The sequence below is a fragment of the Emydura macquarii genome, unplaced genomic scaffold (genome assembly GCF_026122565.2).
Source record: "Emydura macquarii macquarii isolate MOO-44397 ecotype Brisbane River unplaced genomic scaffold, CSIRO-AGI_Emac_v2 contig_1390, whole genome shotgun sequence".
NCBI classification, from domain to species: domain Eukaryota; kingdom Metazoa; phylum Chordata; order Testudines; family Chelidae; genus Emydura; species Emydura macquarii.
Window position 1 is genome coordinate 11,642,151 of NW_027131527.1, and position 144,179 is coordinate 11,786,329.

Consider the following 144,179-nt stretch of genomic DNA (forward strand, 5'->3'; position numbering starts at 1 on the left):
TCAAGGGAGCTGGTAGAGGCACAGGTCAACCTGGTATATGGCGGTTGTCGCTGCCTTTCTCGAGTCACTCCGTGTCATGGTGTGGAAGCTTCATGATTAAATCCCATAGAATCAGCATGCTTGGGTCCTGTTAGAAAGATCCTCCTTGGCAGCAGGAAAGTGTCCACCAGGGCTACATACTTGGCCAAGTGGAAGAGGTTTTCCATTTGGGCAATGCAGAAGGGTACTCTTCCAACACAAGCAGCATTACCCTTCATTTTGGACTATCTCCTGCACTTGAAGCAACGAGGTCTGGCAGTGTCTCCATAAAGCTGCACCTAGCGGCACTCTCTACATTCCATCCTGGGGTGGATGGTTGATCAGCCTTTGCTAATTGAAGGGCCTGGACAGGCTATACCCCCGCAGCTTGCCATCCAATACCGGCATGGGACCTTAACCTGATGCTCTCCAGCCCTTAGCTTTTGAACCCTTAGCAACATGCTCACTCCTTTACTTCTCATGGAACATGGCATTCCTGGTTGTGATAACCTCAGCTACAAGTGTGTCTGAGTTCAAGGCTCTGACTTCTGAACCTCCATACAGAGTGTTCCATAAGGACAAGGTCCAATTGCGCCCACACCCAGCCTTCCTCCTTAAGGTGGTATCCCAGTTTCATATGAGCCAGGACATCTTCCTCTCAGTATTCTTCCCTAAGCCTCTTGCCGATAACAGGGAACGAAGTCTCCATTCCCTGGATGTCAGGCAGGCACTGGCTTTGTACATTGAAAGGACAAAACCATTTCATAAATCAAACCAACTCTTTTTTGCAATAGTGGACAGGACATAGGATCTTCTGGTGTTGTTCCAGAAGATTTCATCATGGGTTATGTCCTGCATTAGGACTTGCTATGACCTGGCAAAGGTGCCAGCCAGCACACTGACAAGGGCAAGGCCTCCTCAGCAGCATTCCTGGCACATGTACGCAAGAGATCTGCAGGGCTGCAACATGGTCATCAATGCACACGTTCACCTTGCATTATGCCATCACCCAACAGGCCAAGGACGATGCAGCATTCGGTAGAGCAGTGCTTCAGTCAGCGATTCCATGAGCTCCGACTCCCTCCTCCTATGGTCAGTTTGGGAGTCACTTACTTGGAACTGACATAAGCAAGCACTCAAAGAAAACAAAAGTTACCTACCTTTTTGTAACTGTTGTTCAAGATGTGTTGCTCATGTCCATTCCAAGACCCACCTGCCTTCCCCTCTGTCGGAGCCAGCTGGCAAGAAGAATCTGACGAGGTAGTGATTTGGCAGGGCCCTATATACGGTGCCATAAAGGCGCGACTTGAGGGGTCACCTGCACCGATCCGACAGGTACCACTAGGGGAAAAACCTTCTGACTACTGTGCACGTGGCATGCACACATCTACTTGGAATGGACATGAACAACACATCTCGAAGAATAACGGTTATGGAAAGGTAGATAACTGTTTTTAACAAAGGAGCATAGGTTAAATTATACCACGTGAAAGAGAGAAAGGAAAGTGCACATATTTGTGATCTGCAGGGGTGCTTAACCTGGTATTTGATGATCCCCTTGCAGGGAATTGTACTCTTTCAGAGCTCAATTTCACACAAAGATAATTTACTTTTTTTGTTGATCAAGTTTTACATGATGCAGCCTTTAGTGTTTTTTTTAAGCTAGTGAAAGATATTATTTTTTAGAAATTAAATATTTGGTTTAAGATTACTAAAGAAATTCTGCAGAATAATAGCTGACTGACAGCATCACGCTAGTCCTAAAGTCAGTGCTTAATTTGTAAGGAAAGAGGTGCCAGGATTTAAAGTGATTAGGTGCCAGACCTCAAGCAATTTTTTTACGTTCATAATTTATGCAGAAAGCCCAGAGGTTCTGGGGCTATGAATGTCCTGTACGGTCCAAGGCCTTGTTTTTTGGCTAAGCTTAGGCCTTGTTCTTGGGCTAAACAGTAGCAGCCATACTAGGAGAGACAGCAGCCATAAGCTAAGTGGTAGGTAGTCACATCTTTATATTCCTGAAATTACTTCAAGGCAACGTAATATCGGGCTGTTAAGAAGGTGTTACTGACCTAATAGTACCTACCACCACCAGATAAAAGAAACAGATCTTAAGATGCTTGAAGAAAACTTTGATAGCCTTCTGTAAAGGAATCAGTTGTGGTTGTAAAATCTACCCTTCTTATTGTTTTGTCTTTATGATACCCAATTTTCTGTTGTTTATCTGAATAATTTCTGTCTAGGTTCTTTGATTGTTTCATAATTAGGTGTGAAATATTTAAATGAATTAAGGTGGTCAGGTATAATTGGGCAAAGAATAATTTTGTAATATGATTGGTTAAGGTTTAGCTAAGTAGGACTCAAGTTTCACTACATAAACTGAGGTCCAAAAGGAAGTTCTTTGGAACTTAACTCCAGGACATAGACCAAGAGATCAGCACTGCCAGACCTCAACACCTTGCCAATTGTATTTACAGAAGCTGGAGTCCCCTGATCTAATCCTGATTGGCCAGCAAGAGAAGTTTGTCTCCCTTATTGGGAGTGGTGAGCATTGTATGCTTAGCCTGTGCATTCTGATTTGGTAATTGTTAATAAATAGAGTAAGAATATTGCTGTGTAAGGCTCCTTCACTGGTAAAAGATCCTGCAAAGCTGCAGAGAATTATGCCCAGAGCCCTATTCTGGGAAAGGGTGGGTACTTCAATTAACCAGGTTATACCCGGAGCCCTATGGCCTGGGAATGGGTGACCCTGAGCCAGAGTGTGTATTGGGTACGGATAGGTGCCTTTCCCTTGGAGCCCTACAGATTGGGAAAAGGTGGGGGTGCCTTAACTTATGCATTCAGCCCTATGGATTGGGGTAAAGGTGGGGTTGCCCTAGTGTGGGGGTAACAGAGCAAGCCTAGGGGTGCCGAGGTTGAGCCATGGCACAAATTAAGCACTACCTAAAGTTACAGAGCTAGAGGTTGCAATAAATGTGTTTTTACAGTTTACTAGTCCGTAGGGGAGGCAGTGGATACTCCCTAAAAGGTACTTGTAAAGCTGTCTGGATAGAAGTTACACAATCTTCATAGCCAACTGGAGCATTTTTGAGAGAGTCCACTGATGTCAAGCACAATGAGGACACTGGACTGGAAGCTCCATGGTAGTGCTGGGACTGAAAGAACGTTGAAAGCTATGTGCCGTAGCTGCTAGACATTTTTTTCCCCTATGGCACTACAAAATCATGCCAAGACTCTGCCACAGGAGACTCACAAAGTTTCTTCAAGTCAGTGCTGCATAGCCAGAGGATATGTGATGAATTATTGTTCCTGGACAGACATCCTAGAAGCATGAGATGCTTGTGGTAAATGCTGAGAGGTCATCATTTAGATTAATGATTACAACAAAAAAGTTAGCAGCATACAGAAAATGCAACTTTTCAGATGAAGACTGACTTTTTGTGAGACCCTAATACCATAGAGGAACTACGGTGGGGGGGAATAACTCCAGCACTGGTACCAGTATGTGAATCACAAAGTTGCACTGGTGAGATCATAGCAAAAGCTTTGTTATGCTATAAGCAAGAGAATGCTAAAACATTCAAAAGAAAATAAGATTTTGGCAATTAAAATACTTGTTTTCTTGTTTCATTAAAGCCAATTCTCTGTATTTTCATTGCATATGTGCCAGATACTTCCTTTAATCCAATCACTGCCCAGATTGAAATGAATGAACCAGGACAGTCTCTCTTTTCTTGCTCTTTGCTTTTGTTTCATTTGAATTTTATATTTTAAAGGAAAGAATCCTACTCTTAAAACGTATCCATTTTCACATCCTGACTTAAGTTTTTAAAATTATTTTCTTTTTCTCATGTTGTGGTCCCTCCTTACACATGTTGACTCCAATTTAGTCATGCTTCTTAAATCCCAAATATCATTGGTATCTTTGGGTTTATTTGATAAAATGGAGATTACTTTATTTATATTTCTAAGTGGTTTATTTTCTACAGGTACATCAAGAAAGTTGATGTCCTTCATTTTAAGCCCTTTGTCCCCAAGGCTTGTCCCTGTTTTCAAGGACAAGTTAACATACAAAGTAATGTGCTGTTATCAAGCTACACGTCTCTGTTAATTTAAAGAAGTATGTATTCTTGAAGATATTGTATTTATAATAGAAGAATCTTCTTTCTTATTGTTCCTCAAGTGGAATCCGACACCAGTAGTGCAAGATTAGTCCATATGCTTCTAACAGGTTATCCGAAACAGCTGTGAAAAAATCTGCCAGTATTATTATTGTGATACTTTTAAATGTGTAGAATGTATTGACTTCTTACCACCATGCATTTTGTGCTTCTCTTTATCATAAAACATCGCTCACATACAGTTAAAATAACCCAAATTTAGGGAGACTGAATAGATCAGGGAATTCGGATTTATCTGGATCCTTTGCCTCTAGGTCACCAGTTAAAATCCAAGCCAGGTTGAGAGTGACCAAAAGTTGTTTCATGGCTGTTGAGAGGACCTGAATGTGGGTGGGTCACAGTCCAGCTCCCAGCAGACAGGTGTCCTGTGTTACAAAAGCTACCAGCACACCTGACCCCTCACAACAAGAAGACAGGCAACAGGAAGGTAAATGGGCATTAGGGCTCACTTTAGAAATGCTGCTCCCCCACTCTCCACAAGCAGCAGTACTCTTCCAGGACTAGTCTACAGTAGGCCCAATCTCATAGGGAATAGTCTCCAGCAACATTAGTCTATATATTTTGGCTACTCTTCTGACACCATCTGCTCTAGCAGATAGGCTGGCCAGTTTCTCACCCCTCTCTCTCTGGCCAAAAAAACAAACAAACCCTAAAAGCCCCCAAAACACTCTATATGCTGCTGAGAGGGTTATAACAGTTCTATGATCCAGAAAAATATGGTTTCTCTCTCCCCTTTCCTCCCTGCAAAAAAACCCAAAAAATCCAGCACACTCTATATGCTGCTGAGCAGCCTCTAACAGCTCCATGACCCAGCAAAACACTACACTAACAGCACCCCAACACTGGTGCTCAAGTTGTGAATGGGAGGCTGGCCTGCCTGCAACAGACCAGTGACAGTATTTCAGCTTCTGGATGGCCTATAAAAGCTGCTTATTCCAATTCAGTATCTACCTCCACCAGACACACCAGGACAATGTGAGTATTCTTGCTACCTCCCACATCTCTCTTCACCAGCTGCTGTCACTTGTTTTCATGCCATCATTTGATTTTTCATTCTCTATCATGCCATCTGCATTTGTCCTATTACCTGCCTATCAGGGCCATTTTAAGACCTTTGTAGGCCCTAGGCACACTTGCCTTCGTAGGCCCCCAACCGAAATAACTAATTTGATTTTAAGCTATTAATAAATAGTTTTAAAAATAAAAATTATATATACAATTCTTTTCGTAGGCCCTAAACGTTTCGTAGGCCCTAGGCACTGTGCCTATTATGCCTAATGGATAATATGGCCCTGCTGCCTATATCCTTTTCTTCTTCCCTTTTCCTGTATCCAACCTGTCATTTTTCTTTTCTATCTCCCTCCATTCTGTCAACTCCCTTACTTCTATTAAAAATACATTAGTTTATAAACATATTTAAAACCAATACAAACCTAGAACTACCATCATGACATATACATAAGTCTTAAGATAAGCCTTTTTTAGACAGTGAGCCCTTCAGCACAGAGACCATCTTCTTTCTAATTTGTAGAGATATTTGGGTACAACTCTAATAAACATTTACTATTAAGTCTTTGTAACTGCATGATCTTATTATTGTAAACCTTATCCTCTCTTCTTGTGTCTCCCTCACTAATTGAATCGTATCTAAAAATGTCTAAAAGTAAGTTCCTTGGGAGGGAGGGGGGGAATATATTATCCACAGGTGCCTAGTATAGTTGGTTGCTATTGTAAAGATCTCAGGAGAAAGGCTAAGTACTGAATGGAGGGAAATGAACTATCCTCTTGACCCTAAAGGTACTCTGTCCAGATCACACTGGTGGGGAAGCTTACACTGCTACTCAACCTGTTATGTAGCTAAATGGAGGAATTGAGCTTCAAACACTTTTACCTGAGCAGCTTTTATCGGGACTCATTCAGACCATTTCATGAGCACGCCCTGAGTAATTTTATCCTGGAAAACAAGTAGTGCTAGTGTGACATTTTATGCATAGGCTCTTGTTTTGCTTACAAAAGAAGCATTACACTATTTTCATGTAAAACAAAACAGTTAGGCAAACAGTTTTCCATTATTTTTTCAAATTCCAAAATGTTTTCTAAAATGTAATTATAGTATATATTCACTCCTCAAATAAAGCAACAGAGTTTATAAAATAACACACTCCCTTATCACTAGTGTGTAGAAGGATTTGTTTATGTGGGTGGTTTTTGTTTAATATGCTCTACTTGTTCCTTTCCTTCATGTTAACAGAAGGTCATGTGGGTAAATTCCTGCTCATCACACATTAAGAGCAGAAAGGACTAGAGAACAGTGATCTTGTTTTCTTGGTCTCTTTGAGAGAGGTTGAATGAGAGCCAGACATATCTGCATATAAAAAAAGCATAAATTGCTGCTATGTCACACCCGAGGGTTGCACAATAGGAAACCAAAAAGACATGTATTCCAGTCCAAATGAACTAAATTGCAATCTCAGTGTGACTTGATTTATCTATGAACTGACAATTTTGTGTGTAAGGGTGGGAGAGATTAATAGGCAATTCTACTGTATATTCCTTTTAGTACATCAGAAGGAGATTTGTAATTGAAATGTTTACTATAATTGCGGAAGCTGATTGAACTCTCCAAATCCAGACAAAAGGTACTATATTAGTTCTGAGTCTAGGCTTCTCTCAAAAAGAGAGAGAACTTTGTAAAGCAACTGAAGGCCCCTAATCCAATTTATATTAGATCACTGGAAAGAGACCCATTTACTTCAACTGGCATTAGAATAGGCTTCCAGGGAGCAATACCTTCCCTTTTGATCCATCTGTTCGTATCTCTTATGTTAGTACAATTCAACATATTGGATATTTTCTTAGTGAAATCAGTATTCTACCACCCACAAATTCCTAAATATCTTGGGAATGTGTCTAGATATAAAAGATGGAGCAAGTATCCTTAACAATTTCATCTTATCTGAAAAAGATCTATATTTGTGGCGTGGTTTTGTATCAATCTGATACTTGGCAATTACCCCATCTTACAAAAGAGACATTCCTGTAAGAGAGTTGTATAAAATTCATATAGAAGAAAGGGAAAGGTGTTTGTTTTTATAGCAATATTGAACCATAACATTTTCACATCCTAATATCCTTCCTGAAATAAACATAGTAAACTTTTATGCTTGGATTGGAAGCTCTGTTTTCCTTTAGTATCTGTTTTTTCAAACATACTTTCTGTACAGAGGGGGAAAAAAAGATTACTGGTAGACAAAAAAAGTTCATGCTGATAAAGTAGCTAGGATAGGGTGGTGGTAAATCTGTTGTAACTACATTCTCTGATTCTCCATTTTATTCAATTGTATATCTAAGCAGCATACTGTTTGCTTTTATTCTTCTTTCTTCTTATTGAATACTTGGTGATGGACAGTACAAAAGGCACTTGCATGACCTATTGAATGTATGGCCTATGTAATTATGATCCATTGACAAAAACAGAAGTTGCCTTATCGTGTGTAGATTGACCTTTGGGGTTGCAAGGGCTTGGAGTATGTGGGATTAATTAGAGATGGCAATGCCTGTATTGTGTGCAATAATTGTATCCTTGCATTTATTTAACATAAATGGGGTCAGTTAATCCTTTTCTTCTTGAAGAAAAGGGAAGTGGAACCACTTCAGGGTACATTTAGATCCTGTTCACAATAAGGGTAGTTTTACAGAGAGAGGATTAATCTAATGGAAGCTACAACTTAATATACCACTTCTCCCCACCCCAAGATTGCACTTTACTCAGAATTTAAACACAAAACAAACCCTAGCACTACTTTCTAAAATGAGCAGTACAATAATGAACAGCTAATAGGATATACTGTGTAAACACTGTATTGCAAAATGGTCAAACAAATTTAAGAGCTTCCCTAAACCACCACCAGCCACAAATTAATAGTTAAGGCTGAAACAATGTGCTTAATTCATACTTCGGCCAGGTATTACAACGCTAAAGCCCTGATTCAGCACAGCACTCAGTCCCATCCCAAATGGGGCTTAAGCCCTAGTCACAAGCACTCTTTTCTCCTGGCCCTATGATGAAAAACTGCATTTTTCTCCCATTTCCTTCCCAAATAAAGGGAACCTCAGACTACTACAAAGTGACTCTCTCTCCCAAAATAACTATCACAGTCAGAGAGGTTGCTTTTCACCATTTGTTTGCCCCTTCCCCCTTTAACACAATTTATTACATGTTAGACTCAACATATCAAACAAAATTACTCTAAAATCATTTAATGTTTAGATTCAGCCCTGAACTGCACCAGTTTCCCATGCCCTGCTCCTCACTGAGGGCTAGGTCGATGCCCAGTTGGACCAACTGCAGTGAGAATACAGTACCAGTTTCAAAAATGGCTGTTTTTTTGTTCAGACTTTCCAAAATATTTGCTTTGGGGCAGTTGTGTGGGAAATTTCACCCTCACAAGTGCTTGTTTCACAAAAGCTAGGAGCATCGGCAAGCCAACCTTTGATTCATCACTCAGGCCAGGTTTTGCAACTCTCTCTCCACCTGTGCCTAGCTAGAGCCAGGACACCTGGCTGGAGTTAAGCAGACTGTAAAATGAACAAAGCTGGGGGAAACATAACAAAGAAGCATGTTAGTCCCCACTGCAAGTTTTCCCAGATTTCATGCCAGGGCCAAGCCGCCGTGCTCTGTAGGGTGAGCAGATAGGAAGTGTGAAAAATTAGGACACTTCGTTTTTTGGGAGGGGGGAATAGTTTCATATACAAGGCAAAGCCTCTAACACCAGGATGTCTGGTCCCCCTAGCACTGCGCCAGGGCTGGCCTAAACCTGAGGCTGGATCAGCAGGTGAAGCCCCGGCCCACTGCAAAGCCTTACCAGAGGTGAGGGAGCCTCCCTCTGGGCGGGAGGGGAAGGATTTGGGTGCCTCTGAGGCGCTGCTGGCCCGGGGACGGATGTGAGGCGCGGACACCCCGCACGCAGGGGGGCACACTACCCCACCCTCCGGGGCAGAGCCAGCTTCAGGCGTAGCTCCCAACCGGCCCTGCCCCCGCCCCGACCTCCCCGCGGCGCCAGGGCCAGCGCTGTCCCCGCCCCCCGCCCGGCTCCCTTGGCAGCGCAGCAGCAGCAGCCGGGCAATGCGTCTCCGGGCCGGCGCGGCAGAGAGCCCGAGCCCGAGCATGCCGCGCCGCGCGGTGCAGCTGGCGCCCGGTTCGCTGGCCCTGGTGCTGCGCCGGCGGCGGGAGGCGGCCGGGGAGCCGAGCGGCGCGGCGCTGTTTCGGGCCTTCCGCCGGGCCAACGTCAGGTGCCACTGGAACGCCGGGCTGGTGCGCGCCGTGTCCCGCGTCTGGCTGCAGGGCTGGCTGCGGGGCGGCGTGCTGCTGCTGCAGGGCCCGGCCGCCCCTCTGCAGCTGCTGCGGGACGCCTGGCTCGGCAGGGCGCTGCGGCCGCCCAAGGGCTTTCTCATCCGGGCCGTGGGTGAGTCTGCGGGGAGCGCTGGGCACCCCCGGTGCCCGCTGCTCGGCGGGGAGGGTGCCGCGTCCCCCTGCTGGGCTGCCTCAGGAGAGCAGCGCTGTGAGGGGGTGGCCCCAACGGGGCGCCCGGGGATCGCCTGAAGGGATCTGAGGGGCTAGTGTGGCTGCTCGCCAAGCAAAGCCCGTCAGAGGCACCTGGAGAGAAAGCAGTGAGGCAGGACGAAGGGTGCCCTGTAAAACTTCCTTACAGGGGGAGAAGAGACTATTTCTCCCTTGTCATCTCGTTCCGGGGCTAGGGAGCTTTCCCCGGGCTTTCCGCTCATTCGTCTTTCTCTGTGGCCAGAGGCTGCTGGTCTAAGCAGCTCAGAATTCGTGTTTGCGACCCAAACCAAAATATTATCGGCTAAAAGGAATCAGCCTCCCTGTGTGGAAGACATTTGTTGTGAGGCGTGATGTGCCCGTGTTGCTGGAAAAAGCAGCCAGGTATCAATGAGGTCTGAGGGATGCTGATGCTTTTTTATTGAAAAGATGTTGGCTCTGCTTAAGAGAGAGGGGTACTTCAGAGGGAGCAGCGAAATGTTCCTGAACTCTTGGTGAATAATTTGCAGTTGTTTTAAAGAATCTTCATGCACGGAACACTGATGGACTTACCCTTTCTGAGCTACTGATCCATTTGTAGATTCAGTAACGCTGTCTTTAAAAGTTTCCTTTACTTAAGTAATTTCCAGTGTGGACTCTGATCATGCTAATATGCATGTAGTCCCACAGTAGCGCTCACTGTTGTTCACAAACATAGGAGTTTGCAGGATCAGAGCCTTACACAGATTCTGTGATGCCTGTACAAATAGGAAAACCACTACATATGGCATTAATTTTTATGAATGTTAAGAAAATTGACTATTTTTTGTTTCTTGTATTTGTTTGGTCTTCATTGGTGGAAAAGATTTGACTTGGTGTAGTACTTTTAGTTCCCTATCTGATACTAATATATATCAGTAGGTTTAACATAAAGGAAACTGTTACAGTACTAAAATACCAATATTTGCTGTAAGTTTTAAATGTAAATATTACCACCCTGATCCTTCCCTTGGATCCATGTGGGTAGACTCCTGCACCTGTCCAGAGACCCATTGAAGTCAACAACTGAAGTTTTAGTTGGTGGGGAAATTATTAAAAGATATCCTGAGTAATCTTTTTGCTAGTGTGGTCAAAGGAAGCAAGGAAAAAAGAGTTCTGCATGTGGTCATATCTTCAATCAAACTGACCTGGAAATATTAGTTTAAATAACTGAAAACTACCTTCCTTTTTTTTTTTGGGGGGGGGGGTGCAATCTCCTAATATAAATAATTTTTTTTGCCTGCTGGATTTGCTTTCATTTCTATTTTATTGTATATATTTTTAAAGGAATAATTAAATTAGTGGGAAAGTGACATGTTGTTTCTGTGTAATGAAACCAATGGCTTATTCAAAAGAGCATGGTGAAATAATTTCATTGCTGAGAGGAGCTTCAGCGGGTTTACATAACAAATCCACTCTTCACAGGCCTTTCAGCTATGCTCAGTTAAATCCTTTTATACTTTGTGATTAGAATTATCTGGCTTGGGGGACCAGTACTGTCACCACTAGAGTGGATATCAATAAGTAAGGAAAGAGAATATGGTGCCAGGCATGAAATCAATGGGAATTTTGCCACTGACTTCTATGAAGCCAGAATTTCACCCCATGTGTATAAACAGGGGAAACTACATGTAAATCAAAGATATATATGTTGTATGCAGAACTGGCTTGGCTTTAACTAAAACATTGCGGACGTTATTAATTAGAACTTAAAAAAGATATACAAGACGTAAAGGCCAGCAAATGGACACAAGACTTTTTATTTTAGTTTGGGTGAAGGAGGATTCTGGACGAGCTGACTTTTTACAGTGTGGTTTGGGAGAGTGATAGGCAGTGGTAGGCAGACAGGGAGGTGAACTCAGCAAGTTGAAAATGAACTTGTTTTCATTACTGGTTAATAGTAAACATCTACTTAGATTGTAAACTCTGTGGGGCAAGGACTGTCTTTTTTGTTCTGTATTTGTACAGCACCTTGCACAATGGAGTCCTGGTTGAAGACTGGAGCTCCCAGGCTCTACAATAAATAATAATTAGACAAAAGTATAATGTATAAATGGAGAAATTTAGGCTGGATATTACAAATAGATCTCTCTCAGCAGGCTATGGATATAGAATATAGGCTGTCAAACAATTACATCATCAAAGAATGTAAAGAATTACGAAATACAGTATTTTGGGATCTGTAGCACCTTAGGGAACAAAGGGATCTTGCTAACTGGCAGGCTAGAATGAACCAACGCTTGTTTCCTGCTTTGATTTCTTTATTTCCCCTTTGAAAATGCAAAAAATTAAGCAGTAAAAAATTGACATAATTCCAGAGAAGAGTGAAATTGATGTAAGATTTAAAAAGAGACTGTGCTCTGCTAATATACATAGGCCATATGTACACAATGGGCACTATAGTGGCATAGCTATGGGCATAATCTCGTGGTGTAAATGTAAGAACACCACCTTCTTGAGCAACAGGAGCGAGGTCGAAGGAAGCATTATTTCTGTCGAGATCGCTGCCGGTACATCAGGGGTTAGATCAGCATAGCTATGGCGGTCAGGGGTATGGATTCTTCACACAGCTGAGCACTGTAGCTCTGTTGACCTATGTTTTTAAGTATGGACCAGGCCATAGTTACAGCCAGGACCATGGCCTGTGTATGCAAATAAACAGTGTTCAGTTCCCTAGCATTAGTCACTAAGAAGATGAGAGAGACCAAGTGGGTCAGGTAATATCTTGAGAACAGTGGTCCCCAAACTATGGGGTGCACCCCATTAGGGGTGTGTGGAAGAACATTTGGGGGGTGCAGCAGGGCCCAGGAGACCAGCCTCCACGTAGGGTGGGGAGGGAGCACTACCCAGTTTTGCTCTGCCCCCAGCTTGTCCCTGGTCTTGGCCCTCAGCTCACAGCCCCATGCGCAGCCCCAGCTGTGTTCCTGGCTCCTAGCCACACTCCTGTACTAGCAGCCGTTTAAAAAAATGGACAAAAGCTCTTGACTATTCAAAGCAGATTACATTATAAAGAGCACCATGTAGACCTCAATGCTATTTGACTTATGCAATTAACTGATATCAAATTAATTAAACTAGTGGCCTGTGCAATCTAATAAAGTCAGACTTCAATTGTGATTATTATGAATAAAAGTATTGTAGCCAGATTATTGGAGTGCTCTTTTTGCAGGGCTACTACCATTGAAGACTGCTCAGAAATATGAGCCAATGCAGAATATGGCAGCTCGCTTGTTTTGTTGTGGTTCACACATGGAGCATATTACACTTATACTCCAGAGATTGCACTGGCTCCGTTTTTCAGGTTGAATTAAAGATGTTTGTTTTCATCAATAAAGCCCTTTATGGTTTGCATCCTGTGTGTTTCAAAAAGTTCTTTGTGCTTTAACCTGACAATAGAGAGAAATTGGGACAATGGAGGTGCTAATCCCTACATTTGTATGTCTATAGTCGGGAGGCAAGACATTCTCAGGGGAGAGCCCTCACCCTTACTCCAATAGAACCTAAGTTTGTTTGATCTCCAAAACATGTAACAAGGCCTGTCTATTCAGGCTTTTCCGCAGTTGGGGGAAGGGGATACCAAGGCTGCTTTTTTATTTTTTTAGTAGGTTGGGAAGTTCTTTAGGTCATTTTTGACATGATTAATTAGGATCATTCTTGTCTCTGGTGTGTATGGTTGTAGACGGTACCAAATTTGCAAAATGAATATATGAATATCCAAGGAGGTGATAAGTGAGATACACTTGAATGTAGTCCTTGCTCTGTGTCAAAATTTACGTATGCTTGTTTAACCTTTTGATCTGAGTTATTTGCTTTTAACTTAATGTCTGAACTTTATAGGGTGATAATTATTAGTATCCATACAAGAAATGTTGCTAATAGAAAAATGAGCTCAGTTTGCTAATGTGAAGATTTCCCACTGTTCAATAGTAGTAACTGCTATTAGATAAACTAAGTTTTTTTGTTCGCATTTTAAAATCATGTTTGTTGTTTGTTTGTTTTTTAAGGACCTAATAAATGTGTTTGGTTTTTTTCACTTTGGTAAACGGTCCCCTGTCCTGCTCCCCTTAGCTGTTTTCTTATCCATTTTAACACACATTGGAGGAAGTTGGGGATAATTTTTTTAAGTCTACACTTACATGCTGAGAAAGCATTTCCTCCAAGTTTGGGAAAAATTGTAGACTTTTTTTTTTACTAGAGGGTGGAGGTTAGGACCATTTGAATACCTGAATTAGAGAACCTGCTAACTATACAGCAGTGAATCTGAAATGTTGAAATTCTTCCCAAGCAGCCAATTTAGAATATCTAGTAAAAAAAATGCCAGGCACTCTTCATTTAGACCCTCATTTTGCAATCAGATTCACATAGGTGCACCCTTTCTGAAGTCAATGGGAGTCCACATAGGCACATTGGTCTGTCCACTTGCAGAATTGGGGCCTTGATTTGACCTGGTGCCTTGTTTGAACCAACCAGCTGAATGTAATAAGTTCATCCTACCTGAAAAATATCCCATAGGATGAAAGTAATTATTTAACGTGTCTACACGAGGGCACTTTACAGGTTTAGGAATGTTGGAATACTATATCTGCAAAGCACTCCTAGTGTGGACGCAGCTTATATCAGCAAAGCTATGCGTTGTACTGGTATAATAAAGCCCTGGCCCGCCTCTCCTTGAGTGAGCCATATGGGTCAAAGCACATTTTTGCCTATATAGCTGTGTCTACACTAGGGGATTCTGATAGCACAGCTGTGTTGATTTTCATACCCTGACCAACATAGCTATTCTGACAAAAGTCTGTAGTGTAGAGCTGGCCTAAACAGAAATGCTGATATCTGGGAATTGGCGTTGTTATATTGGCTGTGCATTGTATAGTTTATTTAGCAACTCATGCACTGATAGTATCGACAAACAATTCTACAAATACTAGCAACCCACTTACGTGGATGTTTGACTACTTAACCTTTTTGCACTGATTGCTTATACTTGTATTATTGATATTGAAATTACACTTTAATTTGTATAACTCTGCAAATTTCTACGCAAAGTAAACTTTGATGTTTTAATCTTTTTAAACTCATTTATATTTTTAGACACTTTTAAAACATTGCTGAAAACAAATATATTTTTTCAAAGCATCATAAATAAGCTGTTGAGAGATTTCAAAGCTTTCTCTTCAATTTAACATGTAAACTATGTATGCAGTAACTAACATCGATATTAGTGTAAAATGTTACAACATATCATTAAGGAAACCCTAGGTGAAATTTATTGCTTTTTGAGCAGCAAACACTAATATTTTTAGACTTTCTTTTTGGTCAGCAAAACTCATGATTCTTGAGGCCTTCCATTTGCTGAGTTGCTCTGTAGTGTTGCACATGGGAACACATAAACTTAATGAGGATAGCAACCCAGCAGGAGATTGTTTATGTGCTTCTTGGATTCCTTTCTCTTGGATTTCCTTACTGTGCACTTCTTTCATCCTTGTTCCAGACTTTGATCTGCTCTGGTAAACAAGGTTACGAGTTTAAAAATCAAGGTTGATTAATTTTGTAACCGAATAAGTTAGTGTGTCTTTTCTTTCTGTGCAGACTTGAAAAGTTTTGATGGCCTAAGGAACATGTTACTGTATTTTAGACAACTTATAGAGGTAATCAGAATATAAAGAATATTTTGTAACTCATCTCCATTTTTTTAACTGTTATATCCAAATTTATCAGATCTAGAGCTATCTCCAATAGTAAATATACTTGTTTAAGGTACACTGAGTCTGAAACTGTCAACTTGCGTGTTCTGTTGTTGTTTGATCTCTGTGACTATTATAGTCATTTCTGTAAATCCTGTGTTGCTAAATCTCTGGAAGAATGTCCTGCGTTTTTTGAAAGATGACTTGCTCTGAAGCAAGATGGCTTTGAAAACTTATTTGTTGTCTGTAACTTTCTCATCCAATGCTCCTAATACAATGGCTACGAGAGTCTGTGTATGATTTCAAAGACTTATTTTCAGTGACTCTGAGCACTCACAATTCCATTTTAAGTCAGTGGCAGCTCTGGACGCTCAGCACATTTTAAAATCTGGCTCGTCATTTAAAAAAACAACATTTCTACTGGTTTGGTTTAACATATATAAGAGATGGCCCAGAGCAAAGATTTTCTAACAAATGAGTAATTGTCACAGTTCATAAACACTTATGCTTGATATGTAGTACTGTGATTCAATTTAATTTATCTTGAAATTAAAACAAACGGTTCTACAAAAATTATTGGATATAGAAAAATTACAGTGTGTGATCAGTCTATTTCTTTTGCTGGAAACATCAAACCCTTATAAAATGTTTCCTTACTTTAAAGATTCTTCTGATTTTTAAAAAGAAAAAGGAATACTGCTTGAATTTTGTTTTCAGTTCTTGTTCATTGAATTGGGAACTTTTGAATGGCAGACTTTAGCAGTGTTAACCCCCAACTCGGAATAAAAGCTGTAGTTTGTACTCAAGTCTTTGTTTTTTGCAGGTCTGTTTCATTTCCTAGCGTGCAAAGAAGGCTACAGTATGTGGATTGGAGAATACGGATTTTTAAAAAGTACATTTGTTGTGAAAATTGTGAATGTTTGTTGAAGGCCCAGGGGAAATCCAATAGCTCTTCCAGATGGCTATTGTGTTGCATGGCCTCATTAACAACATGGTGTAAATATAACCATCCCCTTTCTTCTTTAAATCAGAGTAATCCAAGGGAACTTCATAGCTAACGTAGGTCAAAGGTGGTAATAATGTTTGGAGTTGTGTAAAGCAGGGTGGTCAGAGCTGGAAATACAATTGACTGCATTGTCTTCATGTGTAAAGATAGCCAACAAGTTCAACAGACAGTCTTAAGAAGTTAACGTTTGGGTTGGTGTACAATATTTCTAACAGACTCAGTTTATGAAGACCCAAACAAAAAAACCCAGCCTTATCTACACAGATGTGCATGCTTACTTTTTTGTTAACCTTATTTTTTTAAACTATATTTTATTTTATTGTAGTGGATGTAACAGATTGACAATATCCTGAAGAAACCATATGAAATTAAGATAAACTTTACTGAATTAAGTTAAAACTTTTTGAATTAGTGTTAATATCTTTGGGGTACATTGTGTTAAAATGCAATTGTGTATGTGTTATTGTGGAATTGTATATATTTCCATGGGAAGGGTAAATAAGAGAACAGTGTGGGAGGAGGAGAGGAGAGCGGTATTAGGCAAATTCACTTAGGTTGTAACATCTCCAGAGAAACCATCTCTTTGGAAAGATGCGCATATACTAGTTCAGAGTCTGAACTTCAGACTGGATTATCTGGGTATTTTTAATGCATTTGCTTGAGAGAGGGAGAGGGGAAGGAAGGAAGGTGGAGAGGGAGTTTTAAAAAAATAGAATAACAACTCTTGAGCGTGTTTAGTGGACCTCTGAAATTTTTACAGAACCAAATGAAGCTCTACTCCTTTTGACATCACAATACATGTTTTCCAATTGGTTGGATCAGGTAGGTTCAGGCAGAAACAGGGGCCACTGTTGGGACAACTTACACTTTCGGAGACTGTACAGGGATGCCACAAAATCCTTCTTGACATGACATTTATATCAGGAACAGAAGAAGATTGTAGGCACAAAACTGCTCTGTAATTTTTTTTTCTTTCATTTACAAAAGAAAAATACACTGTCTTTTTTCTGTTGGAAAGATATAGCTGTCACACTGTTAACAGATGTGCTACTGCCTGATTAACTGAGTGCAACCGAAAATTATCTCCAACAGGAGCAGCAAAGTTGGGAAATTATGCCTCTCTCATACCTCAATATGTGAAATTCAACACCTGAAATTATTTGATTTTTTTTTTAAAGGGAAACAATGCAAAAATAGCCTTTTTAAAAAATGTGATGTTGAAAGTAAACTTCACATGTAATCCCATTAATGGATTGGGATCTTTCTTTGTAATTTAATTTTGCACACTATCGATGTGCCCTGATTAAAGTAATTAACAGCTATTACTTGGCGCTTGAACATAATAGAAGGAAAATTAATACTTAAGAGACATAAAATGTTTTTATAGAATATGTACTTACAAGCCCATCTGATCAGTTTTGAGTTAAATAAGATTATTTTTAATAGGTATTGGACTGCAGAATCTGAATTGCTGAGAGATTCAAACCCATTACAAAATGAAGTTGAACCCGCAACAAACAGTAGGGGATTAACTTTATAATGGAACTGGCTTTAGTCATTATTTGCTTCTTTAAATCCTATGTTAATCCTATACTGATGTTAATGGAGGATATTGATTTATTTGCTTGATTTTGACAGGTTTCCCTTTAAAACAGGAGAAACTCATTCTAATCTATTTTAAAAAAGTGACAGTATATAATATCTTGGATATAAAAGGGTAGAATTAATTGTGTAAATGTGCATCGGTTTGTGTCACTAATATTGTAACTGGAGATATTGGAGAAGCTTCACTTTCCTACTTCAGTATAGAATCGCATATAGAAATGGTGCATACAGACCAGCAAAACTGATTAGGCTGTAATCAGACTGTGGGATTTAATTTATTTAATTTGTTTGAATGATCTGGCACTGAATTGGAGTTTTACCATCATTGATGTAACAGCTGCTCAGACACTACAATGATGGGGGCCATGTGTGTACTTACCATTAAAGAGAAGATAATTCTCAGGCCAGAAGTTTAACCTGAGTTCATAATATAGGCCTCTTTGCTCAGTTCACATTTTTACTCTGACACTCCCTTATATGTTGCATCTGATGGTTTGTTTGGAAATATTTAATCTTGCAAAACCACTGAATAAAACTCCAGGTAAAACCAACAAATATATCAGAAGACTGCTGATGAGTGAGTAGCCTTATTAAATAATTTTGCCAGCTATTTTGATCTCAGAGGGAGCTGTGGTGGTTCTGTGGGTTATATTACCCACCAGCTAAAAATTTACAGAGGAGACGAACCATGACAACTACAAAGAAGCTGGAAGTCAGTACCTTAACCTGAGTAAATATGTCAGATGATTTTTAAAGAGAAAATAGATTTTTCTACATCTTTTTTTCAAGAACAGTCATGTTAGAAGAACATTTGCCATCTATATGATCAAGACAAAGCACACTTAGGGTTAAATTGCACCAAACCGTTAATAAGTTTCATAAAACTTGTCGTAGTGGAACAGTACGAGTACTGTGTGTAGTTATTTAATGTGGCTGATGCAGTGTTTTCTTGTGTTTAGAGAGTTACTGATATAAGAGTGAACCTTAATAACAGCCAAGATTCAGAAAATTATTCAGCAATGATGGAAGTCTGGTGAAATGTTTTGTATTAGGTAATGATAAATAAAACTGAATTTATTTTATTCTAATATGGCTTCTCATATATTGATCTATTACTTGGAGTATAGATTACAGTGAATGTACAGTGTGTAGTTGGTCTGTAAATATTGGGACACGTATCAGAAGTTGGAGCAGAAGGTTAGAGGAGACAGGCGTATGAAATAGAAATTTTTGTAATACAAGTTCACCCCATTTTAAAACCATTATAGCACCAAATAAAAACGTGTTGCTAGTTTGCTTTGCAAAATTGTATTTCTTTTGCAAAATTTGGTCTTCATCTGTAGCATTTCTATTCTAGTACTGGACTTCTCCTTTTCAGATTTCTTTTACTATATTATGGCTCTTTGAGATGGACAAGTATATTGACATTCCATTAAATCACAAAATTCTTCAGTTATTACTAGGAGAACATTGCAGTAAATGTAGCTGATCCTGCAGAACATTTGGTAGGTACCGCATTTACTGGGTAGTTGATCTTTCTGATATACTGCAAAGCTATCCCTATAGCTGCAAACACTGGCCAATTCTGCTGAAGATGCCACCTAAAACTGAGAGATTCTGCATATCAATAAATCTGTATCACTTAGCTCTAATAGACTGGTTGTTGCAAAGATGTTGACTGAGTCCCCAGAAATGTAGTGGAGAACTTGTCACACCATGTTTTCCCTGTTTAGGCAGTCACCAACCATACAGCAGGAAATACTTCTGTCATCTGGCTGAAATAAGTAAACTGAAATTGCCTTCTGGAATAGAAGAGATGGGGGGAGGGGGGAGGGGAGGTTGAGGTAATATCTTTTATTGGACCAACATCTGTTGGTGAGAAACAAGTTCTTTAGACCAGAAGAAGAGCTCTGTGTGACTCAAAAGCTTGTCTCTCTCATCAACAGAAGTTGGTCCCATAAAAGATATAACCTCACCTACCTAATATCCTGGGGTCAATACGGCTACAACTACACTGCATACAGCTTGGAATAGGAGACTAATAGTGCTCATGTCAATGGGGAAGAGACAAGAAAACCTCACCTACAATTCTACAGTGTAACAGAGTGCTGGGCAGCAATCCCTTAGCCAGCCCTCTGTCACGCCAGCCCCAACTGAGAGAGGTAGATTGGAGCTGGCTAGGGATACCTGCACCTGATTGGGGCAAGGGAAACAGCTGTCTGCCCAGTTAACCAGGGGCCATAAACAGGCCCGGGTGAGGGAAGAAGAAGCCCGGGAAGCTCAGGCTCTAGCTGTAGCTGTAGAAGCTCCTGAGACAGCGAGCCAAGCTGTATGTGATAAGAAGGTGGTGGGACTGCACACTGTAAATAAACTGCACTGGGCTGCTGAACAAGAGGGTCTCAGAGTCATTCGTGACAGAGAGGGTGGCTGAAGTGGAGGGGTGGCAGTGGAGCTCCCTTACATACAGTCTGAAGTAGGGGTTTTCAGTCTGTAGGTTTTTATGTCAAAATGATTCCTCAGTGAACTTTTGTGCGGTGATCATGATACTGCTTGTCACTCATGGCCTGGTTTTCCAGCAGTGCTTTCTAACCAAAGACTAGAAATTCCAGTTTAAAACAACCGACTACTAGGTCCATCCATGCTGGGCCCTGCACCATGTGACCTGATGTATCTTTAAACACCAAGGTTTATCTTAATTGTCCTTTTTTAAACAGTTTGATTCTGTCCACGTTGACTAGCTGTACTTTAAAACCACTCTAGGTGACGCAGTTTATAAACCATCTCAGTGTTGAGAGGTCTAAACAGTAGAATATCTGCTCCGTATTCAAGTGTGGACCTGTTGCCAGGTTCAAATGAAGACGTCATTTTTATATGTTCTGATGAGTGGTAAGATGCCAACTTACATCCATTCCCTTCCTGGTGGGGATTTTAGTAGGTAGACGATGCTTCCTCAGCTCAAAAAAGGGGAGCTGTCAACCCCTATTCAAGCTGAGGTTGGAGAGGGAGGTGGATCAATTACATTTGGGAAAAGGTATGTACAGCCAAGAAAGCAAAGCCTGGCAGGTTTTGTTGGACAGAGTAGCCAGTGTGAGAGGTGGTACGTGTACCCATTGTATCACTGCAGGGCCAAATCCCCCTTCAGCCAAAGCTGCTGAAGGCTCAGGTGTTGAAGCACTAGGGTATATCAGATGAAAGTTTAACCCTTATGTTGGCTAGAGCTGTCAGGCCAAATCTGGATACTTGCCCCTTTAAGAACTCAAATCTACATCTGCATTTGATTGTCGGCTCACTTGGCACCTACAAAGAGGAGACCAGCTTATTGAAAATGTATCCCATATCCTTTGTAGTGCAAATGGCAATTCTGTTATTACTTCAGTTTAATGGTGTGAAGGGGATGTATTGATGGAAATAGTTAATACTTATATGCCCAGTGAAAGGGAGGTAATATTTATCTACATCCAAAAAAGGGGTGAAATAGTTGGAAATATTTCTAACCCATAGATTCTCTACTATATATTAAAGGAGGTACAACCTAGGTTATCAATGGACACGAATCAACCTGGGTAGTCAATTTACTGAGAAACATAAATCTCATATTGAAAGTGACAGCGCTGTCTCCTCTTCTTTCCTCCATCTAGATCCCTTGTACACTCTTCCCAATGCTTTCTATTAAAAAACTCCAACATAAGTGCTGTGCCTGTGTATTAGACCCTAACTGTCTCATGTTTTTTATATTTATATATAATGTACATTTCTCTAAATCAGAGAAACAAACGTGACCCAAATTAGGTCTTTATCTTTGTGATTCTCAAAATAGTTTGTGGTCTGTCTCCTTTACTGAGATTTGCAGAGCATGAGAGTTAGAAGCAGAATTGTTTATGCTAATTATCTTGTCAGCTATTGTAGGTGGAACACAGAACCTTGAGCCTCAGCCTTAGTAGGTAAACATGCAAACAAAAAAAAGCTCCATTTGTTCTTATCTATATTTGGAAGATATCTATCCATGTGTTCTGTTAATGCTTTAGGAGCTTGAAACCAGCTTTGTAATAGTTTTAAAAGCATTTAATTAATTTGCCCATTGCCACATGTGGTCTTTAGACCATATTTAACACACACATGCTCTGAAAGGCAGAAATGTGTTCCAGCATGACACAGTTCTTCTCCTCTTGGCAGTTCGACAGTCATGCCATACAAATCCATTAGCATTTCCCTTGTGTTTCTCTTTTGGAGCCTGATCCAAGCCCATTGGAAAGACTGCAGTAGATTTCAGTGGGCTTTGGATCATGCCCTTTAGCTACTGTATTGATATCTTGCTTTGTTTTCACTGTATGTGTCTATGCATTCCAGATTCCTAAGCAGCATGAGGTTGCTATTATGCACTAACATTAGAGTGAGAATTCCATGGTAACTGGTTACATGGGTTAGAAGGTAACCTTAAGGGCTGGGTTTTCAAAAGTTCTCAGCCCCTCTATTTGGGACCAGACTTTCAGGAACTGCTGATGCTGAGAACTTCTGAAAACCCTAAACCTGGCCCTAAACGTATAGCACTAAGTCACTGATTTTAAAATCTTTACATAGCAGATTAACCTACAAGGGACTATTGTTTGCATATTGTGGCACAATTTGGGAATATATGTTCTTGTAATAATCAGGAGTTGTGAAATATAGTGTTTATATTTAATATGGAATTTTCTGTTTTAGCACAGATTAACAAGCATGTTCCCAGAAGTCAGTCAGTGGCTGACCTGCCACTTCAAAAAAAGGAGTTTTTAACCAAATGTTTTAGTTTGGGTTGTTGTCAGTTGATGGCTGTGTGTGTGCTTTCCCAGTGTGTATGCTGTCCTAGCTCTGCGCAGATAACTGAGACACCAAACCACAACTGGATTATCCAATAAGATCACTGATCTGTTTCAGTCATGAAGGCACCAGGCCAGATTTATTGTAGACAAAACACGGTCCTAGTATCCCACAGATTCTACAGGACCACTAACACATATATGCTTATTAGAACCGACCAGCTCAATAAATGTCAGAAGTTTCTATTTCTCCCTCAGCTGGCGCAAGACACTCCCTTTGAAACCCTCCTTTATACACTGATACAAACAAGTTGTGTATTGCCCCTCTGACGTATGTAGTTGCCACCCTCTGATGTGGTAAGATACCACCTTTTACCTTGTACCGGATGATTTGGCTAAAAAACCAGGTTACTTACCAGTAACCGATGTTCTTCGAGATGTATTGCTCACGTCCATTCCACTATAGGTGAGTGCACGCCACCGTGCACAGTTCCTGGAATTTTTTTTCCCCTTAGCAGACCCGGCTAAGGGCCAGCTCTGGTGCCCCCTGGAGTCCTGTGCACATGCCGTGGTACATGAGGCACTGCCGGCCCTATACCCTCTCAGTCCCTTCTTTCTACCAACTCCGGCAGCAGGGATGGGGGGTGGGTTGTGGAATAGACATGAGCAACACATCTCAAAGAATATCAGTTAGTGGTAAGTAACCCTGTTTTCTTCTTCGAGTGATTGCTCATGTCCATTCCACTATAGGTGACTAACAAGCAATACCTTGGAGGTGGGTAGGAGTTACCAGTGAGCTGCTGTCAGCACTGGTCTGCCGAATCCCACATCCTCTCTCGCCTGCTGGGCGATGGCGCTTGAGCTCTGGTTGTGCGCTGTGATGGTTCCCGGAAGGGACACCCTTGCCTGCTGGTTGCAGAACTTGATGCATGATATAACCCTCGAGGAGATGCCATCTTCCCTCCTCCTCCGAACCGTGCAGTTTGAGAAAAACACAGGGAGAAATTTATTTCGGTTACAATGAAATTGGGAAACCACCTTGGGCAGGAAGGCTGGATGCAGCCTCAACTGCACCTTATCCTTATAGAATACTGTATAAGGGGACTCCGAAATCAAGGCCCTAAGCTCAGAGACCCTTCTAGCTGAGGTAATGGCCACCAGCAAGGCTACCTTTCCTGAAGGCACGAGCAGGGGGCTTGAAGCCATGGGTTCAAAGGGGGGCCCCGTGCATCTCGAGAGGACCAGGTTGAGATCTCAGGGAGGCCCCGGGTCACAGACCTGTGCCGGAGCGAATGGAACCTCGGACACTTCGTGTTCCAGGCCAATGCGAATAGGTCCAGTTGGGGAACGCTCCCATTCTGGAAGAACATCGCCACCACCTCCAGGTGCAACGACCAGTCATGTCGGGGTAGGAACGACTTGCTGAGGCTATCTGCCTCGTCGTTCCCCACTCCTGGGAGTCCTTGCAGAGGGCCGAGGGGTGCCCTCCCCGCTGCCTATGTAAACCATCGCTGCGGTGTTGTCCGTCAGCACCTGTCCCACTCTGGCTGTCCACTCCTCCCCGACCAGAGCCCCTGATTACCTGGGTCAGCGCTGATGCGGGCTCTCCATCCTACAGCGGAAGCATCAGAATTTAGGGTGACTGACTGGACCAGTTCCTTGAATGAAACATCTTTCATCATTGCCCGGGGAGTCCGCCACCAGCGGGTAGGCCAAGGGGCAGGGCTAAACTATTTAACTGTTGTCTGACCCCCTGGGGAACCCCTGTTGGGGGGCTGAGGATGAGCTGGGGGGTTGATTCCTACTTTTGAACCCCCTATTCCTGTCCCTATTTCTATAGGGTTGAAACAGCCTAGATGGGGGCCTTGGCTGCTGCTGTGCCTGGGGCCATGCATGCTGCATGGAAGCCTGGGGCATGTACAGGCCCAGGGAGCAAAGCATGGCCCTGGAGTCCTTCAGATCATGCAGCTTTGCATCGGTCTGATCAGAGAATAGGGCTGACCCATCAAAGGGGAGGTCCTGAATTGATTGCTGCACCTCCTGGGACAGGCCCGGGGATTGCAGCCACAAGCACCTTCTCATGGCAATGGCGGAGGCCATGGCCCTATCCACTGAGTCAGCAGCGTCACTGGCTGTCTGGAGCGCTGCCCTAGCCACCGTGATTCCCTCATCCAGAATGGTGGTAAGGTGTGCGGCCTGGTCCTGGGGCAGGGCCTCAGCAAACCACCTGAGGGAGTCCCACAAATTAAAATTGTATCTACCCAGGAGGACCTGATGATTTGCAATCCTGAACTGCAGGGCTGCCGTTGAATAAATGTTTCTCCCAAACAAATCCAGCTTCTTGCTGTCTTTGTTCCTGGGAGTGGAACCTGGTTGACCTTGCCTGTCCCTCTGGTTGGCTGCGTCTACCACCAGGGTTCCCGGGGCCAGGTGAGTAAACAAATACTCGAACCCTTTGGCCGGGACATAATACTTTTTCTTGGCTACCTTTGACGTAGGGGTGATCGAGGAAGGGGTTTGCCACAGGGCCTTTACAATTTTGAGGACCCTGTCGTGGACTGGTAAGACCACCCTCGCTGGGGCAGCCATCACCAGCACTTTGAAGAGGGTATCATCGGCCTCCTCTAACTCCTTCACCTCCAGCCCCAAGTTAGAGGCCACCCTCTTGAGGAGCAAATGGTGCGCCCTGAAATCCTCCAGTGGCGCCATATGGTCCCGGGAGACTGCCTCATCTGGTGAGGAGGAAGAGGACTGCCGAGGCGCGTCCTGCAGGTGTTCCCTCACCTGACGAAGGGATGCACCCATAGAGGGTCCTTCCATGGGGTCCAACTCCTCGTCTGAGGAGTAGTGTGTATAGGCCTTCTTCTGAGCCAGAGGCACGGACCGAAGCCCCGCTGACAGGATGGATTGTGGCCTCTGTCCCATCTGGATGCCCCATGGGGCCCAATAAGGCCATTGCTGCAGCCATTGACCCTGGGGTCAAGCTGGGGCTGACTGCGCCACTGGGTGTGGTGCCTTGTGGGGGCGTTGGCTGTTCCGACAACTGTCCCCCCCTGTGGGACCCCGAGCCACTAGACCTGTGGTGCCATGCATAGCCTCGGTCCCGGACACCGTTCCATCCCGGGGACTGTCCTCTCAACGCCTCCAAGCTAGAGGACGACGAGGACTGCCTCCGTCACTGCGTTACTAAGTTACAGAGTTGGAACAAAAAATCTTTTTACATTGGTCAGGAGTATCTGGAGGCTTTTCTGTTCACTGAGTACTGTTAGGCTTATATTACAGATGACTTTCCCACATTGTGAGTCAATACATACTCCAAAAAGGTACTCTCAGATTTCATGTGTCTGGGTAATTAGCTGAGCTTGACTAAACTGGTAAAACCATTTGAACATGAATACATGACTTTCTGGCAGACTGCCTAGTTTGGAGTCAGTAAACATGCTTCTATAAAAGTTAATCTGTGCAATATAGACATTATACAGCATTTAATTAATCAGTAGGATTGGTATGTATTTCTGGGTCAAAACAAGTCTTTTTGTATAAACTACAAGGAAATTGAGACTATTAGTCTTATAGGAATGTTTGGAAAAGAAAGTGTGTGCTTTGTTGTGTTGTGCAGAATTTGAAAAGTGTGCCTTTTCAGGTGTGTAAAAGGAGCAAATATATTACAAGTTCTGAAACATAGAATCATAGGATTGGAAGGGACCTCGAGAGGTCATCTGGTCCAGTCCCCTGCACTTATGGGAGGACTAAGTATTACCATAAAGGGATTCATCCTGCTTTCACTGAAGTGAATGTCAAAACTCCCATTGACTTCAGCAGTGCAGGATCAGACCCAGAGAACACACAGCACACAAACTATGAAAGGAGTATTTTCACACACAAATCTCATTTTTTTTGCATATTTCTATAAAATGAGGATTCTGTATTTAAACTGCTTTTTCAATAGTATTCATATGCAGAAAATAAATCCAACAGAGTTTAATGAGAAGTAGGTCAATATATTTTTTGTATATTCTTATCCATGATCTCCTTCAGGCTTGCTTTAAAAGTGTTTTATTTTTCTTTATATTTTAAATTATTATTTTTATTTCAGTGCTAGAGGAGCATCTACGTTGAATTATGATGATCTGTGCTGAATTAAAATGTTTTTTTGTTTTCTGATAGTGTCAATCTGTGAACTGAATTATAAATGTGCCAAATACTCTGCTGCTGTTTCAAGCAGTTTGATTATGTAAATTTTAATCATTTTAGAGTGGTGTGTTCTTCCATGAAGGCATGTGAGTAATGCACATAAGAATGGTTGTCAGAAGACAATTGCCACATTACCCATGTTTTGCTATGTTGCCTGCCTCTAGCATGGCAACCTGATTCTTCATGGAAAACAATTGTAAAACTGGCAAAAGCAAAACAGAAAAAAACTCCAACATAGAAATAAGTTGCAAAAAGAGTCCTGTAACCAGCTGGCTTGCTTACACTAAAAAACAGAAATTGTCAACTATTCTCAAAGGCTATTACTGAAGGCTTATTTTCCTTTTCTCTACACAAAGAAAGCTTGCAATGGTTTATGCACCTGCAAGTAGTATTTAGCAACATCACTGAGGAAATAATACTCAGAGCTTTTTCTAAACAGTTTTTGTTGAACATAATCATAAGTTGTAAAACAAAGGTCCAGAGCAATTTGACAAAAGTTCTTCCAGGTTCTGCTCCTTTATTCCATTTATGTAGGAGAAATATTCAGTGTTGAGTATTTTTCTGGCTGCAGTCTAAGGGTCAGATTACATGGTCATCCAACTATCTATCCAGCTACAGTTCAGTTAAACCTGAATTATTGTTTGACCTGATCAATGCAAACTTTGCATGTAAAGTCACACTTCTTCCTCTTTAAAAGAAAATTTTATCTCTTTGGCGCTGGAATCAGCTCTGTGCCTTGTAAAATACCCAGTGGGGATTTGCTATTATATTATGCTTGCACTGGCAGCTGATGGTAGTTTGGGATGTATGTGCAATATACACAAATACCAACAGATGACAGAAGAGAATAATTTATCTAATTAAAAACATACCATTTTACTCAGGGAAATAATGTGCTTTAATCTTACTATGCTATATCACATCACTGTGTTAAGTAGCCACAATGCAAGTATAGGATAGTCAATGTTTGTTTGTTTAATTAGTTAATTGTTGTTTATAGGCTTTTATATACCACTTATCACTATAATATCAGAATTCTTTGCAAATTTTAATGTATTTGGTCTTATCCCTGTAAGAGAAAGGGAAGTTTTATCATTCCCTGTTTACCAATGGGAAAACTGAGGCTAACTGGTTTGACATATAGAACCATGAATTAGAACCCAGATCTTCTGGTTCACAGCCCAAAATCTTGACCACAAGACCATCGTTCTTTGGGCTACAATCCTCTACATACTCATGCATGTGCTTAACATTGTACATATGATAGTCCCATTTAGTTCAACCCTAACTAGTTTAATTGGGACTACTGCTGTGTAAAGCATGTACGTAAGTGTTTGCGGGACTAAGGCCTAAACCTCCATGTATGTGCTTAGCCTGGCTGTGGAAAATGTCAAAAGAATCCCTTTCGTGGCTTTTTATGTCATTTTACTGATTGCTGTGATGTCCTCAGACTTCTTTCCAGAATGTTGAGAGCCGGAAGCTTTTAAGGTGGATTCATGACTATAAAGCTCTTTAGGTTATGGAATATTTTGTAAAGGGCTGAATACTCTGATGATGCTGTATAAATGTTTTGTGTTGATGATAAACAATATACAAAGGAAAATAACAGAAAGGTTAAGTGCCTTTTCTGGGCAGGCTCTCTGATCTACTGGATAGGACTGAGCCTGAGAGTCTGGATACCTGGGTCTTGACCCAGTCTTGTTGTGTGACCTTGAACATGTCACGTGGTCTCCTTGAGCCTTTGTTTTCCATATGTAAAATAGGGATAAGATTTACCTACATTTTAGGGAATGTTTTGAGGAATAGGTTAAAATGTACAGTGCTGTGTTGATTGTGGACACTTTGTGATCAGTGTGAATACCGGTGAGACACAGTACGCCCGATTTGCAGATCAATAAGGTTTAATGTGCAAGGTTTTCTATAAATATACTAGTTAGATACAAAACCTAAAATTAACTACAATATATCATACTCACTAAGCCTGGAGGCTAAGCAGTTACTCAGAAGGCTGTATACAGGAACGACTTTCTTCAGGGGCCCCGCCAGGGAGTCAGTGGATCCTCTGGTCCAACTGGCAGCACCTCCCATGGAGTCAGGTGTTGATGGAGCGCCCCCCTTTGTCTAAGTGATGACTACTTATACCCTTCCATAAACAACCTTCACCCAATTATCTCTCATTATCATATATGCTAATTACCTACATTGGGTTTCCACCCTTAACTACATTCCATTCTCACCATAATAATTGGGGTCCTCAAAACAACATCTGATGATAGGAGGGGTGGAACTTGTTGTTCCCATCACCCTTATCTATGTGTAGCTGCAAGCAATACGGTATCTGTATTTTGTCCTATTATGTGCCATGGTGTGCAGAAACTGAGACATCTATAAGGTTATTCAGTCTCTGCCAACTGGAAGATGTCATGCTACAGGGGTCAGAATAGCCAAGCAAGCAACTGAAGCTATGCTAGGCCTGTAGGACAGTGGTCAAGCAACTCAAATTGTACTGGGCCTCCAACATGCTGTATAAGTACAAAATTATTGTTGCAACCTGACAGTGGCAGAGATGACAACAGGACTTAAAAGATTTTTGGCTCCCTCTTTTATGCCCAGTCAACTATATAATTCTGTTTCTTGGGCTTTGTCTACATATGGGAAATTTACCTCATTCCTACAAGTTCTAGCACTGGTTCAAATGAACTGGTCTTAATATTTGTGAGTGCAACAGTGTAGACAGTCTTATGGTATGTCTCACTTTCTCTTCTTTCCCAACTTTATGAAACTTTGATACACAGCCCATCTATTCAGAGAAATTGCTAGGTGTTTTGTTTTTTGCATAGCTCTTCAGAGAAACATAGATTCTACATTTTATTGCATGTAAACTATCATTCAGACAAGTCAGAAGTAGTCAGACATCATTTTCTCTGTTTTTAACTCCCCGCTTTACTCAGTTTATACACAATTAAAATTAAAAATTTTAATTAAATTTTAATTAAAATTAATTGAATTAAAAATACCTAAGACAAACCTAATTTTACTTTAAAATCTTTGTTCTCTTGTTGAAAACATCAGTACATTACCATCAGCTTGCCAAGAGTCATATTTTTATTCCTTGAAAAATATTCCTATTAATTAGTTGATTTAAAAAAAAAAGCAGGGATGGGGAGAGTGGAGGTCATGGGGCTAACACTGAGACAACACAGAAATATAAAGTTCATGTATAAGTAACTAGCATAAATAATAGTAAACTAAACAATATCCCAAACAAACAACTTCTCCCTTTTTTTACATTTTAGGTGATGTATCTCCAGTTCACATAAATCCTATTTCTCAATCCCAGTTTGTTCCTTTGGGAGAAATTCTTTGCTGTGCTATATCTGATATGAATGCAGCTCATGTTATTGTTACCCAGGAAACGTTAATGGATCAGTTGGTGAAACATTATCCAGGTAACATGTTAATAATTTTTCCCTTCAGAAGCTAATAGATTGTAATTCATATATTGCTGACAGTGCATGTAAACATTCATAACAATATGCCTGAAGCTGGCAAAATGAAAGAATATAAATGAAAAGGTAATCACAAAGGAATTTATATACCCACCCGCACTATCTTTGTAAATCTGTGTACAGCATAGTAAAATGTATTTTATTTTTATATAGAATTCTTCCTACAAAGTATCCCTCTACATTGAGAAATAGAAAGAAAATAATAATGCTCTGAAAGTATATCAGTGGCTGTGTGCTAAGGACGTAGAGCACATGGAAATTGAAAGAGGTACTAAAAGAGGCCAAAATGTAGAAGTGTGTGAAAGTTTGGAGTTCCTAACTGGAGATCCTGAAGCTTTTAGTCACCCTCTTGAATGGATGGAATCATGATATTTGACTTTTGTAGAGGCCGTGGGATTGGCAAAGAAGAATCCACATTAAGGATCTGTGCACACAGATGAGATTGGCCTAAAATTCAAGTTTGGTGGCCAAATATTTCTTTGCAGCCAAAAAGGAAATTCTAACTCACTCATCCTAAGTGAGCATTACTCTTTAATCCTGCGTGTCTGACAAGGGAGTAGCAATTTCCACTGAGTTCCCAGGGTTTGGAGCACCTCATTTAAAATAAAAAATGGGGAAAGCTCCATTCTGGTGTTGAGGTTCCCCTAAGCCTCTTCCATTCAGTTCCTAAGAGTTCAGTCTGAATCCAGTCTTGTCACTCAGGTGTCTTTATTTGGGATACAACAAAGCTATGCTGAGTTGATCAGACTCAAGCATAGGAAGTGGGTGTGTGGCATACCACACATCCAAAGTTATGCAGAAAACCTCCTCCTTCCAACCGAGATGTGTCTGGCCCCTTTCCTTCCTCCTTTTCAAAAGTTGGCTTCTCTCACTACTCAAAAGTTGGGGTTGATGTTGTTCTGGTCCTTCCACATGTTACTGGTGAATTCAAAATATTGGCTAGTGTACCTTTTCCACTGCTCCCTATTGGAGAGAATTAATAATTGCTGTCCTTTACCGGGCTGGCCTATAGAAGAGCCCTTCATGCCCTTCACAGCTGCAAGAGTATTTGTTAGTTCTGTGTAAAAATTCTGTATTTATGAAGCACCGGGTACTGAGTTTTGTTCATAACTCTGAATCTATGAAGTTTAGCTCACAGTTGTGACATCTCTGTCCTGTATGCAGCCATAAGGTTTTGTTCAGGGTATTTTCTGCTGATGGACAACTGACTGTGTTACTCTTTTGTTTTTGGCTCTTAGAGCTGAGCACAGTGATGTGTCTCTAAAACATCCAGTTAAGAATGGCATCACATGATAGGAATTGTAAGAGTTTTAATTGTTAAGATTGATTTTTTACTACTGAAATTATTAGTACCTGAGTGGTCTTAGACTCTCTTGTAAATTCTTCATACTTAATCAATATGGTTCTTGTATGTCTGAGTCACTTCCAAATTTGTTACAGTTCAGTAAATTATTGTTCACTTCTAACTTTTCATGATTTTCTGTATTCACTTCTTTCTGATAGAAATATTTATATACTGTATCTTTATTGTAGGTATAGCAACTCCCTCACAAGAAATTCTATATAGTGCGCTTGGAACTCTAATTAGAGAAAGGAAGATATATCACACTGGAGAAGGCTACTTCATAGTGACCCCTCACACCTACTTTATCACAGATAATGTCATGAAAGACCACAAGAAATTCCTGCTAGAGGATAATTGCCCTGTACTGCCATCCAACTCTTACCTAGTAAGCATGGAGAGCTGTGCAGATCTAACAAAAGAAAATGTTCCTATGATGTCTCATTGCAGATCCTGCCATTGTTTCCCTGCTCAGGCTACATTCAGTGAACAAAGACATCAGCAATTAATTAGACATGAACCTAATGGAAGAGGTCAAAAACGTGCTGGTGAGTTGAAGCCCTCAGTTCAGAATCAGCCTATCTCTGCATCACTTGAAACTCATTCATGTGACACAACCAAGTCCTTAACTTCAATGAAAGAAAAAGAGAAATGTAAAAAGTTTGGACTTAGCCTTTTCTGGCGTAGCACATCTAAAAAAGAAAAATCTAAAAAAGAGTACTCCTCTTTTTCTGCCCAATTTCCTCCTGAAGAATGGCCAGTCAGGGATGAAGATAATTTAGATAACATTCCACGTGACATTGAACATGAAATCATCAAGCGTATTAACCCGGTGCTGACAGCAGATAACTTAGTTAAACATGCAGTACTAATGAAAAAATTTGAGGAACAGAAAAAATATATGAGTAAAGGCACCTCAACTGAAATGTTGACAATCAAGCAAAAACCTATTTCAAAAGGGTGCATTCATAAAAATCAAAGTAACACAGCAAAGCATCACAGGAAAGTTCAATCCAACAAAGAAAAGCAAATAAGCAAAACCCAGAGAAAATCTCAGTTCGATGAGGTAATGTCAGAAAATGACAAACAGGAAAAATGTGCAGAGCATCTGTCGTCATATGTTACAAATGAAGTCATAGCTCATGAACAGCTATATGACGATGCAACAGTTGTTGAATCCCATTTTATATATAAAAAGCAAATTAAGAATCCTTTTCAAGGTCTACCATGTAGAGAGAAACTTTCTACAAAAAGGCAGCACAAAGGTCAGAAAAACCGTCAATTTAAGTCCAGGATTCAAAAGCAAGAATGGAATTTTCAAAGGTCAAGGTCTTTGGATTCCTCAAGAACCTTTGACCGTGAAGCCATACAATCAAATACTGAAAAACTTGGTGACAAAGCCAAGCAAAATAAATCATTCCAAATTAACAATTCTTCCTTCCAACCCATCAAATACCATTTCAGTGAATGCTCTAACTATCCACAATGCAGTACTTTACGAATAGATGATAAATGTAAGTACTCTAGAGAGAGTAGCCTTTGTGACTCTGCTTATAGAGGGGCAAACGAAAAAGTTATTGGAGATGTTCCAAAAACTCGTCTCTCTTCCATTGAAGATACGTTTGAGTTTAAGGAAGAAATAAAGCATCCACTAAGTTCAAAAGATATTCGTCAGTGTGACAAATCTGCCATTACATGTGAGTTACTAGATCAAACATCAAATTGGTTTCAGAATTTCAGTCTTTCCAATGATCCATCTGATGCTAACCAGTTTAAACAATCTGAAAATGGTACAATTCAAAGACAAAGTACTGACAAAAAGAATGAACTAATGTTTAACAGTAATAATACTAAATGGCCTGAGTCTGTTAGCCCAGAAAAAGAAGGATTTACTGATGATCAGACTCTGTATCAAAAAGTAGATGATTATGATGATGTTGATGTTTGTAGTTCATTATCTCTTGAGGAGGAGGATTACTTTGAATCGTATCAACAGCAACACAGCCATTCTTTTTCAGAAACAGGAGAATGGAATAAGGTAGTACAACAAATAGGAACTGAAGCGTCTCTCGGAAACTGGGATCTTCATATTCATCCAGCTGAGTACAATGCTAACGTAAATAGATTAGATTCTTGTGGGCATGAAGGAAATGAATGGCATAGTCTTACTGAGTCAGTGGATAGCTCACAAGAATGCCAGAAAATGAATCTTGCAGGAGAAAATTGTTTCCATGATCAGACGTCTCAGTTGGTTTACAAACATCACAAAGAGGAAGTTGATCTTGATCAACATGTTGAAGCTTCAGATATTGATGTCAGTATATTTGATTTCTGCAAAACAAATGAAGGTGACTCAGATGCTGAAACTTTGCAGAACACTCACAATATAATGGGAGAAAAATCAGCATGTACACTGGGGTTGCAGACCAAGGATATGAGAAAAAACTTTGGAGAAAAGCGACAGCTTTTTAATAGTACACATACTACAATTTCAGGGTCAACTTTCCAACAAGAACCAAATAACTTAGAAGGAACAGAAAACCAGAGCATTACAGGAGACAGCGGAATTGATTCTCCAAGGTAAGAACACAAATATCAATGATATTCTACTTTTATAATCAGGTAGAATGGCTGGAATAGATAACAATTGTTCTTCTTCAAGTGCTTGCTCATGTTGATTCAAAGTAGGTGTGTGCACGCTGCGTGCACAGTCATTGGAAAGTTTTTTCCCTTAGTGGTACCGTCGGGTGCAGGCACCCCCTAGAGTCACGTCTCCATGGTGTCCTGTAGAGGGCCCTGCTACCACCGCCTCTTCAGTTCCTTCTTACTGCCTGTGATGGTTATTGGAGCTTCTATGTTCTCTTGCTTTGGCAAACATTTTCCCAAGTGGTATTCTTCTGTGGTTCCTGTAAATAGTTAGAGTAGAATTAGTTGCTAGTAGTTTAACTAGTTAGCTAAAGTTTTTTGGGGGGGGGTTTCCTCCCCCACTACGTTTCCCCCGGGAACCTCATGGGGTATGCCTTGGTCCCAAGGATTCAAATGGTCTGGGAACTGCCATAAGCCTATGCGAAGGAGTGACCCCCACAATTCCTGCCTGAAGTGCCTGGGTGAATCCCATCAGACTGATCTTTGTAAGATTTGCAGAGGATTTCATCCCAGGACCAAGAATGAGAGGAACATTAGACTTAAACACCTCCTCATGGAGGCAGCTCTCTGTCCCTAACTGGCCCCAGGCCACTCTGGACCCGGCACCCAGTATCTCAATGCAGAGCATGCCGCCTTCTGTTACAGAGTCTATGGTGCCAAAGGGAGACTTGGCGCAGAGAGAATCCCAGCACTGCCATTCTCTGGCACCGAAGATGACCCGGCACTGTTCTCACTCTCTGGTGCCTCATAAGAGGTGCAGAAAGACCAACAGAGGGTGTTCACTAGAAAGCAGTGGAGAGGGACAGCACTAAGGGTGTGCGTCCCGCGCCGGAGTACCTGGCACCTGCCTCACTGGAGGTGGCACCATCGACTTTGGCCCGACAAGGGTTCCATCGAGTCCGGTGCCAGTGGACTCACCCATCAGGGAAAGTCAAGTGGAAGAGTTGGACCTTTCTTCCATCTCTGACACTTTTGAGGCAGCTAGGGACCTGATAGCCATGACAGCATAGCAGTCCCCTGCCAGAATGGAGAGAGTGCCCATGTTAAGACCTCCTGTGGTGCCGTCTAGAGGCAAGCTTGCCATGATGTGGCATCGGTTGCCTTCCCCTTGGCACCGCTCTCTGGCACTGTCTCACTCGGCACCGCTTAGTGCCATCAGACTCAGAGGTTGAGTCGTCCACCTCCAAGCATAGTCGGCACCAGTCCGAGTAGTGGTGGTACTACAGGGAACAGCAGAGGCAAGTACCCCTCATGGGTCCTTGGCCAGTGCAGTGGCAGATGCCCATGAAATGGCCCTTCTGGACCACGTGGGCATACCACCAGCCCCAGAGGTCTTGCTCTAGGCATTCCCACTCAATCGCCTCTGATAGACGGGCTCCCCGGATGCACGAGGAATGCCTGAAACCTCCATGCCCCAAGATAGACGTCAAGGTTGGAGCCAAGGTTGGTGCGGAGTATGGTGCAGGATCTGGCGCTGGGGTTGTCTGTGGTACCAAACATGTCAGCCTGGCGCAGGACAAAACCCATGATGTGGAGGGTCAGGAAGGTCTGGTCCCACTCAGAGCATCCTCGTCATCCTCCCCCAAGGAGTAGGTGGCAGGGACTTTCACTGCGCTACCCCCAGTGGACAACAGGGCTCACCAGGGTTTATTATGAGGAGTGGCCCAGAACCTAGGACTCCAGGCTGAGGAAGTGTGGGAGTTAGTGGACCCCATGGTGGACAGCTTGGCACCAGAGAGCCCCTTGAGGTTAGCACTGCCCCATATTAAAACCACTCAAAATACAACCAAAACTTTATGGCAGACATCAGCCTCTATTCTCCCCTACAGCTAAGGGGATAGAAAGAAAGTACTTTGCACCTTCCAAAGGGCATGAGTTTCTCTTTACCTACCCGCAGCGAGGGTCACTGGTAGTATCGGCGGTAAATGAGAGAGGCAAGGGCTGCAAGGCCCAACACTCAAGTCCAAGGACTCGAAGAAGCTGGACGTTTTCGGTAGGAAGGTATATTCCATGGGGGGGCTCCAGCTTCACATCGCAAACCAACAGGTGATTTTGATCTGATACAATTTTAATACATGGCAGACCATGATAAAGTTCAAGGAGCTGTTCTGGCTGACTCCAGATTGGAATTCAGAATGATTATGGAAGAGGGCAAGGACCTTGTTGCAGGCAGCCCTGGACGTGGCGGACTTGGCCATGTGAACCATGTCTTCCATGATCACCATGAGAAGGAACTCTTGGCTGCAGATGTTGAGCCTCTGTCCAGAAGTCCAACAGACCATTCGGAACTTGCCCTTTGAGGGTTCAGGGTTATTTTCGGAGAAGCAGGACTCCAGACTCCACAGCCTGAAGGATTCAAGGGCAACACTGAAATCCTTAGGGCTTCATACGCCATCCACACAAAGGAAGCATTTTAAGCCACAGCCTACGCAGCAGTTTTACCTGATGCCATCTAGGCAAGACTACCCTAGAAAGTGATGCAGAAATAACAAGTGTAGGACACTGCAACTGCCGTCCAACCAAGGCCAGGGCTCAGCGGGACAGTCCTCCAGCTCCAAGTGAGCATTTTGAGAGTGTCCAAGGCTGGCACACCAGACCAGATCCCGGATCCTTCTCGTTGCTTCCTGAACCATCTATGCCATTTCTATCGTGCGTGGTCTCAGATCACCTCAGATAGATGGGTCCTGTGCACAGTAGAATTAGGGAATTCTCTCCAATTCTGTACCTCCCCACCCTCCCATCCTCCTTTCCTGTCCCTCTTCAGGGGACCCCTCTCTCAATTACTACTTATGCAGAGGTGCAAAGGCTCCTAAGAAGTAACAGTAGAGGAGGTTCCTCAGGAACAAAGGGGAAAGGAGTTTTACTCCTGATATTTCCTAATCTCAAAGGGGGTCTCAAACCTATTCTTGGTTTGTGAAACCTCAACAGATTCATGAAGAAGCTGAAGTTCCGCAGTCTCCTTGGCCGATTATCATTCCCTCCCTGGATCCAGGGGACTGGCATGCCACTCTTGACTTGAAAGATGTGTATTTTCATATCTCAGTAGTCCTGTCCCACAGAAGACTCCTCAGATTTGTAGTAAACCACACTCATTTATCAATTTACAGTCCTCCCCTTCGGCCTGTCAGCAGCCTCTTTAGGGTTCACCAAGTGTATGGTGGTGGTTGTGGCATTCTTAAGGAGACAACAAGTACAAGTGTTCCTGTATCTAGATGACTGCCTTGTCAAGTGCTGTTCCAGGGAGCAGGTAGAGGTACAGGTCAATCGGATCTGGTCGTTCTTCAACAGATTGGGTCTACACCTAAATATACCCAAGTCAACCTTGTCCCCTACTCAAAGAATAGATTTCATAGGAGCAATCCTAGACTCAGGCCAGGCCAGGGCACTTCTGCTGGAGTCTCACTTCCAGACCATTTGCTTCCTCATTGAGGATTTCAGGCGCTTCTCCACCATGAACATGTGGAGCTGCCTGAAGCTCCTAAGTCACATGGCCTCCTGCATGTATGTGTTCCAACATGCGAGGCATGTGGCTCCAGGCTTGGCTGGTGTCAGATTACCAGCTAAACAGAGACAGACTAGACAAAGTAGTTTTGCTTCCTCCTCAGGTCGTTGAATCCCTTTTGTGGTGACTAAACCCTCAATCAGTATGCGAGGGAGTACTCTTCTCTAGATCCCAGCTGTTGCTGTGCCTGGTCACAGACACATCAGCGTTGGAGTGGGAAGCGCATCTAGGAACTCGCAGGACGCAAGGCCTCTGGTCTTGAGCACACCTATCACGCCACATCAATGTCAGAGAGCTGAAAGCGGTTCGCCTAGCATGCCAAACCTTCCAGTTCCATCTGCAAGGCAGATGTATATCAGTCATGAAATAAAACACAACAGTGAACAGACAGGGTGGAGCTTGCTCCTCTCCCGTGTCAAGAACCCCTCAAGCTGTGGAATTTCTGCATAGCTCACTCCATACACCTAGAGCAGTGTTTCTCAAATAGTGTTCCACGGAACCCTGGGGTTCCGCGGGCTGAGTTGAAGGGTTCCGCGAAAAAGCAGAACCGTGCTGCTGAAATTAACAGAAATCGTGCGCCACCGAACAGCTGTGAGCACGCCGCCGAACAGCTGATGGCGCCGCGGAACAGCTGTGATCGCGCTGCCGAACAGTTGATCACGTCGCGGAAAACAGCTTAGAGAGTGCGCCGCCGAAACCAGCCTACACCATGCTGCCAAAAAGGGGAAGATTTCCTGGACTTGTCGGTGGAGGGTATGGCATGGCCGTGCAAGGGTGCCGTGGCGAAATATAATTGAGAAACACTGACCTAGAGGCATCTTACTTCTCGGGATCCCAGAGCGAGCTGGTGGTCCATCTCAGCAGATCCTTCAGCTGCCATGAATCTGTTCACCTGGACGGCGTGAGCATTATCTTCCAGAAGTGGGGAGTTCCCCAAGGAAATCTGTTCGCAGCAAGACTCAACAGGAAGAGTCAACAGTTTTGTTCTTTCCTAAACCACAGCCTGGGCTCGATTGCAGACGTTTCTCCTTCCTTGGAAGGGCCACCTGCTTTACATGTTCCCACCTTTCCCGCTCATTCACAAGATTCTGCTCAAGATCAGGAGAGACAGAGCTTCCTTCATACTGATAGCCCCCAGCCTAGTCCTGACAACATTGGTATACAATGCTACTGGAGCTGTCGGTGGTCACTCTGATCACCCTGTCTTCGGTGCTGGATCTAATCATGCAGAACTATGACCACCTCCAACATCCCAACCCTGAGACTTTCCACCTCACGACGTGGAAGCTTCATGGTTAAATCTCATGGAGTCCATATGCTTGGGCCTGCAAACAAGGTCCTCCTTGGCAGCAAGGCTACGAACTTGGCCAAATGGAAGAGGTTTTCCTGGCGTGGGTAGTCAATGAGTCTTTACTAATCCAGTGGTGTCCCATTTTCTCAAAGGTCTGAACAGCATGGGACCTTAAACCAGTGCTCTCTAGACTAATGGGGCCTTCCTTCAAGCCCTTAGCAACATGCTTGATCTCTATCTCTCATGGAAGGTGACATTCCTGGTCACAATAACCTTGGTTAGGAGGGTGTCTGAGCTCAAGGCTCTGACATCCGAAACCCCCATATACGGTGTTCCATAAAGACAAGGTCCAGTTGTGACTGCACCTAGCCTTCCTCCCTAAGGTGGTATCCCAGTTTCATATGAGCCAGGGCATCTTCCTCCCAGTATTCTTTCCTAAGCCACATGCCAATAACAGGGAGCAACTTCTCCATTCCCTAAATGTCAGGCAGGCAATGGCTTTCTACAACGAAAGGACAAGACCATTTCATAAATCAAACCAATTCTTTGTTGCAGTAGCAGACAGGATGAAAGTGTCATCCCAGAGGATTGCATCATGGATTACGTCGTGCATCAGGACTTGCTATGACCTGGCAAAGGTGGCAGCCCCAGCATTGACAGCACACTCCACGAGGGTGCAGGCCTCCTCGGCAGGATTTCTGGCATGGGTCCCTACACAGGAGATCTGCAGGGCTGCAACATGGTCATCGTTCTATATGTTCACCTCGCATTATGCCATCACCTAACAGGCCAGGAACGATGTGTCATTCAGCAGAGCAGTGCTTCAATCAGCGATTCTGTGAGCTCGGACCCCTCCTCCTATGGTCAGCTTGGGAGTCATCTACTTGGAATCAACATGAGCAAACAGTAGAAGAAGAAAAAATGGTTACCTATCTTTTCGTAACTGTTGTTCTTCGAGATGTGTTGCTCATGTCCATTCCAAGATCCACTCACCTTTTCCCTCTGCTGGAGCCAACTGGTAAGAAGGAACTGAAAGGCAGCGAGTCGGTAGGGCTGTATATACGGCACCATGAAGGTGTGACTGCACCAACCTGACAGGTACTGCTAGGGGAAAAAACCTTCCGACGTGTGCGCACACCTACTTGGAATGGACACGAGCAACACATCTTAAAGAATGACAGTTACGAAAGGTAAGTAACCATTTTTATTGTCATGAAGAACTCCATCACTAAAGTGCACTGCAGAAATATCCTGCAACATGATAGTGCTAAAGTGTCTCTCATATAAACTTTTCATACACTTAACTAATAACATATGTAACATTTACATTTCTCTGAGACAGGAAAATATCATTAATTCTGTTTTACAGATGGGGAAACCAAGGCATAGAGAGGTTAGGCAATTTGCTAGGAGACATTGTGGCTTAGGGGTTGAAGCATGGACCTGGTAATCTGGAAACTTGGGTTTTGATATTGATCTTGCTGTGTGACTTTAGGCATGTCATTTAACCTCTGTGTTAACCACAATTTCTCCATTTGTAAACTAGGGTTATTTACTTACTTCAGATAGGTGTTTTGAGGTCTAATTCAATGTGCAAAATATTACTCAGGCCAGTCAGAATTGCAAATAGATTTTAAGGATTCTGTGCTTTCAGCCCTGTGCTCATTTTTTTTTCTTTTTTTTCCTTTCACTGTGGGGCCTGTAGCCTTTAAGGGACTATCCCCATTTTTCATAAATTCACCCAATCAGAAAAGGTCCTGCATGAAATAAGCTTGAATTTTCACATGCTTGCCTGCGAGAAAAGTTCAGGTTTCCAAATTTTCACAAAAATTTGATATTTTTCGGAAGTTTGAAATTGGATGAAACTAATTGGCAAAACACTAGTTTAAATTTTTGAGAGAGAAATTCCAACCAGCTCTGTTAGTCACATCAAGGTGTCATATGATTCATGACCCTTGCCATGGTGGCACTTGAATGAAGAGAAGAATCCCCTTCTCCCCCGCTCCCCCCAATCATCACTGTCATTTTGAAAAGCTAGTACATACTAAGGATCAAATACTACAATTCTTACTTAGGCAAAATTCCTAATTAAATCAGCATGTGTTTTGCCTAAGTAAGAACTACAGTATTTGGCCCTATGTTCTTTTGGCACCAGGGTGTGCACAGTGCAGGAATTTAAATTTGACCACTTTTGGAGGGGCACAGAGCTCCTCTGGCCCTGAGGCCTCAGCGGCCCCTCGGCTGGAGGAGTTCTGTGCCCCCACCGATTATTTGGGGGGGAGGGAGGGGATGCCCCTGCATGTCCCCCCCTTGTGCACACTTCTGGTATTTACTATCTATGTGGCACTAAAAAATAAATAAATGGTTTTATATTTAGAACACAAAGTCTTATATCTACTACTTCAGCCATTTTGGATGGATTGAAAAGAAGACGAAGTTTCCTGCAGAACTTTGAAGGAATAAATAACAGTGCAAAGAGTGGAAGGATACTTACACAAAATACTTTGCTTCAGTTAACTCCAGTCATGAATGTTTAAGTTTGTTCTCTTACAGAACTTTGTGAATTCTTTCATTTGTATAATGTAAATAGTGTGGCTGTAAATTTTGTAAACAATCAAATACATAAAGATGCCTTTAAATCCATGTCTAGTCTTTTAAAACTTGTTTGAACATTTCACTTTGGATTCTTAACTTTTAATTAACATTTTAATAATAAGACAGTTACTTTTGTTAGTGCTATTGTAACCATGTTTGTAATAAAAATGTGTAAAGCAAAAGTATGGACTAAGGGTGTATTTAAGTCAGGTCAAATTACTAGTCTGACATGATTGTATGTGGTGCTCCAATAGCAATCGTACAATTACAACAAGCGGCAAGTTGCACTTTTTAAATGTACTTCCTATGTGCACCACTTGGCCAACAGAACCCACTAGATACCAGAAAGCACAAAAGAAATAAGTAAGAAATAAGACTTAATATCCCATCCCACCCCAAAAAAACCACTTGAGATTGAAAACTTGCTCCCACTAGATCAGAAAGAACACTAATAATACTCTGCTGACTAAAGCCAGTGGACCTACTCATATAAGCAAACAGATGTTAGCGTTTCTAAATACAAGAATCTTTTATCGATACAGGATGCACAGGAGAAAATACACTATATTAGTGCTACTAACTAAAAAGATTCCCCTACTATATGTGCACACGCTTCCCGTGCTGCTAGCCAGACGTTTGTTATTTCCCTAATGGAAGAAAACCAACCAGTACTATTTCCTAGCTGTCCAGTTCAGAGCTTAATTTAGAAACCTTCCTTCCTCTAGTCATCCCATATCTGAAAGTTAATTGTATACAGTCCTTATGAAGCCAATTACCAAACAGTGGGTGTTTTTAGTGCTCTGCTTACAGATGCAGCAAAATATAATCTATTGTGGACCTTAGATTTTCCCTCAATCAAAATGTAGTCTATCCAAGCATTTTAAATAACTATTAGTGATGTAGGCACACTTGGAAGCTAAAATTTTACACGTATGTATCTCAGAACTTCCTTTAGAAACAGCTATCTTTTAATGGTGGAATGCTTTCTTTGGTTTTATTAATGATCATGATTAAGTATTTGAAAACTCTGCACTTGGAGGAATTTATGATAGTGTGCTTATGCCTTAAAACATAGGAGTATATAATGGTTACATGCATAATGATTGATAGCTTTTAAGGCCAGAAGAGACCATTGTGATCAACTAATCTAACTATTTGTCATAAAATTTCAACAAGTGATTCTTGCCCCAAACCCTTAACTTCTGGTTGAGCTAGAGCATATATTTCAGAAAGACATCCTGTCTTAAATGACCGCGATAGTGAAGGTCCCTTATGATGGTGTCTTAGGTTTGACTGTCAAATTTAAGCTGTGTTTTATTGTAATACTGTGCATTATCCTGATAAGAATTAAGCTGTTTGTTTAAGATTCTGGACCCTTATCCAGATACTTCCGCTGTTGCGAAAAATGGGTTGGGACTAATAGATAGAAGAAGATTGTTGTATACGCACACAGTATTTCCTTTTGCCTGGAGATTGGGTTTTGGCTAAAATGAGATGGTGGTGGGAAGTCGTATTTCATGGTGAATGTGCAAACATGTTTCTAGATTTCACCTTATTGAACGTTAAGATAGACCCTCTGAAAGAGGACCTTTTTTCCTCTCTAAGTGCTAGAATGGTGGTGACTTAACTCCTAATTTTAGGGTGGATAAAAATTGATGATTTTTTAAAAAATTGGATTTTTAAATTAAAAGTTTATTTTAAATAAATATGTGTATTTAAAATTAAATTTGAAATGATGACAACCTATATTAAGGCCTAAACTTACTACAGTCTATTAATATAATATAAAATAATTTTAAAATTTTAAAAGCAGTACATATTTGCTGCCAAAGTTTTAAAGGAAGTCAAACCCCTGATCTGGTGGAAGTCACTGGCTCAGCACCTGGAAACAGAGTTTGTTAAAGGGGTAACCCCGCTTTTGACAGCAGTAGACTTTTCTGCAGGGAGAATATTTTCTTCATTTCAGTTTATTCAACTAGGTCAGTTCAGTGGTGAGTTTATTCGAAGTTGAGAAATTGATTTGGAGTTGTAAAAACAAGAAAGCTTGTTTTCTTCTACCATGATGTATAAAAATGAGGTGAAAGTATGAGAGCTACTAGTTCTTAAAAACTTGAAGGACATGGTGATCAGATACAATCAGATCAATACACTAACTAGAGAAAATACTTCCTTTGTTTAATAAATCAATTATTTTTAAATGCAAAACATGTTTTGATAAACTTATTTTTTCCCTTTTATGTGTCCAACACATTTAGGATATTTTTATTTTATTTAACTAATAAAAATACCATTTTAAAATGTTGTTTGTTAACTTTTTTAATTTAATTCCAATTTTCATCCAAATGTGGCTAGACACAAATCAGAAGTAAAAATTAATTTAGTAAATTGGAAACATCATTCACCATTTTCTAACATAATATAAAAATGTAAAAATTTAAGAATCAGAATAAATGTATGTTAAAATATATAATTGTTTAAATAAATGCATACAGATGTATTATATCCCCCTCTTTAGTAAAAAGTACCAGACTTAGGCATGAAGGCTATATTTAATTGCAAATCAACATGTTTTACAAGGCTGAAGTTGGTTCCTTATTCCCAGTTTCTCATTCCCAGATCTTTATTCTTGGCACCAGTTTCTTATTCGTTGCTCCCCGATCCTTATTCAAAGGCCAAAATTATTTTAAAATACATCAATTTCAGATTGTTTAGAAATTTCATCAAATTAATATGATTGAATGTGATTAAAATTTAAATGACTAATTAAATAGTTATTAAATAATCAAATAAAGAACTAGGTTTTGACTGGCTATACATGACAAAATGTGCCTCTGGTCACCCCAAGTGGCACATCCCCACGACTGTCAAATTGTTATGAAAGAGCTGAGACATGCCACTTGCCACCCCGAAGCATCATTCCTGTGCAGTTTGTTGCCATGTGTCACACCCCACCCCGCTTCCATTTTGTAAATAGTGATTGAATAAGGAGCTGGGTTTTGTCAGACTGTCACCCCAAGTTACACGTCCCTGTAACAGTTATACTCTTTTGAAGGAGCGGGGAGATGCCACTCCTTGACCTGAAGCTTCATATTTGAACAGCATGTTGCCACTTGTTACACCCTCTTCTATATTATACTTAGGGCTTGAATAGGGAGTTGCGATTTGACTGATTGTATATGCCAAACTGTGTTTTGGTTCACCTCAAGGGACATGTCCCTGTGACTGACAGACTGTTCTGAAAGACCTGGTACATGCCACTTGCCAACTCCAAGCTTTGCTCTTGCACAACATGCTGCAGAAGGTCACATTCCTACCCCTCTTCCATGTCATACAGACAGCTTGAATAAGGAGCTGTGTTTTGACTGACTGTAGGTGACAAAAGAGTCTTGGGTCCCCTTCCCAAGCATCAGACTGCATTGGAAGTGCTGGGATATGCTACTCTTCAACCTGAAACTTCATTCTTGAGCAATATACTGGCATGTCATACCTCTGTCCCACTTCCATAGGGTAAATGGTGCTTGAATAAGAAACTTGGTTTTGTCTGGCTGTTCGTGACAAAATGCATCTGCCACCATATGACTGTTCTGAAGGAGCTGGGACATGCCAAACCCTAAGCTGCTTTTCTGAGGTAAACGCTAACCAGTATTGTACCTCTTCTTTTATATTATGTATTTCAGTTAGTAAACATGCAAAAGGCATGTAAAAATCAACACAAAACAATATTGAATATTGGTTGTAAATCCATCTGTAATGTTTTCACAAATTGTATGGACAGCTAGAAATTAGGAAGCTTATAAGAACGCTTGTTTGTTTTTAGACAATTTTAGAACAGAAAAAAGGCTATATTTATCAAAGTTTAATTGTGTTAGAAATAAAAGTATATTTGTTATTTGTGATTTTATTTTGCTTGTTGCACAACAGAAGTAAGATGAAGAAAATATGTTTTGGTTTTTGGAGCTGCTCTTTAGGAGTGTGAAAATATTTGGCTTGCTTCTTGGGTGTTGAATGAGGATGTTTATTCCAAGTCTCACCTTGAATGGGAGGCTCTGGAATATCTAAATCAGAAACCTTGTCAGCTACTATATTCTTAAACTCCCGCTTCCTGTTACAGACATGCAAGATGGCTATTGGAGTTGCCTGTAGTTTGCCTTTAATTGTGTATTTCCTAATTTCCACAAACTCTGAAGCTCTATGAGGGAGCTGGTTATTTTTCACAATTCTGAACCAGTTTTTCAACAGTGATATTACCGTCCCTTGTTAATGGCAATTTTATTGCTTGTAGCATAATGCCACTCCATAATAGTGATATTGGGACATACTTGAACAAGACTTCCTGCAGTTCAGTACCATTAATATGTATTTGGAGGAGCATATACATTCTCTAGAGCATCTTTTCCCAGACATCTGATGGAATCAGTTTAACAAAAGATGAATTTCTGCAAATTGCTCCTTGCTTATTCTGTGAAGAATATCTGTTGTTTCCATACAGGTTGTGTTACCTCTCTTATTAAGTCCCTGCAACGTCTGGTAAGATTTGCTGTACTGAAAAATCTTGCTGAGTCTGTTAATCATTTTACTGCATTGTTTCCTCCATTTTGCAATAGTGGACAGGCATACAAGAAAAACTTCTTGACAGCAATGGAAACTTTTACTTTAGCTACATTTAATTTTACTTTAGCTACATATATCCACATATTATTTTTATCATATTGCTGCACAAATGTGTAATACTATAAAATCAATTTGTGTTATACTGTAAAATCAATTTGCCTAACCCAGGAATACTGCTTGCTGTAAGGATCTGAGATTGTGTTTGTTGACAAGGCTCTGAAATATTTGTAAGAGAACTGAAATGCTGCCATTCTTCTCAAACTCTGAAGAATCCAGATGAAACATACTATATATTGTGGCCATACTAAAGAAACTGAGAAATCCTGTCTGAGAAAAGAACTAAGGAGTTTAGATTTGTGTGTGTGTGTGTGTGGAAGTATATAAGTGTAAATATTATGTTGAAATTTTGCATTTGTAACAGTAACAAAGTGGCAAAGCCTGTATAAGGACCAGTAGATTTATTGACTAATAGCTTTGGTTTTAAACTTATTCATAGGTATTCCAGATACTATTTACAATGTTTTGTGTTTATAAAATGTTTGTGTACCAAAAAATGTGATGTCTCTCTCTTTGAAGTTGACAGAACTATTAACAATTAAATTCATGGTTTTAAATACAATAGCTCCATAAGACTTTCAGAAAAGTCCTTAGCCATAGAACCCTGACCTGCACTTCATCAGAGTTAAATTGAGATGGAGGAAAAGGAAAGTGTAATAAAGTTGAACATAATACTGCCTTAGCAGTACCTAACCAGCTACAAGTGTGCTTCAGAACTCTGCTGGTTAAAAGGCCTTGTAAGTTAGAGGTGAAATAAGAATTTTGTCATTTGTGGGGTTGAAACCCCAGTTCCTTAAGGATAATTTGTGTGCATGTGTTTGTGTATTTGTTTGTGGAGGGGGTATGACATGTGGCAGCATGGAACAGGAACCGTGCTGGGGCCTAGTGAGTAGCATATCCCAGCTCGTCACAACGGGTGACCTAAGACTTATTTTGTCACATACAATCAGTCAAAACCCAGCTCCTTATTCAAGCCCTCTGTACAATATGAGCCCTATGTACGGTATGCAAGTGAGATAGGAGTTTGAGACATTGTGCAGGCACAAAGCTTTGGGTCAACAAGCACCGTGTCCCAGCTCCTTCAGAACAGTCCCTCACTTGAGCGAATATAGCACTTGGGGTCACCTGAGACACATTTTGACACATTTAGTCAATCCAATCCCAGCTTCTTATTCAAGTCCTATGTACAATATATAAAGATAGAGGTGTAACAGATGCCAGCAGGCTGCTCAAGAACAAAGTTTCAAGTGGGTGAGGAGCATATCCCAACTCCTTCAAAACAGCCTATTGATCATGGGGATGTGTCACTGGGGGTAACCCAAAACTTATTTTGTCAAGCAGAGTCAGTCAAAATCTCCTCCTTGTTCAACTTCTGCACAATATGGAAGTTGGGTGGGTACCTGACATGGCAACATATTGCACAGGAATGAAACTTTGGGTCAGTGAGGGGCATGTCCCAGCTCCTTCAAAACAATCTGACAGTCATGGGAATGTATCACTTGGGAGTGACCCCAAACTTATTTTGACGTAACGCCGGTCAGAACCTATCTTATTTGATTAATTAATAAGTAATTAGTAATTTAATTTATCACAATCATATTAATTTGATGATATGGCTAAAAAGTTACTTACATTGCTATATTTTTAAATAATTTGGCCCTTTACCTAAGGAGCAGGTACCACCAATTAAGAATAAGGAACCAGCTTCAGCTTTGACATAGTTTAGAGATTACCAACCAAATAAGAATCAACCTTTTTAGGGAAAATATTGAAAAGTGCAAAACAAGATTGAAACTGATTATGTAAATCAAGGTTTTAAGATAAGGATTTTCAGATTGCATATTTGGAACAGTAATGATGCCCTCTAGGGGTGAACACTTGTAACAGCCATGAAAAGAGACATCCCAGTGAAGTGATTCTCACTTCGTGTGGTCAGATAGCTTCTGATAAATAAAATGGGGATGGAAGGGAGGAAATCAGAAAAGGTTGTACTTAAATAAAACCAAATAATTTTTATTAAATACATCATCTGCCCTCAAGTATTTAAATGAGAGGTCTCTAGTTGCTCCCATTATAAGTTGTTTATTGTAAGTACGGCTGAAAATGGAAAAACTACACAAAGTAGTGCCTGAGAATGAACATTGGGTTTTTAATCACTTAGGATGCAGTGATGTTTCTAGAGGGTTGGTAGGGGACCATCATAGTATAATTTTCCTGTTCCTGGCCCATGAAGCTGTGCAGAAACTTGGCCGCACAAAGCAAGCCCCCCCCCCATGGAGAGTCAGAGATACAGAACTGCTCTTTGCTGCCTGGTCCTACTCACTTGCCATGGGGGTTGGCTCTGATATAAAGGGCTGAGGTGTCTGTTACATGGCAGAGAGCCCGATCCACTGAGTAGAGCTGCCGCCTCTGAGGCACAAAGAAATAGGACAACCTGGATGGCTGAGCCTGCCTGAGCCCATCAAACTGGGCTGCTGGCTGGCGTCTGGGCTGAGCCCCCTGACGGATCTTCCAGGACAGAGGGCCGGCCTCGTGCCCTGGTGACCCTTACAGCTATCCCGGGACAGAGGGCCGGCCTCGTGCCCTGGTGACCCTTACAGCTATCCCGGGACAGAGGGCGAGCCCTGGCCGTGTGTACTGAGCACCCTGACAGCTCTGCCGGGACAGCTGCCTCAAACAGGCTCTTCCCGGACAATCCCGGCCAGGTGGCAGTCCTGCCACTGAGCGCAACAGCGCCCCATGGGCAGGAAGTGGTGGCTGGGGTGGGGGTTTCACTGGCCTGTTGCGCGAGACTCGTGGGCCACGCCTGCCCTGTTCACAGCGCAGAGAAGAGATGCAGGGCAGGGCACCTGGGACAGGGTCGCAGTGCGCGCGGCCAGAGGGACGACCTCAGCGCGCCCAACGATCCCCCTGCGTTTGGAACCTCACGGACGCTGCTGCTGCACTGGCTGCAGCCCCGGTGCATGCTGGGTCTCGTAGGGCCCATGGCGCTGCGTTCCGCTCTGTGTGACGGCGCTGGTTTGGTGGTGGGCGTGGCGCGAGAGGGCCGGCCCTGGGCATGCACGCGCGTGACGAGCGGGTCGCCGGTTAAGCCGCCTCCTTCCGTTCCTGCCCTGCCCTGAGCTGATTGCCGGCCGGCGAGGGGCTGCCGGTCGGGACTGAGTTCGCGCCCCTTGTCTCGACTCCCCGCGGCAGTTTCGCTCCCGTGTCCGCGCGGAACTGGGCAGGGGAAATGCCCGAAGCGACCCGGCTCGGAGCCAGCAGCGGAGACGAGGCCGAGAGCCCCATGGAGAGCGGGGCCGCCCCGGAGAGCAGCAGGAGGAGGCGCAAGGTAGCGGCGCCCTTTGTGCTGTCAGCCCGCGGCAGGAGTCGTCCGCCGCGGGTGCCGCGGCCTGGAGGGGGAGTCACGCGGGCGACTCTCGGCTCGGGCACAGGGCGAAAACCGGCTTCGCCGGCGCGGCTGCCCCGACGTCGGGCCGGCCTCGTGTGTTCTGTGTGTGCGCGCAGCGCGTGGCCGGGGTGCGTGGGGGCGGGGCAGCCAGCGGTGTCCTTGCACGAGGTCCCCTCCCCAGCCCGAGCCCGCCCTGCCGGGTGGCGGCGTCTTCTGCCCAGGGGCATCGGCTAGGAATTGGGCAGCGTCCGCTCCACGGCCCGTTTGTTTTGTTGTCCTGTGGTCGTGCCCCTGCTGACTGGTCCCTCCCAACCCTCTGGCGCTGGCTCCGCCTGCCGCTGATGGGAAAGGCGCTGCTTTTCGCATGGGATCGGTCTCTGCCTTTACGTGGTTCCTTCTTTTCTCCTTGTCTCTTTTGACTTTTCCCGTATAACTTTCCCTTAAGCAATATTGGCACGTAACCCCAGTAGCAGTCCCGTCTGCTTTGAGCTTTTGGTGTTATACCCAGCCAGTGCTTCTGTGTGCTGGCATTTTTTGCGGGAATCGGGACTATCATTGCACAGCGATCCCTAGAAGCACTTGGTAGGATGTCTTGCATCAAACATAGAAACGCCCCCGGCAGACAGTAGAGCCAGATTTGGAATAAAAATCACGTTCTGTCCGTGCAGTTGTGCGCTCTCGGCTCAAAAACCTGTGCTGTGGTATAATCCTGTAAACTCTTTTATGACAGCATCTCCCAGGATTTCTTACCTTTTTGTTTGGTACTAGCTACTGTCAGAAACAGTATCCTAAACTCAAATCTAGTCTGGTAACCCTATGTTTCTACTTCACACACAAAGTAAATGCTTACCTTTTTAAAAGGGATGAAATATTTTATAGCATCTGTTACAAGTAATCACCAAAAAGAGGATCAGATTTTAGGATTAAACCATGACGTTGGTCTCTGAAATTTTTTAATGGGGTGCAAACTTCTTTTAAAAAATTCATATGTGTATTAGGGTTTGAGTTCCATTAATGAATGGAAAGTGTGAACTCTGCACATAAAATCAGCACAATGCATGATGGGATTTTCCCCCCACAACCTGAATGAGTCTATCTTCATGCATGCCCTTATGCAAAAACTGCCTCTGATTTTAACAAATATGGAAACAAATATTTATAGATGGATACAGCAACAAATTCCTTTCATTCTTAGAACAATTACATGTTCTTACAATTTCACAAAGCCTTGGGATGGTATGAAAATCTGCAGTTTTATTTTAATTGTGGTTTCTTTTCTTATTTGATAGAAAGATAAAAAGGAGAGAGAATCTAAACACCATGAAAAATCCATGAAGAGGAAATCTCAAACAGAGGAAAATGTGCTGTCTGAAGATGACCTTGAACCACCCAAACTTAAAAAGATGAAGAAAAGAGAGAGAGTGAATGACGATGCTGGAGAAAGAAGCCCAGAGCACAAGAAGAAATCCTCCTTCCTAAGTAATGGAGTCCCCCCCAGAAAAACGCTATGTAATTTCAGTGAAGCATTAAGTGGAGAGAGTGACAGCGAACAAGAGCAGGTGCAACTAGTCACTGGGTTTTGCTACAGTTGTGTTTAGCTCCTGTATTACAACATGATTGAGTTTGGAAGAAATTATCAATAGATGGAGTTATTTCTCAACACTTGTTTTTGTATAACCAATACTTAGCTTTCACTTACATTATAACTTGGTTGTCTGCAAAACTTGAAAAGTCTGAATGCTCAAGTTTTGTATTACATCGTCACAGCTCACAGGAATTCTGTTTGTTTAAAATTGCTAGTAATAACATGTTAAAATTAAATATGCTGTGTGGACTATAGCAGAACTAAGTTTAATATTAATGACACACTAATATGGCTTCCTGACTGAGGCAGTTCAGTGCTGTGGGTAATAACTGGCAGACTGAAAAGCTGCAATGAGGTAGTGCTTTAAGATTCTGCGCTAGTCATTAGACATAAATGCAATTGCCAGGAATTTATTTTAATTGGTCTATCTTGAATAGAATTTTTTTTTTTTACAGTGAAGTAACCTTGAGTTGGTTCTAACTGAAAACTACTGTATATGTGTATATGCTCTAACTGTTTGTGCTTGATTTAGCCCTCTAATCCCATGAGATGAACTAAACTCATTTAAAAATGAAAAATCTTTACTGCAAATTAGCCCCCAAAATCATAACTAGAATTTGTATTTCTAAATGGAATGTTGTTATTGCTTATTGCTGAAAACTTATTTTGAAAGGGTGGAGAGAAGCAGTTACTCCTATATTCTTTTGTTGTTGCTTTATCACTTGTTTTTTTTCCTTGCTTGCGCCCCATTTGATGTGAAGTAGCAATAAGGTTAGTGTGCTCATTGGTCCTCTTCTGGAGAGAGGCTGAAGGTTCACAGAAAAATAGGCTTGTGAAATTTTACTTGATGCCCCTCACAGAGCCCTGAAGTTCCCCATCCTAGCTTTCTTTCCTCAGAATCCTGTGTTGTAGCCACTATATCATCAAAACTGTATTAAAATTGCATCATAATCTGTGAAAGGGGTTGATAATTATTGAAATATGGTTCACACTCTTAAGGTTTAAAACTATTGCCTCAGCAGTGAACCTGTGATATGATAATCCAAGGAGTAAGAAATGACTTGGAATCAAACCTGTCTTTTGCTTATTGCAGTACAAATCACTACCACAGGGCCACTAGTAATTGTTTTAAAAATAAACATCCTTGAATTAAACTGAATGAGTAGTGAAAGCCCTAGTTATGTATAACTTGCATCCGTTGAAATTAAATGCATTAGGAACAGAAGATGTGATGACTTAATGTAAGTTTTATAGCAGTTGCATGCAGTTTACAAAAGGCAGACCTTGGGACAAGTCACGTAACCTTTCTGCCTTAATTTTTTCACCTCTGAAATGCTCATAATACTCATGTGCAAAATATTATTTTTATCTAGCAAGAACTGACTGCAGAGCAGAAGGAAGGTGCTTTCTCCAATTTTTGTATTTCCAAAGGGACTATTGAGCTTCTTCGAGGTAACTTTTTTGGCATAATAAAGTCATAGTAAAAATGGCAGCACAGAAGCATCTTTAATTCTGTTTGTATTGTAATTCTAATTGTATTGTATTGTGAGGAAAAAGTAGTAATAAGCAGGAAATGCGATGTACCCCCTTCCCTTGTGTGCATGCAAACACTGTTGCCACACTTCTGGTGGTAACCCAATGGCATTGTGTCCACATATGTAGTCCTAGTCAGCCTAGCCTTTATGCTAGAACTTTAATTAACAGAAACCCAATATCAAGATACTGTGGCTTAAAATTACTTTATTCCATTTACAGAATAAGAATTAATTCCACTGAAATTGAGTTAAAAGCTCTTACTACAAATACTAATGAACAAATTTGTAACACAATATTTGTATGTAATGTCATTATAACAGGATCTTGATATCTTTATAGATATAAAGAGAAGAGGCTTTCTGGTGCTGTTTAAATCAAATAGTACTCAAGGGATTGAAGAGATGGGTGGAGAGTACTGCATAAATAGGGCAGTATAATTCTTCTCTTGAGGGAAAGATTGCTGGGTAGGAACAGAGTAATCAATATCTCTGGGCATGCAGTATTAGCAAATTGGGTGAAGTGAGTCCAAGAGCAGTTTTGAACTGGATTCTGAGACTAAGTAAACCAGAGAAAGTAATGATATAGTCCTGCTTTTTCTGGGGATGGTGACTAGTCTGCTTGTGATGTTCTGCCATGTTAAAGTTTACACAAATCAAGCACCAAATATAATGTTGTACTCATAAGCTCATTGGACCTTTTAATAAAGTCTCATTGAACTGTCTCACAGCTCGAGGTGTAACATACCTGTTTCCTGTGCAAGTAAAGACCTTCAAACATGTATATGATGGCAAAGATGTAGTAGCCCAAGCTCGAACTGGAACTGGAAAAACATTCTCTTTTGCCATTCCCTTGATTGAAAAGCTTCAGGGAGACATGCAGGAGAGGAAAAGAGGCCGCACGCCAAAGGTAACTAAATTATGTGCTAGCTCAGTGGTTCTCAACCAGGGATATGTGTACCCTTGGGGGTACACTGAGGTCTTCCAGGAGGCACATCAACTCATCTAGATATTTGCCAAGATTTACAACAGGCTACATAAAAAGCACTAGCGAAGTCAGTACAAACTAAAATTTCATACAGACAATGACTTTATATTGCTCTATAAACTATGCTGAAATGTAAGTATAATATTTATATTCCAATTGATTTATAATGACATGCTAAAAATGAGCAATTTTTCAGTAGTGGGCTGTGATGCTTTTGTATTTTTATGTCTGATTTTGTAAGCAATTAGTTTAAGTGAGGTGAAACCTGGGGTACACAAGACAAATCAGATTCCTGAAAGGGGTACAGTTGTCTGGAAAGGTTGAGAAGCACTGTGATAGCTAACCAATTCTGATGTCACATTTATTGTATTTTTTATCATAGTGTTCAAGTTTTTAGACCTCTGTGAAAAAGAATTGTTAGAGTATGTGCCCATGTGGATTCTGTTGTAGGTGCACATGTGCCTGAGGTCCAAGCTCTTGAATAGCATTATCCGTTGGGGCCACACACATGCCACCTCATGCTGCAGTGTGAGTGAGTAAAGGATGGAGTGGCTGCACCATCCTTTTAGTTCTTCAAGTAATTGCACATGGGCATTCCACTCTTGGTATGTGCTCATCTCGAGCATTATTGTCAGAAATGTTTCCCTCAGTAGTATTCATCAGGGCAACTCAAGCACCCTCTCCTGCCACACACCACTGTGTGCAGGTATAAAGAGTGAAGCTGCCGCTGACTCAGTTCCTTCTTACTGTTCTTGAGAGTTGTTGGAATCTGTTTGTCTTGCTTCAGCAAGTTCTTTCAGCATCTATTTGCATATAGATTCTTAAGCTTAGTTAGTAATAACTTTTTTGTTTAGTAAAAGTTAGTTTCTCGGTTCCCCAATTTTGGGGTTCCATTTGTTGGTACTGAGGAACGCCATAGTGACTGAGCTTCAAGCCCTATCTTTCATTTAAACTAGGGGTTGGCAACCTGCAGCGCGCGTGCCAAAGGTGGCACACGCGCCGACTTTGAGCAGCACATGGCGCTGTGACTGGAGCCATGCCATTCCCGGCCCCCTTCCCCCACCGATGCGGCCCCACCCCTTCACATGGGCTGAGTGGCGCCCCTAGCTGGGAGCGGTGCAGCCACTGCAGGAATGGGCCTGCAGACCTGCTGCTGGGAACGGGGCCATGGACTCCCCTTCTCTCTCGCCCCCTCTCCCCACCCCCTCGGGCACTGGGAGAGGGGCGGCGGAGAAGATTTGGCACAGCCCTTGCTGAAGGTTGCCGACCCCTGATCTAAACTGATGCCCATGAATGAGTCATATTCTAGTTGTTTAAAGGTGTTGGAGTGAGTCTCAGATTAACAATCAATGTGAGATTTGTAATGACTTCAGTCTTAGGACCAAGGAAGACAGAGAGGCCAGGGTGAAGTTTCTTTTGATGGAGCTGCTCTGAGACCACCTTCAGAGCCTTCTGAGGGTATGTCTACACTGACGGCGGCAAAGTCGCTGCCATCAGATCGAACTTTCTGGATCAATTGAGCGGTCAGTGAAGACCTGCTCAATCGATCCAGAAGTCGACGCTGTAAAACCACCTCTTCTAGTGGCGTAGCTCTTCGTCAACGGGAACGTGGTTCCTGTTGGCGCAGTGCAGTGAAGATGCTGCACAGATGGGAAGCACAGCAGTCGACGGGAGTTACGCAAGCTACTCTGTGTAGCTTGCGTAATTCCCGTTGACTGCCGTTGAATCGCCAGGTAAGTGTAGTCCAGGCCTCAGTTAGAGAGGGTGCCCAGCACTTGGGCTTTTGTGAGAAGTGCATGTCCAATGTTGTCTGAGTCCTGGCCTCTCCTCTCCACTCATCCTCTCTGGTGTACAAGAAGAATCAAAGGGGTTCTAAGGAGAGGAAGACAAGCTTTCCCATTCTTCCTACTCCCAGTTGGCTTCTTAATTTTGAGTGAACTAGTCATTGAATGAAACTAACTAAATGAACTGAAATGAATAAAATATTCTCTTTGCATCTACAGAAGTGGCTACCGCTGTCAAAAGCTGGTTTAGCACTTCAACAAATTGCAGTTTCAGGTGCTTAGCCAGTGACTGCCATCAGTTCAGTGGTTTCACTTTAAAAATTCAGCAGCAAATATGTACTGCTTGAATATTCTTTAATTTAAAATATTTTAATATATAGTATTATGTTTAGGTCTTAATATAGTTTGTCATGTGCTATAATTTTCTATGCAAGGTAGCAGTGTGTAAAATGACATTTGTGATTTGATGAGGCCATAGGAACCTTGAACTGTGATTAAATGCCATTTCTTTAAACCTGCAACACTTACAATATAGGTATAAATATTCAGACTTAAATTGAAAACCTGTGTGGCTTCTTGGCAGACTCCAAGTGAAGGAGCATCTATTTTTAACTCTTTTCCTTCTGTGTAGGTGTTAGTTCTTACTCCAACCAGAGAGTTGGCAAACCAGGTAGCCAAAGACTTCAAGGACATCACAAAGAAGCTCACAGTGGCTTGTTTTTATGGCGGAACTGCATATAACGGACAAGGTAAGTAAGGTTTCTGTCTAATGACTGACATGCAGATTGATTGATAACATTTGAAACATTGTTGGCTCTCTCCAGAATAAATAATTTTAATCAGAAACTGAAGACTTTTAAACTAAGTAGCCTAATCTGTTACCCGCACACTGGGGCACCCCACCTTTACCCCCAATCCGTAGGGTTTAAGGCATAACATGGTTAAGGTGCCTTTCCCATCCGTAGGGCTCCAGGGGAAAGGCACCTACTCTTACCCAATTCACACTCTAGGGCTTAGGGTCACCCATTCCCAGTTCATAGGGCTCTGGGTGTAATTCTCTGGAGGTTTGCAGGATCTTTTACCAGTGAAGGAGACTTATTCTCTATTTATTAACAATTACCAAACCAGCTAAGCATACAATGCTCACCACTCCCAATAAGACAGACAAACTTCTCCTGGTGACCAATCAGGATTAGATCATCTGGGGACTCCAACTTCTGCACAGTATGGTTGGCAAGGTGTTGAGGTCTGGCAGTTCTGATCTTCTTGGACTGTGTCCTGGAGTTAAATTCCAAAGAACTTACTTTTGGACCTCAGTTTATATAGTTAAATTTTGGGTCCTTCTTAACTTAACCAATCATTTTAAACTAAAGTACTACAAAACACCAATCCTAGCCCATTATGAAATAGTCCTTTAACCAATCATATCCCACCACCTTAATTGATTTAAATAATGCACACTTAGTTATACAACAGACAGAAACAATCAAAGAACCAGTCAGAAATCTTTCAGATAAACAATAGAGAATTGGGTACCATAAAGACAAAACAATAAGAAGTGTAGATTTTACAACCACAACTGTTGATAAGTGATTACTTTCCAGACAGAATGCTATCAAACATAGTTTTCTTTAAGCATCTTAAGATCTGTTTCTTTATCTGATGGTGGTAGGTACTGTTAGGACAGTAGCACCTTCTTAGCCTGATATTACATTGTTTTGAAGTAACTTCAGGAATGTGAAGATGTGACTACCTGCTACTTAGCTTATGGCTGCTGCCTCTCCTGATATGGCTGCTACAGCTTAGCTCAAGAACAAGACCTAAGCTTAGCCAAAAAAAGCAAGGCCTCAGACCTTACAGCTCAGGGTCCATCTGTACTAGGAAAACAAGAGGATTCTTCGTAAAACACAGCTGCCTTCTTTATTTCCAGGGTTCTTGGACCTTTTCCATATAGACTTGGGTGTTTGAGAGAAAAGGAGGACATTTCTTGCCATGTGTATATGGAAAAGCCATATTTGGTCCTGTTTCTTGTAAATAACCTGTGTTTTACAAACAACAGCAAAGTAAATCTAAAGGTGAAAGATGTTAAGTCTTAAAGCTGTCACTGGAGATGGCATCTTTGCAACCTCTCATGGAGAGGATCCTTACATTCAGGAGGGGGAAGGAAAAGTTCTGTATTATAGTAATGTTTTTTTAGTTAAATCTGGATGGTTGTGAATGGATAATTAGGGTGGGACGAAAACAATTAATTGTTAATGGATTATGCATAATGGGCATAGCTATTGGGTTTGGCAGAGAGGGAAGAGGAATCCTATTTTCCTATAGGACTTCAGGAAAAGGGGGTTGGTTCAGTGGAATTGACTGCAGAATGAAGACATTTTCAGAGGAAACACTTCTCCCTTAATGTTTTAAAAATCCATCTTATTTCCCCAGTTTAATAGTGAGCTTTGTAAACTAACTCATGGCTTGATAGTCTAGTTTTCCCAAAAGACATTTCAGTTTTTGATTAAAATAAATAATTTGGAGAGAGCCAACTGCTTCTTAACTGCTGAAAAAAAATCTTAACTCACCACTAAACTCTCATCACCCTTCTCATGCTTATTAGAAAAAATATTTCACAATGCTGAGACAACTGTGATTCCTGGCTGTCCTTTTGTCAGTTTTTCATTCCCCTTCCCTTTTTATTAGGGAAACTAACTCTGATGTAAGACTTCACAAGCTGTGGCTTCAGTATTTCTCAGCTGTATAAACTTTCTGATTTCTGTTCAATTAGAACATTTATCAATGCAGTATTGCCAATGTAGTGAAAGAAAGCGATCCTGTACTTGTAAGCTGTTGCCATTTTCTAAACTCTTCTGCTCTTATATGTATCTTTACTAATTTTTCTTTCAGTTGATTTAATTCGAAGTGGCATTGACATCTTGGTTGGGACCCCAGGTCGAATCAAAGACCACCTTCAGAATGGCAAGCTGGACCTTTCCAAACTCAAGCATGTTGTCCTGGATGAAGTTGACCAGATGTTGGACATGGGCTTTGCTGAACAAGTGGAGGACATTTTACGAGTTGCGTACAAGAAGGGTAAATTCAGAATTTAAGTGAATAGTAAGGAATGTTATTAGTAATTAGTCCACTAAACTCCAGGTGGTTGCATATGGTGTTATAAAACCTGTAAATCAACTTCCTTGTGACTATATTAGTGGCAGTGAAAACAAACGAGTGTTCGTGAAACCTGCTGTGGATGTCACTAGGTAGGTAGTGTGCTGTAGATCTGGAAATCATTCATACAATCTTCAGAACATATAAGATGCCACTCTAGGCATGGCCCAAGTCCATCTACCAATGGCAGGTAGAAACTTTCCCTGGCACCTCTCCATAGGCTGAAATGGAAACTTCCTACTTTTCCCCTTCTCAGCATGTTAATGGGGTCTGGACTTCTCATCGGGCTAGTATTTAATCTTGACGATAAACTCTTTTTGAAGCAGTTCATTTTTTCTTCCTATATCGATAATATATCTGGGATTAACATTGTCAAGTTGTCGAGTGGCTCCACATGGGTGTCAACCTCAGGGCAGATTTACAAACCAGGGCACAAACTGGTTGTGTGTTTTAGAATTAGATTTCACCAACCAAGTATCAAATGTGAACTCCACAAGCACTATAATAGCATTAGCATGGAGTCACAGACACTTCCCTTGGACACTCTGGTCTGTCTTGCCACCCAGGGCAAGCCTGCCTTTTGATAGATGGTCTCTTACACCAAAAATCACAACAATATTCAGGTTCTCCCAGTCCTAAAAGACCAGTCACTTGCCCCAGGTCAGTTATAGATCTCTCAACAAAGACAACGCCTTAAGCCAATCCTGTAATAAACTAACAAAAGATTTATTAACTAGGAAAAAGTAATAGTTATTTACAAGATTAAAGCAGGTAAACATACAAGGGAGTTGAAGTTTTAGGAGTAAAAAGTAATAGAAACTGCTGTAATATACCACCTCTATATGTTTTTTAGGGCTAATTCAAGCTAAGCAGCTTGGGGATCCTTTAATTATACTTAGAATATTGCCTTCTTCAAATTCCAGGAAGCATAGTGAAAGAGTTCCTTCTGGTCAGGGATTTTTATTCCTATCCCCCCAGAATTCAAACTGTGATGCGAGGAGGATTTGTGCGTATCCCTTCTTTGTGGGTATGGGAGGGAGCAATCAACAAAATCTTTTGTCCACTGATGTTTCACAGTGGTTTGTCTGGAATCTGTAGGTCATTTGTTGGGCAGATGACAACACCTCGTACAGTAAACTAGTATTTCACACTTGGTAATGCTTCTCTCCTGACTGGGTGGGGATTTCCAGTTTCATAGCAAACACTTTTATAGTTACAAAGCAAACACTTAAATATTGCCTTATAATATAGTAACAGATATTATAAGTGAAATTAATGAATGCAAAAACTCATGAGCATTTCATACACTAAACATATTCTTATCAACTTGACATTTATTTTAACAATACTAACACACAGTTGAGCCAGACTGGTTTACAGTTATGCATTTGTCAGTGTTCAGTAATGCCCAGCGCCTTGGCATGAGCAGGCACTGGGTCTGCCAGCATTCACAAGCATTACTTCTGTGTGGGTGTCAGAGCAGCTTTCTGAATGGTACTAGTAGTTGGATCTTGCTAAAATTGGGTTTTTGTTGGTGTTTTTTTAAGCTTAAAAGGAAAAAGTGGTGCTAATGATAGATGTTTTAAGGATTGGTCTGGTGACCTGGTTAGCCATGGTCTGCATAAATACATGGAGCTTTTACCTCCCTTCTTGAATAGGGAGGCTGCACACTTACTATGAGGGTGGAGGCAAGAACACCTTATGTTGCTCCAAAGAAAGACCTTCCTCTACTTTGCTGACATGGATCAGTATTAACACCTGAGGGAGGTACATTTAACTTTACTCATCTGGAAGTTGTCTCAAAAGTGGGCACTTTGCCAGAATGGTTGGAAAAGAGGACAACAATTTATAGAGTACCTCTCATCATGAAGACACCACAAATAAATATTGTCTGTATTTTATTTATCTGAGGCTATCACAACAGTACATGGGGCAAATTTGGGGCCTTGAACCAACATGCCTCCTCTAGGATATTAGATACCTTAGATTGTGAAACAGATTGTTTTGTTTTTAAGATTCTGAAGACAATCCCCAGACGTTGCTGTTTTCTGCAACTTGCCCACATTGGGTGTATGATGTGGCTAAGAAATACATGAAATCCAGATACGAACAGGTTGACCTCATTGGGAAGAGGACTCAAAAGGCTGCTATGGGTGTAGAAGTAAGTAACTTGGGTAATGTGGCATATTTTTAGGCCTCTTTTCCTTTTTCCATGTTGTGTATACTTTATTATGGTATGAATTTGAAAAAACATCACAAATATATATTTTTTATTGATGTAACTTGGAAAGATATTTTGAAATAATACTTTTTTGAGTAACTGTAGCAAGTTCTATACCAAACTATTTTTTGTAAATGTGGAATGTCTGTATTTTCTCCTGAAATAGCTGGTGACCTTACTGATGCCTAAAGCAGAGTGAGTTATTGAACACAATTCTGTGTTGTTAGTTTGGCTATTTCTGGTCTTAGAATGTACCTTTACTTTTAAAACCCTGCTTTGAAGCAGTACGCTGACTTTTTAAACTCTGCAAGGTATGCCACCCTGTTGAAGACACTCTTTGATATGCATTCAGATACCACAGTGCTGGACACAATATAAATATTTAAATGTATTAGCTCTATTAAAAACACGAACTACTTCCATTTAAAGAGTTTATCCTAAAACTCATTTTTGGCTGGTCAGTAGAGCACAATATGGTTGCTTCAGTAGGACTGAAAAATGCGATAATCCATTGTCACAAAGATTTGACTTTAATTAAACCACTGTCTTCAAAATATTGATTTCATGTAACTTGCCATAAAACTCTAGTAAATACATAGAGGTAAATATCTAGAGGGGAGAAAATTCTGAATACCCAACCCTGCTTTGTGGAAGATTAGCTCATTCTTGGTTTCTCTCTATGTGGGGAAACTTGTTTGCAAAATATCTAATTTTTCTTCCTACGACCTCATGTTTTTATTCAGTTTTATAGTGGGCAAAAGAGATCCATGCATTTGATTGCTTTGCCATGTTTTAATAATATGTCTAATCTAATTCTGTCTCGTCCTAATACATTCATCTAAGGATAACATCTTTGTATTTATATTGGAGTGTACATTTTCAAATATACTATATGTGACCCATCTGTGCTTAAGATAGCCACCTGAAAATGCCAAGGTCAGGGCAGGCTGTAAAAAGAGAGCAGATTCTCCCAGCGCTGGTGGGTGACACTGAAGTCAGACTTCCCAACCAGCCACAAACAGTGCTTCTGATTCCCGACACTGGTTATCGAGAAGCCAAAATAAAAATATACACAGCCCCCTTTTACTACATTTCAGTCGCCGGCTCCCAATCAACCACTAGGTCCAGTAAAGAGGTCAGTTATTTAAAACTCTATGCTGTTTACCAAAAAGGTTTATCCTGACCCCAAAGGGTCAGCCACAGTACCAGATCAATATAAGTTTGGATCTCACTCAAAATACAAAATTGCCAGCCAATCCTTTAGTAATTAAAACTAAAGGTTTATTATAAAAACAAACTATAAGAGAAATGTTAAAGGATTAAATCAATCAGATACATACAAATGATTTGAAAGTCCATATATCTCAGGTTTCTAGAAGAATTGTGGAGTTTGCAGGCTTGTATAATCTCTCTGGTGTACATCCAGTACCAGGATGGGTCTTGTCCTTTGTTTCACAGCTTCAGTTCAGTTCAGTTGTAGATGAGTTGATCCAGAGGTAGCCTGGAGACTAAAGATAGACTAAAGACAAAATGGATGTCGTGCAGCTGTCTTTTATGTCCTTTGGCATTGGCCATGCTGCTTGTGGAATTTTACAGGAATAAAATGGAGTCCAGAGTCACATGAGTAAGTTCTGGTGACTCATCAGGTATATCCCTGGCTTCTCCCCCGGGCTCCTTGTACCTGTGAATTTCTTAATGGGCCATTAAGCAGGCTAGTGCTGCAGCCATCCTGTCTGAGGTGTTGCCCAGACACAGCACAATTTGAAATACAGATATATCAAACATGCCCATAACTTCCATTACACATATAACACATGAACAGAAACATCATCATCTTACTTAGCACATTATAGCCTTTCTAATAGTACCTGACGTGGCATATCTCACATGAATTATTATGATTCTGACGTATTGATGTTAAATAACATAATAAATGCTCTCCCCCCCCATCCAGCCAGTGTGTCACTATATATTTTTTAAACTGAATTTATTTAAGGTTTTTCATTCAAGCTAAATGCTAGAATATTTCTTCAACAGCATTTGGCTATAGAGTGTCACTGGTCTCAGAGAGCAGCAGTTATTGGAGATGTCATTCAGGTCTACAGTGGCACTCATGGACGGACCATAGTCTTTTGTGAGACGAAAAAGGAGGCAAATGAACTAGCCCTGAATGCTTCTATTAAACAGGTATGCTCTTTGTTATGTTGCAAGATAGTCTGTTGTTTATCAACATGGAAGTGGCATCAGACCCATGCTAACTAAATCTGCCAGTGTCTAACTTTCTTTCTATGAGGACAAAGCAAATTAGGGCAGGAGGTAGCTGAACAATCATGTGGTTTCAGAATTTTGATACAACTATCAAAATCAGCCCAGAGTCTACAGCATTGTATATTTAAATGTTGGATTTCCATAGCAGATCTCTAGCTTCTGCTTGGAATGAACAGAGATGGTTTTAAAGACATTTTTTCCTGAAAAAACATCATTCAGAGACACCAGATAAAGCTTTTACAGATTACATCAGTGTCCTTTAGAGAGCACTGTCCATTCTTCGAGTGCCTGCACACATACCTACAGTGTAAAGGACATGTGCGTGTCCTGTGCACTGATGCTGGAGAGTCTTCCTTAAAGGTTACTGTAGGATAGCCCCACTCACAGCTGAGCTCCTCATGCTCCAAAGTGAGGGCATAAAGGGAAGAACTGTCTTGCCTCTCCTTCAGTTCTTTCTTAACCTCTATGGCCAGAACATTTGTGTTTTTTGTGAACAAAATCTTTTATACTTAGTGGTTACTTTTTGTTACTTGATGCTTAAAATCTTTATTTGGTTTTGTTGTATTTTAAATACATTTTTTTTTAGTTCTTAATCTTTTTCCCCCCCAGTCAGCAGAGCATCCAGGCCCCACTGGGTTCTGAGTGAATCCATGCCAAGGTCCCCAGGTTTTAAACCTTGTTTGGGCTGCAGAAAGCTTGCACTTGTCAGTGAACCTCATTTGTGCAGTCTCAAGTGCTTAGGCGAGAGTCGCATTAGAGATAGGTGCTCTATTTGTTGTGGTTTCAAGATCAGGACAAAGAAGCTAATGGAGGAGCATCTCCATTACATCATGAAGGAGATTGCCCTTAGACCAGCATTGAAACCAATTGATTGTCAAGGAAAGTTCTTCTTCTCCCTCCTGTAGTGCTTCCCTGTCTTTGCCTACAGACTGGAGCCGCAGGAGATCCCTGTCTCTGGTGCTGTTGTCTTTGAGGCCCAAGACTTCCAAGAAAACGTTGGCATCGGGCTCTTCAAAGTTCAGCATGTGGAATTCCTCTACAGAGGGATGTTCCGGTACCAATGGCAGAGTATGCTCTCTGGCTCTGTGCTCTTCGATACTGGCTTGTACAGAAAGACCTGAGCCATCAACTCTGGTGCCCTCCCAGAGACTTTGAGACTGGCTACATGGCTGCAACATAAGTCATTCCAGTTCGCAGCAGGACAGCAGACCATGTCTGTACTGACTATATCAGTGTCCAGGGTCTTACTATGCTTGTTGGTACTGCAGTCACTGTTGCTTCAGGGCAAAGTTCCCTGTCCAGGACTAGTGCCAAGGCCCTTGGTACCAGAATGCTTTGTTCTGGGGCCATCAGCTGTGGGCTTGGTACTGCCTCTTTCCTCCTCCTCCTGGTTTGGTGCCGGATTCACACCGCATATTACCAGCACCTAGGAAGCTGTCCATGCTTCACCTGGTACCGTGCCCCTGATAGAGATATAGACTGTGGTCAGAGAAGACCCTTCCTGGTACCATGTCACCCTGGCTCTTGGAATTCTAAGATTCGTCAAGCTTTGAGGTAGGCTTTCTGGGTATCGACATAGAGTCCAGATCTTCCCTCCTGATCTCGTTCCTGCACTCACTGGCATGGGTTCGAGAAGACTTCGACCAGAGATTGGGACGTTTGGGTCAGGCATGCCTGGAGTCTGGTACTGTACTAGTCCTCTTAATGGCCATATTGGATGCCCTGAGGGATACCTCCATCATCTAGATCTACATCATCTATGCCTCATACAAGTAGATTTCCCTCTCACCCCTCCTCCCAACCCAGGAGGGAGCCTTCTACTAGTACTGAGGCCCCCTGACATGGTTGATGTTGATCAGCCTTTGGATGCTCAAGCTCAGGACTTGCCTCACTTTGCTCCAGAGCTGGAGCTTGCCCCAGTATTGCAGGATTAACCTTTGGCGCAATCTCTATTGCCTCCCCTTCAGACATCCTCCTCATCTGATGAGGCTCTGGTACCAGAGGCGGCATCCCTGTTGTGACTTCAAGACATACCAGGAGCTTCCCAGGAGAGTGGCAGTTTCCCATGGCATCCAAGTGGAGCTAGTGGAGGAGAATACCCATTCTCCTGATCGCCATTCTCCATCCCACTGTGGCAGGAAAGCCAGCCCTGCCTATCATTGAGGCCATTATACAGGCAGTTAAAACACTCTGGCAAACCCCTTTCTCCATTCCATTTGTGGCCAAACGAATAGAATGTAAATGCTAGGTTTCATCCCAGCAGTTTGAACTTTTTGTTTTTATTTACATCCCTGGCAGATGGCAACAATCTATCTAGACCTTTCAGAAATCTGGTTGTGATAGTAAGATTAATTTCACTCACCCTGTCTATGTGAGGGCAGATCACTGAAATAGCCACCAGATGCACCCAGTGTCACGTGATGAATGAGAAGAGCCAGTAGAGCTGGACTAAGGCTACACCCAAAGACACAGGTGCCAAAAAGCTCAACCTTTTTGGTAGGAAAAACTTATCCTATGGCAAGTGTACAACTCTGTATTGCCAATCACCCCGCTGTTTCTCTCGTTAATTTTCCTTCATTAGCGTTTGACTAGTATGCTGATAGACTTCTGTTGTAAAATAGGTGTCTTCCACTTCCTGTCTGAAGGAGTCTCTCTCCACTGGGTGACCTGCCTTTAACTACAAGGCTTTAAGCACATAATTTCCAGTGTATATCTACATATCTCTTTATGTATTATCTGCATATACATTTTTCAAAGATTATGATCACCAGTGTGACACAGGCTTTCAGTAGAAACCATACATAACAGTCCTTGGTGAACTAGAATGTAAATACCAGACCCAGGGATCCCTCTTACCCTTATGCATCCCTGTACCCTCTATCATCTATCATCAAGAGGTCTTTGAGACACTGGGTGCATCTGGTGGCTATTTCAGTGATCTGCCCTCACATAGACAGGGTGAGTGAAATTAATCTTACTATCACAACCAGATTTCTGAAAGGTCTAGATAGATTGTTGCCATCTGCCAGGGACCCAACTCCTCCTTCAGATTTCAGCTTAGTGTTGACTGCTCTGATGGACACTCCTGTTGGTACTTTAGCATCATGTTGATTTCTACGCCTGTTGGTGAAGGTAGTTTTCTTAGTGGCCATTGATTCCACTAGGAGGACGGGATAACAGAGTGCATTGGTCACTGATCTTCCATACACAAGTTTCTGCTAGGGCAGGGTTCAGCTTAGACCACACCTACATTTCTCTTGAAAGTAATTCCACCTGAATCAGACTAGATAGCTGCCAGTTTTCTTCACAAAGCCACTACTCACAGGGGCAAGTGAAGTCTCCACACCCTGGATGTTTGTTGAGTTCTGGCTTTTCACTTGGATAGGACAAAGCCCTTATGAGTTTCTTCCTAGTCTGTTTCTTATGCAGTATATGAAAGTTCAATCAATTATGACCCAGTCTCTCAAAATGGATCACCAGCTGTGCCTCAGTGTTATGCTGTTAGAGGGAGCTGTTTGACTAACTCATTTTATACATAAAATTCTGTCACGTGCACAAAGTAAAGAAACAATATTCTCTAATCTTTCAGTTACATGAATTTTGGGTGTTTAATAATAGGTAAAGAAATTTTCAGGCAGATGTGTGCGTTTCTAAAAGTGGATTATTTTTAAACTATCCTTTTTAAATCTTGTTTAACTTTCATTTTTATCTTTTAAGAATTACTTTTGCCCTTGCTTCTTTTGAAGGGAGCAAAGGTTGTGTATTCTTTCTAGCAAAAGGCAGCTAAATGACAGTGATATTATAGTGGCACACTAGCGCGAATAGCATTACATTAGAGGTGGCTTTTGTTTTATTTTGGGAAGTCAACGAAGTCTGTTGGATAGGGCACTGGAGTGGATGCTGGGGTGGGGTTCTTATATCTAGCTCTGACCCTGACTCTGTGTGGCCAGTAGCAAGATACCTGTTGCTTCCATTTCCCAATCTGCAAAATGGGAATAATGCTTTCCTACCTTTTTGTAAAGCAGTTTGGGCTGTAAGGGTACAAAGCACTGTATAAGTTAAGTATTACCATAATAATTTGTCATGTAAACTAAATATTTCAGTTCTTCAGTATCCTTCCTATAGCATGGTGCCTTTCATACAGTGTCATCATAATCTTATTTTACAGGATTGCCAGTCGCTACATGGTGACATTCCTCAGAAACAAAGGGAGATAACACTGAAAGGTTTTAGAAATGGTGTGTTTAAAGTTCTGGTTGCAACTAACGTAGCTGCCCGTGGTTTAGATATCCCTGAAGTTGACCTGGTTGTACAAAGTTCACCACCAAAGGTAGGAGATGGGTATGTTGGGTGTCTTTTGTAATATAAATAGTAGTCCTCCATTTGTTTTCATATGATAAAGTAGCATCAAATTGTGGTATTCATCACACACACACAGTTTTGTTAAATTTGTTAGTATTATAGTTTTGTTGTTTCAAGTAACCAGAGGTGGTAGTCCTGATCAGAATACTACTTAGCATGCATCCGTTGTAGAGTCCATGGTTCTTTTAGGGGTGTTTCCTTTGAAAATGCCTTCTGGTGATGCTCTTCCCAGCCACCCTGTAAGACTTTAGCTCTGCTTGATGTATTAACTATCGAGCAAAGTTGACTAAAATCCTGCTCTCAAAAGTGGTGAATGGTGATGACTTTGAAAAGTATTTGGAGAGGCAGTAGAATGGAATGGCTGGCAAGAGAAACACAACAATTGGATGGGAAGAAGAGCCCAGTAAATGGAGAGAACACTGGAGGAAGTTAGGAGAATATAGACAAGACCTAGGTTTATTGAATTTAGCTTGGGCCATGCTGACTCCCATAGAAGTCAGCATGTTCCTTCTCATTCTGTACACTGTGGTAAGTGTGATGTGTGTGGTATTTTAGCTATATGTGGAGGTGCACGATAGCAAATTAAAGCCTTTGCTTGGATTCCCTATTATGATAACCGAAGCATAATGGTGCATAGTTGACCCAGGCTTGTAACTTGGGCTCTGAGCAATATTTTACCTAGGCTTTTGGGGAATCTTTACCTAGTTTGACCTAAAGAAATAAATTGATTTTTGTAAATTTTAATTTCTCAGATACAATTTATTAGAGTACATTATCCCCAAAGTAATGTAACATTTTCCATGTACCTTTGTATATATGCTAAATTGACTAACTACAAAAGTAATAAAGATATTTTTCTTGAAGGATGTGGAGTCTTATATCCATCGTTCTGGGCGCACAGGGCGAGCTGGACGGACTGGGATGTGTATCTGTTTTTATCAGCGAAAGGAAGAAAGTCAGCTGAGACATGTGGAACAAAAAGCGGTACTGTATCTTTTTAGTCATGTACACTGAGTGCATGTAATGTGTTAGGATAGCTCTTAAAGTCCTGCAGTCCGTACAATGTTTGATAATCAGATTGTTAGGAAGCATACAGTGAGCACTACCTTCTAACTGAAGTTTAGCTGCTTTCCCTTTTTTCTCTTACTGGGATAATAACTTTGACGCCCACATGTATAATTGATATATGCTGTTCCACATAGTATCTTTCTCTTTGATAATAAAAGTTTAGATGTTATGTTTTTGTTTCGTTTCATAAGATTCTGAGCTCTTAGTTTATGTCAACATTGCAAAAACCTGAATTTTAAGAATGTTTATCTGGCCCAAATTAGCTAACTTGAGTTTAAATTGCAGTGAATACACAACAACCTGACTTTTAATTCAGGTAGCAGCTTGGGTTCAAGACTATATGGGAGCCTGGAGTTGAACTCAAACTGCCAACCCAAGTTAAAAGCCAACTTGTTTTGTTTTCACTGCAATTTAAACCCAAGTTTGGCTAACCTGAATTATCTTGTCTAAATTAAGAACTGACTTTTTTTTTCAGTGCAGACATATCTACTGAATTAAGGGTGAAACTCCTTAACGTTCTTTATAAAGGCTATATAATAGCATATATTTCATTAGAGTAAATTTTAAATTTGGCTTATTTTAAGTTACAATTTTGAGTAGAACTTCTATTTCTCTTCATGGGAATCTTTTTGGGAAGGTTTCAAAATAGATGAAGCAGGTAGTTAGAGATGAAATATGTGATATTAAAATCACAATCAGTCTCTATTGGCTGGTAAAAAGTTTATATTTGTGTGCCACTGTGAGAAATGATTGGCATTGCTTTTGATTCTTTCATGCTGGCAATGTAAGTGATTACCTTCTTTAAATAGCTAACAGAACCTCTGTTATGTAGGAAAAGCTAGTTAAGACTGAAGCTTTTTTAAAATAAAACTAGAATATGGTGTTAGTAACTATTCTATTAGCCCTCTTAAAAATAAAAACTAAGATGTTGAATGTCATTTTTCCTTCAACCGTGTTTGAGTAAAGAGAACATCTGATTAAATCATCCTAATAATGATAGATTTTAGAATGTTAGTGCCACTTGATGAAATTATTACGTTCAAGAGAGGATGCCTGCTCAGTTTAGATTCAAAATATGCTTCACTTGTTTGTAAACATCATATCAACAAACACTCACATTTTTAAAAGCTTCCAATGGAAACAGTTTCCTTCTTTTCAAGGAACATGATCTCCCTATAGTCACTTAAACCAAACATTGTAACATACTTGAAAATGAATGACTGGAAAAAAAAGTTGAATAGACTAGCCAACTTTCATGGGTAAGCTGAATGAAATGCAAAAAAAAGCTGTACAAAAAGTGAAAAATATTTAAAATATTCATTTTCTAAATCTAAATTGTTACTAGTACAGTGGGACATCCTGTCTCTCTAAATATGAATTTTAACCTGTTAGTGTCCCCTTTAATGAGGTTCTAAACATGTTTAGTCCAAGGAATTCACATAGGAAACTTCAGGCCAAGCTAACCTCCATTGTGTCAGAGTGCTTTATAGAAAATGTGCGTAATATATTGTTTTTCAGCTATAGGCACAGGAAATTTAATGGTAAATGCTTATTGAACTGAATTCCAGCATTAGTTTCACATAATACAGTTCTGAACAGTCTATGTAAACTTCCTACTGCTCCATTTTCTATTAATTGCAGGGGATTACATTTAAGCGTGTAGGTGTTCCTACTGCAACAGAAATAATAAAGGCTTCCAGCAAAGATGCCATCAGGTACGTTCAGTGACCCTTGCTTTTGTCCTCACATCATTCTCATTTGTAATAACTCTGGATTGTCTGTTGCTATCCATTTGTCTAAGATGGCAATAAAATAAATTGTTCACTGATATCAGTTGATCAAATTTGGGTCTCTTGCAATTTTTCTTCTATCCCATAGCTCCCAGATTCTGCTGTCTAAATTTTGCCTTTTGCCAAGTAACATTCTTGCTTTTAAATACTTAGGTGTTTGGATTCTGTTCCTCAAACTGCTATTGACTATTTCAAAGATTCAGCTCTGTGGCTGATAGAGGAAAAGGGGGCAGTTGAAGCCCTGGCTGCAGCACTTGCCCATATTTCGGGGGCTACTTCCATCGAACAGCGTTCCTTGCTTAATTCAGATGTGGTAAGAATATTTAGTTTATTTTTGTTGAAGTCTTAGATTTCAAATATCTGAATGTGAGCATGTTCGGTATAATTTACATGTCTCTTGATAATTTTACTTATCATAGAGCTACAGTCTAACTAAAAGAAATTTAATCTCACAAACACATTTGGTGGTTATAGAAAAGTTTGCTCTCCCATAGGAAGATTGACTTCTGACACAAGAATGAACTGCTTGTAATTCCCCATTCATAGACTAGAAATAGCTGATTAGTACAGGTGGTTTACATATAGAGGAAGTTTGGGGTACTTTGTGATAGAGACTGTAATCTCCTTTAAGGAGGGCAGAATGCTGAACACTCACATTATATGAGTGTTCCAACGATGCTATCTGACCTAACTACAACCCTTTTTCTAATCTTCTATTATGGAAAATGTTCTGGTGAGAACTCTGAATCTAGATATTTTAAACCTCCTGGATGCTTGTTGTCATCCGGGATTTGGACTTGGTCATAGCATTGAAATTTCAGTGGTGGTGTTCTGCCGGCACATGGATAAAGATCAGGTGTCTACGAGGTCAGCTGCCTTAGATATTTTAATTAAGGTGTAGACTTAATTGCAGACACAGGGCTGCCATGTGGTGGCTTCAATCTTTTTTCATAGATCCCAGAGTAGTTTAATGTAACCTTTGCCTAAGAGGTCCCATTTTACCAGCTTCCTGTTTATTGGTGTTAAAGAGTCATGAAAGGAAGCCTGGATGTAAGTGTTTCAGTATGCATGTGTGCTCTTTCTCGCTCTGTCATCTCACCCAGAGGGTACCGTTAGTGTTTTTGTATATAATAGTGATTATGGCCTGAATGAAAGTGAATCGCAAGCCAGAGAAAACTGAGGTGATCATAGGGTTGGGGAAAGTAACCAGGGGTTATGGTGAAGATTATATTGGTCCCTCTGAGTGAATGGCAAATAAGACAAGTTCACTATTTGAGGGTCTTATTACACTTCCAACTGCTATTATATGAGCCTACAATAGCAGTGACTGGGACCATCTGGGTCTAGTTGGGAGGTTGATACTCTTTTCTTGGATGTACATCTTGCTACTGTTGCCACTTCAAAATGAGACTACAGCACTACACTGTGTAGGGCTATACCTTAAACAACTCAAACTAAGGCTATGTCTATACTACAGATTTCTGCTGGCATAGCTGTGTTGATCAGGGGTGTGAATAGATGTGATCCCTGACTAACATATCTGTGCCAGTAGAAGTCCCTTGTGTAAATGTAGCTGCTATACTGGCAAAGTTGGACTTTTACCAGAGAAGCTTGTTTAATTAGTGGGCTGCGGTTTTACTATGCCGGTACAAAACACAGGTTTGCTAGTATAGCTGTGCCCACACTAGGAGTGCTTTATTGGAATATCCAATAAAGCACTGCTAATATAAACCTAGCCTGAAACTGGGGTAGAAAGCAGCCACACACTTTCTTTTGCTGTGAGCATATAGTTCTAATGCTCCAGAGTCTGCATTGGCTGACTCTTGGTTTCCAGCTGGAATTAGCTAAATAGCCTAAATAGCTTGTCTCCCTATACAATACTACCACAATTGCCATCACCTGATTGAGCTGAAGCTATCCTGGTATTTGAGTCAGCTGCTGGTAGCTGCTGACTATCCCTTGACATTGGAATTGACATCCCTCTTCGGCCCAAACTAGCACACACTACTTGATCTCTGGGGGCATGCTACAAAACTCATTTGAGTGGACATTTGAGGCTTGCTTGATTCAAGTGTTGAATTATTTGGGGAAACGAGGGCTTTGAGAGAAGGGGATGTTTAGGGGGGTTGTACTGGCTCTGCTAAGGGGTCGATCATCTTCTGCTGTTTTAACTGGACTGTATTTAATTCTGTCAGGGAGTGCCTTGATCCTGAACTAGGTGCTCATTTAGTTTATTTTTATTTCAATATAAAATATACAAAAGATCTTACTATGGCAGGGTTTTATCTGCCAACCTCTTCAAATGTACATATTTGCAATCTAATAACCTTTTATAAATTCTGAATAGGCAGATTCATTAGATGCATGCTAATCAATATTTCAGGAATATATTGAAGTTATTCCTTCATTGTGACCATGAATTGCCTTTCATCCTTCAGGGATTTGTAACAATGACATTGCAATGTTCAGAAGAGATAAACAACATAAGCTATGCCTGGCGAGGACTAAGAGAACAGTTGGGTGATGAAATTGATAGGAAAGTTAACAGAATGTGTTTTCTCAAGGGAAAAATGGTAAGACTGATCACTCTATCTTTATAGTTTTGCTTACTATATCTTAAGCTTGTAGATATCTCTTCTTAAAAGGCAGGAGAGACTAATCACCTCTACATTTTGAGGCCTGATTGTCAAGTCACCCTTTCTCTGGTTGAGGAAGGCTAGACATAATAATCTGTGATCTAACAATGCAGCAGTTCATGGTTAGTGATCACTACAGTGACACGAGATATTCCATTGAACTGAAATGTTAAGGGAGGGGCTTAAATTAATTTTTAATGTAAATATCCAAAATAGATAAACCACTAAAAGTAATGGACACTGGCATTGTGTTTAGTGCTCATAGTAACTGTGGAACAGATGTGTTTTTTTTTTTTGTTTTGTTTTGTTTGTTTTGTTTGTTTTTTTTAAGGGACGCTGTCAATTTTGATATCACACTTCTGTCAGGCTTTTGTTAAAAGTAACACTAAAATTGAAAGACTAGAGAAATACTTTTAAAAAATCTCTTCAGATTTACTTTGTGTGCACGACAACACTGTAGAGCAAGTAGGCATTTTTACCATTTCACCTCTATAATCAATTTTCCCTATTTGTATGGGTCACACAGCAATAGGGGAGAAGAACTTTTTTTTTTTTTTTTTTTTATAGAGAGGATGGCTTGGCTAGGTATAGAACCAACTTTTGCAAGCTGATACCCATTTAAAGACTGACTTCAAGGAAGAATAAAATTATAGACCAAATCACTACTTTCTTTCATTTTCATAAGTCTTTCTTTAACTTTATCCTTCCATTCAGCCTTTATAATAAAGTTTTATGATTATGCATTGGGATTTAGAAGCTGTTTTTAAAGAAAATATCCTTTCAAAACTGACTCCTGAGATAAGTGTGTAGTCAGTGTTATTTCCTTCAAAAATATAACTTTCAGAAGGCAGGGCTTATAAATATTTGCAGAATTTCATGCATATTTCACAGACTATTCTTTCTGGGTAAGTAATTTCCAGTTCTAAAATCCCTTTTCAGGACACGTATGCTACTAGACTGTTCTACTGTCAACTCCAAACTGGATTTCTCTAGTTTTTTCTTTTTAAAGAGTGAATTTTCCTGATGGTATTTGTGGTGTTGCCTTCACTGTTTGTTTTTTTGTGTTTTTTTTTTTCTTTTAATACCCTTACTGGTCTGTGGATTGGCTACAGAGTTCTGTTTTGAACAGTGTGGGCAACATTATACACAGACTTCCTTATCTATAACTTGTGACCTACTGTTTGGAGTCCTCTCTTCCTTGACTGAAATAATAAACACTTCATGAAGTTGAACTCCAGAAGGTTCATATTCTACATTTGACTATTTAAATGCACTGTAAACATATACATCTGTTTAAGTCAAACATTCCTTGTAGAAAAGAATTTACAAACTGAGCCATACGAGACAGCAAACAACAGTTTAGGAAAGGAAGAGTAATAAGATTATTGGTGAGAAGTAAGAAAACTATTTATGGAAAGAAGTGGCTCTTCAGAAAAGAGAAAATATATAGAATGTCACCTAGGGAAGAATTGGTGAAGTACGTGATGTAAAAGCAGTTGTGCTGAACTACTTAATGTCTGTGAAACAGTTTGAGATCTTAGATTAAAGACACTATAGGTATGCAAAACACTGTGCTCCATGTCGGTGTTTTTTTCCCCTAAAGGTAAAATTGCTTTAGTTCACAAATATTAAACAAGTTAGACTTGACTGCAGAAAGTGAAAGTTCACAGATCCCTTTCATTAAAATATGTCTGTATGCATTAACAGATGCTTTAGTGTTGCCTGAAACTAATGGATTACAAGGTCTAGATTTTCTGGTATCCACTTTAAACTTTTTTTTTGTTTGTTTGTTTTTTTAAGGGTGTGTGTTTTGATATTCCTGCAGTGGATCTAAGACAAATACAGGTATTCTCTTTATTTCAGTAGTTCTTAACTTATGGTAGGGCTTCCTAAACATTTTCATAGTGTGGGCCATCTTGTGGACCATCACTCCTCCCCATTGCTGCTGGCAGACTGAACTCCATAGCCAAAACCAGTTCTCATCATTCCATCAAAAGCAATTCCCCGTCATAACTTCATTTCACCCCAAATCAAAATGGATTTCCTCCACAATAAAAATGATTGATTTCTAAATCAAGTTTTCCTCTAGTCAAAATCTGTTCTCATCACCTCACCTTATAGTCACTTTCCTTCCCTCCCACTTTTACTTATTACCCCACAATCTGTTTTTTACAAACTAACATGGAGTTCCCTCAATCCTTTCAGATCAACTTCTCTTAGTCAGTTGTCCCCAATTGAAACCTCAGGTTTTCCTTGTTCTTGTCCAAAAACAAATTCCTGAAAATCAAATCTACTCTTAATTATTGGTCCTTCATTCAGGGAATGCACCGCTAGTGCTCTCCTACTCCCAAACCCAGCAGTGGCTCAGAGTCTTAAAGTGGCTTGTCCTGGTCCAGAGGCGGGTATTGGGGAGTGTTGGTGGCTCTTCCAGCTCTCTTTTTAGGAGAGAGGGAAGCAGTGCTGCCTTGACTTCTGAGACTGCTCCATAACACTTCATTGGCAGCTTCTGCTCCATACTGATGCATCCATTTCTGGCTGGATCTACACTCAAGACACCAGAACTATCAGCATCACATGGTTTCCCTGGTGTCTGACTAGTAGTGGTCCAAAGTCCTCAGATGGGAACCTTTGCTTTATAGGACACCAAGGGTTCCTTGATGATATGTGCTTGTATTATTTAATGTGTACATTAAGTGGCTGTCTTTATGTACACTTTCATTTTTATAATCTTGAGACCCAGTAGGTTGCAGTTGGTTTAACTCATAATTATTTTTACAAAATCTGCAATCAGATGGTTCCTGTGCTTCATATTTTATTTTTAATTCCAGTCCATATTTGTTAGTTATTTTTAAATACTAGTTTGTATGTGCTACTAAGTAGTTTTTCCTTCCTTAGTCTCAATTTTGAAATTGTACAATTTCATAAAGCTGTAAAATGTACTGTATTTGCTTTCCTGTAAGTTGTTTGTCTGCGTGTCGAGCTCTTACATGTATAAAGTTCAAATACAGATTTAACTTTTGTTTTTACCAGGGAAAGTGGCAGGATTCAAAACACTGGCATCTGACTGTGGCAGCTCAATTACCTGAGTTAGCAGAAATCCAGCGAGGAGGCGGCAGAGGCTCCTCAGACCCCAGGAATGGGAGGCGAGGTGGCAGCTTTAATAGAAACAGATTCAGAAATAGAGGCCAGAAGCGAAATTTTGACCGAGCATTTGATCGCTAGCTATGACAATAAAATTTGCAGAAATGGGACTAAAATATTTTTATCCACATTAAAAAATGTCATGTTCCTTGTTTGTGCCACTTGCAAAGTCTATCATTCAAATTTTGTTTTTTCAGTATTGCTATGGATGACTGTCTACAGGACCAATTAATAGAATAACAGTTGGTTTTGGTTTTTTTTGGTTTTTTTTTAAATGCCTTATTGTTATCTTCCCCTCAACTATATCTAAAAAATATTTATCAGCCTGCTCCACAGAGCCTTGTTCCAGGATGTGGCTTTTGCAATCAGAAATCTGGCCTGGGCTTACTATATAGCATATATCGAAATCTCTATTTGAATTAGTCTCCACTGGTGCCTGAAACTGTCCATTTTCCAAAATAATTAAAACACTATTTCTACATGGTCATTTGTACATAGTCATGTGATTGCTGGGTTAATGGTATATGTTGCTTCAGATGGACAGACGGGTCTACAACTACTACAGACCACTCCCCTCTAACCTGGTATTGAACATAGCAAAAGAATGTGAAGAAGCTAGAATGCTGTCAGAGTTGTGAAACCCACTAGCAGAATGTTTCTCCTTCCTCTCCCCTCCCCCCCCCCCCCCCAACAAAAACCAACCAACCCCCCCCCCCTTTCTTTTTTTGTGGGGCCGGTCTGCATAGAGGATAGGGACTTACTACAGCTACCAGTTACTTATCTCAAATGGTAGAGGTTTGTGGTGTGGATGTAAAGGTCCAAGCCCTGCTGGTGCCAGGGTTCACTATGGTTTATGAGAATTTTTTAAATTAGAAAATTACACACAAATTACATTGAGAACATTATAAAAGTGCAAAGTCAAGCACTCACAGGTGAGGAATTACCCAGATTAAGGTTGCCCATGTAACCTTGATTCAGTCCCCTTACACGTGCCTTTTGATAGTATTTAGTTAAATAATTGCATTCTATTTTTTTCCACAGGACCTCTGCCTCATTCAGTGTACAGGATTGATGATCCCTTGGATGTGAATCAGTGTTGTGTAGTAAATGAAGCTGTTGTTTGTAGGCCTCCTGCCTCATTGATGGCAGAAGTCAAAATACACACTGAATGAGGCAAAGGATTGCAGGAAAAGAGGATAGTCTAATGACTGATGTAGTTGAATGCTGCCCTGGTTAACAGGAATGCTATAGCAGAGAGAATAAAATCCCATGTGATAGGCAAATCATTTACATTTTCAATTGGTCACTAATTATGTTCATCATTTCCTGGGCTTTGATGAAATGCTGAGAGCTCATAACTGTAACTGAAGTCAATTATTGTTGTAAAAGTGCTAAGAACTCTGAAAAAATCACGCTCTGGTATCTTAAATTAGCTACTCAAACTTAGTGGACACTTGATAATTTTGGCCTTATTCTCTGCCTGTGTTTCCCATCTGTAAAATGGGTAAATATTGCCACCTCTCACAGGTGTGTTGTGAAGAACAAATTAATTGTTTGTAAAGTACTTTGATCCTGTGATGTAAGCACGATAGAAATGCCCATGAAGAAATTAATGATTTTGAGTTCTTGCATATATCTAGATCACTTCAGGTGTTTATAGGCTAGTGCTCACATAATGGAGAACTTTTCCCTGTAGCCATAGCCGTCAGGCAACCCCTTCTGTCTGACAGGTAGGCAGACAGCCCGAGGCTTACTACCCAGCTGGAGGCAAGTATTTCAGTAAGGCAGCAGGCACTTGCACAGCAGTTCCTGGAACAGGAACAGCTGCTAAGGGAGGAAGACAGTCAACCAGAAAATTGTCCTAGCAACTCCTCTCTGTAATGGCTGCAAGAGCAGCGGCTCCTGCTGCCTCTCTCACCCACAGAGCATGATGCTCTAGCAACATACCCTCAGCCCAGCAGTAGTTTACACAACTCCATGCGGGGGGTAGGGAGGAGGACTCATGCATTCAGGACTCATGAGTGGTTGGGCAAGGCAGTTAAACCCTGTGTAGTCTTCTTTCTTACACCCTTCTCTGGTGGAAATCTCCATCCTCCCCTCCCCACTGCAAAGTGAGGGCTAAACATGTAAAGAAGGGAAATAAGAATTTGGAGCTAGGAGACATATGGTGAGGGAGATTGTGTTGGGTATTAACTATTTCCTGTCCTTTTTTGGGCAGTGTTTGGTTTTGTAATGGCAGCTAGCCTGCCCAAGATTGTATGAGTGGTTTATTGTTTTAAAACCTATTTACAAATAATGTTATGTTTTCAAGAAAGTGTAGTCCATCAGTGCATCACATCATACAATCAGGATTTGAGATAATAAAGGTAAAAACATACTCAGGAGTAATTAACATGACAAAGCAAACAGTATGCCTCTATTTGCTGCTCCCTCCAACGTAAATTTATTTTTTGTTGTGTCATTCTGACTTACACTGCATGACAATCATGACCACCCTCCCAAGAGTGAGCCAGTTTTCCCCCCAGTACGTTTGTACAGGTACTATTCCCCCTCTTCCATTGGGCCATGCAAGTCTATAATCTGAGCACACAAAGCATCCCTTACTTCTGCTGCGTGTGTGCTACCAGCTCCCTAATGATAGCTGCACTTTTTTGGCTGAGGGTACCGATCCAGCATTCCCTCACTACCATAGGTCCATTCAGGAGGAAATGGCTCACCTGTGGCTTCACAAAAGTTGTGAAGAGTACAGCAAGTCACAGTAATGCAGACAGCATTGATGGAACTGACATTGAAATGGGTTTGTAAACACCTCCAAAGTGATTTTAATCTGCTAAAAGCACATTCAACAACCATTCTACACCTGCTTAGAGTGTAATTAAACCTTTTTTGCCATGGCCTTTGATGTCAGGGTACAGTTTCATAAGCCAAGGCAAAAGAGGGTATGCAGCATCCCCCAGAATAACAGTGGGGACAGTAACACCATTTATGTCAATGTCATTTGGTGGGAATAGTGTCCCAGTCCATCCATAATTGTAGACTCCAGAGCAGCGAAAAACTCTGGCATTGTGAACTTTTCCTGTGCAGCCCACATTAATATTCATAAATCTGCCTCTGTGGTCCACTAGTGCCTGCCTAACAATGAAGTAGTACCCTTTGTGGTTTAGGTACTCGTGCTGCTTGAGGAGGGCAAACTATGGGCACATGATTCCCATCAATAGCACCGCCACAGTTAGGAAACCCCATTTTCTCAAAGCCAGCAATTACCTCAGGAATATCTTTAATGCCCACCACCTTAGGGTAAATCACATGCCTGATTACCTCAGTTACCTCTGCCACTACTTTACCCACAGTTGACTTCCCAACCCCAAACTGGTTAGCAACAGATCTGTAGCCATCTGGGGTAACCAGTTTCCAGACAGTTATAGCAACCTGCTTCTGGACTGGCAAGGATGACCTCATGTGTCTCTTTACGCTGCAGGGTGGAGGTAAGTTGCTCACAAAGCTCCAAAAATGTGGCTTTCTTCATGTGAAAGTTCTGGATCCACTGCTGGTCATCCCATGTCTGCATGACATGATCCCACTAGTCTCTGCTTGTGGCCCTGCACCAGAAGGGGCAGTCTACACAGGGGGCATCAGCAGCTATGCCAATTATACTGAGCAGCATCTGTCACTGAGCATCTGTTATGCCAGAGTACTCTTCCTCTTCCACCTCCTCCTCTTCTTCCTGCAGATCCATCAGGAAATTAGTCAGGTACCTTTGGTGGGACAGAAAATGCTGCCGAAATGTCCACCAGCGCCTTGTGGAAGCTCTGCCAGTTTTCTGACACAGGAGTGAAAGCGCAAGCAGAAGGAGCTGGTCCAACGGCGCCTCCTCCATGTTGCTGGCTGGCTCTGGTAGCTGGGGGCGCACAGACCAAAATGACTTCTTGTTCTTGGCATGGGGCGGGTCAAAGGTCCTGTTGCAATTTTAAGAAGCATGGTGGACGGTAGAGTTTTCCCACAGTACAACGCATTTCTAGGGCTAGCGTGTGGTCAGGAGTGGGGGAAGGAGTGCTAGGGACCCAGAGTCTGGGATAGGGTTACTTTCACTAGGGTCTGTGCACTACATTGTGGACACCAGAGCCATAGGTTCAAGCACAGGTCAGAAAATGCTTAACCTAGGGTTAAAAAGCAATGTGGATGCTCAAGCCCAGGGTTCCCTGACAAATGAGTCCCACTAAGCCTGGCTTACACTGCTGTGTAGCCATAGCCTGAGTGTCGGACACTTGTGTCTACACTGCACCTGAGACGGCAGTGAGCTTCTCAACCCCGCCCCCTCCGGCTGAAGCCAGCAGTGCGGGCAGGCGCAGGCAGTGCGTTGGGCAGCCTTGTGGGAGGGCGCTTCCCCAGCTAGCAGCACCCAGCTTCCATCAGCCCTGCGCCGGTGGGCGGTGAGGGCCGGCGGCTTGAGTTGCTTTGCGCGCGCCCTGCCGGGAGGGGTGTGTGAGCACTGGTGTTGCGGGGGAGGGCGCTGCTGGGCCGGGGGGTGCCGGAGTGACTGATTCCCACACGGCGCGATGGGCGCAGCGTGCCGCAGGCTGCTACTGCACAGGGTCGGGCGGCCGGGAGCTGGGGCTGTGGGGCTCCCTGCCCTATCCGCCCGGGGACCCGGCCCGGCGCGCCCCTCCCCTGCCCCCGGCCCGGCGCTGCGGCTGCTAGTGCTCCGCTCCGGCACAACACGCGGCGCAGCGCCCTTCTTCGGCCCGCTCCGCACCTGGGTGCCGGGCTCGACCTTCAGCCTGTCGCCTCACTTCCTGTGCGCCGGCCCCGGGGCGGGGCTCGTTCCTTGCGCCGCGGCCGCCGACCAACGCGGCAGCTCCGCACCCGAGCACCGCGAGGAAGAGCCGGAGGAAATGCCCGCAGCCGCCTTCCTTGCTGCCGGCAGCGGCGGTGAGTCCGAGCCCGAGACTCCCCTGGAAGGCGAGGCCGTCCGGGCGGGCCGGAGAAGGAAGCACAAGGTACTGGGGGTGGAGGCGGCAACGGGGGAAGAGCCGCCACCTGTCCCGGCAGCCCGGGCCTGCTGTCCGCGGGGCGGGGGCGGGGGTGTGAGCAGCCGGCCGCGCTGAGGGCCCGATCCCCGTCGGTCGGAGGGAGAAACGGGCCCGGGCCGTCCCCGCACACACCCGTGCTGTGCCGGGGGCTGCTCGTTCTAGCCGCGGCTCGGCCTCCATGGCTGCGCCACGTGGGCGCCTCGCCTCCTGAGAGTGGCTGTGGCACTGCTCGGCGGGGTGGAGCGGAGACCCCGGCACCGCTGAACGATCAGCGGGACTCGCCAACCTGCCATCCCGCGGGTCTGCCGCATTTCTGCCCCTTGTCAGTCATCGAGGTGATGAGAAGAGTGGCAGCCTGGGCTCTGCCAGGCCCAGAGAGAGGAGGTGGGTTCTCTAACCAACGGGGCTCCTCTGCCACCATCTCCGGGAGGTACCTGGCCTGGGCACTGGTGCCATAGATGACCCAGTTAATTAGAGGTTTCAGGCGATATAGGGAGACTTCTAGGTTGTGTGTGCACTGCAGCTGGGATGTGTGATTCTCATCCTAGCTCTGCTCTAAGTAGCTCTCTAAAAATAGCAGTGTGGGCCTTGCAGCCTGGGTAGTGGCTTGGGCTAGCCACCTGAGCTCAGACCCAGGGGGTTGGGTGGGCTTAGATTCTGCCTAAGCCATCACCTGTGCAGCAATGTCCACACTGCTATTTTTAGAGTGTTTCAGCACTGCTAGCATGAGTTTGTCTACCTATGCTGGTAATCACCCCTCCCAGCTGCAGTGTAGACAGACTATAACTCGGTTACAGCAAGCTTTATACCTGTTAGTCCCAGCCCATCCCAAATGACTTTGTGAAATGGAGATATTTAAATGTCAGCATCTAGAAGCTTGGGATTTGGTTTAATATTTTGGCCCTGTGGGTGGGATAGGGCACTAGACTGAGACACAGGAGAGATTGCTGTTTCTGGTGCTGCCACTAACCTGATGCATGATGTTGGGCAAATCACTTCACTTCTCCATGACTCTTTTTCCTCTGCCATCCTTTGTCTGTCCTATCTGTTTTGATTGTAAGTGTTTCAGGGTAAGGAAGATGTGCATGTATGGCACGTAGTAGAATAGGGCTTCAAACTCATTTGGGGCCTCTAGAGGCTACTGTAATATAAATAATAATTACATCTAGTAGTCAAGAGGGAGGAAACAGGTAGGTGCATGTGACACTCATCCACTACTAGCTTAGGAAGAATCTGGTTCTCCTCATATTCAGTACTTATTAGTCAATATTCGGTATCAGTCCTCAAGTAATCTGTGACTGGATATCTTGCTGTAGGGGTGGTTTTATCAAAATGGGGTATGACTTTGCTGGAGAGATTCTAATGACAAAGGCATTCCTGAAGAGGAACTGGCATCACAGATGAGAAGTCTAAAGACATTTTACTTTTCTTCATAGACTTTATTTTTTGTCCTTTTCTGTTTGATGTCGTTTCTCTGAAGCATAAAAAGGAGAAGACTTCTAAACGCCGCAATAAATCCAAGGAGCTGAAGTCCCAGCCAGAGGAAAATGAGCTATCTGAAGATGACCTTGATCCTCCTAAGCCCAAAAAGAAGAAGAAAATTAAAGAAAAAGTGAATGGAGTTGTTGAAGAAAACAGCCAAGAGGACAAGATGAAATCCTCCTCCATGAGCAATGGCATTGTACATTCAAAAACTCAGTGTAATTCCAGTGAAGCATCAAGTGCGGAGTATGACAGTGACCAAGAGCCAGTAACGGTACACACTGAAACCCTTAATTTTACCTCCTTTAAAAGTGTAATTTACCAGTCTTGCTTGGTAGAAGTGCTCCGCTCTTCTAGAAAAAACCCTGTGTGTCATCCCTGGAGCAGAGGATAATAGTAATGTAGTCAGAATAGCAAAGACTCACTATGAGTGAGATTCTGTTCTATATCTCTAAGAGGTGCAGCACAGAATTTACAGCCCAGGAGGAGGGGATACTAAAGTGGCTTTAAGCCACCTCTATGCTCTCTCATTTCTGGTCTGCTCTGGTGGCTAGAGCATCCCTGATATAACTTGGGCTGCCTACCTTACAGCCTGTCCCCATCTGACTGTAGGCAGCAGCTCTGCCAAGAATTTCTGCAGTGCTGTGCGATCTACATACTTTTTTCCTGCTCCTGCCGGGGTTTACCAAAGGGTCCTCATAAGACAGTTTATGGCTATATTCCTCAGTTCTTGTTCTGCAAGGAATTCCCTCCTTGCCAGGTCCAGGGTTTTTAGACCCCTTTGCCCTGCATTCAGGGGTCAAAATACAAGGGGTAAATCTCACCATTGCTCTGTAAATCCATCCCCTGCCAAAGAAGGATATATATGGTTTATTTACACAGGGAACTTTATTGGCATGATTATACTGGTATAACTCCCTGTTGTTCTATCGTTTTCTGGGATAAGAGTGTGCACTTGGGAAGTTATACTGGTATAATTAAGCCAGTAAATTTTCCTGTGTAGACAAGCCCATGGCTTTCATCCTAGAACATGTCTGACATTAATCTCATTTCACAGATCAGCATAGGCTGAGAAAGGAGTATTACAACAGGAAAGCTTTTGGGAATGAGAATGGAGCACCTTCAGTTGCTCTCTCCTGAATGATCAGAGTCTTGTCAACAAGTTTCAGAGAGACCTTGCTCATTGAGTTCACCTCTTGTACATTACCACAAAGCTGGGTCTTGCAGCTCTTCTGTTTATTGCATGTTACATAGGGAAATATATGTCAACAGTAGATTGATTTTGTATATCACCTGTAATTTGTTTTCAGGTTCTGTAGCAGAAGTTGGGTAATTAATTTCAAGTTAGTCAATTTAGTGGATTGTTTAAATTAAATAAAATAACTATTTGCAAAATCTCTGAGAAAGTTCCATCATCCAGAAATGTTCTTCACTGGATAATAGATGGTAATAGTGAAATGTGTATTTGTTCTTCCAAACGTAGTAGAAATGAAAACAATTTTCTAATGTTTTCCAGGGGTGAGTTTAAAATGATTGATTAGCAAAAGGAACACAAATAATCCAAAAAGACACACTGCATGTATACAGTTGGGCATCAGTGTAATAGCAGCCTGAGGTGCAAGGGCCAATGGTTGGTGCCCTGCATTTATCAAGGTTCTAAGATGACTTTCAGGGTCTCATTTCCCCCCAGATTCACAGGGGATTATGCGTGAGACTGTTCTGGAGAAGAGTTTTTTTTCATTTGAGTTAAAATGGTGTGGGACTCAGTAATATAGTAAACTGACTGTCTCCTTATGGCTAATCTGTTGCTTTATTTTAATCTAACAGGAACTGACAGAAGAGGAGAAAGAAGGTGCCTTCTCCAATTTCTCTATCTCCAAAGAGACAGTTGAGCATCTTAAAGGTAACTTCTGTGACAAAAGAAATGTACTAACTAAAACAGCAGCTCTCAACCTTTTTTTCCCCCGAGTACCAGTCGGGTCAAGTCAAGTACCGCTAGTCCTGACCCGAGTGGTACTCGAGTAAAAGAAGGGGGGAACAGTACTCTCCGCCGAATCCTGGCCGCCGTTACCCAAATTTCGGCGGCAGGGTTTCTACAACAGGGACATGCGGAGCCGGCCGGGTTGCGTGCACGAGGCGAACCCACCGCCAAAACCCTGCAGCTGTTTGCCGCTTTTAGGCGGCACGGTTTGCGGCGGGAAGGAATTTCGGTGGCAGCAGGGGGGAAGCAGGCGGAATGCTACGCATCTTCGGCGGGGGGAGAGGGGGAATCAGCGGCAGTACAGAAAGCATATTCGGCGGCGGGGGGGATTTCGGCGGCAGCAGGGGTACAGCCGCCGGTATCATACGCGTCTTCGGCGGGGGGGGGTTCGGTGGTGGCGGGGGGAATTCGGCGGCGGCTGCAGGGTTCTCCTCGCGTACCACCAAGCCGTCCTCTGTACCACCGGTGGTACACGTACCACCGGTTGAGAACCCCTGAACTAAAAGATAGTTCCAAACAGATCACAAGTATCTTTTAAAATAATTTGTCCAAAATCACTCTGTTAGTGACACAAGCAGGAATAGAAACCGGAAGTCCTGACTCCTGCACTGCATTGTAACCACTAGGCACCTTTGCTCCCATTAATGATGGTTTTACATTTACACTATTTCGAGTGCAGTGTTCTCAAGGCAAAAGTATTTCCTCTGTGGTACAATTACTTCTAGATATAAACTGCGGGCAGACAGTCCCCCCTCCAGCATTCCATTGTGAGGTTATGTCACATTTATTGTCTACTGTAACTTTCGTATCTGTTTCTGCGTACTGTTTTCTAAATAGTTCCAGAGGGGTAGCCGTGTTAGTCTGTATACAGCAAAAACAACGAGAGTTCTGTGGCACTTTAAAGACTAACAAATTTAATATTTGCAGGCATAAGCTTTCGAGAGACTTATAGGTCTATAAGATGCCTCTGTGTTACCTATTTTCTGTATTACTGCATCTGAAGAAGAGAGCTGAAGTCTCTCGAAAGCTTATGCCTGCAAATATTAAATTTGTTAGTCTTTAAAGTGCCACAGAATTCTCATTGTTTTTGCTGTTTTCTAAATAGCTGTATCCCATTTTATATCTATGCAGATTATTTCTTCTCAGGGGTAGTACCTTAAATTATCTGTATTAAATCTGAATTATAATTGGTCATCTATCTCAATTTTTATATCATTTAGCAGTTTTTAGATCTCTTCTCTCTGGTGTTTTGCTATCGTAGACTAGTATGCTCTGTGAACTTAGTCACTGTGGAGTTCACGTTATTCTGATCATTGAGTATCTGTAGAGTTTAGGTCCCGAAATGGATTCCTGTGTACTGCTTTAAACTTTCCTTGTTCTGAAGTCACACCATTAATAATTTGTATATACTACTGGCCAGTTTTTAACCCCTTAATGTTTTCCTCTTTGTACAGCATCTTTCAGACTTATCTGAGTTTTAATGTGTTTCTGTGTTTAAAAACAAAAAAATCCCCCAACTTTGACTGATATCAAAGTCAATTGCATCTACTGTTGCTGTTCTGTACCAGATGTAGCAAAAAATGTTTGTTTACCCTAGATATCAAATCTTGCCCCCAGAAAAAGATAGAAAATTGTTTTGCCAAGCATGGTAGAAATGAAAATAAATGCGTACTTACTCTTTGCACCCACTGTCAGATGCAGGACATGCCATGATCTGTCTCATGAATTTGGTTTGCTTTTAGTTATCATATAGAAAGGCTTTCAGCTATCTAGCTCAGTTCACAGTAGATTCACAGAGCACCTTTTAAGAAAGCTATATTGAACTGTCTTGCAGCTCGAGAAGTAAAGTACCTGTTTCCTGTGCAAGCAAAGACCTTCCAGCCCATATATGATGGCAAAGACATGGTAGCTCAGGCTCGAACTGGAACTGGAAAAACATTTTCTTTTGCTGTTCCTTTGATTGAAAAACTTCAGGGAGACACATTGGAGAGGAGGAGAGGGCGCACACCAAAGGTATTTTAGCCACTTGAGGACTCACTGGTGGATTGAATTATGGCAATATTTGAAAGTGATTTTATAATTGTTTTTTGTTCTTATTAAAAATATCCCCTTCTTTCTTACCACTTACTCTTTTTTTTAATGCTCCTTCTGATCCTGGAACAGTATCCTAATGATGATAGACTACACAGCTTTGTGATTCTTTGTGATTATGTTGCCGTCGTGTAATATGCCTTCCCTCTGTTCATCTTACCTGCTGTGTTCATATGCACATGTACAAAAATTCTGCTCTTAGGTGCCTAGTGAGCAAGTTTCTTGTATGGTTTGATACCTCTCCGACTCAAAAAAAATGAAGCAGACAGGCAAACTGGTGTTGTCCCAAATTATTCTTGCCTCAGTATATAAACTCCAAGATGATACTTACTTTTTCCCTCCACTCTGGGATAGCTTAAGTTATGATTTCAAGTCCTGACACAAATGGTCTTTATGCTTCTACTTAGGCAGGTGATTTAACTGATAATACACTTTAAAGGGGTATTGACAAAGTTGGCCTATTTATCATTAGATCAGCCAGCTTTGTTTTGATGTGCAGAATCAAAACACATCTCTTCCATCCTTCTGCCCTGCCTTTAGAGTAAATATCTAATATTATCTGAAAGATTGCTAAGATTATTATTCACCAGTTGATGATGTGTTTTTAATTCTTGTGGTATAACAACTGAAATTCATTTGGGAGGTGGGAAGAATTATTGCTTACTAGAGTACTTCAAATGTCAGTGTTTTTTCTTTTTAAATAAATTAAATAGCAGGTCACTTGTTATGCCAAAGTTTTGTTTCATGCTCCTTTTTATCCTTTAATACTGACCTATGCCTTGATCATCATTGCAATTTTATAAAATGTATATGTTTTGAGATTTAGAGAGCTATCTTATTGTGTACACCTCTTTCTGGACTATCTTAATTGTACTTCCCTCAACTGTTAAATCCGATTGCATTGCCAGTCAGAAAGAATGAGGCAACCTGATCTAGACAAATGAATACAGGATTGGGAGTCAGAAATTTCTGATTTTATAATCCCATTTCTGATGCTCATTTGTTGTGTATCCTTGGGCAAGTCACTTCACCTCTTTGCCTCAGTTTGTTGATCTGTATTATGAGTCAGACAACACTTACCTATCTTCCAGAGGTTTTGAGAATTAATTGCTAGTGTTTTAGTGTTTCAGACTCTTAAATAGCTAAATAAGTGTGAAGTATATCACAGAGGCACTGCTATTATGCAAGGAATATGGAAGCCATGATGTACCAGTCTTCTGGCTGAAAGTGTGATCGGGAATGATAATGAGCTGCTTTGGATACCATGGGCATGAATGGTATAAAACCACAGGTGATTACAAAGGGGAGAAAATTCAAGGGGGCAGTGTCAGATCAGCTTTGCAGCACAGCTTACCTGATAAGGTGGGGAATTTGGTACCAATCAACAAGTGGGTGCTTTTCTGACAGTTTTATCATTCTGTGTAGGTGCTAGTTCTTGTTCCAACCAGAGAGCTGGCAAACCAGGTAGCCAGAGACTTTAAGGATATCACAAAGAAACTCACAGTGGCTTGTTTTTATGGAGGAACTCCATATAATGGACAAAGTAAGTAAATGTTAGAAGTTATTTTGATATCAGCTGACATTTCATGAGAATCATTCAGGGAATAAAACTGGCTGTTTTCCTTAAGCTTTCACTTGAGTCAGAAATTGAAATTATTTTAAAAAGAAAAGGCAGCTCAGGTTGGGTCCCTCTCTACCAAAAGAATCAAAGGGGGTCTTTATCCAAATGTATAATTTATTTTCTTCAAAGGTTATAACATTTGTTTTAAATTTATAAAGAAATAATCTTGTTCCTGAGTGGAAGAACACTGGGGCCAGATGACTGTCCAAGAAAGTGGAGTGCTCATTTTAAACCCCCGACTGATGGTGCTGCTGTTCAGAGGACAGTGAAACTGAACAAATCAACCCATTTTTTGTCTGTCCTATAATGACTTCCATCTTGTAATCCCACTTCTAGCTTCACTAGTTTGTGGCTTAGATACCTCTATGTGATTGGAAAGCACTTTTTAAGGAGCTCAGCCTTGAACTTGTCATCAGCATGATAGAGTGACAGCAAGAACTGCAGAAGAAATGATTGGATAGATTGTCAAGTTTTTGTTTAAAAAAATGGGAACTGAGTTGGGAGAAGAAAAACTGTTAATTATGATGAAATCCTGATGGTTTTAAATGTGAATTGAATGAAAATGAAGATTTTGGTAGAGGACATTGTTGTTATGTTATCAGTTTTGCTTTTAGCATAGCAGTCTTTGTAGAAGGTCACAGACCACCACCAAACTCTCTTCACTTGTGACCTAAAACTCATAGGTGCATGGGGGGGGGGGGTGCTGTTGCACCTCCTAGCTTGAAATGGTTTCCATTATATACAGAGTTTACAGATGGTTTCAGTGGCTCTCAGCATCCTGCTATAAAAATTGTTCCAACGCCCCTGCCTAAATTTATTTAATCCTATCTCCAAAGGTGAAAGGGTTAGGGTGTTAATTACCTACTTTTTAATTAGAAGTATGACGGTAAGTTGATAGTAGTTTTCCAGCTCTGGAAACCCTGTGATCTTTCAGCATTCTTACACATGTATTGTTTTGCTGCCTTTTCTTCCAGTTGAACATATTAAAAACGGCATTGACATCTTAGTTGGAACTCCAGGTCGAATCAAAGACCACCTGCAGAATGGCAAGCTGGATCTTTCCAATGTGAAGCATGTTGTTCTGGATGAAGTTGATCAAATGTTGGACATGGGCTTTGCTGAACAAGTGGAAGAAATTCTAGCATTTGTTTACAAAAAAGGTAAATATTGAATTTGTGAGTATTGCATTGTCTGCAAAGTAAATTAATCTTCTGACAGATGAAGTTGAAGATTGAAAAAATCATCCTGAGAGCAAGATCTCTTCCGATTGTACAATACTTTTTTGAAGGAAATGGTCTTTCAAAATGGACCGCTTTTGAAGGAAAGTATTCCTCTATCAGAAGAGATCTTGTGGAATACAATGGCTATTAGTCAAGATCAGGGGTGTCTGTCAAACATCCAGCCTGCAGGCCAAATACGGCCCGCCAACCTTTTTGGTCCGGCCCCTGGCGGCAGCACGTGCTGCTGTGACATCTTGCAGCGTTATACTTTCTGGCAGAGTCGCACACTGCCACCAGGGAGTACGACGCCGTGAGATCTAGCGGCAGCACGTGGAGAGCTGTGTGCACGAGACACAGCGCTCCAAAAGTGCCTAGTATTTCAATTTATGGTATGTATGGCCCACTTGAAGTACATTTAATTCAAATCTGGCCCCCCATAGCAAATGAGTTTGCACCCGTGGTCAAGATGGTCAGGGATGCAACCCTGTATTATGGATGTTCCTAGCCTCTGACAGCCAGAAGCTGGGATTGGATGACAGGATGGATTGCTTGATAATAGCCCTGTTCTGTTCATTTACTCTGAAGCAACTGGCATTGGCCACTGTCAGAAGACAGGATACTGGGATAGATGGACCATTGGTCTGACCCAGTATGGTGGTGGTTATATTTCCTAGTGCTTTGATCATGTTGGAAATGGTGGAAGTCTCATCAGTGACAGCTACTGTATATTAAATTCTTAATTGGAACAGGTCATCAAGTCTGGGTAGTATGATAAGAGTGAATGTACTGAGCATCATGCTGAAAATAATGGTAAACCATCAGTTGAGTGTCTTCTTTTATCTGATTCAAACTATTGCGAATTTTGTGAGTGACTTAAATGGGGAACAGTTTTGGTCCTGTTGATATTTAATCAACTTTTTTCCACTTTTAATCATTGTGCTTTGTTTATTGAGCTGATCAGTATTAAAATATCATACTTCTCCAGTTCCGATATAAACTTATTAGCCATCTCAAACTTTTGGAAATTATGCTTATTGCTTTATAATTAGTCATTATAACATGGAATCTGTAATTAAACATCAGCTGTCATGTTGTAAATACTACTTGGATTATTGATAGTGATGTGTTATTTCAAAGATTCTGAAGACAACCCCCAAACACTGCTCTTTTCTGCAACTTGTCCACATTGGGTATATGATGTGGCTAAAAAATACATGAAATCCAGATATGAACAGATTGATCTTATTGGAAAGAAGACTCAAAAGACTGCTATGACTGTAGAGGTAAGTAGTTTTGTTACTGAGTAGTACAGGTGCTAGGGATATATAGTATGGATAATATAAGTTATGGTTCTGACCTTCAAAAGGTGATATTACAATAACTATATAGCTTAATTTTCTTTTGGCAGTGAATAAAATTAGCTAACCCACATAAAGCTTTTTTATGGGGGAAAATAATATTTGATTTTAAATAAAAACCTAAATATTTTAGAAGTCTTTTTTAATCAAAATATTGTTAGTCTTTGTTTAAAGATGGTTAGCTGACCTCTTGCTGAATGACAGATATAGCATAGACATATTTTCTTTCCCTAACAGCATTTGGCTATAGAGTGTCACTGGTCTCAGAGAGCAGCAGTTATTGGGGATGTCATTCAGGTCTACAGCGGCAGCCATGGACGGACCATAGTCTTTTGTGAGACTAAAAAGGATGCAAATGAACTGGCACTGAACGCTTCTATTAAACAGGTATTGATGTCTGAAAAGGTCATGGTTGTAAACATCAAGGCTAGAAATTCCTAAAATGAAGATGGGAGCACAGCCAAGCAAATAGAATTTTACTCTTGTAGACTTCATGTTTTGTCAACAAGGCTGGTTTTTTTAGACATTTCAGAAAGCTGCAAGCTCCTCCTTGACCCTAATATACTATCCTCTTTTTGGCTGCAAGATCCTGGGAGACAGGAATTTTATTTTTGTGTACTGTAGAGTTCTAACCATATGGCTGACATGATACAACAAGGAATAGTAATGGAATACATATCACAGCTCATATTAACATGCTGCTTAGATTCCTGGCTCTTACAACCATGCATCTTCTGTATACTGGGTATTTGGGACACGGGGTGTCCTATAAACACAGCATGAAATTTACCCTAGGACTGAAAGGCCTACTCACTCTTTAAAAAACCACTTAAGTCATTAATTCAGGTCTTGTAGGGAATATTGAGCTGGCCTTCTGCACTTAGATGAATTTTATCCATAATGAATAATAATCCTAGATTCTTACAGACCAAATATTGTTTTGATGTTGAATATTAAAATTAATAGCAAGAGGGAATGGGTAAGTGCAGATATATTTAGTGTTTAGTTAATGTGGTTTACCATACAGGCTATACATGCTTAGTTCTGGGGGGGGGGGTTGCTTTTCTCTGTCCTACTTTGTGCATGTAGAGATTTTGTTTAGTTCATTAACAGTAAACTAGCTAAATATGCTAATAACTTTAACAATGTTGTGAAGTGACACACACTCAGCCTTTAATGCTAATATTAACCCTTTGAGGCTAGGTGAGTGTAAATTCTTTGTTGTATTTAATAATTTCTGCTTTAGCATATTATATTGAGAATTCTCACCTCTGGATCCTGACCTCTCCCCTGCTAGACACATTTGGGCAGCACCTCTTTTCCCTCAAACACCAGAGGTAGTTGACATTTGTCCATTGGACTTGGTTGTGTCCCTGACAACTTTGTGCCAAATTCTGTCTCCCTCTGGGGAGCTCTTCAGTGCTGAGACATTAGTCTTGATTCTGATCTCATACTATTTTTTTATTTTTGTACCTTCAGTGGAGTTACTCCCAAGTTACACCAGTGAAAGGGAAATCAGGATCAGGTCTCTTGTCTTCATTTTGGCCTATAAAACATGTAGCAAACAGTTGATGCTGTATTCTTTTCTACTGCTTTGAACGGTGTTTGGGGTTGTGGGGAACCAGCAAATTGTGCCACTGTTGTCATTGGGATGCTACTGCTCAGATAGCTCTGTTGGATTAAGTCTTAATGATCTGTTCTTTTCACAGGATGCCCAGTCGTTGCATGGCGACATTCCACAGAAACAGAGAGAGATCACATTAAAGGGTTTTAGAAATGGAACATTTGGAGTTCTGGTTGCAACCAATGTAGCTGCTCGTGGCTTAGATATCCCTGAAGTTGACCTGGTCATACAGAGTTCACCCCCAAAGGTAAAAAATGGGCATGCTTTTTTAGAAAATAAATGAGTCAGTCATTTTTTTTCCTACGACAGAGCAGCAATGGCAGATGATTACTTTACCTGCTTCAGATTAATAAATTATGTTGCTTTACTCGTGGTATGAATTTAAGATGCTAGCGTTGCAGTAGAATTTTCCTGTTGAACATTTATTTTTTGAGCATTGATTAAATTAAATGAAGGTGTTTGCCCCTTTTTTTGAGTATTCTAGTATAGCTTCTGAAGTCCTTTTTCAGTATTTCTAAATCTGTTTTGAATTCTATCTATTTTTCCAGTGAAATTTCAGGTTGTATGAAGCCTTTTGTCATTTAAATTTGTGATACTTGCAGTTTTTTACCTGAATCTGGTGTTACTCTTCCCCTCTAAGGTTTTATTTCTTCTTCTCTGTGGAGGGTCACTTGATTTCCAAACAGACTTGCTTGCAAGGGGCACACTACCTAAAACATCCCTATGGGAAACCTTTTATTTCAAACAGACTACTTGCGTTGGGTGAATTGGATTTGTTTTCTTGTGTTGCAAGATTAGTTGTTTTGGGTTTTGTTACTCCTTTATTCACTAGATACTTCCCTCTTTATTTGAACCTTGCTTTTTCTTTTTTAAAGTTTACTATCTTTTGGCTAGTTAAACCCATTATCATAACCCTCCTACAAAACTCTCTTTATACAGCTGGGATAAGGGAGCTCTGGATTTTATAAAAGCTCTTGAAGGCTTTTAAAATTTCTAGTTGTCTTGTGAAACCTTTAATTTTAGAAAACTTAAGTTTCAAATGTGTTTTGCTAATTTTCATTTTTAAAGGATGTGGATTCCTATATCCATCGGTCTGGGCGCACAGGACGAGCTGGACGGGCTGGAATTTGTGTCTGTTTTTATCAGCGAAAGGAAGAAGATCAACTAAGAAACGTAGAACAAAGAGCGGTAAGTCTAGATCTCTTTGGGATTGTTTTGTTTAATTGGTCATTGAACGTCCAAAAAATAGTGTGCACATATGTTCACTGTGCACACTTGTTCACAATCAAGTGCTGTGTAAGGCCTCACAGTTCCAACCCAGAAATAGGCAGGACTTAAAATGGTAATGTTAGTCTTGAAAAGTTTTTACGTACTGAGCTGTGTAGAGTACTTCAAGCTTTCCTATTCTTATTGTGTTCGGCAAATGTAGTTTATGGCTAGTTTATGGGAAACTTCATGAAAATACTTCTAAAAACAGCAGTTGATTTCTAATATGATAATACACTGTTCTACAATCTGTTATTTCTGTGTACTACAAGAATCTATCTTTAAAGGGTATTTTGAAATGGTGTTCTGACAACCATGTAAAAGCATTGAAGGTACAGAATCAGTAACATGCAGACTTTTAAATTTACAAATTAAAATGAAATACTTGAAAATCCTCTCCTGTTTCACTTATGTGCTGAGGCTTGCATTTGGAGTTCTGTAATCCCTACAAAGATTAGATGGCAGAAATCCCACTTTTTGCATTTCCTGTTCTGTTTTAGGGTATCATTAACTGCTGAACACTAAACAGAGAATTTTGAACCATAGGTTCTCTTTCTTTTTGGCATTTATTAAACATTCATCCAAGAGCCTTATTTCCTTCAGGAATGTTTAATGGGAAGAGGTAAAATTTATGTAATAAAAGCAGAGCTTTGAACCAAGCATCCTCTTAGTTCCCTGGCCTAATTCTGTCCCTCATGTTGTTTTCCATTTCTTTTGAGAGTTAAATACTCTGGCACTGTATGATTAAATTGTTTTCAGTTTCAAACCATGGACATTTGCACAGACTGTTACACTGGCTTTTGGCTAAGATGGTTGTGTCTGAATCTGATATATCTTGTGGGGTTGGATTCTAATCAGTGTCTCTTCTCCATTTCTAACATCTTTGATTCAAATGTGTGATCAAAACACAGGTACTCACAAGCTAACAAAATAAGAACAATTTCAATGTGTTCTGTTGTATCCAAGAGATATTTTTAATAGTTTTAAAATCATGATTAAATAAAGATTGAACAAAGGATTTCCTACTTAGCACTAATAGGGGCATGGTGGCCTTGGAAACAGAACTTGACTATAGTCTGGTTCTGTTGAATACTGTAGGGAAAAGACCTTGAACTGTAATTTGTCTTTTCTTCTCAATTTCAGGGCATTTCATTTAGGCGTGTAGGTGTGCCTACAGCAACAGATATAATTAAAGCTTCCAGTAAAGATGTTATCAGGTATGTTAATTAATTGTCCACAATTCTCAAGATGTCTTGAACTTGTAGACGAAAAATATTGATGCTAATATGGAGATGTAAGGCTCAATCCTGTTACATATACAGATATGCATCTCTGTGTATTATAAAATCAGTTGCCTAGCATGTGTATGCTGGCTGATTTTAATAAATCCTAGCAGTAAACTTCTGTGTGTTTCAGCTTCTCACGGAGCAGAATGTCCTCTTTTTAAAAATATATGTTGTTTAAAAGTAACTTTCCATTATAACCTATCAAACCTAACTACAAGTAATGGAGTAGAAAATTACTACTAGATAGGAAATCTGATTTATTCCTACCAGTTGCTATTTGATTTTAAAGAATTGTTACTATATTTAGTATAACTAGACAGAGTACCCTTTTAGTAAGTGTCTTTGTTGCAGCTCACATTCTGCATTCTGTATTAGATTTGCCATCACTCTGTCCAGCTTGAGTCCTATACAGCTAACACCTAGTTGGTGGAAATCACTTTCAGATGGCATTTTCCAAATGCTTCCCTGTCTTGAAAGCTTTTTTTCTCTGCATATGTGTGGGTTATATGTTGGTCACTCTGTAGGTCACTTTCATACAAGAAAAAGGTGGTTTTTACTAGTCAGCGTCAAGTCTGAGGTTCTTGAACATACATATCTGATACTCATTGTAAGTTTGGGCCCAAATCAGCATTCAGCTGTGTATCTACAATGGCCATTAAAGTCAATGATCACTGCACTCATGTGAGTGAGGGTCTTCTGTGCCCATCAGTAACTCTGCAGTGGTAGGATTGACTAGCCAGCCAAATAGGCCCTTTCCAAATGTAATATCTATGATTTTTAATTAAGATGAATTAAAAGTTTTTCTTTTTTTAAAAAAAAAAAAGCCTCTAAAAGAGGTCAGTGGGGTATAACATTTTATATTTTTAAGCATTTCCTTGAATACAGTCTAATAGTATCTATTGACTGTATGTCAAGAAGAAACTTTGCCAGTCTAGGATGATTTAGAAATATTTGTTCAATCAGAGATTGGCAGAGGTTTAACAATATAACTTCAGAGGCTTGATCGGGGGTTGTGACCACCCTGCCCTTCCCATGTTGTTAAGTGGGACTGGGCGTGCCAGCATGGAAGAGGTTGAGAACCACTTGCCTAGTGGAGATGCAGATATAACTCTTCCTCCCCCTGCTTCTCTCCTCGCCCCTCCCCCACGCCACTCCCTGTGTTAGTGTGTTGAAGCAGGCTGCTCTGGGAGTAGGAAGTGCCTTGCTTAGCTCATCAGTGACATGGTGTGTTACAAAAGGACATTGATAGGTTCTAAACAGAGATCTATTTATTGCTCTTGATGGAAGGACCTTCTGTGTGGAGGGTAAAAGGAGGGAATCCTCAGCTTCACTGGCAATACAGAGTATTCTTGGGGCAAATGGCATTTTCTTGAAGTTCTGCATGTGTTTCAGCCTTCTCTTGGGTGGTTAGCTCAGGATTTTCCAAGTGACTGGTAGGGTTCAAACTGGGAGACTCATTAAGAGACCTGATTATCAGAGGATGGGGACTTGCCACTTCCAGAGTATCAGGCCCCTTTGAAGGCATCTAAGATGGTACCTTCAAAAAATTGAAGCACTGACAATAAATAACTAATCACTTCTGAAATTCTTAGCCTTAATCTTTGGATTAATCTTAGTAAGTTTATGAAATGTCTAATGCACAATTTAACTTTGTAATGTTGGCTTTCTGTATATTGATCTATCAAATCTTTGCTGTAAATACTTAGGTTTTTGGATTCTGTTCCTCCTTCTGCCATCGATTATTTCAAACAGTCAGCTCAGCGGCTGATAGAGGAAAAGGGGGCAGTGGAAGCCTTGGCTGCAGCATTGGCCCATATTTCTGGGGCTACTTCCATTGAACAGCGTTCCTTGCTCAACTCAGATGCGGTAAATAATAATTTTGCATGTCACTACCATGTTTAAAGCACTGTATGAACTAATCCTCATAACTCCTCTGTGAGAGAGGTAGATATTCTGTCCAATTTAGAGAGAGGTTGTATTTTAAATGGCAAGCAGTGTTGCAAATTTAATGAGTAAATGTAAAAAGGCCTGGTGCTTTTCAGCTCCCTGTGTCTGAAACTGGCCCTCATTATCGCTTTCTGGCACTGTTTAATTATAGAGATTGCTGCTTCCATTCTCCATTTACAAGGTACTCCCAAGTTAATAGCTCAGTCCAAACAGAGCTTCTTTTGTTGCTTTCCCAACTAGGTGCCTGAGCTGCAGCTATTGTCAGCCTCACATCAAATTCCAGTCTTACTGGCATAGCACAGAAAACAGAAATTTGAAACTAGTTAGTATATTTTGTTTTAACCAACACTAAGAAAAGGACCACTCAGTTGTCTCAGATCTTAACTACAGAAAATTGTGATGCTATAATGGAAAACTTAGTGAAGTTTCTTGAGTTAATAGGAGGTTTTTTGCTGCTGGCTTAGTCTGTCTCTCTGGAAAATGTCTCAAATTCCAGCATATCTCAAGGAAAAAGAGAGTTCAGCAGATAGTCTCTGGGAATATCTTGTTACAGGGAAGACCTGTAGAAAAAGCTCTGCCTTTCTTTGATGTGAGCAGGGGCCACCCAACTCAGTTTATCATTGGATGGTAACTCTGTTTTGGAGTCAGTACAGTAGATTTCATCCTGTTAATGTTACCAATTGGATTTCCTTTCCTTATATTGGACTATACTAAGTTCTTATCCCTCTTCCTTTTGTAATTTTTTTGAATGGATATTGATGTGCACCTTATAACGGTTCCCCCACCTCCAACAAATATATTTAATCTAAAGACTGAGAGCAATTTGTATCCTAGCTAGTCTTCATTTTCTCTTGGAGGCTTTGAAAAGCATGCGAATGGAGGATGCCTTTATTCCAGACAGCCTACTTGTTAAGCAGAACACAAGACCCTAAAATGTTACAATAGTCACAAATAGCAGTTCATATTGGATAGATTGGACACTATCATCTGCCACAGTTTGGTTTAGTCCTTCATTGTAAACACATTTCACTGTTTGTTTCTTTTTAAAGGGCTATGTAACAATGACATTACAATGTTCGATAGAGATGCACAACATTGGCTATGCCTGGCGAGGACTAAAAGAACAGCTTGGTGATGAAATAGACAATAAAGTTACCAGAATGCGATTTCTCAAGGGAAAGATGGTGAGATGGTTTATCCTACTTTTTGTATGTTTGGTTTATTTGGGGGAATTTAAGGGTATCTTCTCCTTTTAATGTGGGTGTTGGCTTGTACCATGACAGCATCAAAGTTGTGTCTATGATGAAGGTGGTTTTTCTACATTTTGCCTCTACTGTAACCCAATGAGAGAGAAGTTAGGAAATTCACTTCCAATAGGAGCCCATCATGATACAATAACAGATTGAAATTGCTTCTCCACCATCAATAAAATAGACAAGTAGTTCTTTTCATTGCCCACACTGGACTGTAAATACTTTGCATTCAGCAGTTCAGGGACTTGGCTCAACTGGGTCACCTGACTTCTGCGTTTAGAGCAGAGAAGTTGAACTGTAGGAATTTCATGTCCTGTCTTTGAATAGATACATTACTTTAGGGAAGTGTCAGCACCAACCATTTGATTCTTCGTTTCTTGGCAAATCTAAAATTTTTATTTCCACAGAACACAAAAAGGCACTCTTAAAATAGAGCAAGCACTCTGCTACAGTGTTACCTTCGTTCTTACTTGGAATTAATAAGCAGTGTTTCAGATGTAGTCTGTTATCTGAAGCTAGTGTTCCAAAGTCTCTATTTTTGGATGCCCGGTTGGACAGTAAATTAATATTATCTCTGTTGTGTTTAGGGGGTGTGCTTCGATGTCCCTGCAGCTGAGCTAAGTCATATACAGGTATGCTCTTATTTCTAGAGGGCCTTTTGAACCCTCTTTAGGACATTTAAGCCAAATACTGTAGCTGTTAGTTATGTGGTTATTCTATGGTAGTATGAGGCTTACAATTTAATTCAAAGAATCCAAAACTTTTGTGCATGAAGAGGGCTGCACACTCATTACAAAATACACTCTTTCCTGCAGCACTTGTTAACTAAACCTTTTGCTACTTCTGATTCTTTTTGCTTGCCTGTCCATTGCCTTTATCCTCTTTACAAAATCCTGCATTGTTTTCTACATTGTGTCTTGCCTTTCTGCTGCTGCCCATCCCTCTTAACTGAGGGCATTAATAGTAACCAACTTCCCTGTACTCTGTAGTTATTCTTGCCTTCGTCTCATGATTGTGAATTAGAAGGGTTTTAAAGACTAAGGCTGACCCTTGTCCATAAGATGGATCTGATGAACTAGTTTGGTGAGGATGAGATTGGTTTTGAAATGTCTTTCTTTGAGTCTCCCATTTTAAGTTATTACCCATTAGTGGTGTATATTTTACAATTTTGGTTAACCCTGAATTAATGTTCTTGCAGTTTTCCATGTCATTTGTAAACTTCTGTGAATATGTAGGAATGCAAATTCAGTTCTTTTATTTTCATGAACCCATTAAACTTGTTTGATCAGGATCAATGGCAAGATTCAAGACGTTGGCAGCTGTCCGTAGCAACGGCGTTACCTGAGCTAGAAGAAACTCCACGTGAAGGTCGAGGTTTCTCTAACTTCAGGAATGGGAGGCAAGGTGGTGGCTTTAACAAAAAGGACAGATTCAAAAATGGAGGCCAGAAACGAAGTTACCAAAATGCTTTTTGGTAACTTTATTGAAATTAAAATCTGTTGAACTTCCCTGTTTGTTTTTATTACTTGCTAAACCAGTCATTCGTCTATAAGTGAGGATGGCAACAAAATCTTGCTGAAGTGACACAAAGTTCATTTTAAAAGAAGATCTTGCTGTCTCCTTCCACTGACTTACACTTCTGATGGACATGTTTGAAATATGTACTTGTAAAAATATCAACCAACGATTCACACTTTTAATGAAATCCCCTTCTGCCTATATGTATAAGAACTGACTGTCACCCAAAAAGGCAGGCTCTCAGTGTATGTCTACACTGCAACTGTGAGTGAGACTCCCAGTCCGGGTAGACCAGCTCGCACTAAACCACTAAAAATAGCCTGGACATTGCAGCTCGGGCACTTGAGCTGACCTACTGCCCTGGGCTTGAGAGTCCAATCTCCGGCCCAAGCCACGACGGCCACAGTGCTGTTTTTAGCATGAGCCCTGGTAGTGCAAATCTATCTATTCAGGTTGGGAGGCTTGCTTGGAGCTGCAATGTAAGTAACCCTTTAAGAGCTTAATGGATACAGTTAGTGTACTAATAATGTGAATTTCCTGTTAGTCTTTTGTACTATACTTGTGCTGTGGTACGTGGACAAATTTGAACATAGCTGCCCCAATAGACCTGCTCTTTTTAAATTGTAACATTAAAAGAAAATGAAGGCTTTTTAAAAAAATAAATAATAATCCTGTGGGATAGCGAGATCTCCCTTCCCCTCCCTCCCCCTTACAGGCATTCAAGCTCACCCTGAGAGTTCTCTAATCTGATGCTGTTTTCCCACCATACTGTACCTTAGCTCCTGCTCTCTAGTGCAATCTGGGTTTTAAATTGATGGCTCTCAAAGTTCTCAGTGAAATTTACTGTTGCCATCCCATCCTTAACAACATCCCCAAAGGTGAAAGATGTGGATAAATCATGGAATCTGAGGACCACTGTGGGGTCATCGCAGAACATGGTGGAATTGAACCCGAGTGCTCGGGCAGTCCATCAGCATCCACCCCCATCTGCCGCTGGACACGCACCAACCTTTCTTTTTCACAAGCCTTAAACCACACCCCTTATACTGTGCTAATGCCAAGTAGTGGCTCAACAGCAAAAGCAAGCCCCTTGTAGATCTGCAAATCCAGAAGAGAGAGACGCCCTCAGCCAAGATGTCTGCCACTGAAGACTGAGAGCATGCTGACTCTGGAAAAAGGTGGCTGCAGATACCCCCACAAAGCTACAGTCACACTCCAACCAACAGTGTTTGCTGTTAAATCCTCCTTGCAGCTACTATCAGGTAGGATGTCAGAGTCTGAGGACTGTATTTCCTCAGTAGAAGATCAAATGCAGGACATGGCTGCCCAAATTGAGAGAAACCTCAGGAATCTAAAATTAATTAGTCACATTGGCTGATCTGGAAAGCAGATCATGCAGAAACCATCTTAGAATTAGAGGAGTCCCTGCGGGAGCAGAATAAGAGAAACCTCTGGAATTTATCCCCAGACTTCTAGTAGAAATCCTTGATCTGCCTAAGGGACAGCCTACAGGTCTCTGGTCCCAGGGCCTGCCCCTGGGGCTAAACCCAGAACACTGATGATTAAATTTCTAAGGTTCACAATCAAACAATCCATTCTATGCAAGGCCAGGGGAAAAAGAGCTTAACTGGGGCAATGATTTTTCAAGATTTTGCAGGGGATATTGTGGATAGAGGGCAATTTTTGCCAGGGCCAGGGCAGAGCAAAAAGGCCTAAAGTATTATATGAAGTTTCCTGCATTGTTTTATGTACTATCTGGAGAAGTGACCTATTCATTCCAAAAACCTCAGGAGGCAGAGAACTTCACAAATAACCTATAAACTACTTTTGATGTATTGTGTTCCTGATTAGTCTAACTTCTAACTTGCTTTGACAACTGTACAGATCTAACTAGTCCCCACTATGTTGACAGCAATGCCAATCTAACTAGTTCCCATGAAGTTTACCCCCCCACATACATTGCCCGTAACTGGGTGTGGTGAAGTTGGAGCCTATATACATGTTGTGTGTTTTCAGTATGGGGATTTTGAATTATGACAAAACAACATAGAGTGAATATGCACGGACTCTCGTTGCTGAATATGGAATGCCACAACCTTGCTAACTGTACATCATCATGGCTGTGGTTGTTTTAATGAGTTGCCTGATGCTGAGGGAGTAGAAACAAAACTTCCCTATCCAAACACTGTGCTGGTGGGTAACAGGAAATCCAAACTGAACCATTTCCTAGCAACCACTGGGTCACTTTATGCATGGAAGGTTGGCCTCTCATAAGGTAGCTCTGATGGAAATGCTGCATCTGCTTCTGCAGAGGGGAGCTGAGGAATCTGAAGATGCACACACAGACTATGGTGAACAGCAGTGAGTCAGGGCTGTCTGCATGGTTGGGAATCCTGAGAACAGAAGATCTAATTTAGATTGTCATGCCATTGCTAGTGGATATCTGCAGCATGGACCTAGGGATGATAGTAAGGGAGGTTACCCATGTTCACTTTTGTTTATCTCCTTACATTGATGCAAGATAGTAATGTAACCATTAAATGCATTTAGTGCTCAAATTGAGGATACTGGCTTACCTACATGCACTTAAGGTTGGGGTAATAGTTGTTGGATTAATTGTTATTTGAAAATGGTTTGAAATACAGGGAATGGCAACTCAAGCAGGAACTCCTACTTGTCGTCATTTGGTAGAGAGGGTTCCTGACCCAAAATCTTGCTAAGTCCATTGTATCCTACACAACTCGGAGACTAGTATAACTATCAGTGGAATGCTTGTTACATTATGGAATATAAACATCAAACCTTTCAGATCCTCTTTGGGATTATTATTTATAATACTTTTCATACCCATTTAAGGGTTTAGGTGCTGGGGGGACCCTGGTGAGCAGTGACAAGCTGCCTTTGCCTGCCCCTGCTGGAGTATCAGAGCATTTTAACTATATTTAACTAGAAGTGTACTTTCAATACCTGATAATGGATGACATTGATCCCATGTGTTGCCAAGTACGTAAATGTTCATATGTTGCTGTATTTTTTTTTTCATTTTATTATGTTCTATTTGGGTCCCTTTTGTGCCTTACCAGTGTCTTCCCCCTTTTTCCCTCTGGATCTTCATACTCAGAAAATTTATATCCTTAATGACCGTGATTTGCATCCAGCTTCTACAGGTGGCTGTAAATAATGTTGACATGTCCTCCTAATTTTCCTGCATCTACCTTATTTCCTGAAGGTCTGGCAAGTGGTGAGCATCTGGCAAGGTAATCCAAAATCTCGGGAATAAGTGTCCTGGGGTATTTCACTGATAGACCGCCCCCTCTATGGGATTCTCTGTGGGGAATAGAATGGAATGAAATAGAGCAAATGACACAAAATACCATTACCCTCGTTTGTAAGATCACACATGACCAATATAATACTTCAGAAATTTGTCCTGAATCTGTTTTTTTCCCTTGGAATGTAAAAGGATTCAACACTCCAATTAAAAGAAGGTGTACTTATTATTTAAGAGAGCAAAGGCAGATGCAGTGCTTTAGTTGGAGACACACCTGATGAGACTGCTGAATTAGAACATGACTGCTCATCCAAATCCAGAGCGTTAGCCCTATTCTTCCATAAAGCACTGACATAAATCTGAGTCAATTTCAGATGTTATGGGCAGATTTTTAATCCTTAAAGTCACCATAAATGGATTTGAACTAATCATTGCTAATATGAATGGGCCTGATCTTGATGATCCTGAAACCTTTACAGGTTTTTTTTTTTTGGTTTTTTTTTAATACTAAATTGATGGAAAATCCCATATCCCTGTTGTGATTGCTGGAGATCTTAATTAGGAGCTTGATTGTTCTGTGGACAAATCTGGCCTGTAGAGTCATAAATCAACCAAAACCAGAATGGCTCTGGAATTCCACATTAAAGACCTGGGACTATGTTATACCTGGCAGCTCATACATCCAACAAGTTGGGACTATTCATGCTTTCCCCCGTATGTGTGTCCTATTCCCATCTAGTTAATTCTGTAGTTGACTCCTGCATTGATAAAATTACTTCTCTGATCATACCCCTGAAACTTCGAATAGCAACAGATCCAGATAAGTAACATGCATGTATATGGAGATTTAATTCTTCATTTTTATTAGATACCTATTTCAGAATGTTTATTGGAAAATAAATCGACCTGTTTCTGGAGACAAATGGACCTTCAACATCTTCTAGCAGACTATTGTGGTAGACACCCCAACCCTATTTGAGGGGTAGAATTATTAGTTTCACATTTGCCAAAAAGAGGGAACGTGAAGAAAATATGATGGCTCTTGAGAAAAAAGTAAAAGAGCTGATTTGTCTTTATACCACAGCCCCATCTTCAGTTGTGATTCCTGATCAATTATAGATATGAACTCAACAAGCTTCACTTGGCACAGGCTGAGTTTGCCCTATTAGACTCAGGCAGAATTTCTGAGAATAAGGTGAAAAAGTTGGCAAGTTGCTGGCATACCACCTAAGACAAATGGGTCTCTTCATGTAAAATTACAGTTATCTGTATAAATGTGGTAAATTACATAAATCATCTGAAGATTATAGTTCTTTAATTTCTATAGAGATCTGTACCAATTGACCACAAACTCCTCCACAGGTGTTTTGGATCAGTTTTTTAAGAAACCTTACCACAGATTACTGTAGCCCAATGTGGAAATCTTAATGCTCCCCTAATGGAGGACAAGTTAATTGAGATGATTAAGAATATGAAAGTGGGGAAAGCCCCAGACCAGATTGCTTCCTTGCTGAATTCTGCAGACACTTTCTCGACCTGTCTGACAAGATAATTTAAACGTTTAATGAGTAATTTCCAGAAGGCACCCTTCTCCCTGAAGGAAGTCATAATATATCAGTTAGTCCTCAACCAGGAAGAGATGCTATGCTAAGTTCCAATTATAGGCCAATTTCACTTATTGACAGTAATGTCAGAATATTGGCAAAAATTCTGGTAGTGAAGCTGGAGGTTTGGAGGCTTATCATAACTCAAATGAAGTTGGGCTTGTTGAAGAAGTTGATAATCTTTGACAGTTTATTCGTATTACAGCAGTGAAATCTAATGACCCCAAACCACAAGCCATTTGAGTCTTAGATGTAGAAAAGCCTTTTGATAGGGTGGGTTGCAGATATGTGTTTTATATGCTATAAAAATTTATATTGGACCCTTGTATAGTTTTGGGATCCAACTATTCTCATCCAACCTCATGCATCACAACCAACGTGACCTTTTTAGGGGGTGTTAGGCACAGGTGCCAACTGTTTACATTAAAGTTTGATTTAGCTCTTGAGACCCTGGCAGTAGCTGTATAGGCTCATCAAGATATCCAAGGCATACAATTCATTTCCAGAGAATATACATTGATGTTATGTGCAGGTGATGCCCCTTTGTATACATCTAGGCCAGAATTCACAATTCTGGCCCTTTTATCACTAAGTAAAAAATTTGGATCAATATCTGGTCACAAAATTAATTGGGAAAAAATCAAAGCTATTGGAAATTGCCCAGTTCTCATGTAGTGGAGCTTTCTCTCAATGGAGTTTCCTTAGGTAAATTGAAGCAATTAAGTACCTAGGTATAAAAGTACCAAAAAGATTAATAAACGAGTGAAGATAAATTTAGATCCTGTGCTCCCTTAAATAGTTAGTGATACAAACAGGTGGCAGGTATCCTCTCTCCCTGAACCTGTGGGGAAGGGTTAATGCAATAAAAATGAATATTCTGTCTAGGCTCCTCTATTTTCAGTGGCATACCTGTATGTATCCTTTCATCTTATTTTTTGAAAATGTAGTGACCTTATCAGAGCTTTCCTATGGGGCCCTGATCAATGCTTACAACTATAATTTAATAAACTCCAACTCCTTATTAGGCAAGGAAGGGTTTGGGCTCCTAGACCTACAAAATTACCATTATGCTTTTATTGTGTCACAGATATCATACTGGTTCCAGCATCCTAACACCCTTTTATCCACACGGATGGAAACTGAACATGTATTAATGCAGCCAATTCCCCCTATAGGTCTCCTTAGTTCCTGTTTTTGTCCAATGGAGAAAAGTAAGGTACCTACAATGGTGGCTGAATGAAGGGTCTAGGTTATCTTAGCAAAGAGGTACCATTTTTATCCTTGTCACGCAAATGCATTATTTGGGGCAACCTAGAGTTGGGAACTGGGAACAGATTTATACTTTGGAAGAACTCGCTGAGCAAGGGCATCATTTGAACTTCCCAGTTAGTCAGTAATGAGGGCTTTGTTCCTTTTCTAACACTAAAGCAACTTCATGACCTGGCATGCTCCAGGTAGGAGCAGTATTTAGGTTAGCAAATGTCTTAGTTGTATCAATTTGGTCTGGATGCCCTAGAACTACCAGAGGCCCTAGAACTACTGGGAACTTTAAAAATGCTTCATAAAGTCCCCAACACTGTGTCCACTATGTATACTCTGTTAATGAAGAGGAACTACATTAGTCTGAAGTTCTTTGTGAAAGTCTGGGAAGGGGATTTATCACAGTCCTTAAAAGAATGCCAGTGGCAGAGCATATTATGTAATGTTAAAAATGCTTCTGTGGCTCTGAGGCTATACTTGATGCAATGAAAGATTTTATTCATGATGTATTGGATGGCATAGAGGTTGAACAAGAGCAAGGCCTTATTCTCTGAGGTTTGTTGGCTGTGTAACAAAGAAAAAGGTACCCCACTGCATATGCTATGGGACTGTCCAACAGTCAGGAAGTAGAGGAAAGAGATGGATGTAAGAGTTAAAACTGCTCTGCTTCAGCAAGTGAATGTCAGCTGAAAATTATATCCTAGGTTATATACCTGCAAAGCAAAGACTCTGGGTCTTGAGCGCTGCAGAAATCACCAAGTGTGCTATTTTACAAAAATGGAAGAGTAGGTTTATGTTCAAACTAGAGCACTGGCATTCAGACCTGTCTGAGCAGCCAAAGGAAGAATAGCTTAAAACCATAGAAAGCAATTATCCATGCTAAAAAAACTATGTTGCCAGACTCAGTTACAATGCACAATGTGCTAACTTGTTGTTTAAACACAATTCAGTCGTGCTGGCTGTAGGTAGGACTGAAGTGTACCTTAATTATATTAGCTAATCAACATGCATACTTGAACATTACACTATTCCTTTTAGGAAGAAACTAAACAATTCTGTATAGAACAAGGACAATCGTGTTCTTAAACAATTTTTTTCTTCTTTGTGGGGCCCTGTCAGCATGAAGTTTATAAATTTGTTAGCCATAATCCTGCATAAGCACATTGTTTCCAGTAAGATTCTAATAGAGCTTCCCTGATCTGAATGGACAAATTTATTTCTGTCCATGCGCCCACCCTGCTCAATGAGATTCTCTCCTTAAGTAGTCTGCAGCACAGTTGTTGTACAGTTCTTAGATAAAAATATTTGTCAGTGCTCATTGAGAATCAGTACTATGAGGATGGTGAACCATAGTCACGTTTTTAGAGTGAGAGAGAGAGAGATCTGATTTCAAATCCATGTGGTTGGGGCAGGCAGCATAGTTCAACAGATGGCGCACTTGATTAGAAATAAGAGCTTGTGGATTCTCTTCTCATCTTTGATATAGACTTCCTCTGACAACTTGGACAAATCACTGCACCTTTGAATCTCCCTTTGCTTGCTTTTAAAATTGGGATAATGCTTACTCACTTTTTGCAAAGCATTTGGAGATCTGTGGATGAAAAGAGTGCTATGTTTTTATATTTGCTGTTGATTCTTTAATGTGAAGTTTACAGGAATTAGTGGTATGTAAGTTACTACTTGCTGGAGCTGATAGTGTGGTCCACTTAAATCTTAGTCCTGCCATTTGAGATCATATCTCCCAGCACATCTGAAAGACTGCATCACGTAATGCTTAAGAGCCTAGTTCTCATGAAGAAAGAGGAAGGATGTTAGTCTGGAAATGTTTGAGTAGGACAGAAACATAATGGAGTGTTACAAAGGTTAGAGGGAAGAACAAGGCTGGAGAAGAAAATAAAGGGGCAAGATGTCTCTATCAACTTCTCTGTAGAAGTTACTGGTTTTTTCTGGTATTGGAGTCTAGACTCAGCACAAAGGAGTTTCATAAAAACTAGGCCCTGTCTTCAAATATTTTAAAATCCTCATTTCCTTTACTTTTCTTACGATATATAACTGAAATCTAGACATTAATCATTGTTTTTTAAGAGCAAGAGAAATATTTCAACTATCTAAATTCTCCAGATTTCTTATTTTATGTTAAGTGTGCAAGTTGCAGTGAGAGTTTCTTGGCCATGTGCTACCATTTCCCAAGCTATTTTTTGAGGTAAGAGAGTAAGGAAAAAATGCATTAAAAAAAAACCCTTTGCCTTGTAGAACTGTCAGATGCCATGACCAGATCTAAGGACCCAAAACAAAATTGTTTAAATGGCCTGTGCTCTTCTATTTTCCCTTGGTCCCTTTGGAGATTAAGAGAAATAGGGCAGCCGTGTTAGTGGGCACGTCATCTTTTCCAGTTGCCTGAGACTTACAACCAGCTCAGTACTGGGAAGAGCAGGTGGGAGATCGTTAAGGACTCACTCCTGGGACGTGTGTGCAGTGGATGGCACCTGACAGCCACCCTGTGTGCCTGCCAGTGCTGCAGCTGCCTTCCCCCAGAGCACTGCCTGGGGAGAGGGTGTGTGTTGTGCAGGGCTGGGGTTGTGGAAGTGTGTAAATCCCACTGTATAAGGGCATCTGTTCGTTCACGGGGGTGCGTGGGGGGGGGCGGACAACTCCTTTTACCACAGGGGGACATGAGGGGCCCGGTACCCCTGGCACTTTTCTAGGACTCCTCTTAGGGGGCAAAGGTTGGGCGCTGAGTGCTCGGGGGCGCGGACAGAGCGTGACGCCCATAGGGCGGGCGCTACTAACCATAGGTTAGGTCAGGGCCGGGCGCCATGACGGTAGAGGGCAGACAGACATAGCTGGCGTCCTGAGTGGTCGCTGAACGTCACGTGGCCGCTCTAAAACGACGGGCGGGTCAGGCCAGCGGCGGTTGGGCGGTGCTGTCAGGTTGTTGGTGGCAGCAGCTGCGGCGTCTGGCGGGGAAGGGAAGATGGCGGCCCCCGCCGGCTGGGCCTCGCTCTGCGAGAAGTTCCGCAGCTCGCTGAGCCTTTCCAATGTGGAGTCCAAGAAGGACCCGGAGAACGAGCCCTACCGCTCCAAGTACGGCGCCCGGGAGCTGCTGGAGGAGGTCAGGCAGCTGCTGGGCTCGGAGGAGGCGGCTGAGGCCGAGGGCGCCCCTGCGGGGGAGGCGGCGGCGCTGTGGGCCGTGCGGCTGGCCGTGGTGGAGTACGAGCTGGGGGTGAACCACACCGAGACCGAGGAGCTCTCTGCCGGTGAGGAGCACCTGCTGAAGTGCACCCGCCTGCTGGAGCGCCACCGCCTCTCCCGGGACTGCGTCTCCCTCTACATTCAGGCCCAGGTAGGGACGGTCCTGGGCGCCCCGCCGCGTGCCGTGCCCACCAGCTCCTGCCGCGGCTCAAGACGGGAGGGCGGCGGGCAGCCTGGGGTCAGGGCCCTGGCTTGACTCTCCTGGCGGGCGAGGGTTGGTGAGTTGCTTTCTTGGTCCCCGTGGTGGCGGCTCATTCCGCCGTGGACGGAGGGCTGTGTCGGTCTAGACGCTGGGTGGTGGCAGTGTGATCTCTGGGTGGGCAGGGACGGCTCCAGTCAAGGCGGAGCAGCACACTCTTTGGGGCTGGGAGTGGGTTAGGGCAGATCTCCCACTCGCAGAGTTGGGGTGACCGCGAGCGTAGGCAGGGTGGCAATATCAGCCTTGCTAGATCTGGGCCCTTTTTATTTGTGATTCTTAAGGTGACGTTAACAGTGTAAGTGAGGATATGAACTATTGAAACGCTGTAATTTGAGGGCTATGCTAGTTTACGTTTTCAAAGCACTGTTTAAATATTAAGTTGCATTGCAAAAATTATGATGAGAATTTATCGTTGCAGTCAAAAAATCTACTTGCCTGCTCTTTAACCTTAAAGTAATATAATACGGTATGTATATTACCCTGTGGGAGTGAGTAGAGTTCTGTAATACTAATAATTTCCTTACAATAATTTAGGTCCCTCTGTACATTCCCTTCAGAATAGTTACCAAATGCACGTACATTCTCAAAAGTGTTCCAGTCTTTACTCCACTTGAAACTGTAAGATACTTAGAGATAGAACATCTTAAACATACTGACTATTCAGATGTCCTTATGACGTCTGGATGATCTAACTGTACTGTAACTGGCAGGCTAACAATAACGGTCTCCTTGTGAAGCCTTGCAAAATTATTATAGTGTGGGATGGTGGAGAGACTCTACTTGCCAATCAGAAAAAATTAATTGTCCTAGTCAAGTGGGTTAGCTGAAATTTTCAAGGTTGCATTTGTGTGTGGGCACTGTCTTCCATTGTGACAATTTGGGTGGGGTGCTCACACAGAACACTATAAACCTGAAATTGAAAGATTACAGGTTTATTTTAGAAACCATTCAAAATGGGTCAGTGTCCCACCAGTAACTAAAAGGGTCACAGCTATACAAGTTGACATCATGCCAGGGTTTTTTAATTATTATTGCATTGGGCCAAGGATTCAGCTCTGCATGCACTTTGTGTCTGTAACAGACAGGTGCCATCTTCTGGAAACACTGTGTTTTGCTTGCTGTTTCAGAACTCTCCTTTTTGCTACAGCCTGTGCTTTTTCCAATGCTACATATTAGAAGTTTTGTTGTCAGATGATGCTCATGTTCCTAGCATTGGACATCTAATGCAAAGTAACACAACTAGAAATCATGATGTGTAACTGGGATTTTGCACTCAGGCATCAATTTCACAGGCTGTAAAAAACCTTGAACATTTAAAAGAAGGCAACATAAATACTTCAAGCAATAATCTAAAGAATTGGCCATATATTTTAGTGCTTTATATGCTTTCTTGTACTGACCTCTCTTGTGGAAGCACTGGTACAGTTCTTTTTATCCTATTGGGTCAATTCCTGTAGCCCTGTCTCTGATTTGTGCTTTTCTGCATAGTAACATACATGATGATTGGTGTCTGTTTGTTTTTGCCTGTTCTACTGTACATCCAATCCCAGGGACAAACTGCTTCTCTTCATGAGCACCACACAGTCTGATGCTCCTAAAAGGAGTAATTTGAGTGGGTCAGCTGCAGAGGCAACTTGACAAAATTCCATTTTTACTCTTCTTAGTCTCTTTAGTTGTATATTAAGACTTGCCTTTTCAAATGAGCAGATATGGAAACTAAATTAGTATGTGTCATAGCTGGAATGTTTTTGAATGCTAAAGTCTTAATGAGATGCTTGGAGAAGCTCTTTGAAATTGGAGAGCTTCCGGAAACAATGTAAGAAATGTATGTGAATTACGTTTTAGACCTAAATTACACTTACTTTAACTTTCACTTCTTAACTTATCTTACCACCTTTGCCTATTAATGAAGATACTTTTAAAAATATCATCTGCTCTTTCCTAGCCCAATTTCTCATCCTGTTTTATCTGGCTTTGAAGTCATAATACTGAATTTCTAACATCCTGGTAATTTTTATGACAACACTGAAATTTAAGACTTAATTGCAGCGTCAATCAGAAATAGAACTATGAGAGGCAAAGCACCTGTTTAAAAACACACTTGTAATAATAGTAAATACCCAAACATTTATATATAAACTTATAATTTTCTGTATTTATTTCCATGTTTGCTGTTGTGTGATAAGGCATCTTTAAACAACTCAAGATAAAAATGATGGGCCAAGTGCTGCCTTTGGAAAAGTGACTAACTCCCATTGACTCAAATAAGAATGTGTACTGGGGTGGAATTTGGTTGTGTTTAAAGAACTTGGTTATTGCAGATGGGGAAATACTGAAAATAATTATTTTTTTCTTTCTTTTACATTTCTAGAACAATTTGGGTATCCTGTGGTCTGAAAGAGGTGAAATTAAAACAGCACAGACTTACTTGGAATCTGCAGAGACCTTGTATAATCAGTACATGAAAGAGGTACTGTTAACAGAGCTTACTTTACGTATACACAGCACTATTATTTATTTGTGTTATGGCAGCACCTCAAGGTGCCAACCAGCACTGGGGATTATGCTGAGTGGCATAGACTGTAAAAGATGGTTCCTGTCCTGAAGACTGCATCTGGCAGAAGGACATTATTTTTTAACCTTTACATGCAAAGGCATTTCTTAAGTATAAGTAAATTTTTTGTCCGAAAAACATCTGGCAGCTCCTGCACTTCAGAAACGTGACAAACTATGTGTTGCTAGCTCTATAAGGAACTGAGATCTGTCATCTCATGTTAGTTTCAATGCTGGATTAATAATCAGCAGATAAACTTGGCCTAAATACGAAAATAAGTAAAATATTCAATGTTGAAAGTTTTTTAGCCAGAATTAGAACCAGATGGAATCTAGCTCTTCCAATAACTCTCCTTAACATCATACTGGCAGTACTGCACAGCCACATGAGATTTCAAACAATTACTTTTAGTTAACAAGAAAAAAGTTAATTTTTAATACTCCTGAACTGTCTGCATTGCTTTTCTATGACTATTTATAATGCTGAATGAGTTTAGCTTTCTTTCAGAAAGGCTCTTCTGTGTCTTAGGCAGTCTTGTCAATGACCAAACTCCTTATGCATAATGCTAAGTTGTTGCCTCTGCAGTGGTGATAGCAATGGCACAATAGAGCCTTTGTTATGCTCTTTGCAGAGCTGTTTATACATTGTGATTGCCTCAAGGACAGTCTTCTGCATTGTTAATTCATCTTTTGTGACTTTGAAGAAAACTAGTACACTGCAGTTCAACACATGGGGAGAGGGGCGGGGAAATTCCTTCAGTTACAGTTTGGGATTTACAAATTTTTGGCCACTCTGTCTTTGTGAGGACTGAACTGTTTTAACATGCCCACTAGTTAATACCTGACACTCATTTCAGATATTGATGCTGTGGACATGACTGTATTAAAGATTTGACCATAAACATAATCCTGAAGCATATATTGGTTCTGTCTCTGATATTAGAAACTGGATTGCTGTCTTTTTTTTTTTTTTTTTAATTTAAATTAACTCCATGGAGCTTATCCAGTGTTTCCCTGAAAAGACTGAATTGAGATGAAAAGCTGGAATAATAGTCAATTTGGGAAGATTGTTCTGTGAGGTTAGTTTTAACATGCATTTAAAATCTGAGAAGGTCTATACAGTTTTGTATTGTTTACTGCCTGATTGGTGGGATCTGAGATTAGAATATTAAATACAACCTGCAAAGAACTTTTAAAATCAAATTTATGCACTTTTTTGCTGTTTTCTGAGGTGAAATGAAGGCTTGGAAACTTTCAAGTTTCTTATGACAGAATTGTAGTTTTAAGATTATTTCCCGGCTCCTGGCAGCTTAAACTAGTTTTGGCAAGTAAGGCAAAAGTCTAGGAACTCACAAGAACAAAGGAGCCCTGGCAGGATTAAAAGGGACCCCTCTCTCAAGAGGAGAAGTAGTTCTTCAGAGGAGTGAGACAGAGACATGGGAACCCTCTGAAGAAGCTGCCTAGATCACCATCACAGGATGGTAGGACTTTTTAGGTAAGATAACAAACACTCTACACACTGTCTTAAAATGCTTTGTTCCTACAGTAAAATAAAAAATGCTTTGGTTGCTATTCACATCATTGATCAGACTCTCAAAGAGAAGAACCACAGGTTCACAGACCAGTTGGACCGCTTGGTTACAGTGATTGATTCACGGGGTCTAAGAGCGGGAGAATCATTCCTGGAATTCTACCCAGGATAGGTAAAAGTACGAGGTCTGAGATCTGAGGGTGCACTCAGAGATCGGAAAGGGGACAGAGCTGGTGCAGCTTTTCCTGTAACTGTAACTTTTTAAACTTCAGAAATGTCACCTTTGGTCTCCTGGAGTTTGCTGAAGAACTTGTTGGGAGTCTGAGGAAATGCATTATGAGCTCTTTCACCTCAGCTGAACTCGTGGGAATCTTTAATAAACACGTTTTTATTAAAAAATGTTAATTAGTTATTGATGCTAAATGGGTGTAACCAAAAAAAGCATTAAACAAATGGATTCTAACAATCCTTTCCTCCCTGGATTGTTTAGCTTTCCCACTCTTGTGATGTCATCACTTCATTAGTTCTTCAGTCACCATCCTTTTCCAGGCTAGACAGAACCTAAATAAAAGACAAGCAGAAAATATATATATATATATATATATATATTTAAAAATAACTTCCAGGGTTGTTTTAATAAAGAAGCAAGTAAAGGGACAAGCCCATTTTCCCTATCCACCCTGACCTCATGAAGTGCATTTGTGATTCCCATGAAAAGTGTTTCTCTGAGCTGCTGTGCCTTTCTCTGCAGAGTCTCTCTAGAGAGGCAGAGGGAGGTGGGTTACCACTGAGTTGCCATTCTGGCCAAGTCTTCAATTTTATTTTAAGTGTAAAGAACAGAATGATTTGAATGTGTCAATCCTATCTCACATTAATCTCAAACTTGGTCCAGATTCCCTCTGCCTCATGGTACATCTTGCGAATGTAGACAAACTGAGCCTGTTATAGAAGTTCCTGCCTCTTGACATTATTCTCTTAGCTTGGCGGAGACCATGTGGCCCAATGAGTAAGGTACTGGGCTGTGCAGCTAGAGATGTGGGTTCTAGTTCCCGCTCTTCCACTGAGCTGCAGAGACCTTGGCCGAGTAACTTTGCCTCTTTGTGCCTCAGTTTTTCCACAGGAGGGAAGTGATATTTAACTTCCCCTTGTGAAGTGCTTTGAGAGATATGGATGAAAAATCTGTGTAGAGCTAGGTACTGTTATTACAGGAACATTTATCTGCTGTTCATTTTTGAAGTGATTAAGCAATAAGCTTGGGGAACTATCAAGTACACTAGTACAACAAGTTGCACTGCTAAACTGATCTCAGTATTGAAAATGCTCATAATGTCATGTAACACATGTGATTAGCTCATTTGTTGGCATGCTTAAAAACTTCCAGAATGGTTAGTGCCACGAGGAAACTTCCAGAATGGTTAGTGCCACGAGGATCTTGGAGAAGCATCCACAATCTTCAGCCGGCATTGGAGGCACTATGGGATAGCTGTACAGAATTCTCATAAAAGGAAGATACATACATACCTGTGAAGCAAGTTAGGTGCAGACAAAGTTGTGCCATAAACTGTGTTGGCATGGGCATGTACCAATCATGCTAGCTCTAACTGTCTGACAGCTGTCTTATAGCAAGGTGGAACAGATACAATGGCAAGATGCTGTATTCAGGAATATTCTGTATAAACCCCAGAAATCATATCCATAAAGAGAGTGAACAAAAACAAGTTAATGTAGAACAAGACTACATTTACTTCCCAGATATCCTAAATACATGTTTAAATCTATCTAAATTAGTACTCAAAGTTATGACTTCCCCATTTAAAACTGGTGGAACAGAGATGCTTTCCTTTTTGGTTCAGTCTCTTCATGAAGCATGGTGTCTCTTTGGAATGAATGTTTCATTGTTTTCTATTGAACCTAATAAACTGAAATTGGCATATCATTGGAGTTTTCTTTTAAAATGAATTGCACTTTACTTGTGGTGATGCAGCTAGATTTGTGTAGTGTCCTTCCACTCTTTGCTTCTTTCTTGTCCTTATATAGATGACGGAGGGCCTGAACCAACAAATATTTGTGAACTGCACCTTGTTGTAAATGGTGTGCCTTATGGGGATTTGATATGCTGTGGACCTTGAGCTTTCCTGGCCCCAGGGAGTGTGTAACCCAGACTAACAGTGTGGTTCTTTGTTCCCTTCTAGTGGCTAGACCACATTTTGAGTCTATTGCCTCCATGTTACCATACTGGTGTGGTGATGTAGTTCAAGCAGTAGAGGCTTATGCTTTTAAGGCTTGTCTAAACACAAATGCTATACTACTTAAACTATACTGGTATAATTTTAAGTGACACACCCTCCTCTAGCATGGACACAGTAATATCTGTATAAAGATGCTTTAGACTAGCATACCTTTTCCCATATGTGAAGGGGAATAAGCTGAACTGGGATAAGGCACCTTTATACCAGTGTAAATGCATCCACACCATGACTTGTACCAGTATAGCTATTTTGATTTTTTTTTTTAAATCACCCGTAACCAAAATGGTTTTATGAGTTAAAAAACTGTGTGTGGACTAGGCCTTAGATCAAGAGATTGTTCGTGGGCACTGTACCTCTCCAGGGATGTTGTTGTGTTTTCACACGAGTAACGTTAAACTTCTCATGAGACCAGTATGAATCAGAATAAATTAGTTTTAGAATGACAATGTAATGCTCTAAAAATATACACAGAAGTTGTATCTGAGAAAAGCAGTTTTATAACACAGTAGAAAAAGTGAGACATACTGTTTGCTTTTTCTCAACTCATCTCATGGACTTCAAGGAATCGCATTAGGTGTAAAATTCAGAAATTCTGTGGAAAATCAACAGTCCTAGTATTTGTTGAATTTGGGATTGAAAAACTGCAAATGCTTACAGATGTTTCTGGTTTTGCATTGCATGTTTCACACTGCAGCCAGTAGAGGGAGCACAATATCACCAAATAAGTTAAAGGTTGTGTATTAGGTATACTGCTTGTTCTGTTGCAGAATGGGAACCCTCCCCTTGATCCCAACGAACACTTCATGGCAGAAGAAGAAAAACTTACAGATCAAGAGAGATCAAAAAGGTGGGTGCTGATTAGAACATACATTTAAAATGTGAGTGTGATGGCTTTTTTTTAAAAAAAAAAGTCTAAAATAAGACCCAAATTGTCTTCACAGATTTGAAAAGGCTTATACCCATACATTATATTATCTGGCCCAAGTCTACCAACACCTGGAAATGATTGAGAAGGCTGCCCAGTATTGCCATACTACTCTTAAACGACAGCTTGAGTACAGTGGCTACTATCCGGTAGAATGGGCTCTCAATGCTGCTACTTTGTCACAATATTATCTCACTAAGGTAATAATTTCAAAGTTATCTCGGTTGTGGTTATGATTTATTTAATCTGCAATTAAAAAGTAACTGCAAAGTCACAGTTGCTGTTCCAGTAAGTAGCTCATCGAGACTTGATGCCTACTGGATTTTAAAGTGTCCTCCTTTAAAACTATAAGTAGTCCTCAAATATCAAACATTTGTCTTAAGGGAGTGCAGTGGTTGCACTTCCCATGGTAGTATGTTGCCAAAAGTGAAAGTGAGCAAGGGCGAGGAGGGGATAAACTTAAGAATTAAAGCTCAGTGGGCACAGTAGCATAAATTAATTAATTAATGGTGGTGTGCGATGAGGTGCTTGAGAGTTTTTGTTTTTAAAGGTGAAAGGAAAGTAATCATTTAATTTTTAACTACCTACTACTGGTATCTAGCCAAAGAAAATAAATTCAGGGGTGCATCTTACACTGCACCCTTTAAATAATTGTTTTTGGATATTTTAGCATGTGCGTTAAATTTATTGAAGGCTGTGTGAGCAAGTATTACTCAATGTGAGTAAAGGAATCAGAATCTGACTCATAATGTACACTCAGTTTATGTTCAGCTTAGTGCTGTATTATGCCCCACAAACAACAGTGTTTACCACAGACCTCAGGAAGTGACAGTAGCAGATCAGAGCAGCACGGAAAAAATGTACAATGTTTGTGTCTCAGTCCTGCTATAAAAAGAAGCAACTGTCTCTGGGGGGGTTGGTTGAGTTGGGGGCAATTGGTGGGAGGGTGCTATATTCCATAGTAGATGTAAAAAATAAATCTTTCTTATCAAATTGTACAATTACACCTATATTTTCTAGTATCCAAAGGAAAATACCCCATGATCTCTCAATTCTGCAATTTCCCCCATCTTCACATGTCCTGACTATATACTTTGAGGGGTTTAGTTAAGTCTGAAGCAGCAGCTGATTGGCTGTTTTGTACCTATTGAACACTGCTGTTTCTCTCCCCCACAGCAATGCTTTATGGAGTCTCGCCACTGTTTAGCAGCTGCCAATGTTATCTTTAGCCAAGCTGGACAGGCTCCTTCTGCAGAGGACAGTAAGTGTGTGCGTCTGTGTGTCTATTTTGTTTTAATGGTAGTTCACTTCAATCAAGTAGCTTTGAAATAAACGTTGCCATTATGGATGTTAATTGCTCATATGCTCATCAGTTGGGAACTCTAATAATAATTCCAGTTCCTTTATTAATTCTCTAATTATCTTCCCTTGTACCACTATTAAAATTAAATCAATGTTTTGAAGATTTGCTACATGTAAACATCTTGAAAAGAACTCAGCTAATTATTGCTTATGTTTCAGGAATTTCACTGAGAGTCAGGCGATAACTTTAGTATTTTTTTGTAAAATTGACTGAGGTTAGAAATTGCAAGGAGGATGGGAAAAAACATATTGGGGCAGTTCTAAAAAGTGAACTCCTCTACCTATGTGTTTGCAGCAGCATTGGGAGAAAATTTCCATCCTTAATTTTTTTTAAAATCCTGGTACACACACACACTTACAATAGTGTGTATAGTCTGCTTAGAACAATCTCTAAATTAAGACTACTAAATAAATCTGGTGCAAGAAGACATTTCCTGAGAATAGGCTTAAAATAAAGACTTCAGCAGAAAAGCAGTTGCGTATAGAACACCCTACAATTAGTCACTTGACATGGTGCAATCTCACTAGAAGATGCTACTTTCAAAGTTGTAGTTGTCATCCTTGACTTACGTTGTATTGGTGTCATAAAATAAACAGCTCTTAAATCAACAAAATCAAGTGGAATAGAAGAAACTTTGTACCCTCCTAAAGAAACAGCCATACTTCTGGGGGCTCATGGTCACATGACTTTAGCTGTGCTACTTGTAACATCCTGTCTCTCCATTATTTCCTGTAAAACAGTAAGCTTTGGTTTTGCACGTCTGTGCGTTTCAAAGCCTTGGACAACTGAAAGCTTCAGAGGCTATAGACTCATGGGAGAGTGAGCTAGTGTTCAAAAGGGCTGCATTTTGGATTCCCATACCCTGGCATCACTGCAGTGAGTATTGGCTAGTTTTAAAGGATTTGTGCTCATTGGAATGTAGTCCCCTTAAATCCAATTGGCATTGTTATCCAGGGGTAAACTACGGCTTAAGGGAACACAGCCAAGTTTCCCTTAACCAGAGTTCAGTCAGCTGGACTGCACAATGTATAAACGTCCTCACTTAAGACATTTTTTGGAAATTTGAAAATGGACAAAAGCCTGTGTAGAGTCACCCTTTATACCTCATATAGTTAGTTTAATTACATTGTTAGGAGGCAGGGCATGACCAGGATATGCAAGAGCCATTTTAGATAAGGAAACCCAAGACTTTAAGAAATACTGGGTTGTATTAATCTTAAAGGTCTGTCAAGACATCTTAGAATAAAGATGAAATATTTTACAGCTGTGAATTCACACTTAGATTTCCATGGGTGTTACTATCTGGATCACTAGGTTGACATTGGGGTCAAAAAGGTGATATGCTTTCACCAAGGAAACCGCCCAGTTGCTCCAGCCAGTAGGAACATAAGTAGCCAAAGCTGGTACTGCTGCACGGGGGCAGGGAGGGGTAAAATGGGGCCCAGTCAGAGCCATCTTTCCCTCCCAGAACCTTGCAGTATCCAGAACTGTGGAGGGGAGGCCACGCTCACACACAGTGGGGCTTGCATCTCCCCCACTGTCCTGTGGGCTTCAGAGATGAGCCATCCAGAGACTCTTTAGTAGCAGCCAAAGCAGGGACCTCTGGACATTGAGAACGCTACATTTTTGACTGGACTTTCTCTGCCCTGTGCTGATTGGCTCTTCCTCCTCCCCTCAGTCTTTTCACCTGAGCTTCATTCCACATCTGCCTTCTTACCTTCTTTTCCCCTTCCTTTCCCTTCCCATTTAATTTAGTCCCTCCAAACTAAACCTCTCCCCTCCCCATCCCACGTCAAATAATAGTGGAACTAACATGATAGATGCTGCCATCATGCTGTTATTGCTGCAGGTTGTTGTCTACTTTGTGTTTCTACAGTACCGAGCACAGTGGGGGCCCCTTTCTTAGCTGTCCCTTAGGCACTACTGTAATAAACATGATTACTTAATAACAAAGAAATATATAGGCAGTGATGGTCTCTACTTCAGGCACAGGATTGTGAGTTGAGAGACAAGGGTCCTGTTTCCTACTGTGTTACAATCTTCCTGTGTGACTTTGGGCAAATTGCTTAACCTTTCTGTGCCTCAGTTTCTCATCTGTTAAATAAGAGTAATAATACTTCTCTCGCATAGATAAGGAGGCTAATGACTTGAGATTGTTGGATAGAAGATGCTATATAAGTGCAAAGTGATATTTATTACAGTGTGCTGGGAATTCCTCCTGTTTGTTTTTTCTTCCCCCTTCCTCTTAAGTTTTATATTCCCAACCACTGTACTATGAAAATCATCATATGGAAAATTCTGGGATCTAAAACATGGGAACTAGGGGGTCTATCAGTCAGTGATGTGTCACACTTCTGCATATGAAATGGCCACAACTCATGAAATCCCACTTGAAGAAAAGGCTGGATTGGTCAGTAAAGGTCTAGAATTACTTCACCTGAGTACTTGCTTATAAGAATACCTGCTTAAAAAACAGACACCCATAAGCATGTGAATGGAACATATCTAAATTCTGTTGTTAGTAAAACAAAGCCAAAACAATCTGCTATTTACAGTACAGGGATTCTTAAACTAATGAACAAATGGAGCTCACTTTGATGCTACTGATAACTCTCCTTTTCCATTCCCCCTTCCCTCTTAAAAACACCCCCCAAAACAACATAGTGCCTGTGAAAGGTACCAACTTAACACTGAAGACTGAAGCATCCTTTTTATCCACAGAACAAGAATGGCAGCAGCAGTGCAAGCTTTCCCACACTGCCCCACTAATCTGTCTTTACTTCCCCTAGAGGTGGTAGGGTAGTTCATTTTTAACATCCAGTCTTTGGCACTTGTGTTGAGACTTCAACAATGTTGCAAATTGCGATTGTGGTGGGGAACTCAACTCCAGGAGAGAAGGAGCGTAAGAGTTTGTGGGCTAGCAAGTCTTCCTGTTCCTATACTTTGGATTGGCCACATACTCTGCTTCCTCAATTTGGTTGTCTCTTTCACTATAATTCTTAGGGCTGTTGCAAGAGAAAACGGTGTCTTAATCATGATGGGGAGCAGCTTTGCTGTTACAGTTGGTTTTTGAAGGGCAGATGAGCCCTTATTTTAGAACAGAAAACAAATTTGTTTATTATATTTTGGATAAACTCCAAGACCAGGTGGTCTTCCTGTTACATATCTTCAGTAGCTGTTTTTAAAGGCCCTGCTTGATAGATTCACAGTAATCCACCTTCTGTGTCTGCTAGAGTTTGGGATTATAACTTTTGCACTCTTAGAACTATAATGGAAAGACAGAAAATATCCTGATCAATGTAATAGTTCTTCCTTTGAATGTAACATTTGAGCTTGAATACTTCATTTCTCCTCAGCTCTTTATGTGATATGTGTATTTATCAGATGAAACAGAACAAGACCAACAGGATCTTCGACAGAGAAAAGCTGAAATTGCAAGATGTTGGATTAAGTACTGCTTGACTCTTTTGCAGAGTGCTCGGAAATTACTTGAGGTAATCAAACTAATCAAAATTAGTTCTGAACAACTCTGAACAGACTCAATGAAAAATTGTTTATAACAGGAATTGCTTCACAGTCAATCATTAAGGATACATAGTTGCACAACCAGTAATCAGAAGACAAATATTTGAACTCTAGGCTATACATGTTCTAAAAACTGCTAACCCTTTAAAGCTGTTATTCAAATAAGTATAGAGACAGGATCAAAAATAAGCAGTTTGCTCAGCCCTGAAGTTTGATTAATGGAATATAGCAACTTTAAAGCGTCCCTGATCATCATGCACAGTGTCCCATTCTTAGGCTTTAATTCAGCAGAGCACTCAAGTATGTGTTTAATTGTAAGCATGTGGGTAATGTGATCTTTATTCAGCACTTAAGCATCCAAATAGTCCCATTGACTTTGAACAGGGTTACATAGTGCCCATTAAAATTAAGAATGTGTTGAAGTGCTTTGCTGAATTGAGACCTCAGTTGATTGTCTCCAGCTCCATTGTCTGGATACAAAAACCCCATGGGGTGGAGATATACTTCTCTAATATCCATTTTAAATAAATCATGCAGCACAGAGAGGGGGGTGAAAATCATAATTTACATAAATTTGAATTGCTAGCATTCCGTCTCTTTTCTTGCTGTTTAAAACTTCCATTTTAATTAAAGACTATAATTAAAAGCAGCTTCCATGCATATTATTCTCTGTAGCCACATGTATTTTAAACTAACATGCTCTGTCATTTTAGGATAACATAGGAGAGTTGGATCCAGACAGGCAATCAGAACTTAAAGCCCAAAGGAAAAAAGAGGAAGATGAAAAAGAGAAGGGCAGGAAGAAAGCTGTTCTCTTTGGAACTAGTGATCTATGTGACTCTATATTAGCCACGGAAGAGAAAGTGAGCTGTATATGTCCTTTAGATTTTCAAGAAGCCAGAGAAGTCTTCCTAGTGGGTCAGAATTATGTTAATGAAGCAAAAGAGTTCTTTCAGTTTGATGGCTATGTTACTGACCATATTGAAATTATTCAGGACCACAGTGCCTTGTTTAAGGTGCTTGCTTTCTTTGAAGAGGATTATGAGAGACGCTGCAAAATGCACAAACGTAGAATAGATATGCTGGAACCCATGTATGTGGATTTGAATCCACAGTATTACCTGCTGATCAGTAGGCAGCTTCAGTTTGAACTAGCAGATACCTACTATGAGATGATGGATTTAAAGGTAGCTATTGGTAACAGGCTAGAGGAACTTGACTCTCATACTATAAAAAAAATTAATTCTCTGGCTCAGTTAGCAGTCAAATACTATGAACTCTTCTTAGATTCTCTGAGGAACCCAGATAAGATATTTCCTGAAAAACTCGAGGATGATGTTCTTCGCCCTGCAATGGTGGCCAAATTTCATATTGCACGACTATATGGCAAACTTATTACTTCTGATGGCAAGAAACAATTGGAGAATATGCAGACCTCATTGGAATATTACACATTTCTAGTGGACTATTGTGAGAAGTATCCAGAAGCTGTCCAGGCCATAGAAACTGAACTAGAACTCAGTAAAGAAATGGTTGGTCTGCTTCCAACAAGAATGGAGAGACTAAGAGCCAAATTGTCTTCATTCACTTAAACCCTCGTCTTCAATTGATGGAAATGTGCAATATTAAAATGATCTCTGTCAAACATACTATGGGACAATTTCCATTCCTTGTTGTTGCCCTTAGCATTCAAATGTCTGCAGCCATAAGATCCTGCTATGGCAGGCACTATAGAATCTTTATAAAATTGAGAACTGTCCAGTTTAGTAGCTCACCCATTCTAAAGGTATATACTCTAAATGTAAAGTGAATGTCCATTTGATGATTTATATTGCTTGCTTTTTATGTGTAAATACAAACCTTTCCTGCCTTACTTTCTTCTTCCAGTATATAATTCAGTTTCTAAATGTAGTGTTGTACTTAAGATGTTTCTTTTAAGGGAATCTTTTGGTTAGCTTGACTGGTCCTAGAAACCTTTTCTAAGAATCAGACTTTAGGCACCCATTCTGTCAACTAGACAGGACTTCAGTTTTTCTAACCCATGTTCCCAAGAAATATTTATCCATATGGAAAGGAGCCTTATTATAATTGTCCAATATTTATTTTGTATGTTGCGAAGTGACTTGTTGCAATTAAACAGATAACTATTAGAGGCTCAATAAATGAACTTGCTTGACTAAACACTATTTTACTGAGTCCTTCTGATGATTTGATTTTTTTTTTTTATTTTAAGACCTGATTGACAATAGAATCCTGTCCCACTTTCTTGCAGAAACTAAAGTATCTTAACTAGCTGTAAAACTCACTTTAATCGTGTGTGACTTTTCAGTGGTTGAACAAATAGGCAGGCACCAATGTATCTAGAACAGGAAAATAAGAAATAAATGATCAAATCACGAAAGATGTGCTGGTTCTATGCCACCTCAGGAGATTCCCAAGGCAAGGGGCATCCATCCATTCCAGTGATCTCCAGCTGCCAGACAGCATTTTGACTAAGTAGGCATAATTTACAGAATTGCAATAGCTGTTCTAATTTTCATAAAGGTTCAACCCTAGAGTCAGAGGAGTATAAAGGTGTCTTTAAAACTGCATTTGCCTCAACCGTCCAGTCTTGCATTGAGAAGTTTTTCCTGAATTGGAAGTTTTGTCACAATATGTATAAAATGAATGTAGCCAGCAGATACCAACTAGTGCCTCAAGTAAAGACAACCCGTAGACAGTGTACCCTCCTGAAAACCATTCTTCCTTAAAAGAGAAGTAGTTAGTCATGCCAACAGTCCTGTAGATGCACAAAATGCATGTAGCTGGGGAATTTTCATGTCTTTAGTTACTGAAGAGATCACACATTTCATAACTTGTCTAAGTTGAGCTCACTGCACATACCAGGGCCTCCTTGCAGTCCTCCATTCCTTCCATGAGATCTGTATGACTCTCCCATGCCCTTCTGTTTCAGGGATTCACTGCAACAGCTTCACCATGCCTGTGGCTCTGGGTGTTCCCCATTCTCTGCTAGGGTTCCTGTGTGCACCCCGTTTCCACTTCCACCATGCCAGCAGCTCTGTCTCTCCCCTATTCCAGGAGCCCCCATTTCCCCCCAGTTAAGGGTTCTGTGTGCCTTTGCTGCAGTGGGGGAACCACCATTCTCTCCCCCCTCCCTATCCTATGGGCTGTGTTCATGCCCCCATTTCCTCCTTCCCACTACCATTATTATTTATCTGGGAGGGAAGTCATTTAGGGTGTCAGTATGTTAAACACTATGGGGAGGATGAGCAGAAATGTTCCCTGAAATTTTGAAATTGATCAGATGTGGCATTTAAAAGTTAGTGTTACAAACAGATGGAAAAAGTCAACAAGTTGAGTATATGGCTTCACAAGGTTGGAGAATAACTCGTCAAGTGTAAAGAGTGATGCTCATACATGTGGGGCAAAGGCAAAGAAATAGACTACACAGGCTTTTTATTTGGAGTGAAGTCCTTAATTTAATGTGAAAATTCTGGTAAAAGCAAAGAGGACAGATTTTCTGACTTCTAACAACAGACAGAAATAAGTCAATACTAACCAGGCACGTTGGAAATTACAGATAGCGGAACTTAAACTTGAGCATGTACACAACTACATGGAGGACAATCAGCTATGTAGATGGAATTACTCAGCCTTCAAGATCTTCCTCTAGTGGCCTACCTTGATCATTCAGTCTTTCCTGTGACCTGAATGTGGACCACCTACTATTTCTGAATGATATAGCCCTCACAGGAGTGTGCTATGATTATATTTCAGGGTTTGTTTAAAGCTAGTGTGTTTTTGTGATTATTTGGGGAATCTCTGTAAAATTCATTAATCCTGTGTGAGATGAACTCTGTATCTTGACCAAGCTGAAAACTCCATTTTCAAGGGTTCTGAATGAGGCAGAGGGACCTCCCTTATTTTCCTAAATACAGATTGTCCCCTCCCAAGGGAAGGGTGAACCATGAAGAGCATTGCAGTTAGGATGTTTTTTTCTAACTGATCTACATTCTCTTATGGTGGAATTCTGGGAGTAAGTGTGTTTAAGTTATGGAGGAGTTTGAACAAGAAAGTACAGGACCCAGCAGGTTACAGGTCTCATGATGGGGTGCCATTCAGAGTGTCTGCACTGAGAATATGTCCAAGATTGGAGAAGACTGGGCTCCATTCAGACTCTGGAGGTGTAAACCACTTGGGGTGCCAGCGACTGGGTTCCTTCACGATAGTCTAGTGAATGAACAAGAGGGACTCAATGGGGAATCTGATATCTTTATATTTTCATGAATTCACAATTGGAAAACTAAATTAGGGTTAAAATTTCCTCTTGCTCTGTTTTCAAATATACAGCTTTGGCTTTATATATGGTAAATGTTCTTCACAGCTTGGGTTTTCCTTCCCCACCCGCAGCCATGGGGCTCCCTTAAAAAATACTGGCAGTTATCCCAAACTGCTTTTATTATGTAGGTCACAGAAGGGTCTATTAAATCTCATTTTACTTGTAACCCAAGGAAGGATTTGAAGTCAAAACTACATAAATTGTTTGTGTGCTAAACTAGTATACCTATCAGTTCATAATTCATCTTTTCCTAGAGTTTCTTCAAACACAATAATCCTAATGTCATCCTTCAAACATTTGTCCAAATAGGCCAGTGTTAAAAGTGAACTGCAAAGTAATCAAAATTAAGTTGACAGGTGTATGTGCTAAATGTCCACTGGTCTGTGGGGTATACTTGGGGGGGAAGAGGGAGGCTACTTTTTTTTTAAACCCTCTGAAATTCTCTTGGTGCTTTCTGGATCTTTGAAGAGATCCCAGAATGCACCTGTCAGTGACAGTACAAATGCCATGCATGGGATTGCATGGGTAGCAAGGTCATTGTCATCCAAAATGCTGAAAAAGTATAATGAATTCAAGGATGTTGCCAATGAATGGGGCAATACCCAAAAGGGTGTCAGAAGAATTTTAGACCCTGAGTTAAAATTAATTTAAGAGCTGAATGGGCACTCCTCCACACCCTGGCCTTGCCAGGATGCTAGGTTTAACTCTGGTTTTGCTTTGTAATTTTCTTTTAAAAGGGTGCAGGGCAGTGTAAGTAAAAAGAGGCTTTTACCCTTTGCTGACTATTGATCAAAAGGTTGAAGTCTTTTAGCTCAAATATCAAGCACAGCTGCTCATTGTCAAGAAGTGTAAAATAACCCTATTCTTAAGTCCTGATGCATATTCCTTGAAGTTGTATTTGTGTCTTCAGGCAGGAATCTAAATTTCCAACGAGGATACCCTCCTTAATCTCCAGAAAATTGGACAAACCAGTGATGCCAGTTCTTCATCTCTTCTGAAAAACATTCAAAATTATGTCTAGCAAAGCCTATTCTGCTACAAGACATATTAGCAGGTGCCCAGCAACACTCCCAGTGTTGCAGTGCTTTTAAAGACTCCCAAATTGTTGTTGGAAGCACTTATGATACTTTACATGTGGACAATAACTCTTTAGCATTAATTTAGATAAATCTCATATTTAGGAACAATCTCTAAATTGTTTTTAGATTAGGTGGCAAAGCTTCCTTCAGGAATGTTCAGTTTTAACTACAAAGCCTGTGTGAGGTCAGGCGTTTATTTCAAAGATTAATTAAAGATTAGGTTTCTGTGAACTCAATTTAACCTCCTGGGTTTTTGTTCCTTTTTGTACCTCAAAATCCTACCAACTAAACCATCACACTGTTTTCTGCTGGTCCTGAGGTTATATTTTTTCCTCCCAAGATAAAAAAGGTTTGATAAGTATTATTTATTTTACAAGAAGCTCACTAATTGGTGCAGAATACATGTTGTGATATAACAAAAATATCTAACCATCTGAACTAAAGGCTCTTCAGATTTTTTAATAGTTCAAAATGTATTAAGATTTCATTAATAATAATTCATGTTTCCACTAAGGTCTTTGATATCCTCGATGAAAAGCAACATACACAGTAGGGACATCAATTTATCTGATTATGAATGCACTCCTTTATTTTAAGTGAAATATCCTGTTCTCATAGCAGTGAGTGCCATGTTACATTTTGCAAAATGGCTTGAATGAAAGCTGTGATCTGATTAAATTGATGAGAGATCCAAGTAAAGGGTCAAATGTCCCCTTTGCAGCATGGCCAGAAATAAAATATTAAAAAGGGACAGGAAGTCCCATAAATCCTGGAATGGGAGAATGGAGCCCATTCTCTGTGCTTCATCCCTCCCTGGAAACCCCCTTATTTGAATGCCATGTGGGTTGGGGTTTAGGTTGGAGAGAGTGGAAGTGGAGAACTACCATTCTGTATGGCATTCTCCCCTCTTCACTTAGCAGCAATGCTATCAGGAAAACTAGAAGGAGTTGGTAGTGCTGATGGTAGCTCTAACATCCCCTTCACATCTTGGAAGGTAGAATTCAAATGTTGAGGGGGAGGCCTGGTAGATTGGCCCCTCAGCAGGCTGAGGGGTACAGAGGCGGTGAAGATGAATAAAGGAGTTTGGCTTCCTAGATGCCTCAGGAACCTTAGGGTTGGAGTCTGTTTTCCTTCTTCAGGTTTGGAAGGCATTAGGGCATGGTCTTATGGAGTGAAAACTAGTATCCCAAAGTTCCTGTCCTAGCTCTGGCACAGACTTTTGTGTCCTTGACAAATCACTGAACTTACCATTGTACCTGTAAAATGAGGATAAGTGTGCCTGCCTCAGAGGATGCATTAGTTCAGTGTTTTGGACGTGTGTTAAGTATAGCTTTTCTAGTTCAACAACAGGAAATATTGGAAGAGTCTGCTTAAACCCCACGTGATATGATGAGAAGAAAGACTGATATGTTATCTTGACACATGGTGAGAGATGTTTTGGTTTTGGTGGTTGTTAGCTTTTCACTCAGCAACATGAGTAAGAGGGTCAGCCTTACCTGGATACTTTGCTTTTTGAGGGATTAAACGTGACCATTAGTGTTACTTAAGCATATTGTTGTGGAGCTAATTAAAATAATTCTTTGTTTTATGTATTATTCTAAAATAAACCTATAAAGCAAGACTGACTTAACGTGGTAGCCCGTTAAACTAACTTTGCTATATTCTTGGTATTGCAGAGACCAAAACTGTTATGTTAAAATCAAGTGCGTAAACTTGTGGTTAGAAGCATTGAGCAACTTATCTTTCCTCTTCATTTGCAACATTATAGGCCACTTTGAGCTTGACACAAGTAATGTAAATATTGGATTTGACTTGAGTGATTAATTTACACATTTCCCAATACTTTTCAGATCATACCATTTTCAAAGACCTTTTGCATTTCTTTAATTTTTAAAATAATTCAGTAGACACATTCAAAATCGTCATTGCAACAGCCAGTCATGCTGAAATCAGGGATTTTCTAAATGTAATAATTTGTCTGGCTCTGTCACTCTGACGTCTATGCACATGCATCTTTCTAGCCAAATATAGGCTAATGTATTAGGGAGATGGTTCATGTGCTCAGTGAATTGAGTAAATACTAAAACCACTACACATTGCAAACATGCAATTTCCTTTCAAACTGAAAATTCTCACAGCAGTACTGAAGGCTTGTTTAAAGAAACTATGTTCTGAGGCTCAAAAGTAGTGAATACAATGTAAAGTGGTATATGTAGAATAACTAATATTCTGATTGGTTTATATATGTTGATTAAAATATGTAATCCTCAATTTTTCAGGATACAGTATGTACAAAACACAACAGATGCTTTAAAAGTGATAATTTACCATCTGTTACCAGATGATGGCATCTGCGAATTCCCCTGAACAGGCAATAAAGTGTCTCAGCTAATGTGGTGTGGTAACTCTGTGGTAACTTGTGGAAATACATCACTGCCTTTCACATTTAGGTAACAAGTTTGCATATTGTCCATGTTGAGGAATCCTAGAAATCATTATCTATCCTGTGGCTGTTTCGTGACCTATATGAAAATTAAATGACTTTGGTGGGCTCAGTCCAACTCCTAGAGGCTAGATGGCCATATCAAAGAGACTGTCACCAAAATTGGCTCATATGTTGGCATACTCAGGATAAGAACAGAATACACACAAAGACCTAACCTCTCATATTTTAGAGGTGGTTATTCTTAGTCAGAGTTGAGGAAGCATGCACTGATACTGTCTGGGTTAGACTTGTTCTCAAGATGAAGTGCTCTGCCACTCCCAGTCTGATGCCTATTACAAGCACTACATTCACTTACAAAAATCACTCAAATCCAGCTACAGAAGTGACAAATGTTCATACTCTGGGGCAGAGTCAGATCTAAATTACATTGATGTAAATTTGAAGTCGGTGGAGTTACTCTGGCTTTATAGCGAAGTAACAGAGATCCAAATCCACTATGTGAATACTGTATATACTTTACACAGTCCTTTGCATTTCTATAAATAATGTTCTACCATAGGCTGTGACAAACTATATTTACTGTAATGTATATTTATCAGTGGCCAAATTCTGCCCTCAAGTGTGATTCCCACTGACTCCAGTATATGGCCCTATGTGAAGACGTTGGTCCCAGCCCATCATTCGTTTTGTTTGAAAAATTGAACTCTGTCCATACTCAACCCAAGCAGAATGCTCCATATTAAGGAAATAAGCAGAAGAGGGCCAACATTCACTGGTCTTGATCCTTGGGTATGGCCAAGCTGTGCTTGATACAAGATCTGAGCCACCCTGATGCAAGTTTTGGAGCAGCCCCAGTGGTGCTCTGAATTATGCCATCTGTATGGCCTGCAAGGGATAGTTACTCCAGTTCAGAATTGCTGGACCACAAAGGTGTCTAGTCAGACCCCTCTCCCAGGCATAGTGCTTATGTTGGGGAAGTAGGTGTGGATTCCCCCATGCTGGTGGAATCTTCAACAGTCAAGGCAGTTTTATGGCCCAATTGCACTAGTGGCTTGATCCAAAAGAGATGCATCTTGAGTCAAGCTCTGGCCCAGTGCTTCAAAAAGTGCCTTAACACAAGATGTATGTTTGTGTTTCTTAAGAAACTTGCTTAGTAGCAGGTCAGTGGTTCACACCTCACAAACGGTGCAGGAAGGGATAATTGACACGTCTGTTGGTGCTGTTTAGCTAGACAGTTTTCTACATGGCTTAGAGCAGCAATACACTGCTTTACATAGTGAGAGCTCTTTGCAGTGAAGAAGGGTAGAACTGTAATTATTTTTTAAGTGTAGCACAGATTCTGAGGCAACACCACAGAGCCTATGTTGGCAGAGCTACGCTGGCATATCCCCCTGCTGTAAACATATGTCAACAGAAGGAGTTTTTCTGCCATTGCCGGAATACCACCTTCCCGAACAACATTAGCTATGTCAACAGAAGCACTCTTCTGTCTACACTGGGGGTTCTTCTTCAAGTGCTTGCTCATGTCGATTCCAAGTGTGTGTGCACATTGCATGCACAGTTGTTGGAAGGTTTCTCCCCTAATGGTATCTATAGGGTCGGCTCTGGAGCCCCCTGGAGTCATGCCTTCATGGTATCCTATATGGGGATCTGCCGACCCTCCACCTCTTCAATTCCTTCTTACCGCCTGTGACAGTCGACTGGAATCTGTTCTCTCTTGCTCCACAAGTATCCCCTTCGCAGTGGTTATCCACACTGTTATCTGTAAATATTTAGAGTAGTGGTAAGTGTTTATTTAGCATTAGATTAGAGTAGTTTGTAGGAGGTAGGTCCCCTTAAGGAATCATCCTTTTCCCTTTCTTCCTGGAGCTGGGACATGCTTTAGTCCCCCAGGTTTAAACCATGCAGGGCTTGCAAGAAGCCCATGCCCAGGAGTGATCACACTACCTGCCTCAAGTGTCTCGGAGAGACTCACCAGAGGGACCACTTCAAGATTTGCAGAGACTTTCTCCCAAGGACCAAGAAGGAGAGGACCCAGAGGTTAAAGTTTATCCTCATGGAAGTGGCTCTGTGACCATCTCTGAGCTCGTCTGAACCAAACATGTTGACCTTGATTCAGAGCGCACTGGCATCCGTACAAGACTCGATGCTGAGAAAGGACTCTGGTTCAGGAGAACCCCGGCACTGTCATGGGTCACTGGCACCGAGGGACACCTCAAGAGTGCTGCTCTCATTTCCCTGTCCCGAGGAAGAAGCAAAAGAAAACAGACAGGATGCTCACCAATGCCCAAACCATCGAGGTGTAAGAGTGCAAGTGGAGTGCGACCTGTTCCAGGCCACTCGGGCACCGCTTCCGCTGCCATGGTGCCATCAACTTCGGCCCCTGAAAGGGCTGCATCAAGTCCAGTACCTACAAACTTCCCCTGAAGGGATTTAGAGGAGAAAGACCTACAACTTCCCTCCACTTCAGAGACATTTGAGGCGGCCAGGGAGCTCATTGAAAGCACGATGCCGCCCCTGCAGACATGAGAGAGAGCACCAGAGACAGAGCCTCCGGTGCCAAGGAAGTGTGCGGTACCTTCTAAGAGGAAGCCCGTGATGATGCCCCATCAATCATTGCCCTGGCACCTTTCGCTTGCACTGAGGGGCACCACACCGCCCTGGTCTCTGAGGACTGAGTGCTCAGGATCCAACTCTGAGGTGGAGTCTACACCTCCAGGCGGAATTGGCACTGGGAGAGAGGGAAGTCCTCTCTAACCAGAGTCTGAAGACCACTCATCCCTTCTCCATGCCGTGATCACTCCAGTGGCAGATCTCCACTCAGTGGCCCTTCTGAACACCTTGGGCTTTTCATCAAATCCAGGGGCCTCTTTCAGGACTCACTGTCACTGGCGTCCAGGAGCAGATACAACAGTCTTGGTCAGAGACCATTCCCCGGTTCGACACTGGCACCAAGCCCAATGTTGTTGACCCTGGCCTGAACTTGAAAAACTGGCATCGTGGGATCCCCTGGGCACAGTGGGTCAGGAGACCGCCCCAGTAAGGGACTTATCGTCCTCTTCACCTGACAAGGCAGTTGCTGGCTCCTCATCGGCACCAGCTGCAGAGGACAACAGAGCCCACCAGGAACTCCTTCATAGAGTTTCCCAAAACCTGGGGCTCCAGGTTGAGGAGGTCTCTGAAGGGGGGGATTTTAACCCATATGGACCAGGCAGGATAGCCCTGCCTCTTATAAAGATGATTCAGAATACCACAAAGGCACTGTGGCAAACCCCAGCTTCCATTCCCCCGACTTCCAAAAAGGTGGAGAGGAAGTACTTTGTTCTGTTTAAGGACTATGAATACTTCTATACCCATCCTCCTCCAGGGTTCTTGGTAGTCGTGGTGGCCAATGAGAGGGAGAGGCAAGGGCACCAAGGCCCTACACCCAAAACAAAGGAGGCAAAAAGATGGATTTGTTTGGCAGGAAGGTGTATTCCACCGGGAGCCATCAACTGCATGTGGTGAATCAGCAGGTGGTGTTGAGCAGGTACTCCTTCAACACCTGGGGGGTCTATGCTGAAGTTTGCAGAGTCCATCCCACTTGACTCCAAAAAGGAATTCATGGCCCTGGTGGAGGAGGGCAAGGCAGCCGCGAAGGCATCGCTTCAAGGGGCTCTGGATATGGCAGATGCAGCAGCCTGCTCCATGGCCTTAGGGGTAGCGATGTGCTGCAGCTCTTGGCTGCAGATCTCGGGTTTCCCTCACGAGGACCAACAAACTATTCAGGACCTTCCTTTTGAGGGTCAGTCCTTGTTCTCAGAACAAAATGACTCAAAGTTACATAATCTCAAGGACTCTTGCGCCACTCTCAAGTCCCTGGGCCTTCATATTCCAGCGCCCCAGAGGAGACATTTTAAGCCTCAAGCGCTTCCTCGCTTCTATCAGCCCCAACAAAGACAGGACTTTGGCCACAGGAGAGGCAGAAACTATAGAATGAAACCTTAGGCTTCCTCTGTCCATGGGGAAAACCTGACGAAACAACCCCCAGGGCCTCAACATAACTTTTGAGGTGTGCCCATGGACAGCGTACCAACCCAAACCCTGGATCCTCCACATCTTTTATTTTCAAACCACTTATCCCACTTCTACCATCCATGGGCCCAGATCACATCAGACGCTGAGTGCTACAAATGGTAGAACTGAGATACTCTATCCAATTCAGCTCCCTACCACCCTGGCAACCCCCAAGGACCCTCTCAGGGACCCCTCTCACGAGCAACTTCTGATTCAAGAAGTGCAAGCGCTCCTAAAGACAGGAGCAGTGAAGTGGTTCCTTGGGAACTAAGGGGAAAAGGATTCTATTCCCGGTACTTCCTAATCCCAAAAGTCCAGGGCAGTCTCAGGCCCATTCTGGACTTGTGAAACCTCAACAGATTCATGAAGAAGTTGAAGTTCCATATGGTCTCCTTGGCATCGATTATTCCTTTCCTGGATCTGGAGGATTGGTATGCTGCCGTCGACTTGAGGAATGAGTATTTCCTTGTGTCAATTATCCAAAGACACAGAAGTTTCCTCTGCTTTGTAGTCAACTGCTTTGTAGTGATTGTAGTTCACTATCAATTCACAGTACTTCCATTTGGTCTATAGGCAGCTCCCAGAGTGTTCACAAAGTGCGTGATGGTTGTGGCTGCGTTCCTCAGAAAGTGGAAGATACAGGTCTATCTGTACCTGGACGATTGGCTAATCAAAGGCCACTCCAGGGAGCAGGTGGAAGTGGACATAAAATTAATAAACACAATCTTCACCAGATTAGGTCTCCTGAACAATGTGCAGAAGTCAATCCTGACTTCTACCCAGAGGATAGAATTCATAGGGGCAGTCCTAGATTTGGGGTCATATGGTTCATCATAAAGGAATGGAAATGGCACTCCATTACCATGGCCAGAAACTGCCTAAAACTGTTGGCCCACCTAGCAGTGTGTACTTATGTAGTCCAACATGCCAGACTGCGTCTCAGGTCCCTACAGTCATGGCTGGCCTTAGTCTACCACCCATCCTGGGATTACAGCGACAGTGTAGTCTCAATCCATCCATCTATGTTAGAAACACTCCACTGGTGGCTAGACCCGCAATCAATCTGTGCAGAAGTCCCCTTCATTTCTCCATCTCCCACCCTGACTTTGGTCACCAATGCTTCGGAGACAGGCTGAGGAGCTCACCTAGGATGCTTCAGGATTCAAGGACTTTGATCTTGGGAAGATCTATCTACCCACATCAATGGGAGAGAGCTGAGAGTGGTATGCCTCGCCTGTCAAGCCTTCAGTGCTCATCTAGAAGGCAAATGCATTTAGATAAGAACAGACAATACAACAGCGATGTTCTATATAAACAGAAAGGGTGGAGCTCGTTCCTCTCCCTGGTGCCAGGAAAACCGCGATCTGTGGCACTTTTGCATAGGTCACACGATTTATCTAGAAGTGTCTTACCTGCCAGGGTCTCAGAATGTGTTGACAGACTACCTCAGCAGGTCGATATACATCCACAAGTGGGTCCTTTGTCCAGATGTGGTGAACCACATCTTCCAGAGGTGGGGAACTCTCCACATAGATTTATTCATGATGAAATCCAACAGGAAATTCACACAGCTTTGCTCATTCCAAAACCACAGTCTGGGGTCCATCGCGGATGCATTCCTCATCTGATGGACAGGGGCACCTGTTCTACGCATTCCCTCCGATACCTCTGGCTCACAAGGTCCTGTTGAAGGTCAGGAAAGAAGGATCCGCAATAATGTTGGTAGCCCTGGCTTGGCTGCTCCAGCACTGGTATACCATGCTTCTTGAACTCTCGTTGGAGACTCCCATCAGTCTTTTGCTAGCACTAGACCTAATCACTCAGGATCACAGCCACCTTTGCCACCTAAACATACAGTCTCTCCACCTCACAGCATAGAAACTCCATGGCTAAACTCCCAGGAGATGGAATGTTCAGAGCAGGTCAGAGAGATCCTGCTGGGTAGTAGGAAACCCTCCACTAGGGTTACCTATCTGGCTAAATGGAAGAGGTGCTTCACCCAAACTATCATCCACTTCTCTTGGACTACCTGTCACATCTTAAGCATCAGGGACCTTCAGTATCATCAGTTAAGGTCCACTTGGCTGCAGTCTCAGCTTTTTATCCTTGGGTAGCAGGCTGCTCAGTGTTTGCAAATCATACAGTAAGTTGCTTCCTCAAGGGCCTCAACAGGTTATTTCTTCAGACACGTCAGCTGGTTCCCCAATGGGACCTTAACTTGGTGCTATCAGCATTGATGAAGCCACTGTTTGAGCTGTTAGCAACACACTCGCTCCTATACCTATCATGGAAGATAGCCTTCCTTGTGGCCACCACTTCAGCTAGAAGTGTTTCAGAACTTAAGGCCCTCACATCCAAGCTTCCTTATACAATGTCATTCCAAGACAAGTTTCACCTGTGCCTGCACCTGGGCTCCCTCCCAAAGGTAGTGTTGCAGTTCCATTCAAACCAGGACATATTTTTTCCAGTCTTTTATCCCAAACGACACACTAACAGTTGCAAACAGAAGCTTCATTCATTGGACATTAGGAGGGCGTTGACTTTTTAATACTGAAAAAATGAAACCATTGAGAAAAACGTCTCAACTCTTTGTAGATGAAGGACCTCCTGGTCTCATCTCAAAGAATCTTGTCATGGATCATGTCATGTATCAAGACTTGTTACAACCTGGTGAATATACTAGCCCCAGCACTGACAGCTCACTCAACAAGGGCCCAGGAGTCCTCAACAACATTCCTAGCTTAGGTCCCATTTCAGGTCATGTGTATGGCTGCAACATGGTCATCCATTCACACCTTCGCGGCACACTTGTCAAGCCAGAGATGACGCAGCAGTTGGTAGGGCAATGCTGCAGTCTGTAATCCACTGAATTCCAACTCCTCCTCCTACAGGTTGCTTGGGAGTCACCTATTTGGAATTGACATGAGCAAGCACTCGAAGAAGAAAAGATGTTACTAACCTTCTGTAACTTGTTCTTCGAGATGTATTGCTCATGTCCATTCCAAGACTAACCTGCCTACCCCCTTCAGAGTCTGCCGACAAGAAGGAATTGAAGAGATGGGGGGTTGGCAGAGCCCTGTATAGTGCGCTATGAAGGTGCGACTCCAGGGGGCTCCAGAACTCACCCTATGGATACCACTAGGGGGAAAAACCTTCCAGTGACTGTGCATGCAGTGCGCTCACAACTATTTGGAATGGACATGAACAACATATCTTGAAGAACAACAGTTACAGAAGGTTGGTAACCATCTTTTTTGTCGGCATAGCTGGGGTAAGGTTCATAAGTGGAATGATTTATGATGATTTATTATGTGGATTTTAAAGTAGGTAGCAGCTAGAGAGGGAGACTCTGCTTAATTCAAATAGTTTGCAAGTGCTATTAATGGGCTAAACAATCTGCACAAATGCAACTAGTATGGGAAATAAGCAAGAACAGCTAGATGTTTTACTAAGTGAAAGAGATAGTTATGGGCATATCTGAAAGTGGTGAGTTGATATTCAGAGAATCATAAAAATGTAGGACTGAAAGGGATTCAAGAGGTCATCAAGTCCAGCCCCAGGCGCTGAGGCAGGACCAAGTAAACATAGACTATCTCTAGACAGGCATTTGTCCAACCTGTTTGTAAAAACCTCCAATGATGGGGATTCTACAACCTCCCTTGGAAGCCTATTCCAGAACTCGACTTACCCTATAATTAGAAACTTTTCCCTAATATCTAATCTAAATCTCCTTGCTGCAGATTAAGCCCATTACTTTTTGTCCTACCTTTAGTGGACATGGAGAACAACTGATCACCATCCTCTTTAAAACAGCTTTTAATGTAGTTGAAGACTGTTATTAAGTCCACCCTCAGTCTTCTTTTCTCAGGACTAAACATGCTTATTTTTTAACCTTTCCTCATAGATTGTGTTGTCTAAAACTTTTATCACTTTTGTGGTTCTCCTCTGGACTAATTTAGCCACATCTTTCCTAAAGTGTGGCACCAGAATTGGACACGCTACTCCATCTGAGGCCTGACCAATGCTGAGTGGAGCAGGACAACTACCTGTCATATCTTACACAGAATCATAGAAATGTAGGACTTGAAGGGACCACAGTAGGGCATCTAGTTCAGCCCACAGCACTCAAGGCAGGACTACATAATAACCATCCCTGACAGGTCTTTGTCTAACCTGTTCTTAAAAACCTCCAATGATGGAGATTCCACAGCCTCCCTAGGCAATTTGTTCCAATGCTTAACTACCCCAACAGTTAGGAAATTTTTCCTAATGTCCAACCTAAACCTCTCTTGCTGCAATTTAAGCCCATTGCTTCTTGTCCTATCCTCAGAGGTTAACAAGAACAATTTTTCACGCTCCTCCTTGTAACAACCTTTTATATATGTGAAAACTGTTATCATGTCCCCCTCAGTCTTCTCTTCTCCAGACTAAACAAATCCAATTTTTGAAATCTTTCCTCATTGGTCATGTTTTCTAGACCTTTAGTCATTTTTGTTGCTCTCCTCTGTCCTTTCTCCATGTTGTCCACAGCTTTCCTGAAATGTGGCACCCAGAATTAGACACACTACTCCAGCTGAGGCCTTATCAGCACAGAGTAGAGCAGAAGAAATACTTCTTGTGTCTTGCTTACAACACTCCTGCTTAATACATCCCAGAATGATGTTTGCTTTTTTTGTAATGATGTTACACTGTTGACTCATGTTACACTGTTGACTAGATCCTTTTCCGCAGTACTGTTTCCTATGCATCATTTCCCATTTTGTATTTGTGCAATTGATTTTTCCTTCCTAAATGGAGTACATTGCATTTGTCCTTACTGAATTGCATCCTTTTTAGTTCAGCCCATTTATTCAGTTTGTCCAGATCATTTTGAATTTTAATCCTATCTTCCAAAGCACTTGCAACCCTTCCCAATTTGGGAAGCGTTATGTATGTCAGTAAACAGATAGACATGGAGTGGAGCTCATCAATATTCGCAAGTGGAAAAGAAGAAATAAATCTAAAAATTGTTATTTTATTTTTGAGCTCTCTTGATTTGTTTTTTAAACAAAAAAATTGAGTAAATAACAAAACAACACATCTGAGAGCAATTTATCAACAATTTTTTTTAAATTCACATTTGTTTTACAAATTCAAAAACAAATAAAAATCATACATAAATTAAACAAACTCTGAAGTGCTTCTAAGGTAAAAGGAAAAATCTAAAGATTTGTTATTTATTTCTCAAAATAAAAGAAAACTAAAATAAATTGTAATTAAAAACTTAAAAGAAACATTCTACCCTACATATGATACTCCTGTTAATACACCTCAGAATAATAGTCTTTTTTGCAACTGCATCACATTGACTCATATTCCATCTGTGATCCACTATAACCCCCAGATCCTTTTCAGCTGTACTACCACCTCATTAATTATTCCCATTTTGTAGTTATGCCTTTGATTTTTTCTTCCTAAGTGAAGTACTTTTCAATTGTCTTTATTGAATTTTATCTTGTTGATTTTAGACCAGTTCTCTAATTAGTCAAGGTCATTTTGAATTCTAATCCTGTCCTCTAATCCAGCCTCCCCAGCTTGATGTCATCTGCAAATTTTATAAGCATACTTCCGACTCCATCATCCAAGTCATTAATGAAAATATTGACTAGTACCAGATCCAGAACTGACTGCTATGGAAACCCACTTAGCTATGCTCTCTCAGTTTCACAACTAACCATTGATAACTACTCTTTGAATAAGGACTTTCAACCAGTTGTGCCCCCACCTTATAGTAATTTTATCAAGACCACATTTCCCTAGTTTGCTTATGAGAATGTCACGTGGGTCTGTGTCTAAAGCCTTACTAAAATCAAACTGTATCACGTCTACTGCTTCCCCCCCATCCACAAGGCCAGTAACCCTGTTAAAGAAGGAAATGAGGTTGGTTTGGCATTATTTGTTCTTGACAAATCAAAGCTGGCTATTCCTTATAACCCTATTATCCTCTAACTGCTTACAAATATATTGTTTAATAATTTGTTCCAGTATTTTTCCAGGTATTGAAGTTAGGCTGACTGATCTATAATTCCCCGGGTCCCCTTTATTTCCCTTTTTAAAGATAAGTACTATGTTTTCCCTTTTCCAGCCTCTGGGACCTCATCCATCCTCCATGAGGTCTCAAAAGCAATTTCTAACTGTTCTGCGATTGCTTCAGCTAGTTCCTTAAGTAATTTAGGATGAATTTCATCAGGCCCTGCTGACTTGAATAACATCTAACTTACCTAAAAATTCTTTAATCTGCTCTTTCTCTGTTTGGCTTGCGTTTCTTTCCCCTTGTTGTTAATATTGATTGTATTGAATATTTGGTCGCCATTAACCTTAATAAGAAAGAATAAAGCAAAACTGGCATTAAACACCTTTTGATGTCATCAGTTATTAGATCTCTGTCCCTGCTAAGTAGAGGACCTACTCTTTCCTTCGTCTTTTTCTTGCTTCTACTGTATTTAAAGGACTTCTTCTTATTGCCTTTTATGGCTCTTGCTAGGTGTAACTAATTTTGTGCTTTAGCCTTTTGATTTTGTCCCTACACGCTTGTTTTATCCTTTTGCACTCCTATTTAGCAATTTGTCCATTTTTCCACTTTTTGTAGGATTCTCTTTTGATTTTCAGGCCATTAAAGAGCTCTTGACAGAGCCATGTTGGCCTCTTACTATTCTTCCAATCTTTTCTTCGCATTGGGATAGTTTTCCATTGCGCCTTTAATACCGTCTCCTTGAGAAACTGCCAGCTCTCTCAAACAGCTTTATCATTTAGATTTGTTTCCCATGCTTCCAGTTCTCTGAGTTTGTTAAAGTCTGCTTTTTTGAAGTCAATTGTTCTTATTTTCCTACTCTCACTACTTCCTTTCCATAGAACCATGAATGTATCATTTCATAATCACTTTAACCCAAATTGCCTTCCATGTTCAGAATCTCAACCAATTCCTTCCTGTTGGTCAGACTCAAGTCTAAAATGGTGGTTCCCTTGGTTACTTTCTGAAAATATTGCTAACTGGAATGTCAGCAAATGGATACAAGCTATAAGAAGAGCTAGAAAGGCAAGATAAGGTGGAGCATTGGCTTAATAAATTTTAAGTTTTTACAATATCGAGCAACAATAAGGATTTTGGTAGTTAAATACTTTGTGTAAAAGAACTAAGGAATTAAAAACAGAAAAGTTTGAGCATCTCCTATAGACCACTAAGGTTGGAGGACAGCAAGACTGAACAATTCCCAGATCAGAATGCCAGAGTCATAGGGCTGTAGTTATAGAAGCTGTAAAGTTGTATTCTGGCTAACAAATGCAGTTAAGCAAACATCATGTATGTTTCTAAATTGCACAGAAATCAACTTTATCATCCAGAAACTAGAGTCCAACCAAAGAAGTCTGGATCAAATTCTTACCAACAGATGGAACTGATTGAAAATAATGGAGACATTTGGTACCAATAACTGTAAGCTATTTGCATTCTTGGTAATAAAGACTGGAACATAGGAGTTGCCATACTAGATCAGAGTAATGGTCCATCCAGTCTGGTATGCTCACTCTAACAGTGATTGCATTTCTGAGGAAGGTGCAAGAAAATTAGGAAATAACCTTTCAACAGGGGAAGTTTCTTCCTATCCCCATCCATATAGTGGTTATGTCCTAAAGCATTATATTACTTATGCATTGCTAACTTATCTAGTGTAACTCAGAATATTATCTATGTAAATAAATGTCCAGTTCTTTTTTAATCCCATTATGGTCTTTGCTTTAATCGTGTTTTATGACAGTGAGTTACATAAGTTAGTTTTGCATTGTGTAAAGAAATGCTTCCCTTTATAAATTTTAATGTACAAGGTAGAAGTAGTACGGGGTATTAGATGTCAGGAACACAAATTATGGGGAATTAAGAAATCTAGTGAGTAAAATGTGATGAGAATGGTAGAATCTACAGAAGGTTTGGGAATCCTAAAAGACACCATTTTACAGATGGGTAAACTATCTAAGAGGGGGAGAAAGAAACAAGCTACCCTGCCTAGGTTACTGGAAAGAGAAGTTGGGGCATAGACAAAAACTGGTGATGGGCTTCCCACTCTCCTCGATCAGGGTCCATATTCTTCTGGTGTGCTTTGTGCAAAATCCCCTTGACATCAGTAGGAATTTCATTATGGCTTGAGGGCAGTGCACGGCCCACGTTTTGTTGCCATAGATCACAGACCTAATGAAAGACTTAATTCAGGCCTCTCTACAGAATAAGTCTGACACCAGTTTAGCCATAGAAGCCTTCTTAATCTTTATCTTTAATCCATTTTTATCATTGTACAGAATCTGATATCTGGAAACCATCTTACTTAAGTGGACGTGCCTTTTTAATGGGCTGCTAATTAATTCGATTCTACTGTATCTCTGATGAGTCACGTGAGCACTTGTAGACAGTAACATACCTATTTTGAAAATAATGCTTTCTACTTGAATTCTTTTTCCATGTTTATTGCATTTTTCTCGCTACACCATGTTATTAATATATATGGTGTGAAACAATCTTGCTGTGACAGGAAGTAACTATAGAATTCATGCATGTGCTCACTACCCCACATAGGGAGTGGAAAATCACAAAACATCTGACTGACCTACTGAACAGACAATGAGACACAACCTACCAGTACTTGCCAGCATGTGAAAGATATAAGTAGTGATAATAAGGAGAAAAAAACATCTGGCATGTGCCTTCCAACTCTATTGAAATACATTTGAATTAGTGTTTTGGAGGAACCAAGCTGGAAAATTAGAGAAAATTATAGAAAATATAGAATAGCCTATGTAAGTGCACTTGTAATGCATGTAATTTCTGTGAACACTAGTCTTTGCGGGTTTTTTTTAGAAGGACACTGTCATCTTGAGATAGGATTTTCTCTGCACCAGGAGCAGAGCTGGCGTAAAAAGGTCAGAGAACAATCATGAGTCAGGCCCTGAAGTGCTGAATTATGACTTGGCAGAGCTCAGCCCCACCAATGGATATTGTAACAGGTCTTTCAAAAACAGTCTCCTAGCTGCAGACGTGCAAGTTCATCATAAGATGATATGGTTGTAGTGCTGCTTCTTGTACACATTTTCTGTTTCTCTCTCTTTCACGTCATGTTTTTCAAAACAAAAGGATATTTCACTCAAAAACTGACTAGTGAAAATTCATCTATTTAAACAGGTAATAGGTACCTAGAGCACCTAAATCATACGTCATCCATTCCCAGCTTCTGGCAGTCAGAGGCTAGAGATACCCAAAACATAGGCATAGCCGTGCACACGGGTAAAATTCTGTAGGTAACGTGTGCACACCCTAATGAAATGTGCACACCCTGATCAAATGTGCTGCGCACGTCTATGAACATAGGGTTGCATCCCTGATAATCTCGGTGGCTAGCCATTATTGGACCTATCCTCCAGGAACCCATCTCATTCTTTTTTGAACCCAGTTACACTTTTGGCTGTCACAACATCCCCTAGCAATGCGTGCCACAGATTGATTGTGTGTTATGTGAAGTAGCACTGCCTTTTGTTTGTTTTGAACCTGCTGTCTATTCATTTTATCCGGTGACCTCTGGTTGTGTGTTATATGAAGGAGTAAATAACAGTTCCTTATTCACTTTCTCCACACCCTGCATGATTTTATAGATCTCTTTTCCAAGCTGAACAGTCCCAGTTTTATTAATCTCTCCTCATATGGAAGCTGTTCCATACCCTTAATCATTTTTGTTGCCCTTCTCTATACCTTTTCCATTTTTAATATATCTTTTTTGAGATGGGGAGACCAGAATACCATGCAGTATTCAAGCTGTGGGCGTACCATGGATTTATATAATGGCATTATGATATTTACTGTCTTAGCATCTATCCTTTTCCTAATGGTTTCTAACAGTCTGTTAGCTTTTTTGACTGCCACTGCACATTGAGCAGATGGTTTCAAAGAACTATTCACAATGTCTCCAAGATCTCTTTCTTGAGTGGTAACAGCTAATTAAACTCCATCATTTTGTCTGTGTAGTTGGGATTATATTTCCAATGTGCATTACTTTGCATTTATCAACATTGAATTTCATCAGCCATTTTGTTGCCCAGTCACCCAGTTTTGTGAGATTCCTTTGTAACTCTCCATAGTCTGCTTTGGTTTTAACTATCTTGAGTAATTTTTTATTGTCTACCAATTTTGCCACCTCACAGTTTACCCTTGTCTCCAGGTCATTTATGAATATGTTGAATAGCACTAGTCCCAGTACAGATCCCTGGGGGACATATCTATTTACCTCTCTCCATTCTGAAAA

The 144,179-nt window shown here is 41.3% G+C and overlaps 4 protein-coding genes across 5 annotated transcripts; all 4 read left to right on the forward strand.

Annotated features, from left to right (window-relative positions):
- The first annotated feature begins 8,848 nt into the window (after positions 1–8,848).
- STOX1 (storkhead box 1) lies at positions 8,849–44,167 on the forward strand. Of its 2 annotated transcripts, none has more exons than XM_067552642.1 (4): positions 8,849–9,661; positions 30,353–30,505; positions 32,099–34,487; positions 41,724–44,167. In XM_067552642.1, exons 1-4 carry the CDS (start codon positions 9,322–9,324, stop codon positions 41,881–41,883), a joined length of 3,042 nt encoding a protein of 1,013 aa, XP_067408743.1. In that variant the 5' UTR covers positions 8,849–9,321; the 3' UTR covers positions 41,884–44,167. The 2 variants fall into 2 exon arrangements, with proteins under 2 accessions (XP_067408743.1, XP_067408742.1); XM_067552641.1 differs by lacking the exon at positions 8,849–9,661 and adding an exon at positions 30,719–30,833 and having other exon boundaries at positions 30,401–30,505.
- A 5,201-nt stretch (positions 44,168–49,368) lies between these two features.
- LOC137156060 (nucleolar RNA helicase 2-like) lies at positions 49,369–77,018 on the forward strand. The gene is made up of 15 exons (XM_067552644.1): positions 49,369–49,940; positions 51,290–51,559; positions 52,959–53,037; positions 53,849–54,027; positions 56,521–56,638; positions 58,782–58,967; positions 61,061–61,206; positions 63,304–63,453; positions 67,703–67,864; positions 68,761–68,880; positions 70,606–70,679; positions 70,908–71,067; positions 73,193–73,327; positions 75,191–75,235; positions 76,421–77,018. Exons 1-15 carry the CDS (start codon positions 49,842–49,844, stop codon positions 76,610–76,612), a joined length of 2,115 nt encoding a protein of 704 aa, XP_067408745.1. The 5' UTR covers positions 49,369–49,841; the 3' UTR covers positions 76,613–77,018.
- A 4,046-nt stretch (positions 77,019–81,064) lies between these two features.
- Positions 81,065–100,198, forward strand: LOC137156059 (nucleolar RNA helicase 2-like). The gene is made up of 15 exons (XM_067552643.1): positions 81,065–81,528; positions 83,042–83,317; positions 84,871–84,946; positions 86,859–87,037; positions 88,541–88,658; positions 89,711–89,896; positions 91,094–91,239; positions 91,552–91,701; positions 93,024–93,185; positions 94,007–94,126; positions 95,348–95,421; positions 97,197–97,356; positions 98,487–98,621; positions 99,278–99,322; positions 99,980–100,198. Exons 1-15 carry the CDS (start codon positions 81,088–81,090, stop codon positions 100,166–100,168), a joined length of 2,457 nt encoding a protein of 818 aa, XP_067408744.1. The 5' UTR covers positions 81,065–81,087; the 3' UTR covers positions 100,169–100,198.
- A 9,045-nt stretch (positions 100,199–109,243) lies between these two features.
- KIFBP (kinesin family binding protein) lies at positions 109,244–124,126 on the forward strand. The gene is made up of 7 exons (XM_067552645.1): positions 109,244–109,686; positions 112,166–112,264; positions 116,895–116,974; positions 117,069–117,252; positions 118,229–118,313; positions 121,800–121,909; positions 122,654–124,126. Exons 1-7 carry the CDS (start codon positions 109,318–109,320, stop codon positions 123,530–123,532), a joined length of 1,806 nt encoding a protein of 601 aa, XP_067408746.1. The 5' UTR covers positions 109,244–109,317; the 3' UTR covers positions 123,533–124,126.
- The last annotated feature ends 20,053 nt before the right edge of the window (positions 124,127–144,179 follow it).

Bases quoted from the DNA above. Each gene is read 5' to 3' on its own strand.
- STOX1 (XM_067552642.1), top strand. From the start codon at position 9,322: ATGCGTCTCCGGGCCGGCGCGGCAGAGAGCCCGAGCCCGAGCATGCCG. The intron at 9,662-30,352 runs GTGAGTCTGCGG...TTTACATTTTAG, and splicing joins CTTTCTCATCCGGGCCGTGG to GTGATGTATCTCCAGTTCAC. The intron at 34,488-41,723 runs GTAAGAACACAA...TTTTATATTTAG, and splicing joins AGCGGAATTGATTCTCCAAG to AACACAAAGTCTTATATCTA.
- LOC137156060 (XM_067552644.1), top strand. From the start codon at position 49,842: ATGCCCGAAGCGACCCGGCTCGGAGCCAGCAGCGGAGACGAGGCCGAG. The intron at 67,865-68,760 runs GTAGGAGATGGG...TTTTTCTTGAAG, and splicing joins TACAAAGTTCACCACCAAAG to GATGTGGAGTCTTATATCCA. The intron at 73,328-75,190 runs GTAAGACTGATC...TGTTTTTTTAAG, and splicing joins GTTTTCTCAAGGGAAAAATG to GGTGTGTGTTTTGATATTCC.
- KIFBP (XM_067552645.1), top strand. From the start codon at position 109,318: ATGGCGGCCCCCGCCGGCTGGGCCTCGCTCTGCGAGAAGTTCCGCAGC. The intron at 109,687-112,165 runs GTAGGGACGGTC...TTACATTTCTAG, and splicing joins CCCTCTACATTCAGGCCCAG to AACAATTTGGGTATCCTGTG. The intron at 117,253-118,228 runs GTAATAATTTCA...TCTCCCCCACAG, and splicing joins CACAATATTATCTCACTAAG to CAATGCTTTATGGAGTCTCG.
- LOC137156059 (XM_067552643.1), top strand. From the start codon at position 81,088: ATGGGCGCAGCGTGCCGCAGGCTGCTACTGCACAGGGTCGGGCGGCCG. The intron at 87,038-88,540 runs GTATTTTAGCCA...CATTCTGTGTAG, and splicing joins GGAGAGGGCGCACACCAAAG to GTGCTAGTTCTTGTTCCAAC. The intron at 88,659-89,710 runs GTAAGTAAATGT...CTTTTCTTCCAG, and splicing joins AACTCCATATAATGGACAAA to TTGAACATATTAAAAACGGC.